This window comes from Pinus tabuliformis, chromosome 5_1, assembly GCF_031772625.1.
Source record: "Pinus tabuliformis cultivar Carrire ecotype Pingquan chromosome 5_1, CPIR1, whole genome shotgun sequence".
NCBI lineage: Eukaryota > Viridiplantae > Streptophyta > Pinopsida > Pinales > Pinaceae > Pinus > Pinus tabuliformis.
Window position 1 is genome coordinate 232,045,716 of NC_142305.1, and position 144,179 is coordinate 232,189,894.

The window sequence follows — 144,179 nt, forward strand, 5'->3', positions numbered from 1 at the left end:
CCTAGTTCGGCGGATGTGCCACCTCTCTCTATCCCTTCTACTTCTGAAAATATTTCTTCTTCAGATGATAAGAGCGAGAATGATAATCCTCCCCCACCTTCTCAAGATCCTCCTTCAGCGCCTCAGCTTCCAAAATGGGTCCATGCTACTCAGGATACAGCAGGTGCTCTTGCCGGTGATCCTACAGATCAGCGACGTACACGTTCTCAGTTCGATAACTCCTAACCTCCATTTCCTATCACTAGTTTCTTTGATCAGTTTCAACTTTCAACCATATTCTTATCATTGGTTCAAACTAACCTTCTAGACCTTGTATACGACAGTCAAAATCTGTTATGACACCATTCATGGGCTAGCATGCCAGCGATCAGAAAAGATGCTGGAATGTAGAAAACATAAAAGACTGATCCCAGGGTCAATTCTACTGTCAACAACCATCTAAGAGGTATCTTTTACATTACACTTTTTCAAAATTTATTAATTTTTTTCCAGAAAAAATAAGGTAACAAAATAGAAGCAGACAGAAGCTCATAAGCCTTGACAATCTGAAAACTGGAAAAGCAGACAGAAGATTATAAGCCGTGACATTCTGGAAAGTGTAAAAGCATTCTCTAATAGGAGAGAAGCCGACCTTTGAAGGATTTCAATGTCTATCTTTTTCAGTTTATCAACTTAGCCCAACGATAAAACAGATACTCTCTAATCAGCCTCTGCAATATCTTTGCCTTTAATCCTTTTTACATTGTTCAGTCTCCGAGTTAAATCTCTCATGACATCAATAAGTGTCCCTTTCTTCTTTATACGATATTCTAGTGCTAATTTCATGGCTTCTGAATTCCCTTCTTTCTTTAGAAGCATCTCATCCTCCATTATCTTGGTTGGGAAGTGTCCCAAAGCAATGGCACATAATGCAATAATTGTGCGGAGAACATTGCTTTCAATAGCTGCACCAAGTGGAGCTTCCATTGCCAAGGACTGCAGATTGATAAGATCGTGCTTCTCTATAGACTCCAAATTCTCGGCAAACAGTACTCTTAGTGTAGCTAACAAATGACCATCCACCAAGTCCACACCTCCCAAAGTTACCTGTAAAAATATTAAAAATCATATACACACAATTTCCTGTCCTATGGAGAATTTAGGAGGTCAATAGCTTTCAGCATATGGTACTAAAAATATCAAAAACAAACCTTTTGAATTGCCCAATCATCTTGCACTTTTAAAAGAATTTCTTGCTGCCAACGAGCAGGAGATGCAAAAGCATCAGAGTGCACACCAGCAGCAACGGCAGCAGCATCCAAAAGAGCCCTATCATATTTTAGCTCAACATAATCATGTTGATTTTTAGATACTACGAATCCATAATCTATTAGAAGCAGGTCATTAGTCAAAGGACCGTAGTCTAACAATATTGGAGCATGTTCTTGTATTTGCTCCTCGGTGACAACCTGCAGAGTAACAAGACTGTCTAATGTAAAACCCCAAAAGCCTCTCCATATTAAGAATTTAATTAAACACCAATTTAACACCTAGTAATAGAAATAAAAGTACGGTTCATGTCCCATGATTCAAAAAAAGCCTGATCCGACACTAAAAAAGAGGGAAATCTTGAATAAAAGAGGAAAACCAAAAAAATACCATATTAACAGAAGATGAAAGTCAGAAAATACTGCAATTTATTACATATTAAAGTAAAAGAAAACTCGTCATGGCCCAAAGTTTACACCAATAGCCAACTGTTGTGATCTTCAGCCCCATTTATTTTTAGTATTAACCTTGACTTAGTGGGTAACATTAAGATATAATCATTAAAATATTAATATATTATTATGTATGTTTGATACTTACAAGTGACCCTGACCTTAAGGGTCACATCACTTACCCACTTATACTACAAGCAGATCTTGTATCATCACAAACATTGAGCTTATTTCATATCATTTATAACAGCATTCAATGTGTATGTTGTGTGGAATCATATTTTACTACAAGTCTATGTTGCACAAGTTTCTGGAATGTGGGAAAATCTGAAGCATTGGTACAAGTGTCTGGAACAGCTAGAAGTTTTGCACAAATTTGCAGAAAATGTTAGGTTGTGAATGTCAATAATAGAGATTAAAAAGATAATATTAAAAAAACAAAAACTAGGGAAATTTTTGGGTCAGGTGCATTAAGGAAACTTATAAAGCACTTAAAACATGTGTCAACATGTTACATTGATATTAATAAGGACCTGATATTAATATGCATTAAACTATTATTAATATAAAACTGTAAGTATAATATTAATATTATAACACAAGATTTGACCAAACAGTACAAATGCCTTTTCCAGTTTTAAAAATTGAAACATTATGGATATGTATGTCAATGGGCATGTAGAAAACAATAAATAAAGCATCATATAGCCGTCACACAGTTTTATCCAAAGTTTTCGTTACTTTTGTCAACAGGCAGCACATGTTTCAAACTTTCAATCCATGCTCTCCCTGTGCACTGTAACACTGAATCTAGTCAAAAAACTAATCTGTTGTGCTAAATTTGTTTTCAGCTCAACTTGTGCTCATATACCAAACAATTCACCTATCATCTAGTTAGCAAAAACATCAGAGTTCATGCATTTAAGAATTTATCTCATCAGGCCTCTTGATACTCAAATATTTTCACTCACTCAATGAAATGATATCTTTTTGAACCAAAAATGCTTTTTCATGAAGGGTTATGATAATGTATAAAAAGAGAAAGCATTGGAAGGAAAGTGTGTGTCTCTGTGTTTGTGTGTGTAAAAATATAATTTGTGGAGTGAATGAGTCATCTTGCCATTTTCACTATACCATTTTTTGGGATGCTTCAAAGTTCAAACAGTGAAATTTTGAGCATATTGAGGAGAGATCGAAGGGAACATATGATTAAAATTTCAAATTTTGGTTCTTTATACTTTGGAGATATATAAGTTGAAGTTAGGGTTTGTGACTAGTCCTGAAATCTGTTTTAAAAAAGTCGTCTCGAGATTTTCACTATAATTTATTTTCAAAGATGTTTCAAAGCATGAAATTTGGAGCAGATTTAGAAGACATCGGAAGGTATGTCAAGTAAAAATTTTAGATTCTGGTTCACTATAATTTTAGAGATATACACTGTGAAAGTTAGGGTTTGTGAATGGTCTTGAAATCAGTTTTAAACAAGCGAACTTGGAACTTTTGCTATATTTCGCTTTCCATGAAAAATCAGACCGTGAAAATTTGAGCATATTGAAAAAACAACTCGATGTAAGTTTGGAAAAAAAAATCATATTCTAGTTCAATATAATTTTGAAGATATACCTTATGGAAGTTAAGAGTTTTTGAATGGTCCTGAAATCAATTTCAAAGAAGTGATCATAGCATCTTCACTACATTTCTTTTTCTGGGACACTTCAAACTATGAAATTTTCAGATATCCGAGATGTGCTAATGACTCAGTTAAAAATTTCATAATCAGATATAAAGAATTCGACATGTGGCACACTATACGAATTTGCTCTAGCCTCTTGGGAAGAGGCCAACTAACAGCAAGTTTTGGGAAAGTTACCGCACAAACAAGCAGGTTGGTGTCTCTTGCAAAAATGGTGCTTAGTAGTAAGCATTGGTGTCTCCAATAGATTGGTGTCTATGAAGATCTGAAATAATAGGTTGGTGCCTACCGTGTTGATTTTATAGCTTTAGAAGGTGTTCTGCATAGGCTAGTGTCTTGTATGCAAGAGAGAAAGTCTTCTTTAGTGATTGTTTGAGAGGAACAACTAATATGATTTATTTCCCAAGGCTAATTTGGGAAAAGCATAGTAATTAATTTAATTCATTAATTTAAGTATGGGGGATTTACGCAGTGCATTATATTAGATATCATTTTTGGGATTCAACTGCGTTAAGTAAGTCATTCAAACGTATGACCATTTCCATGAGAGGTAGTCGTAACTGACTAATTTCTCATGATTTTTGAATAGTTCACTTAGCACTCATTGCATCGGGTGATGCTCACAGGGGTGAAGAAGTGGGATTGAAACTAGTGAAATGTGGAGAACGAATCACATAGCATCAATCATCACTTCCGGGGCTTGCACCCGGTAACCAGGACTTCCCAGGAGGTCACCCATCCCAGAACTCCTCTGGCTCAAGCGCGCTTAACTGTGGAGTTTTTCCCCACAATCAAGCCCACTTAGCTTGCTATCCCATTGGCTTATTTAGCAAATTACTAAGTGAAGCGAACAAAGTTCCTTCTATAAATTAATTACTCCAGAAGACTTGGAATATAAAGATATCCATGAGGTTACAAATATTATATATTAAAAATGTGTGAATAAGAATGAAAGAATAATGAATTTGCAAATGAGACGAGAGGCTTGTTTATATATCACGCAAGTGTCTCTTCATGAAGATTCATATCCTATTAGACATGCCTCGTCAGCGTAATTACTAGCTTAACTAATTATTATTTAGGATTATTATCATTTACATTATATTTATATTATTTATATATTTTATTCGTAACATTGCCTCCTTCCTCAAAAAGATTTGTCCTCAAAACTTGTGGATGAAAAAGGCTTGATCTCTTTTCTTTTTTTTGCTTCGAAAGTTTTTCTGTCTCGGAACAATCATCTTCGTCGATACAAGCTAATATGATCTTCTAAGTGACAAACAAAATTGTCGTACTGAGAAGGGATCAAACCATCCTAAATTAATCTTTTGTGGAATATTTTGATCACTGGAATTTTGTAACGACTTGTTAGCATAAAACTAAATTGAGATTACATCACTATTATCTGGAACATCAGTTTGTTGTTTTGGTTCTGACTGGTTCAAATATGTAGCATGGTTGAATCGTCCATTCACATGATTCGAATGCCGATATGGAACTTTTTTGGTTTGATTTCTCCTTACTGGGCATGTGCCAATTTTTATATTTTCTTCTAGCAAAGACGTTGTTGAGTTGGTTATGGAACATTCACTTGGGATGTTCATTGTCTGAACTGCAACATCTATGTGTGTCGTTTCTTCAACTGACTTGTCTTCTTGAGTTGTCATATTCACTGGATCAGTATTTGTTGTTTTGTCATCAACTTGAATTCCTACATTTGATGCTTCTTTCTCGATAAATTGTTGTACCTTGTTTTCTAATGACTTCTTATCCTTCTTAAGTTTCTTAATTTGCGTCAATAATTTTTCACTATGGCTTTGAAGTCGAGAAACTTCTTCATTTTTGTCAATAGTGATTTTGTCAATTTCATTTTGCATATTTTGTAATACTTGTTTACCTTCTTGAGAAATTACTTTTGAAATATCCGATATATCTTCGGGCGTTACTAAATTAGGTTTCAGTGCAACATCTTGGAGTGTTATTTTCTTCTTCTTGTAAGAAAATGTTAAAAACTTTTTCTTAGTATTTAGAATAAAGGAACCTAGAGTTTTCATCCATGGTGATCACAAAACAATGTCACTATCGTTAAAACATAAGGTTTTCATGGTAAATTGTGAGGTAAAAGTATAATCTCCAATATTTAGGTGTAAATTGCTTATATCGTATTGTTTGTTACATGTGCCAAAAATATTTGTTTCAACTATATTTGATTCAGGAATCACCAATTGGTTTAGCACATTTAGGACTAATATAATTACTTGTTTCAGCAAGACTGATAGAGATTATGATATCTCTTCCTACGAGCGATCCTTTGATTTTAAATAATGTATAAACACATTTACCAAAGGTTTTAGGAAATCTTTCATTACTAGTCTCCGTTTTACTTCTTAAATATTATTTTTTTTTTTCTTAATCCTTTCAAGCATATATAAAATTTATATTAATAATATATATACTATATATACTATATATCTCACCTCTTTTGACTTGAATGTGGCACTTCCCGACTTTTGAATTTGGACTTTGTATATTAATTTTTTTTTAATATTATAAATTTTTATGATGTCACCACACCTAATAAATATAAAGGTCACATCTTTTCATATGACAAGGTCACGGTGTTCACCAAACTTTTTAAGTAAAAAGTAAAATTTACCTTTCACGTAAAGAGATTTTGTATCCCTTTTGTTTTTTTCTTTTACTTTTAAAATACCATGGGCAATTACGATGGGTTGTTTCTAAAACCACGGCCTTCTCCACGTAAAAAGTTTTAGATATCACTTGGTATGAGATTTTGTATCCCTTTTGTTTTTTCTTTTACTTTTAAAATACCATGGGCAATTACCATGGGTTGTTTCTAAAACCACGGGCTTCTACCAGGGGATTTAAAAAAAAAAAAAAAAATCTTTATATGTACTTATTTTATTTTCTTTATTTTCTTTTTTTGAATTTGATTTTTTTTTGAATGCCCAAATGGTTGATAGTGAAATGGAGAAACTCCAAATTCTTGTAATGAAACGCTTCAACGACAACAATGTTGATGAATTTGACGGTCAAAGACCTAAATCGAAGAACACGACTCTATGCAGCGGTGGAGCGGCCAGAGGATCGACTGCTCTGATACCAAATGAAGTGAACAAAGTTCCTTCTATAAATTAATTACTCCAGAAGACTTGGAATATAAAGATATCCATGAGGATACAAATGTTATATATTAAAAATGTGTGAATAAGAATGAAAGAATAATGAATTTACAAATGAGAACGAGAGGCTTGCTTATATATCAGGCAAGTGTCTCTTCATGAAGAGTCATGTCCTATTAGACATGCCTCGTCAGCCTAATTACTAGCTTAACTAATTATTATTTATGATTATTATCATTTACATTATATTTATATTATTTATATATTTTATTCGTAACACTGAGGATAAATATTTAATTATTTAAGTGACTTAGATCTAATCTCAGCCATTTGATCTAAGTGGGTTAGGATTTAATCCTAGACATCTATCACTTTGGAGATTGAGGGTTAGGGTTTTGCTAAATTTGAAATTATAAAAAGAGCCTAAGGGATAGGATAAAGACACATTCATTTGGAGATTCCAGCAAACTTGTGAGAGTTAATTGGAGGTTTAAGACGTTGAAGACACAAGAAAAGAGCTGCAGAAATTTTCCAAAGCGCAAGGACAGTGATCAGCTGCATGTGTGAGGCCAAGTAGGCTGTTTTGGCACATGGGAAGAAGCTGTGAGGTTTTCAACAAGTGGCACATGTGGGAGAAGGAGATTGCTAATGTTGGAAATTTTCTGAATATTTCCAGGTTTAAATCTGCTGTAATTTATGTATTTCTAAGAGTCAATTTCCTTGGTAAGGGAGCCCATAATTTTCCATAAAAGAATTAACGAAGGAGATTTTGTTTGGGGCAATTTCATTGTGTTTTTGTGGCAATTTTTGTGACTGATTTTCTGCAAAACCGCACTGCTAATTTTCCGAGTTAAAAGTACCAAAGCATTTATGTTATACAGTTTTACAAATTTTATTTTACAGCAGAAAATTGATTTGACGAGTTAAAATAATTTCTAGGAAAAAAATAGCTATAGGAAACTTTTTACAAATTTTATTTTACGGCTGAAAATTGATTTGATGAGTTAAAATAATTTCTAGGAATAAAATAGCTACAGGAAACTTAAATCTGAAGTCCGTACTTAAAAATTAACATGGTATCAAAGTACTAGAAACTCTGAAGAAGAAAAGATCAGTAGCACAAGGGTTATAACAGCAAAATTTATTCAACATATTTTTATTTTCAACAAGGGTTTTGTGTCTAAAAGTTTAACATGGTCTCAAGAATCTTATTTTTCCTTCCACTTGTCCGTTAGCCTGCGGATGATATGGTGTGGTAACTCTATACTTGATCTTATATTTCTCCATTAAATCTTCAATGAACCTGGATGTAAACTGAGTTCCTCCATCTGTAGCTATCTCCTGCAGTATCCCAAACCTAGTGAAAATTCCCTCATGAAGAAATTTTGCTACAGCTTGTTCAGTTACAGTTGGAAGTGCCTTGGCCTCCATCCATTTCATGACACAATCTGTGAATACCAAGATGTAGGAGTTATAGTGAGGAGGGTTGATTGGCCCAATGAAGTCAATCACCCATCTATCAAAGAATTCCAATACTAGTTGTTGTTGTACCAACATCTCATTAGATTACATAGGTCTTCCTAAGAGCTGGTAGTTGTCGCCATAGTTTTAAAACTCCGACTCGGCCGAGGATCGACTCCGACTCTGACTCCGAAACGGTAATGACTCGGCCGGCTCGATTTCAGTGACTCGGTCGTTGTAAAAAATACATTAAATATTTATTTTTTTAATAAAAAACATAATTTTAAAGATTTTCATTCATGTTTCCAAACACATAGCATTATAATATAGATGGAAGACAACATATGATCAAAGTAGGTTCATGAACCAATCCATTATATCAAAATGGTACCCAATGGCAATACATAGTCAACTGTCATACATGATCAAAGACTCAAAACAAAAAACACATAACCAAGGAGGCTAGAAATGGCCTCTACAACAAAAGTAAATTGTGACTAGACTCCAGTACTAGTACTACAGCTACTGGCTAGTAGCTACTGCCAGAGGAGCCAAGATCATGTCGATCAATCTCTGGATCATCATCAGAGTCAAACAGGGGGCCCCATGGCTCCTCATCATCATCATCATCTCCAACTGCAGCTGTAGAAGTGGTACCACTAGCAGGCTGTGCAACTGCAGCAGATGCAAGCTGAGATAGAGTAGATATGCGGATGCGCTTCTGTCGTCGCTGAGCAGAGGAAGCACCTACAACTGGAGTCCTTGCTGGCTGTGAGACTGAGGCTGGTGGATTGGGATCTGCATTCAACTGAACAGCATGTTCAAGTTCAACTGATGTCTCGATATCTAAATCTAAATCAAGATCCTCATCAGGATCAAACTCTGCTGGACGACTCTCCACTACCCAATCTGATGTTGGATCAACGTCTTCCAACACAATGGGATCTGAATCAGGTCTTTTGTTCAGCAAATGGTTTCGTTTGAGCCGGAGGTTGTATTGGACATAAACTAGATCATTTAACCGTTTTTGATCCAAACGGTTTCTCTTCTTTGTGTTACTTGGGAGCAGGAGCAAAAACGGGAGCGGGAGCGACATTTTTAGAAGCTCCTAGTTTGGGAGCGAATCCCAAAGGAGTTCGACAACCAATGTCACTAACATCAAGGTACATAGAGGGATTGGTGCTCTTGATTAAATATGAGTTCCATACCCTAATACATGACAAAATTCAATGGAAACATTGCAATCCTCCAATCCTGAAATCCTGAAAAACTGATAAGTCTGTTGGATTTTGAATGAAATCTAAAATTCTACTTTCTCCATATGAAATCCAATGAGGCTGAAACCACTCTCAAACATCCTGAGTCATTTCATGGTACTGTTAAAAATTTAAGTTAAAGGATGAAAATTAAGATTAAGGAGAATGTCACTTTTACTTTAAGAATTTAACATTACCATGAAATTTGAATAGCATATCAATAGTAGAGAGCATTTGAGTGTGTTAAATAGGGTTTGGGAGGGGGAAATGGACCCCAAATAACATTAAGCTAATTCATAAAACACCTTGAAGTCCAAACCAATCAACAAACCCCTTAAAATTTCATTAAAATAATGTTAAATCGTTGTTTTAGTGGGTTACGGGCCGCTGTTTGTGACTCGGCCGAGTCAGTACGGGAAACAGCCGAGTCGGCCGAGTCATCGCTGACTCGGTCAACTGAGCCATTTTTTGTACCGAGTCACTCCGGAGGGCAATGGAACGGACCAACTCAATCGTTTCCGTTTCGAAACGGCCGTTTTTTAAAACTATGGTTGTCGCACCAATTTACATACTCGTTGGCGTCTTTGAAGATCATAAGCCATACAGGAAAGGGGAGGATGTTATGGATCAAAAATAGACATAAAATAATGTAAATATAGATAATAATACTACCTCATAAATAATGATTAATTAGTGATTAGTTAGTGAAGAGGTATGTCCCTAAGGGCATGACCATTCATACAGGGACACCTGCCTAGGTGTATAAGCGGGCCCTCATTGTAACATTCATCACTTGTACATTTTTTATATATAATAAATTATTATTACAAAATACCGTTTTGTGTATTTTTACATTAAAGACAACAAGCTATAAGTTTTGTTGTTTCACTGGTATCAGAGCCATGCCGCACAATATAAACATGTGAGTCCTTGAACGTTGTTCGCCGCACAATATGCCTTTACGTTTAAGTCCTGAATTCATGGAGCAGTTTAGTAAAATTCAAGAAGCATTTCAGCGTTCAGAAAAAACATGTGCAAAAGCTACAGCATGTTTTAAGAAAAGTTATGCAAAAATCAATAATAAGGAAGATGATAGCGACAATGAAGAAATGAAACAAGAAGATGAACAATATCATAACAATGAAGAAGACGCAGAAGTTTCGGGCAAACTTAACTGCATGAGACTGCAGGTACAAACCAGTCTTTTCTTCTTCATGAGGAAACTAATGGTCTGAGATTTGAAGTTGGTGAGGGGGATGTGAGTATTTCTGCTATGGTTGTCTCCATTCAAAACATGGAACTGAAAGACCCTGAATGTGGTCCAATTGGTGTGGTGCCAGTTACTGACAGCAAAGATGTGGTATCTTGTCCACTGCCTGATTCCACAACCACTACCATATCTGAGAATCTGGATAGCTTTTCTTCTTGATTCTGAGTCCAATTCAGTGTCCACATCTGAATCTGCAAATTCATCTTCTCTTGTTGCATTTCACACTGAAAACAAATCTGTGTCTAATGTATCTGAAAGTGATGGGGCTGCTAGTATGCTATACTCAGAAATTGAGGTTTCTTTCACATTTCCAAATGTAGAGATGGAAACTTCTACAAAACATTTCTTTGAAGCTATAGCTCTTGCTCTGGCCAATCATGTTTTATATTCAAATCGTTCTGCAGCATATGCTTCATTACATAAGTATAATGAAGCTCTTCAGGATGCTAAGAAAACAGTGGAATTTAAGGCAGATTTGTCCAAGGGTTACAGCAGACTTGGGGCAGCATATGTTGGACTTGGAATATAGGATGATGCAATTTCTTCTTACAAAAAGGGCCTGGAGTTTGATCCTTCAAAAAATCAGGCCTTGTTGATGCACAGGCAGCAAGTAGATCTCGGGCCGCATCCTCTCCATTTGGAAACATATTCCAGGGGCCAGAATTGTGGGCAAAATTAACAGCTGGCCCAAAAACAAGATTGTATTTGCAGCAACCTGATTTTGTTAAAATGATTCTTAAGAAAAATCTTAACATTAATATATATCTTAATGATCAACGCATGATGCAGGTTTTGGGTGTGTTACTAAATGTTAACTTACGTAATGCCACATCAGAGGAGGATGCTTTTGAGCATACTAGTTCACCCAAGCCACAGCCAAAACAAGAACCAGAACCTCAGCCAGAGCCAAAGTCAGAACCAATGGATATTCCAGATGAGGAGAAAGAGAAGGCGGCTCGGAAAGCAGAGGCACAGAAGGAAAAGGAACTTGGAAATGCAGCTTATAAGAAGAAAGATTTTAAGGTTGCTATTCGGCATTATTTGAAAGCAATGGATCTGGATGATGAAGATATCTCCTTCTTAACAAACAGAGCAGCTGTCTATTTGGAAATGGGGAAGTATGAAGATTGCATTAAAAACGGTGACAAGGCTGTTGAAAGAGGGAGGGAGCTTCATTCAGATTTTAAAATGATTGCACGGGCTTTGACTAGAAAAGGAATTGCATATGTTAAGAAGGCTAAATGTTCCAAGGACTATGAGCCAGCAATTGAAACTTTCCAGAAAGCACTTACAGAGCATCGTAATCCAGATACATTGAAGCAACTTAATGAAGCTGAGAAAGCAAAGAAATATTTGGACCAACAGGAAGATTTTGATACAAAGTTGGCAGAACTCTATCCAGTTGATCAGATGCAACCAACTGTTGTACCTTCAATGAACAATCAGGTTGATGAGACAGACGGATTAACTAAACGTCGGAAGGGTGATAATCAGAATAAAGGTGGAGAAATTATGGGAATCCGGGGTTTGGATCAACAATTTATAGATAAACCTCGAACAATGGAACAGGAAAAATCAGGTCCTGGAGAGCGTAATGTGGATAAGGCTGCAGATAAATCTTTAGATAGACCTAAAGAGGGGTTGGAGAAAGAGATGATTGAGATCACAAAGGGGAAAGGCCAGAGTGTTCTTACAAGTCTATTGGTGAAGAGCACGCAGGTGAAAGGCCACAAGATAGGAATCAAGATGAAAAAAATAAAGATGACCGTAATAGGTCACGATATAGTGAGTCTACAACATAGAAGCCCCACCCTGATGATCAGACCTTAGATTCCATCTATCTGGACGATACGATAGTTGAATCCTTTTTCCAAATCAACTTGCTGGAAGCCGCAATTAATTTCATACCTGTCGATCCATCGCTGCTGGCTGTCACCTTGGAAGCAGGAGTTAATCCCATACCCGTCGATCCGTCACTGCCAGCTGCCACCTTGTTTCCACGAAGGGTCCAATAAATGAACCGTCAACGTTTGTGACTTTACATCTGGCTATGTTTATTCGGTCCATTCATTCAATCACAAGGCGTAAGGTTAAGTGCATGAGTCATAAAAGTTATTACATAATTACACAAAAGTTATAAAAATTATATAAATTACATTACATATATATATAAATAAAAAATACAAAAATCGAGCAATCCTAATCCCAAGGTGGTACTGTCAATGATTACACATGCCAAAATGACGCAGTCAAATGAAGAAATTATTAGCAATTAAGCTTTGAGGACAAAGCTTTTCGAAAAAAGGGGCAATGTTACGGATCAAAAATAGACAAAATAATGTAAATATAGATAATAATACTACCTCAAAAATAATGAATAATTAGTGATTAGTTAGTGAAGAGGTACGTCCCTAAGGACATGACCGTTCATAAAGGGACACCTGCCTTGGTATATAAGCAGGCCCTCATTGTAACATTCATCACTTGTACATTTTTTATATATAATAAATTATTATTACAAAATAACTTTTTGTGTATTTTTACATTAAAGACAACAAGCTATAAGTTTTGTTGTTTCAAAGGATACCTCCTCCCAAATGATGAGGGACAAGTAGATTTCAGCCGTAGCAACCTCCATGGGAGCCCTATTCTCTCTGACTCTGACTAACCATTAATTGCATAAGGTACATACAGCAATTTTGGCTGGGGGGAGATGACGAGTGTCCAAAATGGCACATTTTCAACACCCGCCCCTAACCTTTTTGATGTCATTCTTCCACTTTCCATTCCTTGCTTATGCATTTTTCATCCATTATTACCCTATTTCTGGTGAAGGTATGAATAATCTCTTTTTCGCCACTTTTACACTTATTCTTATGCATCATGTTGTGAAATTGTCATATTTCATACTAACATTGTCAGACAAGAGCAAAGGTCAGTGGTTGCAACTCCTTCGTGTTGCCGCAACACCAGCTGCAACCCCACAACAAGTGGGGCTAGCCAACAAGGTGTTGCAACTCCAAGTGTCACAACTCTCCTCCATGCCATTGTTGCAACTCCGGCGTGGCCACTTATAGAAGATAAGGATGTTGCGACTCGCTTGTGACCAATGAAGTTGTTGCAACTCATGAATGCCATGTTGCGAACAAAATCCTTAGATTTTGTGTTGCTACAACTCCCATTGTTGCAACTCCAGCATACTATGCCAGCTCATCGATCAATGCTCCAACAGCATGCTCAGCAGAAATCTCTCACTATCTAAGATGACGGAGGCAAGCGGGTGACCGATTAAGGACGATTCATTTGCCAACGAGGCCCAGCGAATCTGAGTCAACTTTTGTTTAGTTCATACCAATTTATGAACTGACTGTTGTAACAAGGTGAGTCGCCTTATTCTCTCAAGTTGTCTAATCTTTCACTTAGTTTAGACAAAAAGCATTTCTATCAATACCTAGCTTCCTTCGAAGCCCGGGGGGGTAGGAAAGGAGAGGAAGAAATTCATTGCTAAACCATTGTGTAATTTTCTCCATTCTTTGCAATAGAAAATCTTTGCTACTCCAATTGCTCGATGTTAATTTCGTGATCGTGTGAACTTAAAATTTCATGGTACCTCGTTTAAAGAGGTGGGGCCCCCTCCTTAGCTTCATATTGTTATGTAGCATTAGAAGATTACGTAATTAAGATATCAATTCCAAAGTTAAACAATTAACTACGTAATTTCATATAGATTTGCATGTTCTTGGAAATCTTGGTTGTTGTTGCAACTCGCCTGTAGCTTTACTTTTACTCTATTTTCAGTATCAATTTACAGTTGAGAATTGTGTGAAGTTTGCATATCATTTCTACGTTATTTGCTTGTCATTCATTGCATCATAGGCACGTTCCATTACATAATTGTTACAACAAACCAAGAATATCATCTACTTGAACAAGTCACTTCTAGCAGTTGGTGTGTTTAATTTTCTACAAGCATGTTTACTTTCATGAATTGTGATTTACTTTCCCTGCAATTTACCTTTTTACAAGAGCGTTTTATTTCTTGCAAAGTCTGGTGTGTTTAATCAAATCAGTGACCTGTGAAAGCATCTTTATCTTGTACTTTGACAACCCTCGTATTGCTGCAATTTCAGGATACAATAGATTGTACTAGCATATATTGTGCATGACAGTTTGCAAGTTCCCAACAAACCTCGAATTGACAATTTAAATGTACAGCTAATCAATTGCTTGCTAAGATAAATAGAAGTAATTGAAAAGCCTATCACTATGATAGAGATGATTAGGTCAACAACCCCTATTGGGTGTTTCTAGCCCTCAACAATAGTGACATGTCCCAAGTTGACCCATCAATCCATAGGTGTGTGTGACATGGTGATCATGGAGTGGGAGAAACTTCAAAAAAGGTACCACAACCATGAGACTAGCTATTGGGGGGCCAACATCTTGAGTTTAATGATGTAAAGAAGGAGCAATCATGGTGGCATGAGTTACCCTTTTCCTCGGCTTGCTTTTTCCACCCCTTTGGCGTGTCTTATACTTTAATGAGTTGTCTTCATTTGGTGCAGAGCTTAGGAACCCAGGCTTGCTTTATGCTTTTCTAATACCCCTTTAAGATTTAGCAGTTTCTTGCTCATCAGGTTGGGACATTTAGGAGTTTCTTTATTTAGATGAAGCATTAAACGCTTAAGGAACTAGGTGATGTTGAATTTCCACAATCTTGGGTCTAGGTTAGAATCTTAAAATCTTTGATGCTACCAAACCAAGAATCTCAACCAAAACAACTTTGCACAGCGGAAAATATAAAGCAGTAAATCACATATGCACAAGTATACACAATTTTAACAAATATTGTACACTAATGTACAACCCAATCTTCGTTATATCAAACCAAATTTGAATAATACAACAGTCTATGGTATACAAGATACAATGAAAAACTTCACTGCGCAAACTTGATGTCATATCTTCTTTTCCTATATCTAACCTCTTCCACTCTCTCCATGATTCCTTCTTGGCAGTTGTAGGAGTACCCTTGCTCCCCCTGACCATGCGCTCTGCTTGGACTGTGAAGTCTCCCTCTGAATCTACAAGCTCCCTCTCGAACTCGACTGCGTTGAGTCTCTGGAATTCGGACCTTCTCGGGAAGGTGAACGTTCTTCTCAGGAACCTGTATCTACTCCTCTGAAGCCTACACCTGCACCTGCTTCACTGGAACCTGCACCTGCTCCACCTGCTTCTTTCCATGATCCACAAGCTTGCATGTCAACCTGTAGAGACCATACACTCTCTAACTCCAAGCACAATACCATTGGAGCTAAAGCCTTTGGGCCTGAGTCTTACCTTCCCATCCTAGAACAAGACCTCAAACTCCTTCCTCTCGATCATCGAGACGAAAATCACACTATATCTAAGTCCTGGTACAAACAGTACATTCTAGACCCGAATCACACATCCTGTCTCCATCTTGAATGGCAAAAATCCCGATCCTCGGATCTCCAATTGACTCTTGTCACCCAACACCATGTGCAACTTCGAGTCCCATTCAGCGAAAGTCTCAAAAACTTCCTATGACCCTGTCATATGCTTCGTTGCACCACCGTCCACGTACCATCCATCCTCATCGATAGCACCCTGTGATAAATGAGAAATCATAACAGGGTCCTCCTCTTCCAATCTCCTGGTGAGATCATCTATCTCAGCTGAAGTGGCAACGCCGGCGACCTGCTTTCCTTTCCGCTTCTCATCATCTCCCTTCTTCTTCATCGGACATCTCGACAAATAATGACCCATCTCACCACAATTGAAACTCTTGACTTTACTCATGTCCTTCTTTTGCTTACCCTTCATTCGTGCTGCAAGTGCCATGTTATCATCAAAAGACTTCCTCTTTGGATGAAGATCCTCGTCTCACAACTCTTCCTGAATGGAGTCACCCCACAGCCTATCCCAGTTTGGCAACTTTTCTTTGGCAACGATTCCTTTGATGAAGGGCCTCCATTCCTCGGTGAACCCTTTCAAGGCAATCCTTACCATATCTCCATCTGAGATAGTCACACCGATGGCAACAAGCTCATCTTTGACTTGAGACAATCTCGTCAGATACGAAGTCACGCCTTCACCCTTTATCATCTTGGTGGACTTCAACTTATCCTCCACTACCAATACTCGGATCTCGTTCTTATTCTGGAACAAATTCTGAAGAGCCATCCACATCTCATGTGTAGTTTTCTTCCCGGACAAATGAGATATTAGGGCATCCTTCACACCATCTAGGATGATCAATCTCGCCCTCGTATCCAAATCCTTGTACACTTCTAGCTCCTTTGGGTCAGTTGGCTTCTTTATGGCTTTCTCGGCGAACTCCCAGATCCTGTTGACCTACAAGACCAACTTGATCCTTTCCTTCCATGGACTATAGTTGGACAACCCCTCCAACCTGTCCTCATACCGAATAACAACCTGCAACTTCGACGTTGTCACCTACAATGTGACCAACTCCCTCTTAAGTTGTACTTCGTTGTGCCCAACTCTGACTCACTGACTTCCAAAGTAGCTCAGACACGCTCTGATACTATGTTGAATTTCCACGATCTTGGGTTTGTTACCCACCACTTCGTGGGTGATATCCCCAGGAGAAATTTTTCTCCATGATGGACCTCAGTCGGCAGCCCCTTGCAACCTCCTGTTGGCTCGTTGTGCTATTCCTCTGCCACCTGAGGCAGCCATGTGGTCCCTCACCCACCTGTATTGATCGTATGTTTGAAAGTGGGCCTCCTGAATCTAAAGGTATGTCCTGTCATTTGGTAATTGAAGATTGGGTTTACTTCTCATGGATACTTCTGGGTATGGATTGATGGGGGGATTTAGCGAAAAGGGTGGGCTTAGTTTGTGCTCATCCTCTTGATCTCTTTTAGATGTTACCCTTGGATCTTAGTCCCGTGGGATCTCCTTTATCAACCATTTAGTTCTAGGGTGGTACTACTTGGGAAAACCTGACTTTGCGTGCGTGGTCACGCTCTTTTACCCGCATATATTACTCCCTTTCCACTCATTATACCCCCATTCATCATTTCTCCCACCTGGGTCCACATAGGGCCAGCCTCTCTATCCCCTTGCCCCCATCTTGGGTCATGCCTAGAATGATGCCCCGGAGGTTGAAGCAACTAAAAGAAAAAGAAAAAAGCATAATTGGCCATATTTAACAGGAAATTGTACCAAAAAAATGCAAAAGATGGTCGGGGCAAAAATAATCAGCACATGGGCAAAAGCCAATACATGAGCTCTACCCCAATCCATGGTCATCACCCTGGTTCCATAAGCCCTAGATGAGCCTCCTTTATCATTCAAGAACCCATGATTGTCCCAACCCCTAGACGGCAATTGACCACCCTACCTAAAAGGGGGTAATCATTGTTATATCTTACACATCATGCTCTTGTCCTTTGAGCCCCGAGCAATTAATGAAAGAAAATTCATAAAAGGAAAAAGGCATATAAAGAAGGGTGGAAAAATCAAGGTTGGGGCACCTCGTGTACCACGATTGCTCCGTCCTACACATTACATACCCAAGTGTGGGCTTCCCCTTATCCAACTACCCCTATGCCCCAATATGTGGCACAGGGTTTCCCCTCTCATTCCCTTTTCCATTCCACTTAATTATCACTTGCCACCCCCATTAGAGGGATGTACCTTGGACATACTACTCCCTTTAAGGGTTTAAACCAATGTTTTAAAACTCCAACTCCGACTCCGACTCCGGCTCGGTATCGACTTGGCCAGCTCGATTTCAATGACTCGGTCGTTGTAAAAAATACATTAAATATTTATTTTTTATAAAAACACATAATTTTAAAGATTTTCATTCATGTTTCCAAACACACAACATTAGAGTATAGATAGAAGACAGCATATGATCAAAGTAGGCTCATGAATATATCCATTATATCAAAATGCCACCCAGTGCACTGTCCAATACATACGCGATGATGATATAGAGATCAAAACAAAAACACATAACCAAGGAGGCTAGAAATGGCCTCTACAACAAAAGTCTCTAACCAGTACTACTGGCTACTGCTAGTGTTGCCAACATCATCTGGCTCAGTGTTACTTGGGAGCGGGAGCGAAAGCGGGGAGCGAGAGCGAAAACGGGAGCGGGAGCGACATTTTCTTAAGCTCCCGGTTTGGGAGCGAATCCCGAAGGAGTTCGACAACCAATGTCACTAACATCAAGGTACATAGAGGGATTGGTGCTCTTGATTAAATACGAGTTCCATACCCTAATACATGGCAAAATTCAATGGAAACGTTGCAATCCTGAAATCCTGAAAACTGAAAAACTGATAAGTCTGCTGGATTTTGAATGAAATCTAAAATTCTACTTTCTCCATATGAAATCCAATGAGGCCGGAACCACTCTCAAACATCCTGAGTCATTTCATGGTAATGTTAAAAATTTAAGTAACCATGAATAGCGTATCAATACTAGAAATCAGAGTCAGACAGAGAAACCCATGAGTCAGATAGGGAAGCCCAGGGAGTCCCCAAAAATAAAAATAAAAATAAAAATAAAAAAACCTTTTTTTGGGTTCAATGGTCGTTGTACGTAACCTGGCCGGGTTGATAAGGACTCGGCCAAGCCGGTCGGGTTAATGTCGAGCCAACCGAGTTGTGTAACAACTCGGCCAGCTCGGTATTAATCCAGCCGGCCGAACCGGTTCATAGGCCAGGTCACAAAATCCAAGGCTGGCTCAGACCAACTCGGCCGAGTCGGTTCCGAGTCGGTCATTTTTTAAAACATTGGTTTAAACCACCTAATATGGTACTTGGTTAACCCCCTTTGGAGCTTGGAGACACTAGCACATGCCAAAACCCACTACGGAAGGGCATGCCATTATGAAGTGCCCACTTTGTTATCCATGATTTGTAAACTCTTTTATCCAATTATTTTAATGACTAGTTGTATTCAAAGCCTAGGGGACGCATTGGATCTTATGTCGGATTACATGTGGTTTCCATTTGGGTTTGGTCTCCCTGTACGGGATCCTAACCCCTAGATGTCTACATTGGCACATATAGGGTGTGCATAGAGAGCCATTGGCCTCCACAGCAGCAGACAGCACTCCACGGATCTTCATCGATGCTCAGAGACTACTAGCGATCCACTTTTGGGATGATGGTGATATGCTTGGTACATTATGCCCAGCAGGCCCCCACAGGAGCCCCACACTCTTGGCAAGTGTCCCAGGACTTGTACGATGTCATGGCAACATTCATTCCACCACTCAGACACTTGCAGAGGATCTACAAGCATCTCTGATTCATATGGAGACCCATGGGGTCATTTATGTGCCCTCAGACCCACTGGGAACACCACAGGTCTACTACTAGGAGAACAAGGGGCCACCCCCTTGTCCATCATATTTCAAGGAATTTATTCCTCAGTATGGCACTCCAGGACATTATTAGGCCTTTGGAGGGCCCCATGACATGTACATATTATTATTTGGCCCCTTGTGAGGCTTATTTTACACTTGTGAGCTAGTTTCGTGGGCTTGTCACCAATAGGGATTTTATTTGCACAATATTTTATCATTAGGGGCTAATGTATGCCCATAGGCTAATTCGAACTCCTTAGGAGGCTATATATTGATGTTAGATACATTGGATGAAGTTGACTTTCCAAGCCTTCTTGATCAAGAAACCAAGTTCTTACTCAACATCCTTGACTCCATATCCCCAAGTGAATTAGGCACTAATCCCTCAAAAAGGGTGATCATTTTAACCCTATTTTTACCATTTTCCCCTTTTTCCCTAGGTTTACCCCCATTAGGTCACCTAGGGCATCAATTTCCCAAGAATTGACCCAAGGAAAAATTTTGATCTCCTACAGGCTACTGCGCCGGTGGGTCCCCTCCCTCTCCTCCAAATTTGAGGCAATTCTAACAGTTGAATCTCCGAGAATCCCAATCCCTAGCTCTAGGATCGAATTTTGCCTAGGCATCCCCAAGGCTAGACCATGACCGGATCAATTCAACCTTTTGAAGGAAATATTCGTGTTTGGTCCTTTCCTTTCACCTTGTCCAGGATAGGAACATCATTGGTTGCTACATTCCATCCCCGAACCTAGACTGGGTCCACTTGGCCCGTGTGGTCCCACTTCTCAATAAAGATTATTTGTCAGGGACCATCTGGAAATCCAAGTTTCCTAAGGATTATAGGGATTGAGAACCTCGTCTATAAGCCTATTCCTTCTCCTTCAACCCTCCAATCCTCACCCCTTACCCCTGGAGGACCAAGTCCCTTGCTTAAAGAGAAAAGCAAGTTCCATTCTTCACTCCATCCTTGGGAAAGGGTTTCCAGGGTCACTTTCCACCTATCCATTGGCATATACTTTACAAGTGATCCCTACACTACTGGAACTCCTCCCATCGATGAAAGTCCGTAAAGAGCAGGGAGACTTAGTTGTCGTGAAACTAGGCTAAGCCTCCACCGTTGCCCTTAACGTAGTAGTTGCCCTCTTAGGAGCCCCTTTTAGGTCCCTACTAGTTTGAGTGGTAACAGGGTCTAGGTTAGAATCTTAAAATCACTAACGCTAGCAAACCAAGAATCTCAACCATAACTACTTTGCACAATGGAAAATATAAAGCAGTAAATCACATATGAACAAGTATACACAAATTTTAACAAATATTGTACAATAATGTACTACCCAATCTTTGTTATATTACGCCAAATCTGAATAATACAACAATCTATGGTATACAAGATACAATGACAAACTTCGTTGCGCAAACTCGATGGCGTATCTTGTACTAGCGGTCCTTCGCACTAGCTGCCCCTTAGTCCTTCAAAGGACAACACATCGAGACACCAAGAGGGATGCCACCTAACAATGTTGCATGTCACTTTTCTAGCATGTACACAGGCTAATCCAATCTTCTCTCTAGGTAGGCCTAATCCCGAGCTCCAAACTACCACGCGGACAATCACCTTTGTCCATCAAGGTCTTGCACTTCGGCACCAACCTTCACCCAACCTTCAGCTCCTCTTCATCACTTCAAGATAGTTTGTCTAGGGCTACTTTGTGCTATCAACACGTTGCCCTCCACAAGACCAATGATGTCCAATCCTTCACTGCGAAATCTGCTCCTAATTGAAGTCCTATCACCACCCAAGTCAACTCCAATACATGGCTTCCACAAACCGCAATACTCTAATCCAAATTTGGTCAATATCCTTGACCCGCCACGGTTGATTTGAGTTTGCTGCAATGTTGCAATTCTGCGTCTGGTTAGGGCACTAACCTCAGTCCCTAAGAGCCCTTTAATGCACCCAGAATTATCTCTCCTAACTGCAGCATACAGTTAAATTTGGCAACTAGGGCCAAACTCCACCTTGGACAGCTCATATGATGGAGCTGATATTTTTATTGGATTCCTCTCAAAAGGGGTAAGATTGATCTAAAGATCATCTCATTCTGACATGTACAAATGGAATTATCAATTTATTTTGTTTATGGACAAATTATCAAGGTCGGCCAACAATCTAATGTAGGCTCAGAAGCCCAAAAGACACGTCTATTCATACTCAACGTTGCACATAAATAAGAGTATCTACCTCATTTGGACACTCATCTCTCACACATCTCTCTCTCATCTGATTAGGTCGTACACATTTCTGGGCAACCTCTCTCTCCACACATGCGAAGGACAAGACAGCAATTTTATGTTTTGGGCGTTGACCAAATTGCAAGAGGGTTTGACCAGCGTTGAACGAGCTGCAGTTGACCAAGTTTGATTGTGTTTTTCTTTGGGAATATTCTGTTTGGACAGGCTGCATTTCTGGGCACAGAAATCAAGGCAATTTGAGTTGTTTGACCAGCATTGACCGCAAGGAAGTTAACCACAGGTTTGACCTCTGCGTTGACCGAGTTTGACTAATATTTTCGGGATTGTTTTGGGCTGATTTGGATTGTTGTTGGAGGCTGAGTTCACTGGGTTTAACCGAGCTGATTTGGAAGAGAAACTCTACGCCGTTGACCAGCGTTGACTTTCTGGTTAGGGCTTCTTGTGACTGCAGTTTGATTGGACAGATTTCACTGTGATTGGGCAAGTGAAATTTGTATATTGTACTCTCTCTATTGAACTTCTGAAGAATAATAAGAAAAATTGATCAAAGTGTTTCCCCACATTGGGGTTTGTCCCTGGCATGCACCACATCTTGTGTCCTCTTGTCTTGGCTTGTCTTCTACTATTTTTATTTATGTTCTATCTGCATTTACTGTCATGTTAATGTGATTGCTAATCTGGAAATTGATATTGGGCTAATAAAAAAAATTGAAGTAAATTGCTCTTAAGCATAGAACAAACCATTGCTATATAAAATTAACATGGTTTCAGAGCTAAGGTGAAGACAAAGCCCAAGCAAGAGTGAAAAGAGCAATCACTGAGATTTGTTGGACAGGGACAAGAGTCAATGTCCTCCACATCTTACTTCAAGCCTGATGACAAGCTCAATGATAAGTCTGATTAGTATGCATGGAAGATGTCTCTTGATTTGACTTTGGAAAAGCAGGATGTTATGGATTATGTGTAGGGAAATATCACTGAACCTCCTTCAAATGCATCAGCTGCCACTAAGACAAAGTACAAGAAAGGTGAAGTAAAAGCTAAGAAGTTCATCGGGGATTCTATCAATAAGCATTTGGTTGCATACATCTCTGATTTGAACACATTCAAGGAGATGTATAACAGGTTGGTTGTCATATTCAAGGTTAGCTATGCAAACCAAGTTCTCTTCCTCAAGAACAAGTTGAAGGACATAAAGAAGGGAAGAGGTGAAGATATCCAATCCTACTTCATGAGGATTACCGAGATCACAAATGATCTTCTTTCAATTGGAGAAGTTATTGCTGATAAGGAGCTCGATCTCATTGTCCTTGGAGGACTCCCTCGTGAATGGCATGTGTTAAACACTACTATCCTCAACAACGACAGGATTCCAGGTTTTGAAGAATTGCTGACTAGATATTCTCAAGAAGAGACAGGGATGATAGAAAAAGACATGCCTTCAAATAGGAATGATCCTACTGCATTCTCCACTCATGCTAAAAAGAAGAACAATGCAGGTTCAACGAAGCAATGTCAAGGAAGACTGGGATTCAAAGATGGAAGGAAGAGAAGATGCGTCATTTGTAACAAGTTTGGCCACTATGCTAGGGAGTGTCCTAATAGAAGGGATACACCTCATGATGATGACAACCACAACCACAACCACAACAATATCAAGGGCAACAACAATCAAAGGAATGGCAGATTCAACAACAAAGGGAAAAGGAATGCTCCTGCTACTCAACATGGAAATGGTCGACCTCCCAAAAGATCAAGAAACTCCAGGTATGATAAATCTAATGTTGTTGATAACAAGCAAAAAAAATTATCTTATATCTGCCCTCTCTGCTACCTCTCCTCCGAATACCTTGGGAAACTGGTTGATTGATAGTGGTGCCTCAAGGCACTTCACTGGGTATAAGGAAGCTCTTCCAAGTCTGATAGAAAAGGATACAAATTTGGAAATCATTCTTGGGGACAACGCCTCCTATCCCGTGAAGGGAGTTAGGAATGTTACTCTTCAATTGAATCAAGGTAACACCATTCATCTAAAAGAAGTACTATATGTACCTAATCTAAAGAAGAACCTGGTATTTATCTCGACGATGCAAGACAAAGAATTCAAGGTGGTATTCATTAATGGAAACGTACATGTTTGCAAAAGAAATTTCAAAGAATCATTTACTCTTGGATTCAAGGTTTATAGCCTATATGAAGTTGGAGGAAGCCCATTGGGAGCTATGCCTTGCGACACACCTCTTCAATCCAAATTATGGCACCGGAGGTTTGCTCATCTACATTATAAGGCTCTACCCGATGTGAGGAAGATGATGACAAGTATGCTCAAATTTAAAGTAGACCATGAAAGTGTTTGTCAAGTATGTACGGGGATCATTCCCCTCAAGTGATAGCAAGACTACTAACATTTTGCAATTGGTTCATTCTGATATATCTGGTATGATGCCCGTGACATCTTTGGGAGCATATTTATATAATGTTATCTTTGTGGATGATTTCTCTCGCAAAACTTGGATATATTTCTTAAAGAAGAAGAACGAAGTATTCTCATGGTTTCCTTCTTTCAAATCCTTGGTCAAAAATCAAATAGGGAAGAAGATCAAAATATTGAGGACCGATAATGGAACCGAATATGAATCAAATGAGTTCAATGACTATTGTAGAGAAGCAGGCAGGAAGAGGGAGACTACTACCGCATATACTCCGAGCAAAATGGAGTTGCTAAAAGAAAGAATAGTTCCATTATAGAAGCCTCTCGTGCCATGCTTCATGATCAAAGCCTTCAGAAGTTCTTATGGGCGAAAGCTGCCAACATTGTCGTGTACGTTCAAAATAGATGACTTCATCAAGCGTTGGACTCCAAAACTCCCGAAGAAGTTTTCACCAGTAAGTAACTAGATGTTTCTCATTTTAGAATTTTTGGTAGCCACATGTATTTTCAAGTGCCACAAGAAAAGAGAAGCAAATTGGATGCATCTGGGAAGAAAGGAACATTTGTGGGCTACAGTGAAACTTCTAAAGCATAAAGAATCTATGTGCCTAGTCAAAGAGAAGTGGAGATAAGTCACGATGTCACCTTTGCTGAAGATGTTGCCCTTGGGAAGATTAGTAACCTTCCTATTCCAAGGAAGGACAAAGAAGCAAATACAGGAAAGCAGGGAGAACCGCGGGCTAAACCGATCCCCAAAGTTGAAGGACCAATGGATCCCATTGATTCACCTCCTCATGAGCCCTCCTCAAAAAGGAGACCTTCATGGCTTAGGGAAACTCTCGAAGATGCCGAGAATCATATTGCTCCAAGGGAAATTTTTGTGAAAGTAAGAAGTCGAATAGGTACCAAGGGTACTTAGCTGCCATGAGCACCATTGTTCAATTTGAGCCTTGCACATTCAAAGAAGTTGTGAAGCACCAAGTTTGGAAGGATGCTATGAACGAAGAGTATGAGTCAATTATGAAGAATGATGTCTGGGATGTGATCCCTAGACCCAAGGACAAATCTATTGTCACTTCGAAATGGCTCTACAAGATCAAGCATGGAGCTGATGGAAGTGTTGAAAAGTTCAAGGCCAAGTTTGTTGCTCGAGGCTTCTCTCAAAAGGAAGGTGGGGACTACGATGAGATATTTCCACCTATTGCCCGCTATACCACCATTCGTTCGATTATAGCCCTTGTTGCCTCACAAGGATGGAATCTACACCAGATGGATGTCAAGACCGCCTTCTTGCATGGTTCAATTAAGGAGGAAGTCTATGTAGAACAACCTGAGGGGTTCGAAGTTCAAGATCGTCAAACACATGTATGCAGGTTGAAGAAAGCCCTCTATGGGTTGAAGCAAGCTCCCCGAGCTTGGTATGAGAAGATTGATAGCTATCTGATGAAGTTGGGTTTTACAAGAAGTGAAGTTGATATGAACCTTTACTTTAAGGTTGAGAATGACAGATCTCTCATCTTGGTACGTTATGTGGACAATCTCTTTCTGACAGGTGCAGATCCTCTTATTCATCAATGTAAGAGGGAGTTGGCTTCCGAGTTTGAAATGAAAGACCTAGGGCTAATGCATTATTTCCTAGGGTTGGAGGTCTGGCAAAAGCCAGGTGATATTTTCCTTTCTCGAGGAAAATACATTGTGAAGCTAATTAAAATATTTGGGATGGTGGACTGCAAGTCCGTGACTACTCCGATGGAACTTAACTTCAAGAAGTTATGCGGAAGTGTTGTTGGGACCGATTTGGGAAATCCTTCTTAGTATCGTCCCATGGGGGCCTTGATGTTCTTGGTCAACTTTCGTCTAAACATATGCTTTGCAATGAATACATTGAGTCAGTTTATGGTCAAACCTCATCACATACATTGGATTGCTGCCAAGAATCTCTTGAGATATCTTCGGGGCACAATCATCTATGGACTGAGATACACTGTCGAGAATGTGAGACTCCATATGGTTATTCTGATGTTGATTGGGCTGGCAGTGTGGTGGATTGTAAAAGCACATCAGGATGTTGCTTCTCTCTAGGTTTTGCTTCGATATCCTAGATGAGCAAGAAGCAGAAGTCAGTTGCTTTGAGCACCATTGAGGCTGAATATATTGTTGCTAGTATGGCCTCCTATGAAGCTGTTTGGTTGAGGAAGCTCTTTAGTGATCTGTTTGGACATGTGTTGGCTACCACTGTGATCTATTGCGACAACCAAAGTGGGATTTGTCTTTCTAAGAATCCAGTGTTTCATGACCACTCCAAGCATATTGATATCAGGTACCACTTTATCCATGATATGGTACAACGGGGAGCAATAGGGCTTCGTCATATTGGGACTGATGAATAGGTCGCAGATATTCTTACGAAGCCCTTGGGGAAGGTCAAATTCTTAACCTTCTGTAAACGACTTGGAGTCGTGGAGAGACCCTCTTATGAGGGTCCCATATGATGAGACGGATATTGAGCTCTGGGAGCTCCGAGGGGCTTGGGGTACTTCTTGGAGCGATGAGCGACCATAGGGTGAGTGATTCACCTTCCCCTAGTGGTGCGCGATGTACAGGGTGAGTGGTTCACCTTCCCCTGTGATACTCCATGATGGTTGAGACATGCATAGGATGAGTGGTTCACCTTCTCCTATGGCATATGAGCAGGATAAGTGGTTCACCTTCTCTTGTCGATACATCCTACCCATGTAGTCCGAGACTCATGGGAAGTACCTCTCATCTGCCCAATGAGTAGGGAAATGAGGATAGGGACCATAGTAATACACCAATGAACGCATAATGTACTACCATACTCCCTATGCTAGGATGTTTGATATTGATATGGGATCAATAGAGACTGACTTCGGGTCAATGGAGAGTAGTATGATACACTCTCGATTATTGGACACTGACTTTGGGTCAGTGGAGAATGGTATGATACATTCTCGATCATTTCTTCTTCATTATTTCTTCATGGTTCAGCAGAGCAGAGCAGGGATGACAAAGACAGTACAGATTGTCAAATGGTTTGGCAGGTGGAGTTCTTCCTAGTTGAGAGGGAGTGTTAAATTTGGCAACTAGGGCCAAACTCCATGAGGGTCATCTTATTTATGGCAGTTGCTATTTTTCTTGGATTCCTCTCGCTGAGAGGTGTAGGATTGATCTAAAAATCATCCGATTCCGACATGTATTCATGGAGACATGAATTTGTTTGTATTACTTGACAATTTGTCAAGGTCAGCCAACAACCAAATTACCCCAACTCAACCTCAACGTTGCACTATAAATAGAGGTGGCCTTCAAGACATTTCACACACTTCACTCATGATCTCTCTCCACTCGTTTTAGGTTTTGGTGGCAAGAGAGGTCAAGATGATGAAGTCCTGGACGCAGGAGGAAAGGAGACTAAGGAAGAAGCCCTAGCAACAGTCTGGACGTAGTCAAGAAGAGATCTAATACGTTGTCTTAATGGAGACCTAGTTGTTGTAATAAGATGCCCTAGCCGCAGTCCAAACAAGGAGTCCTAACTGTTGTTCAGGTGTGCTCTAGACACAATTGAATGGAGACCCTAGCAACTGTCTTGAGAAGAGTTTAGGCATCAGAGAGAAAGGCTCCTATACGCAATCACAAGAGGCTTAATCTGTAGCTTAGAGGAGGCTCTATTCACAGCTAATAAAGGCCCTAAATGAAGGCCCTAATCCGCATCTTAAAAGGACCTAAATCTGCAGTCTATTGAGCCCTTATACACAACTAGAGAGTGACCCTAACTCCGTAGCAATTAGACCCTTATATGCAGCTCAAAGAGACCTAGTTGCAGTCACCTAAGCCGTTGTCATAATTCCACATCGTTGTAGGTGACAGCGTGGCCTAGTTCAGGATTGTTTGGGCATGATCAAGTTGTTCTTAAACTCGGTATGTTGGGCAAAAGAATCTGCAAAAAGGAGGAGCTAGGGACTGTTGTTTAAGGGCTGTTTGGATTACTATTTGAAGGGACTAAAGCTACAGTCCACTACTTGGTTAGGCCACAGGCCATAGCCAGCAATTGGAGGCCTTTTAGTAGCTATGTTCAGAATTTATGCAGCCCTATAATGCAGCGTATCATTGGAGGACTGTATGAATGCTAGCCGTAGCCAATAGGTGGATTGTGGGGTGTGTTTAAGGTGTTGTGGCACTCAGAGCTTGTGCCCTAACCAATGACCAGCTCTGCCATGAAATGCACCAGTCCTTGCAGCATATGAAAGGTGCCAGATTAGCAGCCTTGTCATGATCAGTGAAGTAACAAAGGAAGGAGAGTCTTATTGAAGGAAATCCTCAGTATTCTAAGTAATGGTTGAGTTGTTCATCTGATACATCTCTTCAGTCCTCGGTATTAGAATGGCAACCTCATTGTGTCATCATCTCGGAGAAGATCTTTGATCTCCTATTTGGCAAGTCAAGTATTGACTTCAAATCATTGTACTCTATCTCTTTCTCTCTTCTGAACTATTGAAGAATATAAGAAGAATTGATCAAGGGTTTCCCCACATTGGGGTTTGTCCCTGGCTGGTGCCACATCTTGTGTCCTCTTTTCTTGGCTTGTCTTCTATTGTTTATGTATATGTTCTATCTGCACTTTACTATCATGTTGATGTGATTGCTAATCTGAATATTGTCATTGGGCTAATATGAAAAATTGATGTAAATTGCTCTAAACATAGAACATACCCAAAATTAACATGGTATCAGAGTTGAGGTGAAGACAAAAGCCCAATCAAGAGTGAAAGAGCAATCAACAAAGACAGTTGGAAAGGACAAAAGGCTCAATGGGTTCCTCATCCCACTTCTCGGCTGAAGACAAGCTCCGTGAAAGTTTTGACTATCACGAAAGGAAGATGTCTCTTGATCTGACATTGGAAAAACAAGAAGTGTTGGATTATGTGAAGGGTAAAATCCCCGAGGCATCATCAAATGTACCAGCTGCTACAAAGAACAAGTACACCAAGGGGGAAGTCAAAGCGAAGAAGATTATCAGAGATTCCATCGACAAGCATCTGGTGGCTTACATCTCCGATCTAAACACCTCCGAGGAGATCTACGACATATTGGTAAGCATGTTCAAGGTTAGTCATGCAAATCAAATTTTATTTCTCAAAAATAAGTTGAAGGATATTAAGAAGGGCAAAGACGAGGATATTCAATCCTACTTCTTAAGGATCACTGAGATCAAGAATGATCTTCTATCGTGTTGTGGCTAAAACCTGCATATGTAGCACAAATGTAGCATGATACAGAGAAATCCCCCTAGAGACAGCCTTGGATTGCTGACAAGACCAGTGCCTAGGGTCATCCAAATCAGTGTGTCTCAAATGATTTTTGGATAACAAGAGACAACACTTATGTTTCAAACAATGAACACGAGAGAGTGGTTCTTCTACCCAAAGATGTAAGCCAATGATATAAGCCTTAATACACAGAAGTAGATTTTAGAAATAAAACAAGACAGTGGAGGCCTTGCCCTTCAAAACTTCACAGTTAAATCAGATTTGTTCTAAAGTAAATGATAACAGATAAAGAGAGGAAAGCAACTCAAAATTATAGAGCTCACAACACCAAGGAATTCATATACAAAGTATGATCCTGGAACCATAAAGTTGATCTATTTCTGAGTTAAAAAAGGAGTGTTGAACAGACAATAGAAGAAAGATGACGTTGCATCATACAATGTTGTAAATGTAATTTCGAACCCTCACACATGCATGTGCATTTAAATAAACACAAATGAATCTGCAGGAGAATTAAAAGACATTACATAGCTTTATTGATGCATGAATAGGAGGATTGATAAACAAACAGACAAGCAAATTGTACAGGACTAACAAGTTGCAAAGCTTAGAAGGAGGAATCACCACCAATGTGTGGTATTCTGAAGGTCTATAACTATCACAAGAATTACAGAATCGACCCTTTTCTCTCAGGATTTTCGAACCCTTTTACAATATCAAGACCCCCTATTTATAAGAAAGGGAGGATCAAGGCATTAATGATTATTACATGAGCATTCATGGGCCGAGGGCTTCTATTGTCAGATCAGATTGCCTTCTTAGCCGAGGAAGGGTGTCGTCTCAAGCTGTGCTGCCTCTTCGAACTCTTAAACACGATCTGAAAATCTTGGAGTAAATGAGCAGAGAGAAGGATCCCAGTGAGAAGGATTCCTTTATTGCAAAAGACTCTTGTGAAGGCCACGTCGTGCTGCAATGGGTGATTTAAGGCGGTTGATGTGAAAACGGGCCGACATAGTCACTTCAGGTTTAAGCTAACTTCAGCGCCAACTGTGTTGCAAGCTATCTTTCTTTAAAAGCACCCCTATTCCTCATAAAACGCCCAGCTTCCAACCCATCAATCTGTCAAAGCTCTATTCAGTGTTTATCAGTGCATTATGGCGCGGGATTAATTCATTTAAAATAGGTGAATCGGCGAGGATTTCTTATTTAAGTCTTAGGCCCCCTTTGATAGCCCCTTTTATGAATTTTTGCATAGGACCACAGGCAGAGACCAAGGGCCCATCTATAAAGCACTTAAGGTTTCAAATAAACGCGCAAGGGGCTTTTCTTTATATCACAATAAATCCTCTTATCGGTCGATTTCCCGAACCCAAAATTTTTATAGGTTGTAGTTTATAATTTATCGCATCCGGGCCCTCATATCGCAATCAGCACTTCTCTGTTGTCTCGCCTCTTTTAATCTTTCCCACATTGTGATCGTCAATTGCCAATAACCCGCTGACGTCATCATTGCCACGTGTCACCTTGTGAGTGGTGCCACATGGTACCCAGAAACAAGCCCATATGACTCCTGAAAATGCGGAAAATGAGTGCCACATGTCCCCCTGCCACGTCATCCTCCGTATGTGCCACATCATTGCTGACATCATCCACCACATCAGCACTACGAACCAACAAGAAGCCGCCACATGGCCCCTTGGAGGAGAGAGAAAAGGTCGGTCGAGGCCTTGTTTTTCTATGCTTTCCTTTGTATTTTGAAAATCAGCCCTCCCAGTGATTTTGGTCTATATTGCAATATTTTGGACCTATGACCCCACTGATCGCCAATGCCATGTGGAGGAGAGAGAAATGGATTCGCCCGCCTTGGTTTTGCAAGCTATTTCTTTGTTAATGAAAATCGGCCCTCCCCCAGCGATTCCATATTTTATCGCAAATCGGCGTTCGACACCCCAAACTGTCGATATTCCTTAAGTGGGAGCTTCTAATTTCGTTGATTGCGATATGCGATATCGCAAATCGCAATCGGCCGCTGGCACCGCCGATAAGTCTTAAACCCAAGCCCTTTGTTTCGCTGATGGTCGGGATTGTGATATCGTTGTTGGAACGCCACGTGGAGTTGAGAGGAGCGGCCTGGGCACTGTTTTGTAGAGCTTTTCTTTGTATTTTGAAAATCGGCCTCCCCGGTAGTTTGGTCCATAATCGACGTTCTACTCCACCGATAATCCTCAAGGGAGGAGCCCTCTAACTTCGCCGATTACGATTTCCCGCAGGATTTGTGATATAATGATCTAGTAACCCCGCCGACGCCGATATGCGATATGTGATATGCGATAAGTCTTTTAGCCCGATTTGGGATTTCTATTCCATACTTAGCCATTTTTTAGGGGTTTTCCGAGTTTTGAGAGGGGTTGATTCAGTAGTCTCTATCTTCTCATCCGAGAACCTATTTTCAAACTTGAATATACCCTCGGAAAGCTCTTTCCGAGCACTCTGCAATGGAGGGGGTCCCATCAAGTTCTGGTGACTTCCATGACTCAGAAAATGGCCTTTTCTTCCCTGCTATCCTGCATCCCGGACCACTAACCAGCAGCAAGACACTGAGTGAGCTGCGAATACAACATATCGATTGGAGAAATCATATCTGAAAGGGAACTTACTATCACTACCCTTGGAGGACTCCCACCCGAGTGGTATATATTTAGAACCACTACTCAATAATGATCGAATTCCTGGATTTGAAGAAATTATGTTGAGATGTATTCAAGAAGAAACCAGGATGGTGGAGCAAGAAATGCCTTCTAACAGAGGCAACCCCCCTGCTTTCTCTGCTTATTCCAAAAGGAGAAACAATGCAGGGTCTAAAGGTCACTTCAATGGAAACCCGGTTCTAAGGGTGGAAGGAAGGATAGACGCTTTGCTTGCAATAAGTTTGGCCATTATGTGAGGGAGTGTCCAAATAGAAGGGACACAGCACAAGATGATGATCACAATCATTCCACGGGCAACTTCAATCGAAGGAATGACAGGTACAGTGGCAAAAGAAAAGGGAATGCAGGACATCAAGGAAATGGTCGACCCTCCAAGAAAGTAAGGAACTACGGGTATGAAGAATCAAATGTTGTCTCTGATAATCAAAAGGAGTATTATCTTATATCGGCCCTCTCCACTACCTTTCCTCTGGACAGCTTGGGTAATTGGCTTATTGATAGTGGTGCTTCAAGGCACTTCACCGGATACAGGGAAGAGCTCTCTAATTTGATAGAGGAGGAGATAAACTTGGAGATTATTCTTGAAGACAATGCCACCTATCCCGTAAAGGGTGTAGGGAATGTTACCCTTCAATTGAATGAGGGTAACACGATTAATTTACAAGAAGTTCTTTATGTACCTGATCTCAAAAAGAACCTGGTGTCCATTTCGGCAATGGAAGACAAAGGTTACAAGGTAGCATTCGTCGATGGAAAGGTACGTGTTTGGAAAAGGAATTTTAAGGATGCTTTTACTCTTGGGTTCAGGGTTGGCACTTTGTATCAAGTTGCTAGAATTCCATTAGGGACCATGTCGTGTGACACATCTCTTCAATGGCACCGGAGGTCTGCCGATCTTCATTGTAAGGCCCTACCCGATATGAGACAGATGGTGACAGGGATGCCTGAATTCAAAGAAGACATGCAGGTACATGTCCGAGATGTACCAAAGGAAAACTTACAAGGGGACCATTCCCCTCATTTAATAGCAAGACCTCAGATGTGGAACAACCCGAGGGGTTTGAGATTCATGATCAGGAATCTCATGTATGCAAGTTGAAGAAAGGTCTCCTTGATTTGAAGCAAGCATCCCGTGCTCAGTATGAGAGGATTGATAGTTATCTGATGAAGCTAAGATTCACTTGGAGTGAAGCCGATCCAAACCATTGCTCTAAGGTTGTGGATGATAGACCTCTCATACTCGTACTTTATGTGGACGACCTCTTTCTGACAAGTACAGACCCTCTCATTTACAAAAGTAAGAGGAAGTTGGATTCTGAATTTGGAATGGTGGACTGCAAACGTGTGACTACCCCAATGGAGCTTAACTTTAAGAAGTTATGGGGTAGTACTGTCGGACCTGACTTGGGAAATGCCTCTGAGTTTCATCTACTCATAGTAGCATTGATGTTCTTGGTGAACTCCCATCCGAATATTTTTTTGCAGTTAGCATGTTGAGACAACATATGGCTGAGCCTCATCACTCACATTGGATTGATGCCAAGAATCTTCTAAGATATCTTCAGAACACAATCACTCATGGACTGAGATACATTGTCGGAGTTGTGAGGCTGCATTGTTATGTTGATTGGGCAAGCAGTGTGGAGGATCGCAAAAGCACTTCTGAGTGTTGTTTCTCTTTGGATTCTGTTTCGATATCCTGGATGAGCAGGAAGCAGAAGTCGGTTGCTTTGAGCACCGCTAAGGCCAGATTCATAGCAGCGAGTATGGTCTCGTGTGAAGCTGTCTGGTTGGGGAAGCTGTGAAGCTGTCTGGTTGGGGAAGCTCTTCAGTGAGATGTTTGGAGATGTGCTGGATACCACCGTGATCCTCTGTGACAACCAAAGTGGGATTTGATTGTTAGGTAATCCCGTCTTCCATGATCGCTCCAAGCATCTAGACATCAAGTACCACTTTATCTGGGATATGGCACATCTAAGAGCAATAAGGCTCCATCACATTAGGACTGATGTGCAAGTTGTTGAGATTCTGACAAAGCCCCTAAGAAAGGTCAAAATCTTGACTTTCCAAGAACGACTAGGAGTCGTGGAGAAACCCTCTCTTGAGGGTCTTGTATGATATGGACATTAAGCTCTATGAGCTCCGGGGGGCTTGGGGGTACTTCTTGGAGCAATGAGCAAACATAGGGTGAGTGGTTCAGCCTTCCCCTAGTGGTTTGCTATGTAGGCAGGATGAGTGGTTCATCCTTCTCCTGCTAAGACACAATCATAAGGTGAGTGGTTCAGTCTTCCCCTAGTGATTTATTATGTACAGGGCGAGCGGTTCAGCCTTCCCCTGTGATACCCCAGTAGGCAGGATGAGTGGTTCATCCTTCTTCTGCTAAGACATCCTACCCATGCAGTCTGGGACTCATCGGAAGTACCTCTCATTTGGCCAATGAGCAGGGAAATGAGGATAGGGACCATAGTACTACCGATGGACACAGCGTGTACTACCATACTCCCTATGCCAGGATGATATTGATATGGGATCAATTGGAACGGACTTCGGGTCAGTGAGAGTGGTATGAGACACTCTCTTTATTTGGAACTGATTTCGAATCAGTAAGAGTGGTACGAGTCAATCTCTTTATATGGGACCGACTTTGGGTCAGTAGAGAATGGTATGATACATTCTCAATCACTTCTTCTACTTCATAGTTCAGCAGAGCAAAGCAAAGCAGTGCAGGGCACTACATTGATGGCAGAGATAGTACGGACTGGCAGATGAATTAGCAGATGGAGTTCTCCCTAGTTGAGAGGAAGTGTTAAAATTGGCAACTAGGGCCAAACTCCATGTGGGTCATCTTATTTATCGTTGTTGATATTTTTTTTGGATTCCTCTCGCTGAGAGGTGTAGGATTGATCTAAAGATCATCTGATTCCGACATGTATTCATGGAGATATGAATTTATTTGTGTTACCTAACAATTTGTCAAGGTCGGCCAGCAACCAAATTACCCCAACTCAACCTCAACATTGCACTATAAATAGAGGTGACCTTGAAGTCATTTCACACACTTCACTCATGATCTCTCTCCACTCGTTTCGGGTTTTGGTGGCAAGCGAGGTCAAGATGATGAAGCCCTAGACGCAAGAGGAAAGGAGACTAAGGAAGAAGCCCTAGCAACAGTTTGGTCGCAGTCAAGAAGAGATCTAATACACGTTGTCTTAATGGAGACCTAGTTGTTGTAATAAGATGCCCTAGCCACAGTCCAAACAAGAAGTCCTAGTTGTTGTTCAAGTGTGCTCTAGACACAGTTGAATGGAGACCCTAGCAACTGTCTTGAGAAGAGTTTAGGCAGCAGAAAAAAAAGGCTCCTATACGCAATCACAAGAGGCTTAATCCACAGCTTAGAGGAGGCTCTATTCACAGCTAATAAAGGCCCTAAATGAAGGCCCTAATCCGCATCTTAAAAGGACCTAAATCCGCAGTCTATTGAGCCCTTATACAAAGCTAGAGAGTGACACTAACTCCGCAGCAATTAGACCCTTATACGCAGCTCAAAGAGACCTAGTTGCAATCACCTAAAACGCTGTCATAATGGCACATTGTTGTAGGTGACAGTGTGGCCTATTTTAGGATTGTTTGGGCATGATCAAGTTGTTCTTGAACTCGGTATGTTGGGCAGAAGAATCTGCAAAAAGGAGCTACAGACTGTTGTTTAAGGGTTGTTTGGATCACTGTTTTAAGGGCCTAAAGCTACAGTGCACTACTAGGCTAGGCCGCAGGCCATAGCCAGCAGTTGAAGACCTTTTAGTAGTTGCGTTCAAAAGGTAAGCAGCCCTACAAGGCAGCGTATCATTGGAGGATTGTAAAGGCTAGCCGCAGTCAATAGGGGGACTGTGGGGTGTGTTTAAGGTGTTGTGGCACTCAAAGCTTGTGCCCTAACCAGTGACCAGGTCTGCCATGAAATGCACTAGTCCTTGCAGCATACGAAAGGTGCCAGATTAACAGCCTTGTCATGATCAATGAAACAGCAAAGGAAGGAGAGTCTTATTGAAGGAAACCCTCAGTATTCTGAGTAATTGTTTGAGTTGTTCATCTGCTGCATATCTTCAGTGCTTGGTATCAGAATGGCAACCTCATTGTGTCATCATCTCGGAGAAGATCTTTGATCTCCTATTTGGCATGTCAAGTATTGACTTCAAATCATTGTACTCTATCTCTTTCTCTCTGCTGAACTATTGAAGAATATAAGAAGAATTGATCAAGGGTTTCCCCAGATAGGGGTTTGTCCCTGGTTGGTGCCACATCTTGTGTCCTCTTGTCTTGGCTTGTCTTCTAATGTTTATGTATATGCTCTATCTGCACTTTACTATCATGCTGATGTGATTGCTAATCTGAATATTGTCATTGGGCTAATATGAAAAATTGAAGTAAATTGCTCTAAGCATAGAACATATACCCAAAATTGACAAATTATGAATTTATTTCGTTTATGGACAAATTGTCAAGGTCGGCCAGCAATCTAATGTAGGCTCAGAAGCCCAAAAGACACGTCTATTCATCCTCAACGTTGCATATAAATAGGAGTATCTACCTCATTTGGACACTCATCTCTCACACATCTCTCTCTCATCTGATTGGGTCGTACACATTTCTGGGCAACCTCTCTCTCCACACGTGTGAAGGACAAGACTGCAATTTTCTGTTTTGGGCATTGACCAAATTGCAGGAGGGTTTGACCAGCGTTGACCGAGTTGCAATTGACTGAGTTTGACTGCATTTTTCTTGGGGAATATTCTGTTTGAACAGGCCGCATTTTTGGGCATAGAAATCAAGGCAATTTGAGTTATTTGACCAGCATTGACCGCAGGGAAGTTAACTACATGTTTGACCTCTGTGTTGACCGAGTTTGACTGATATTTTTGAGGTTATTTTGTGCTGATTTGGATTGTTGTTGGAGGCCGAGTTGACTAGGTTTGACCGAGCTGATTTGGAGGAGAAATTTTGCCACGTTGACCAGCATTGACTTTCTGGTTAGGGCTTCCTGTGACTGCAGTTTGACTGAACAGATTTGACTTTGATTGGGCAAGTGAATTTTGTATATTGTACTCTCTTTGTTGAACTTTTGAAGAATAATAAGAAGAATTGATCAAAGGGTTTCCCCACATTGGGGTTTGTCCTTGTGATGCACCACATCTTGTGTCCTCTTGTCTTGGCTTGTCTTCTATTGTTTTTATTTATGTTCTATCTGCATTTATTGTCATGTTAATGTGATTGCTAGTCTGGAAATTAATATTGGGCTAATAAGAAAAATTGAAGTAAATTGCTCTTAAGCATAGAACATGCCATTGTTATCTAAAATTAACACATACCCTCACAGAAGTTCCCTCACTAACTGTTGTTGTTATGGGCATAACAGCCCCCACATGTGCCTACACTGCCCTCCAAACAGCAGGTAGGGCTTGCGGCCTACTCATAGCATCCCTTAGAGGTTGTGGGTGCCTCTCACAAGGGTTCTCCACCATTAAATTGTCCCCTAAACTCCCACGTTGTCCCTTCCTTTGTTGCGGCCTCCAAGAACAGACCCTCGGCCTCCTTTCTGCACTTCGACCTCCTCCAAAAGGTGCCCTAAAACAGATTTCAGCCTCATGCTCTCTTGATGCGTCTAAGGGAGAGAATCTGAGCTCTTCTTGTGGTTGTGTATTGCACAAATGGATGCTCTAAGTTCTCAGATTCACCTTGTATATATACCATACACAAGGTCTCCTCCAACGTCATGATTAGAGGCTTCTACAACTATCATAGGTCGTGTTTACACTAAGCCGACCTTGACACACGTGTAAACCCCATAATATAACTTCAAAAATCGATATCTCCGCTTCCACAACTCGAAATTCGACGATTCTTGAAGTGTTGGATTCTCCTTTCCGCCCTCTATCGTCTCAAGCCATCACATGTAGAAATGTGCTCATGGAAATGCCCAAAACATGATTTGGTGCAAAACCCCATACTTGGGTTCCAAGCCCACAAGTGACTCTTGTGGCTCTTTGCCCTCCAATCCTCGAACCCTAGGGCTTGGAGTACCTCCCAAGCTACTCAAAAATCAGCAGGTGATGGCTAATAAGGAGGGTCTATATCGTGCTAAGCTTTTGCCCATGCACTAAATATGTCCTAGACATCTTTTGCATTTTACATTTTCTTACCATTGTGACTTTATATGCTTTTATCGCTTTTGCAACTGCATCAACCTCTGAGGCCAAGTTTTTGGGCCTGACTCAAGGATGTGTATACTGGGTGCCAATCCAATGAACAATGACTACAAACCAGTGTTCCACGGGGTCGCGTCTCCCTGCCTAGGGGTCGAGTTTCCGAGCTCCCCCGCGCTCCAGGGACTTGGGACGACAAGGGGTCGTTTCCCCATGCTCCCAAAAAACAAGATACGTGAGAAGTCTCCAAAGGGGTCGTTTCCTGAAAAAAGGGGGACGAATCCACAAATCGGGGGTCGTACGGGGACGGCTAGGGTCATTTCCACTCCAAAAAATCGATTTTTTTTAAATAAATAAATCATAAATCATAAAATTAAAATATTAGTTATATCAATATGATTTGGGTTTCGTCGTCCGGTTTAGGTTTATATTTCAATGTTTCGTTTCTGCTGGACATCAAACGATTGAGCCACTGTAGCCGTCTACCATCGAACGAGTCGTGCAGTTCAGTGACCAGTCGCACTTCGAAGTTCCGTTCAGTTTAGTGATATATGAAATTCGTTGTTCCATTGTGCCCGCATCGTGCCGCCATCTATTCTGGAGTTCGAAGCCCACACTGTGCAGCTATTCATAGCCGTTGTTCATAACTTCATTCCAGAAACCGCCCATCGATGCCATCACAACTCGGATCTCTAGAGTCGGAGTTCGCCACCTGACCAGTCACCAGAATCACCACAGTGAGTGCGGCTAACAACCTCACTGTGTTTTTTTTTGGTAAATTTAAAAAAATTAATTACCTATTAGCTCAGGCTGTAGGTTGTCGACCGAGTCTGTCATTGTATTTTTAATTTTTTTATTTTATTTTATTTTGTAAAACACTAGAACAGTAAATGTTAAAATTTTATTATTTTCATTTTATTTTTTAATTTTCGAATTTCAGAGTGTTGTTGACTGTGTAAAATGCTAAAATCATTTTAGTGTTTTACACAGTCAACAACACTGAAAGTCTGAAATTCGAAAATTAAAAAAAAAAAAAGTTAGAAAAAAAAAAAATACAGTGACATTGGACAGCCTTTTAAGTTTACTGTTTTTTGTAAATTTACACAGTGAATAGTAAATTAAAAAATTGTATTTTAATTTTTTTTCATTGTGTATCAATATGAATATGCGATAGAAAAATTGATTTTAAAATAGAATTTAAATTTAAACAGTAAACTAAAACCCTTGTTGCAGGTTGCAGCCTACAAGTTACATTGAACTTACAACCATGAGTTATTTTGAGAGCAGTGAGGACACCAACAGTGACAAAAGCTACAGTGGTATGAGTCACATGATGCCCAAGAAGAAATAGAAATTGAAAGCAATCATAGGAGGGCAAGAACTGGAAATCAAAATAGGCCTTTGCATGGTGTAGATTCTGGAGGCCCACCAAGAGATCTAGAAAAATTTGCAAAGGGGACATTTAATCCTCTAAAACCATTTCTAATCTATGTAACCAGACTTCCTAAAAAAATCCAAAAGTTGGTGGTGGCTCACGTGATTGGGTCTGCAATATTTGTGGGCATCACTTTGTTGGTAGCTATACCAGGGTGAAGCAACACATTTTGGCTATTACAAGTAAAGGAGTCAATATGTGTCCCTCAAAGAACCTGAATTCAGCTCAAAGAGAGCAACTTTGGAGGCTAGAAAGGGCAGCCACTAGAAAAGGATTGTTTTCTAGCAGACATGTTGATCCATCCACAAATATTCCTCCATCTAGTGCTTCATCAAAAAAGACAAAGGTTTCTACTAGTGCATCCCGTTCTTGTGCAATGGGTGCTACAATGTCTTAGATGTACAACGTTCTACATCGAGATGACACAGATGATGTAATTGGCAAATTTCTTTTTGCCAATGGAATTCCCTTCCATGTTGTTCATTCTTCTTATTACAAGGAAATGGTCCAAGCAGTTGCAAGAATAGGGCCTTCATTTGTACCACCCGGAGAACAAAAGCAACGAACAACAATTTTAAATAGACAAGTGTCTAAAATTAATGTGCAAAAAAAGAGAATGAGACAAACATGGTTGAGGTTTAGTTGCTCTATTGTTATGGATGGATGGACTGACATCCGAAAACGCCCACTAATCAACATCATAGTGACATCTTCAGAAGGTCCATTCTTTCTTAAAGTTGTTGACTGTTCTGGAAAGCGCAAGGATGCATCTTTCCAATTTGAACTTCTTCGAGAAGCTATAGAGGATGTTGGGCCTGATAGCGTGGTGCAGGTTGTGACAGATGCAGCAGCAGTTTGTCGATCAATTGGGTTATTGATTCAAAGCAGGGATCAACATATTTTTCAGACTCCTTGTTGTGTGCATGCACTGAAGGGCATTGGCAAGATTCAATGGATATCAGACTTGGTGACAACTGCAAGAGATGTGCAGATGTTTATCTACAACCACCACACCTCCTTGGCCATGTACAAGGCTCACACGAGGAAGGAATTCCTCAAGCCTAATGATACTAGATATGCTAGCTATTTTCTCTTATTGGAGAGGATGCTAGAGGTACAAGCACCTTTACAATCCTTGGTTGTGAGTTCAGAGTGGGGAAGGTGGTCAGAATCAAAGACAAACACAGGGAAGAAGGTCAGGCTTCAGGTGTTGGACAATGATTGGTGAGTAGATTGTTCTTATTTGGTGTCATTCTTGGGCCCTAATTCAGATGCTCCTAGTCTTGAAGAAATCTATGAGACCTTTGATAGCATGTTGGGTCGTGTGAAGGCAATAATTCAGCAGAGGGAGCCCTCATTAGAGTTCTATACATCCCAGATTCGACCCATCATTCAGCGTAGGTGGGATCGCATGAACACACCTTTGCACATGGCAGCATATACATTAAACCCAAAATGGTATGTTGAAAGACCTGGGAGGGTGCCTCCTATTGATGATCCTGAGCTAAAGAATGGCTTCCTAGATGCAATTGCAAAGATCTACAATGACGAGGAGGGGGCAAGATTTTGAAGACAGTTTATTCAGTTTGCATCTCTTAGTGGCCCCTTCAACACACGTGGTGCTCAGGCAGATCGCATAGATCTAGCCCAAGATGACCCGATTGGTTGGTGGAGGATGCATGGGGATGGTGCTCCAGAGCTCAAACATCTAGCTATGCGTTTGTTGTCTCAGATTGCTAGTTCCTCTGCAGCAGAGAGGAATTGGTCCACATATAGCTTCATCCACTCTATCAAGAGGAACAAGCTTACCTCTAAAAGAGCAGAAAAGTTAGTTGTTGTGCACAGTGCCCTACGTCTTGAGCATAGGAAGACACCTGAGTATTTGAACAGACCAACAACACGATGTGATGTTGATCTAGAGGATGATGCACAGGTAGACATGGAGGAGAGACTTGATGAGAGACAAATGGGGTTGGTTGGTGTGCCACTTAGCATGTTTGAGAAAGTTAGTGATTCAGATTTAGATGGTGATATGGTTGATCCTGATTTATTCATGTAACAACTGGATGCAAAGACTAGCGAGGCATTACCTTGAGGCTTGAGCAAAATTATGCTCGTTTATCTTTTGATATGTTGATGTTCTTATGTTATTCTGACTCTATAAAATTTTGACTCTTGATGTATCAAACTTGACTTTTATAATTCTATAAAATTTTGACTCTTGATGTATTAGACTTGACTTTTATAATTTTATGTCAATATTCATATTCAATGTTCATGGTAGGAAGTGGAACATAAATATGGTTTAATAAATTAATCATAATGTATGATGTATGATTATAAATTATAATTTTAAATTTATATGATAATGATATTCATATCAATGATCTGCTTTGCAACTTTTAAGTTTTCGTTTCAAACTTGTTTCAATTATATGATTCATCGATTTATAAATAATATTTTATATTTATAAGCTTTTAAGACCCTGACGTCCCCCCACGTTTCCTAAAAATTGGTGGGGAGCTTTCGCATAGGCCGCTCCCGCATATCCTCGCTCCCTTGCCTCCTCGTCCCGGAACCTTGGTGGAACATTGCTACAAACCCAAAGAATGGAGATCGATAATCGAGAGAGATGGAAAGTGATAATTACAGATTACCTTGGACACATTATATTAATCAGTGCCTCCCCAGTAGTGCCCTTCCTAAACCCTAAGGCCTCAGAGGAGGTCCCATTAGATTAGAATCAAAGACTAAACACCCAAGTGAAGTGTGGAAACAAAGATCCAATCAAGATCGGTCAATCATCCACCTTGCCCCATGATCCAAATTATTATGCCCATAACATTAAACTAAGCACATGATTGCTAGAATGGTTAGAGTAATGTCGAGAGATGACCCACCTTCCTTCAAGAAAAATGCCAAATGGGAGAGAGATCTGACTGGAGCAATAGGTGGAGAACTTTGGCATAATGTTGTGTGCTGACCATCAAAGGGCTGCTGGCTAGCTGTCAAATGAGGAGAAAATTTCTCCTATGGGTTACTCACTTTGGTGGGTAATAGGGCCCACCCATTTTCACAAGCATGGATTGCAACACAAACAAGAGCAAAAGCGCAAGCATGTCATTGTATAGAGTTGAATGCAAATGGACGTGATAATGCAACCCTACTTTTACCAACCTAGCAAGCCACCATTGACTTGTGTTGTATTTTATATTTATGTATTATCTACGAAAATAGACCATGCTGCAATTCATAGCATTGTGCAAATTTGTATTTTATCTTACTGTAAACAATGGCCTTAATCATGTTCTACCAATTTGTATTATCCACATGGGACCTCACATATAATCTGTCATTCCTTCCATATAAAAGAAACTTGCATCACATACCTAGTCATCATTCCACTCAGGATCATATGTATGTACACTCTGCCGATAATAAAATCAAAATGTTTATTGACAAGAAATATTATAATTTTGCAATCATTCATTTAATTTTTTATTGGAAAAGCTAATCTGTTAGCAGATGATTGGCACAAAAATCCAACTATGAGGTAGTGTGCTAAAGAACAATATTGTCAAAGCATAACATATATTTACCATGAAAAAAGCAAAATTTGAGAAATGAAAATCATAAACATACCTTGACAAAACCCTTATCACAGCCACCATCAGTCTCCTGAATAATTCGAGCATTAGGATGGAAATTATGGTTACACATATCCACGAGAGGCAGAAGCATTGGAGTTCCACCACGTTTACCTTCAGACATAATATCACCATGCAAACGAAATGCCCTGCTAGAGACTGCTGACATGGCCCAACCTAAGGCAGCTGCATCAACATGCTGGCCACCAAAAGGATGCTGTTCTGGTGCCAACCCTTCAACTACTGAATTAACAAGTCCTTCAAAGTTAAAAAGATATTTGCATCTCTTTTTTACCTGTAACAGCATATGTTTTACCAGTTTAACTAAAAGATGTAATCATATGGACAATCCAAAAATTGTTATTTTCTTTCTTAGACATTGAGTAATCATGTTGAGATGCTTAAACATAACATTAATGATGACAAAACAAAGTACAGGTGAAATAAACATCTAAAAGATATAAGAGAACTCATAAAATCATACCTGGTGAATCAGTGGGATGTACTGCAAGCTTTGTACTTCCTCTTCAGAAAAGAAAATAGGTAGATTGAAAGTCTTTGGCAAGTTACTGATGTATGGCCACCAGAAGGAATCTACTTTTGCTCTCTCTCCAAGCAGCTTCAGGGCTAGCTTCAATGTCCACAGCTCTTCTGCCACATTCTCCACCCTTCATCCATTTTACTCTCATTTTGCAAATTGCAGTCTAATGTAACTTACAACAGAAATAACACAAGAATAAGCACCGTAATCTACAAGGCTACCGTTCCTATCAAGTAACAGGAAAGAAAACAGTAAACAAGCTTATTTGCCAATCCTTTTAATGAAATTTGATAAAAGCAAGTCTGCCAAAAGACCTTATATCTGACAGTCTGTCAAAAATAAAGAGAACAATTCCTGTAAGACTTTAAAAACAGATCATAACTGACCAGAATGATACTGGACGTTTAAAGTTTAAACTCAACCAAGGCACCCTTTAAGATATCTAATTTCCATTGAACCATATCAACTCTCCTAAGAGGAATAACAATAAACATTTTGGACATGTTGATTTCTCTCACAGCTCTCTAGGATTTACATAAAACAGTCACAAAATATCTGGTCTTCTTTTTTAGTCTTGTTTGTCTGCGAGATCATTTCACATGATGGAAGATGTTTCAACTGACATTTGTTGATTTTGTAGCCTCGGGAGGTCTTCTACATTGGCTTGGTGTCTTAGCATATAAAATATATTTGATTGCCTCTTTAGGTCCTTGCTTGGTGGACTAAGTGATTTTATGATTTCTTTCCTAAGGTTAACTTAGAAAAAGTATAATAATCAATTTAATTAATTATTGTGGTTAGCCCCAAGGGTTAGTTCAATTGGTCGGGGTCCCGTCGATAAAACACCTTGCCATTGAGAGGTCACGGGTTCAATTCTCTTATATGCCCCCAGAGTTAGGCTCTGATTAGTTTTGCCAGCAGGATGTGATCCCTTCCGGTTGATCTGCCCAGACTTTCCTCTGAAAAAATCAATTAATTAAAAATAATAATAATTATTGTGGACTATTATAGGCCAAAGTTCTAAGCATAAATAATTAAATTATTTAAGTGACTTAGATATAATCTCAAATGTTGATCTCCAATGAGGCTTAGGATTTAATCCTAGCCATTGACCACTTAGGAGATGAGGGCTAAGTAGCAGGAAACGCTGGGCAGGGGTCCGTTTCCGTACGGAAACGAAACGGAAACGGGTTTCCCCGTACCGTACGGCGTGGAAACGAGTTTCCGTCCGTACGGGCGCGTTTCCCGAGATGGAAACGCGCCCGTACGGACGGAAACTCGTTTCCACGCCGTACGGGCCCCGTTTCCTGTAAAAAAACACTTGTTTTTTAAAAAAAAAAATTCCTAATTAGTTTAGGGTTTAGCTTAGGGTTTCTAATCACTTCTAGAAAGCGTTTCTAAAGTTATAAAAGAGTTGTGCCTCTCATTCTCTCATCACACTATTCAGCAAGGAGTTTCTCTTGGAGATTGGCAGTTGTTTCAGTAGCTGGTGTTTTGAGCATTGAGCAAAGTAGATTTCAGCAGCGGGAGAAAGAGATTTCAGCAGCAAGAGAAGGAGATTTCAGCAAGAGATTTCTGTAGCAGCAGATTTGGCTCAGCTACAGCCATATTTATCTTCTCTTTTCTGGCATTTCCGGGTAGTTTCAACCACAGAAAATTAATTTGGGTAAGCCACATTCATTTTGTTAGTTTTTTCTTACTATTTCTTCAAATTTTCTAGGGTTTATGCAGCTAAATTGCTGAAAAACGTTTTTTATTTATAGATTTGTTTTTTAAATTTATTTTTGCAGCAGATTTGGCTCAGCTACAGCCATATTTCTCCTCTTTTCTGGCATTTTAGGGTAGATTCAGCCACAGATAATTCATTTGGGTAAGCCACATTTATTTCTTAGTTTTTTCCTTACTATTTCTTTAATTTTTCTAGGGTTTATACAGCCAAAAATATGAAAAACGTTTTTATAAATTTATTATTTACAGATTTGTTTTTTTAATTTATTTTTGCAGCAATGGCTTCCAGCCAAAGTGCAGCTGCAACTTCAAACCCTAGGGCCAACCCAAGGGCTGAATATTATCCTCTTTGGAGGCATGTGGTGAAGCTTCAAAAATGTGGAGGTGGTGGCTCATGGGAATGGCGATGCACTCTTTGCAATATTACGTACAAGGGCTCCTACCCAAGAGTGAAGGCGCATCTGTTGCATGGAGGAGGACAGGGGATTGTGGGTTGCACAAAAACAGCAGATCCGTTGGTAAGGAGGGCATATCAAAGAGAGCAAGATGAGGCGGATGGTACTAAGAGGAGGCATGATGAGCATACTCAGGCTACATCTAACGTTGAGCCAAGGATTGTAGTTGAAGCAAGAAAGAGGAGAGGAGGTCTGGGTCACAGTCAAGAACATGAACAAGCAGCACCCAAACATACCAGAGGCTCAGGGGCATCCCAATCAGTTCAGGATAGCAGAATTGCTAGATTGGTGAATGTGCAAGCAAGAGAAGAAGCTGATTCCAGAGTTGCCAGGTGCATTTATGCATGTGGTATCCCATTCAATGTTGTTCGCTCTCCTTACTGGCAAGATATGTTGAGGGCAGTTAACAAAGCTCCTCAAGGGTACAAGGGGCCCAACTATGAGAAAGTCAGAACCCAGCTTCTCAAAAATGAGAAGGAACTTGTGGAGGACGTTTTAGCTCCAATTCGTTCTTCCTGGAGTAGCTCTGGGGTTACCATAGTCTCAGATGGTTGGACAGATATGAGGCGCAGACCATTGATAAATATCATTGCCACTTCCCCCAAAGGAGCAATGTTTATCAAGGCAGAAGACTGCTCAGGAGAGGTGAAAGATGCACAGTTCATTGCTGATATTATTATAAAAGCTATTGAACAAATAGGGGCTAACAGGGTGGTGCAAGTTATCACGGATAATGCACCAGTTTGCAAAGCTGCAGGTTTGATTATTGAGGGGAGGTATGACAACATATTTTGGACACCATGCATTGTCCATAATCTGAATCTGATCTTAGAGGAGATCGACAACAAAGTTTCCTGGATAAAGGAAGTCACAGGGGATGCAAGGGAGATTATCAAATTCATCACCAACCACCACCAGTCTCAGGCCATATTTCGAGAGTACTCCAAATTGGAGTTGTTAAAAGTTGCTGAGACAAGATATGCCTCAAACTTCGTGATGTTGCGCCGCCTTGTTGAGGTTAAGCATGCATTAGTTTCTATGGTGGTGAGTCAACTGTGGATTGAGTGGAGACAAGCAGATTCAGAGCGGGGATCTATGGTGCGTAGATTGTGCCTTGATGAGGATTGGTGGAGCAAGGTAGATTTCTTGCTAAAGTTCACAACCCCTGCATTTGAGCTTCTCCGGAGTGCTGACACTGACCAACCTTTCTTGGGAGAGGTATATGATGGCATGGATTCCATGGTTGAGAAAACTATGGAAATCATTTCGCAGGAGTCTCCACAACTTCTGTTTGTTGATGATCATTTTGCTGGTTTGATCAAGAAAATCATTGTTGACCGGTGGAACAATTTCAATACACCATTGCACACTTTAGCACATGCTTTGAACCCCAAATTTTATGATGAGGAGCTTATTGCTAAAAGCAATGGGAAGAGGAAGGCACCCCATAAGGATAGAGAGGTGGCTACTGGGGTGAAAAAAGCACTAATGAGAATGTTTCCTTCTCACCTACATAGGGAGGTAAAGGAGGAATTTGCCAGTTTTGCTGCAGGAATAGATGATTATGCAGATATATCAGCTTTGGAGGAGAGAAGCACCATGAATCCAGTTAGGTGGTGGATTTGTCATGGAGCAAATGGTGTACATTTGCAAAGCCTTGCCATTCGTATTCTTTCACAAGTGGCAAGCTCTTCATCAGCAGAAAGGAATTGGAGCACTTATGGTTTTATTCATTCTGTGAAGCGCAATAGGTTGGGCTCACAGAAAGCAGAGGATCTTGTTTATGTGCACTCCAACCTTCGCCTTGCATCTCGTAGGGGTCCAGAATACAACAGTGGTCCTTCTAAAGAATGGGATGTGGATGCAGAAAATCCTGATTTGGATCTCTCTCTTGCTGCCCTGAATATTGAGGAGGATTCTGGAAGTGGAATTGGTGCATCATCTTCTTCAGCACCACCATCCACTGTTGAGCATTCTGCTGCTTCTATTTTTGATGAGGATTGTTATGATGAGGATTAGTCTTTTGTGACTTGTCTCTATAGTTCTTGCAGCCTTATAGTCTTTATTGTACTTGCAGCCTCATATACTAATATAAATAAACGCTGATTTTGGATTTTCCAGTTCCTATATTTTTATTTTCATTATGTGATGACTCATGAGTAAATGTGATCATTGTGATGTAAATTTAATCTTAATGTTAAAATGTTTAAGTAAATGTATCATTAATGCTTTATGATTGCAGTCTTGCACATATATATATTAATAATTTTTAAATGTTTTTAATATATATATATATATTATATATATATTCGCGTTTCCCCGTTTCCAAAATTCGGGGAGGTCGCGTTTCGTTTCGCTTCCGCGTTTCGTGTCGCTTCCCCGTTTCCCCGTTTCGTGCAACTTAGGATGAGGGTTAGGGATTTTGTCTTAACGAAATTATAAAAGAAGCCTAAAGGAGAGGTGAAGATACATTATGTTGAGGAAGCGATTTTCTCAAGAGCAAGAGACTTGATTTGACTAAGAAGAATAAGGAGAGATTGCTGAGAGGATTTCAGGAAGAAATTCAAGGAAGCCGAGTTGGAAAAAGGAGACGCCAAGTACAGCAACCAAGAGGTCGATTTTGGAGTGGGCCTACTTATCCAGACAGGCCGAGTTGCACAGATGCATGGGCCATGAGAGGCCGTGAGCAGGGTGAGGAGGTCGAGTCGCTCCAGAAGAAGCCGAGAATTTCTTGGGGCCGATTTCCAGCTGACAGGTTGAATTTCAGGAGGCTGATTTCCTTGGGGGCCGAGTTACAAGTTCTCATACAGCTGAAAATTTCTGTGTATTTTCTCTGTGGGTCTAACCCAGAATTTTCCAGAGTTTAATAAAGTGAAGGAAGATTGTTATTGGGCGACTTTTTTGCTGTTATATGCCTGAGTTCTCATGATATTTTCCACTAAAATTTTATTTTCTGAGTTAATATACCAGTGTATTTTTTTAACCAACAATTTCAAAATTTATTTGTGATAAATATTTTCTAGGTTTTTAATACAATTGTTGATGTAAAATAAATCACATCTGGTATAAAGGAATTAACATGGTATCTGAGCACTAAAAACTTTGAACTTTGAAGAAGGAAGACCAGTGGCATAAGGGTTTTTTAAAACAATTTTAATTTGACGGTTTTGTGGCTAAAGTCGATCTAGCAATATGGCATCACCAAGTCTAAGGTATGAAGACAATTTGGAGCGGGTTGTAAACTTCAGTCCATGGAAGGAGTGGATCACCATGGTTTTAATGGCAAACGATTTGTGGGAATTTGCAAACCAAGAGATTCCATTTCCTTCAGAGGCTGCCCAGGCAGTTGATGTTAGATGATCCAAAAATACAATTTTATCATAGGTTATAAAATTAGAATAAAATAATTATTAATTTAAGATATTAAATTAATAATTATTATTCTAGAATGTTTAATTATTTAATGGAGACTTTTAGAATTAGCATCTAGATATGACTCTCCAAATGTGTCGTATCTTAGGCTCTATTTTAGGAGATTAGTTAGCTAGTTGGTTTGAATAGCATTTATTGTAAATGGACACTTGTTATTTAATAAGTGATCCATAATTAGAGGTAGTTAGGACATGGAGCTTATAAATAGCTCATTGCAAGAGTGTTTGTGTTGTTCTGGTGTAAACTCTTGCAAAATCAATTATGTAATTGTTTTTTTCTGATTAATAAAATTACGTGTCTGAGGACACTTCTGCCATTATTGTGGTATCAGAGCTCCAGTAATGCTGCAGTGGATGTGAAGAAGAGATTCCAGCTCTCGTGGAAAACTCAACTCCGTTGAAGTGATTAGCAAAAGCTTGGTATGAAATTTGCAATTTTTTTTATTGATTTTAGATCTGCAAATTCTAAAATCATTTTTTTAAAGGAGCAAATGCAAATATGTGTGACTTCTTCAAATTGGTTCAGTGAATAAAAACATAAAAAAAGGACAGCGCTGTATATTTTAATTGTTTTTAAAATCTTTTCAAAACATTCAATCGATTCTGCAAATCGATTCTGCATTTTTTATGAGAATGGTTGACATCGATTTATGCTCAAATACCCTGCGTTGAGCATTCTGGCATCATCAACATCAACGGCATCGGTTGCTAGAGGTCTGGGTTCTGTTCCTGGCTCCAGTCGGATTGGCGCTGTAATCTGTACCATAAAACCAGTGTGCTTTCGATGAGACCGTTTCATTGTCAGTCTTGGGCGTTGTAGTCAGAGCGAGAGTTTTGCTGACTTTGTAATAAAGGTATGAGTAAGTGGGAGTCTACGTTATTGGAATCTAATTAAGGATGGATTCAATTAGTGGGCCAAACCTTGATCACTGCTTAATTTTGATTGATTAACGAACTTCACCGGCACGCCTGGGGTTACACGCCCTCACTATGGTAGTGATATTGATGAGAGAGAATTGGCAATAGAATAACAAGGAGGTAGACTTTGGTATGTGCGGATGAACATATCCACCGCTATAATCAGTCAAAGCGCAGAGCCGTTCTCGATATCGTGGTATTGCCATTCAATCCAGCGTGTGAAGTGTTTCTCTGTCAAAATAACTGTGTGTTGAAATCATATCCAGTGTGGACGTCTTTATTTCTCTGTGATGCTGCTTCGGTTTCATGTCCATTTTAATAATGTGAAATCACAGTGTCCAATGTTAGATTTATTGTTGAATCTAACCTGAAATTGAAACAGAAGTCGTTGCAGGAGGAACGTTTCTTGTTCTGGAAGACCGAGACTAGTAATCATTGAAGAATGTGCAGGCTGAGAAATAAATATCGTAGAAGACCTGCGTGTAGAGGTTTGTGAGAAAAAATGTGATATGCTTAAAAACAAAAAATTCTGCATGTAGTATAGGTGAACGAGCTGCAGAATCATTCCATCATTCCACTATAATTTCATTCTGTGTGCGTGGATGAAAATGTCGTGCAAAATTTACCATCGTACACATAAATATTCGCAGCATTTACGGTTTCAAATACTGAAATAGGAATTTCTTGGTCAGCAACATTTTTGGACAAGCAGAAGATGGAAATCAAAACTCCAGATCGAACGTATGGAGGTTCTAGTGAATCCTGCCAGTGTGAGCCAGCCTGCTAGCAACAAGCCAGCATGAGCCAACCTGCCAGCGACACGCCAGAGTGCCAGCAATAAGAAATTTTTTTTATTTTGTAATGTTAATGAAGTGATAAGTGGAGTTTTATTTGTAATTTGTAAATTGGAGAGATAAGGTGTGTTGGGTAATTTGTTTTTTAAGAAGTTCTTTGGGATCATCACATTGTAACTCAAAGTAATTTTACTTTGAGGGGGGGTAATTTCTTTTTTTACCATATTGTGCAAAAGCACCATTGTAAAAAGTCAAATTTTGAAAGTTGCCTTGTAAAAATTTGAGAAATTGACTAGAGCCAAGTGCAAAGCTCAATCAATTGTCTCATGTTTTGACGACTATTCGAGGGTCAAGGCCAAGCCCCGATAGATCATGTTTTTTTGCGTGGTGTGTTGTGTTGACTATCTTGTCATTTCCGTTCTGATTCTTGGTGCGACGCTTCAACGCTACAATGTCTAAGTTGATTAATTTGTTTTATGATTCCGACAAACTTGAAGGCACCAAATCTTATAAAACATGGCATCGTCTCATCGAAAGCACACTCATTTACAATGAATTATGGCAGGGAATATGTGATGGAGATGTTAAGCCGAATAAACCCACAGATGCAACTACACTAGCAAAATGGGAAATCAAGAATGCTAAAGCCTTAGCTCTTATTAAATCGTCTGTGAATGATGAAATGTATGTCCATATAGAAAATGCTACAGATGCATGGTCTGCCTTGAAAACTTTTAAAGACCTCTTTGATACTCGGCCTGAATCAAAGAAAGTTGATCTACAATTAAAATTGTTGCAACAAAAATTAACTGAAGGCGGAGATGTTCTTGAATATATATCAAGACTTAAGAATATTAGGCAAGAAATTATTAATGTTGGTTTTCCCGCAATTGATGATAGCTTTATGGTCACAATTGTAATTGCTGGACTCCCTTCTTCCTATACGCATTTTTTGGAGACTCTACAAGTAACTGGGAAATTAGAGAAACTAAAGTTTGATGAACTCTGTGAAATGTTAACTCAACATGATAAAACTTTTGGGAAGAAGAAGAAAGTTGGTGAAGATGTTTTTCTCACAGAGGCCAGCACTAGTAAGTCATCAGCAGATAGTTCTCGAGGAAGAGGCAGATGGAATCAGAAGCCAAAGCAGAGGAAACAATTTTAACAGAGGAGGAAGAAATAATTTTCAAGGTAGAGGAAACAACCAAGGAAGAGGCAATTTTCAAGGACAAGGATATAATAATCAAGGTAGAGGACAATCTCAAAATAGAAGTCAAAGCAGAGGCAGAGGACAATCTTCAGGAAGAGGAAGAGAATTAAGTCAAATTGTGTGTCGAAGATGTAACAAAGTTGGCCATTATGCTGAAGATTGTCGAACTTCACTCAATAAAATTCCCAAGTTTCAGCAGCATTCAGCGCAATTTGCCAATGATCAAGATGAAGATAACTCAAAATATGTTTTTACGTCCTCACCAGCATGACAACTTTCATCCCATCTTAGAAGTGACTATGAAGATGCCTGGATCTTGGATTCCGGGGCAACCCAGCACATGACTTGTCGACGTGATTTTTTCTGGAATTTTCAAGATTGCCAACTTAATTCCATTTTTCTTGCTGATGATACAAAACATACTCCTTATGGAAAAGGAGCAGTTAAAGTTTTTCTCCCTGGCATTGGAGAAAAAATGATTTCCAATGTATGGTATGTACACAGTTTTACGAAAAATTTGCTCTCTTTAGTCACGATTCGACAAGCAGGACATCAGGTGATTATGGAAGATGGTTTAGTCAAGATTAATTCAGTCAAACAGAACTTGAAAACAGTCATGACAGGTTATGAAGATGGAAAACTGTTACGGATGAAAGGGACAGTTATTCCAAGGCATTCTGATTTTGCAGGGGCAGTGACTACAGGTATTTCACCTATAAGACTATGGCATGTAAGATATCGACATTTGAATTTTGAGAGTCTTTCTCAATTGCAGAAACAAGGAATGGTTAAAGGACTTCCCACTTTCAAAAGGGAAAATGCAAAATGTGAAGCTTGCATTTATGGCAAACAAAATCGAGAAAGTTTTCCAACAAGTTCATGGCGTGCAAACAGGCGGCAACAACTAGTTCACAGTGATGTTTGTGGACCACTACAAACTTCCTTTGGTGGATGCAAATATTTCTTACTATTCATTGATGATTTCAGCAGAATGACTTGGGTTTACTTTTTGAAGAACAAGTCAGAAGCATTTGATAAGTTTAAAAAATTTCGCCAACTTGTTGAAAATGAAGTCAAAGAAAAGATAGGTACACTCAGGACGGATAATGGGGGAGAATTCACTTCAAATGAATTCAAAACTTATTGCAGTGAAAATGGCATAAGACGACATCTTACAAATGTTTACACTCCACAGCAAAATGGAGTAGTCGAAAGAATGAATCGCACCTTGTTAGGAATGGCGAGATCCATGTTAACTTTCAAGAGGTTAAGTCCAACATATTGGGCAGAAGCAATACATACAGCTGTCTACTTAAGAAACAGATCTCCAACTGCTTCTTTAGACGGAATCACACCTTATGAAGCTTGGTTTGGTTTCAAACCTCGAGTTAAACATCTTAGAGTTTTTGGGTCAGTGTGTTATGCCTTAGTTCCGAAAGAAAAACGAACTAAGCTTGACTCAAGAAGTTTAAAATGCACAATGATTGGCTATTCTGATGAGAAGAAAGGGTATCGTCTTTTGACCAATGGGAAATTTATTGTAAGCAGGGATGTCATTTTTGATGAAACTGAAAGTAAGAGTGCTGAAGAAATTGAAAATCTTCTTCACAAGTTAGAAACTAAGGGAAGTAAAAGAAATGGAAAAATGCAAAGTCAACCAACTTCACCAAATTGGTATGAACTTGATTTTCCTTCCTTTGAAGATGAGTCATCCAGTCCATCTACATCAACAACATCATATGGGTCTTCTAGCAGTTCATCCGCATCTCCAAGCAGCAGCAGTTCTTCTGACAGTGATTCTCCACATTCTTCACCTGAACGACGAACATCAGTTTATATTAATCCACTTTACAATGATGGGGATTTTACAGAAGCGCAAACAAGTGAGCACCAACTTCCGAAATGGGCAGTTCAACTTTTGAAAGATGTAAAGCCTGATGAGGAGAATAAAACAGGCACCAGAAGGGCACATAGAAGTGAAGGCAATTTTGCCTTAATAGCAAATGATTTTACTGAACCTTCCACATACAAAGAAGCAGTAAAACATAAAGAATGGCAACAAGCTATGGTTGAAGAATATCAGGCAGTAATTGATAACAACACTTGGAAACTTGTTGATTGTCCAGCAAATGTTAAACCCATAGGATGCAAATGGGTTTACAGAATTAAGTATAATCAAAAGGGAGAACTTGAAAAGTATAAAGCACGACTTGTCGCAAAAGGTTTTGCGCAGCAGGAAGGCATTGATTATGAGGAAACTTTTGCTCCTACAGCTAAATGGAACACCATCCGATTAACACTTGCATTGGCCGCTCAAAAAGGATGGAAAGTTCATCAAATGGATGTGAAAAGTGCTTTTCTCAACGGGGATTTACAGGAGGAAGTGTATATGACCCAACCACCAGGTTTTGAAGTTGAAGGACAAGAACATAAAGTCTGCAAATTGATCAAGGCTTTATATGGATTAAAACAAGCTCCCCGCGCTTGGTACGCAAAGATGGATGACTACCTTAAGAAAGTTGGTTTTCAACGAAGTGAATCTGATGATACTTTGTATGTGCGACAACAGGGAAAATATCTGGTCATTCTTGTTATGTATGTAGATGATTTGATCATTACTGGAAACCATGATGATCATATTGCACAGGTGAAAAAGGAGTTACATGCAGGTTTTAAGATGACAGATTTGGGATTACTTCACTACTATCTTGGAGTTGAAGTCTTCCAACGTCCACATCATATTTTCATTTCTCAGAGTAAGTATGCAGCAGAGATTCTTCAGCGATTTGGCATGCAAGATTGCAAGCCCATTCTCACCCCCATGGAGCAAAACTTGAAACTTTCAAAATTTGAAGGGGGGGGAAAGGTGGACAGTACAACTTACAGACAGTTGATTGGCAGCTTGATTTATTTGACAAAGACTCGTCCTGATCTATCTTATGCAGTCAGTATTCTTTCACGTTTTATGCAGGAACCACAAGACAGCCACTGGAATGCAGCCAAAAGAGTTCTTCGCTATATCCAAGGAACAAAAGATTTTGGTCTTCTTTACACAAAGACTAAAAATTTTGTACTTGGTGGATATTCTGATGCCGACTTTGCCGGGAGTATTGATGATCGAGCATCAACATCAGGTTATTTAATGAACCTGGGGTCAGCAGTAGTATCTTGGAGTTGTAAGAAACAAGCTACAGTGGCCACTTCTTCAGCAGAAGCAGAATACATTTCAACATGGGAAGCAGCATGTGAAATTGTTTGGTTGCGCAGAATTTTGCAGGACTTGGGCATTTCTCAGGCAGAAGCATTCAGCCAGTCAGCCATCAAACTTGCCAAGAACCCAGTTTTTCATTCAAAGACAAAGCATGTGGACACCAAGTATCATCATATCAGATCTCTCATTGCCAAAGATGTCCTCAAGCCAGTTTATTGTCCTTCCGAAGATCAGATCTCCGACATTTTCACGAAACCGCTTGGCATAATAAAATTTACTAAGTTCAGGGATGAACTTGGTATCTATTGTAATGTATCTTTGGATCATAGGGGGGAATGTTAGATGATCCAAAAATACAATTTTATCATAGGTTATAAAATTAGAATAAAATAATTATTAATTTAAGATATTAAATTAATAATTATTATTCTAGAATGTTTAATTATTTAATGGAGACTTTTAGAATTAGCATATTGTTGTAACTAGATATGACTCTCCAAATGTGTCGTATCTTAGGCTCTATTTTAGGAGATTAGTTAGCTAGTTGGTTTGAATAGCATTTATTGTAAATGGACACTTGTTATTTAATAAGTGATCCATAATTAGAGGTAGTTAGGACATGGAGCTTATAAATAGCTCATTGCAAGAGTGTTTGTGTTGTTCGGGTGTAAACTCTTGCAAAATCAATTATGTAATTGTTTTTTTCTGATTAATAAAATTACGTGTCTGAGGACACTTCTGCCATTAGTTGAACATAAGATAAAAGATATAAAATCCATAAGAATCATTTTGGATAGTGTGAAGGATCACATAGTCCCTCACATAACAAAGAAGGATTCAGCCTATAAAGTGTGGACATCCTTGACAAAGTTGTACCAAAGTGATAACCAGAACAAAAAGACAGTGCTAAGGGAGAAGTTAAATAGCATTAAGATGAATAGATCTGAAACTGTGGCCTCATACTTCACAAGGATTTAGCATGTTCGTGATGAAATTTCATCTATTGGGGAAGAGGTGGATGCGATGGAGCTTGTCAAAGTAGGCGCTGAAAGGGTGTACCAAGAAGTGGACTACATTTGCGACATATATTCTAGCTAGAGATAAGCTTCTTGATTGAGCCAGATTGTGGGACGATTTCACCCAAATAAGATTTGGGAGGAATCCATTACCAGTGAACAACGCAAAGGTGGAGATGAGGATAACCTTGCTCTTGTTGAGAAAGCAAAGAATGGTAGGGTAAAGCCAAGCAGAACCAGAGTGGAGCACCTTCACAATGGAAGAAAGACATGAGCAAAATCAAGTGCTTTGCATGTCATAAGTTCGGTCATTATGCCGAACAATGTCCAAACAAGAAGAAAGGCAACGGGAAGACAGCAACAGCTACATCTACTGTTTTACACAGATGGATGAGTTGGCGGAAAAAAAAAAAAAAAAAAAATCGAAAAGTAACTTGCTCTAGCATCCTGTCTTTCTGGTACCATCAAAAGAGCAGTGTGGTTTGTGGACAGTGGAGCATCTTGTCACATGATGGGATCTCGTGATATCTTCAACAATATGGCCAAGGAGCACAATGATCTACAAGTGGAGCTTGGTGACAACACCCAGTCTACAGTGAAGGGCAATGGCAACATGTAGTTCCAGACTTCCACTTAGACACGGGTAGTCTTACGGAGGTGAAGGAGGTAATGTATGTACCTGGGTTGAAAACGAATTTACTCTCAGTTTCGGCCATGGAGCACAAAGCACTTGAGGTCAGTTTCACAGGAGATGAGGTAGCTGTCGGTGAAGCAAATTCTTCTTTGTAAGTAATCTTTCTAAACCAGTGCCTTAAGTCACTACATGAGTGCTTGACACCAATGCTCAATCACAGCCTTTCTCAAATATCTAACATGAAAGGATTTCCAAAGAAAACAATGGAAGTGAGAGGACTAAAGAATTATTGATCACCACCGATGATTTTTTTGCTTATTACCAAATGAGAATGGAAGTGTACAAAGAAAACCACCTATAATATCTCAAAACCAAAAATAGAAACCCAAAAAGCACACTAAATCAATGCAAAAGATGTCAAGAATTGAGCAAGCACAAGAAAGACAAAATATGGCAGGAAAGGATGCTTTAGACATACTCTATTCATTGTATTGATCTCATGATATGAATTTATAGTTCATCAATTTGGCCATTCTAGATCTATATCTCACTATCAACTCATCAATGGATCATGACAACACCTCATCAAAGATAAGGTTTACAACTCATGACAATTGTGGTCATGGACATTGTGATTGTCTAGAAACTCACAATCTAAGAAAAGAGGGTGTCTTGCCTTAAGTGGTCCAATCCTCACCCAAACACTAAAAAGCCAACACAAGAAAACCCAAATGCAGGGAGTTTGTCTCAAAAAATCAACCAAAATCTCCAACTTGCACCAACAAGCCAAAACTCATATAATAACCTGCAATAATTAGTCACAAGTACCACTGGGATTAGATACGATCCCTCATCGACTGAAATAGCACAAACTCAGAATAGACTCGTAAGCATGTTCACATTACTTGTTGGTTAAGCAACCTATAAATATCAAGTATATATATATATATATATATATATATATATATACTTTCGTTATTAGAATGGCACAAAAGCAACCACAAAAGAGATCCAAAGCTTGCATAATCCCATCTTCATGAAAGCATGCCACCCATGGATTGATGCACATGCTCTCCCAATTGATGGTAAATTGGACTCTCGGATGAACTCATAAACATAAACCTACTACTTCTCAAGACTCAAACTGGAGCTACCATCAATAAACCTCAAGTGGAGCGCACTTCGTTTGGCTCAAAATAGACAAGATAAAATCCAAAAAAAACACATTGAATAAGTTTCTGAAAAATCATCCAGGAAAAGAACTTGCCCATAAAACACATCTAGAGTAATGCAACTTGAAAAAGAACATGCCCAACAATAGACTAGGTTGCACCTCTCCTACCAAAAATAGCTACAAGCCCAAAAAATAATAAAGTGCTTGGATCGTTTTGAAAACTAAAAGCCATCTCCACTACTAGAAACCATCTATTTTTAGAAGCAGCAAATATTGTAATTTTGCAGTTTTCCAAAATTACTTGAAATTTTCAAATTTCTTGGTTTTCTCTCCATCACCCCATGAACCCATTCATGTATAAGATGTTCTACAAATAGAAATCCTCATTTTTCACCTTCTTCAATTATGAGCAAAAGTCACACATTCTCCCCTCCATAAAAGGTATCCAAAAGCTTAGTTTTTTTCCAATAATAGTAACTTTCTAAAAATACAACTTCATAAATTGAAGAATACCCTTTTAGACACCCCCCAAATGGGTACTTAAAACCAATGTTACATGGTTCAGGTTCGTGTTCAGGTTCGGCAATGATTAGATTCGGTTTGAGTTCGAATTTTTTGATGAGGTTCGGATGAGGTTCACCATTAGGTTCGTGTGTGTGTGTATATATATATATAGGATAAAATAGTAAGAAATCAACATGAGTAAACATCAAAAATTCTATCACGGACATGGCAATTGCAATTATAAATTACAAGCTTAAGTTGTGATATGAAGTTATGAGTTTTGATCTATTGGTCAATGGCTATGAAGTTCGATCAGGTTCGCCAAACCTCAAAAATTTTATAAGGTTTGCCAAAATTCGAACCTCAAGGTTAAAGTTCGACGAACCTAGTGACATAGCTTAAAACTGCAATTAGATCTAAAACTGGGCAATTTCTCAACATGGAAACTTTCTCAAAAGAGCAAATCCCAAGATCGAAAGGTGCCTAAATCTAAAGCCCTCATTCTCAAAATCGAAAGGTGCCTAAATAGCTACAAGTCCAAATAATAATAAAGTGCTTGGATCCTTTTGAAAACTAAAGTCATCTCCACTACTAGAAACCATCTAGTTTTAGAAGCAGCAAATATCGTAATTTTGCAGTTTTCCAAAATTACTTGAAATTTTCAAATTTCTGGGTTTCCTCTCCATCACCACATGAACCCATTCATGTATAAGATGTTCTACAAATAGGAATCCTCATTTTTCACCTTCTTCAATCATGAACAAAAGTCACACACATTCTCTTCTCCATAAAGCGTATCCAAACGCTTAGTTTTTTTGAAGAATAACTTTCTAAAAATAGAACTTCAAAAATTGAAGAAGAATACCCTTTTACACACCCCTCAAATGGGTACTTAAAACCACTATTAGATGCTAAAAAATGGGCAATTTCTGAACATGAAAACTTTCTCAAAAGAGAAAATCTCAAAATCGAAAGGTGCCTAAATCTAAGGCCCTCATTCTCCCATGCATATTCAAAGTGTTGCACATAACATGCAAGCATCAAAAATTTACTAAAAACATAACTCAAGTTCTAAATGTCATATCCCCCATGTCACTTTATAAATATCTAAAAGTAGAGACCTAATCATGAACATTGGAACCAAAAGATGTACTCACGAGCATGCTAGATTTAGCAATCACATTTTCCCATTCAAATTCAAAGTTAACAATGACTCCATTTGGGGAAAGTATCCCCTAATGTATAAGAATCTCTAAACCTTGGATGTTGATGAAAGACCTAAACATACATTTTAGGAACAAGTTACTCAAAACAACTTTACTCAATATAACCTTAAAGTGGATTTGACCTAACTTGACTCCCACTCAACTCAACACACAACATCAAGACTCTAACACCCAATTGCACAAATTGACCACATCATGACAAGACCAACCTTATCCAAAATGAAACTTTAACAATAGTAGCCTATCCAATTGACAATCTAAATGCATGGACCAATGCTATGAGATTTTGATATAGACAATGAGTCTACCAGCCACATCCCCATATGATCATAACGAGCTTTCAACTCATGTATCTTATCAACCGCTAAATATGATCTCGTCGACCCTGTTTCACATCCCCATTTGACCTTGTCTATGAAATTTGTTACTTGATGAGTTTCTCATTCATCATCTCAGTGCTACAAACTACCTCGAAACACCCTTCACATTGGCTTTGCCCACAATTAGTCAATTAGGGTAAGTCAACCCCACAAGAACTAAACCATTAAATATACAAGTCACATGGATTTCAAGTTGGCTCATCTTAAGTCGAACTTTCAGGGGTTCCTATGATTGCGGCTTTTAAAGGCTTCAAACAAACAAAAGAACCAACCCATTAAAGATATATGTCGCACAGAGTTTTCAAGGGTTTACTTGATCACAAATTTCAAGGGTTTCAAAGCTTAAGCGCTTTCTAATAGCTTAAGGATCGATTCCATAAAAATACAAATTGACTTGTGAATTTGTTGCTCACACCATGGCTTAAATAAACATGAACTTAGCCAATACAATCCCCCTCTCTTCCCCGTTCACACATTCACCATACTCGCCTTATTTCCTTTCCTTCAACCCATCACTTTCCCCAATAACAATCACCCTTTGCTATAAATCCCCCCACTACCACTCATCCTTGAAACTTTACCAAAAAGCACAAGAAATGCCAATTACAACTCAAGTTGCGAGGGTCTCGAGGGTATAAGAAACAAGAACAACAATGGGAGACCCCAACCTAGTTGAACTACAAATGATGGAAAATCCTCAAAAAGAACTACAAAATGGACTACAGTGATTAGTGAAAAGATTAGAACAACTAGAACTCATAAAATATAAATAATGAGTTGAAGTTTTTACACCCTCGAAGTAAACACCCTTTCCAATAGGGATTTCAAGATTGAATTGGAAAACTTTGTCCCTGTCACCCACCAAAAATTGGGTAACCCATAGGAGAAAACTTTTCTCCTCCAGTAGCATCATATGATTAGCACATGACAAGATACCAAGATCCTCGACTTCTTGCTCCAATTAGATTTCTCTCTCCCATTTGGCATTTCTTGAACGAAGGTGGGTTGTCCATCGACAAGTACTTTAACCATTTTGCAATCATGTGCTTTCACTTAATGTTATGGGCACACTAATATGGATCAAGGGGTAAATTAGATGATCGACTGGTCTTGACTATATTCGTGTTCCACCACTTCACCTAGGAGGTTAGCCCTTGCCTCTAATCGAGTGGGACCTCCTCCAGGGCCTTGGGTTTTAGGAAGGGCACTACGTGGAGGCTTTGATTGAAGTAACGTGTCCAATATATTCCATGCTTACCACTTTCCCATTATTTCATCTCCATTCTTCGGGTTGGTGGTCATTGGTCATGGGGATTGGCACCCTTTCATCCTCATCCTTCAATCTAGGCCAAAAAACTTTGCCTTGGAGGTTAATGTAGCTAAAAGAAAGGTAAAATCATAAGAAAGCTACACTGAAAGAAAAGGATAAAATGCAAAAGATAGTTAGGACATTTGATTAGCACATGGGCAAAATCCTAACATGAGTTCTACCCCCCACATTAGCCATCAACCAATTCCTCAAGCACTTGATTTCATCTATAGAAGGAACTCTTCTATTGTCCCAACCTTGATGAGCAATAAATTAACTCATCTTCAAGGGGTATTAAATGCAAAATCTCCAAAAGCAAGGCAAAATCCTAACATGAGCTCTACCCCCCGCATTAGCCATCAACCAATTGCTCCAGCACTTGATGCTTCATCTATAGGAGGAACTATTCTATTGTCCCAACCTTGATGAGCGATAAATTAACTCATCTTCAAGGGGTATTAAATGCAAAATCTCAAAAGCAAGCTCGGGCTCTTGAACTATGCACCAAAATCAACGAAGATCATAAAGAAGCAAAAGGTGCTCTAGATGGGTGGAAAAAGCAAGCCAAGGAGAGGGGTAACTCATGCCTCCATGGTTGCTCCCTCCTTCCATCTATACATTCAGGATGTTTGACCCCCATGAGTTGGTCACTTGGCTATGGCAACGTGCCCTAAAGTCTATCCCACTCTGCAACCACCATGCTCACACACACCTATGAATTGATGTGCTGACTTGGAAAATGTCACTTCCCCTTGGGGGTTGGAAACACCTAATAGGATTATCCATCTGACCATTCCTAACATAAGGAGGTAAATTATTTATGGGACTTCATCTAATTAGACATTTGAAGGTGAGCTTTGTGTGAAGTAATATTGTGCCCCCAACATTGGGTATTGTCTACTATGATGCATTTATGGTTATCATCCCTAATAATTGGTGATTACACTTGATTTTGAGTAGGTTTTTGTCAGGTGGTGTTGTCACAACGACAAAGGCCTTTGGAGACATGATTATCCTCCTTCTCAGCAGCATTCCAAGGGTCGTTTGACACATTCCAAAGAGAAAATATGACCTTGTTGATGCAACGTTACCCACCCAAAGTGGAGTATTGGGCTACTTGGCGATTCCACATGGTACTTGCCACTCCGAGGTATCCCTAGATGTTGAAACACGGAGCCCATGAATTTTGGTGTTGGATTTATAGATGATGTGCCCAATGGACCCAAGACCAATGTTGCGATAATCGCGATCGGGATTAAATCTGCGAGGGTCCGGAAAAAAGAAAAAATCGTAAAAATCGTTGACACTATTTGAAGGCCATTACTTGTTCCAGTGCCAAGATGATGATGGTTATCCTAGAGATGACATGGAAAGGCTTGCACATCACTATTTGGCCGCAATGCTTGAGTAGACTATTGCCACCTCACCCCTCCTACCCTTTAGAGGGTGATATTGGGCATTTTGGTGATGACATCTTGACATGGAGGCACTTTGGAGGCATGTCCATGGTCTTAGAGCTACCTTTGGAGTATGGAGCACTAATTGGCCCATTTGGCACGCACTTATGGCATCTAGAGCTCATTTGGAGGATGACATCATAGTGGAGGAGGCATTTTCTGCCACACATGGGGGCATTTTGGCATCATTCATTATACTCTTGAGCTATGAGGTTGGTTTGTAACCTCTCCCTTGTGAAATACTCAAAGTAAACGTGTAATTAGGGCTTTTTACTTGTATTATTGTAGAAATGAAGAAGCCAGCTAAGTCTCATATAATTAGAGACTCCCCCTAATTTCATTTTCATCGTCAAACATTATTCACTCTTTTCTTCTAAGAGCGTGAATTAGTCCTTTTTTGCTATATTGGGCAAGATGTGATTTTCTATGGTGTGAATTTCTTGAGGAGATGATTTTTGCATGGAGATGCTTTTCTATGATTGAAAGAAGTGCTTCTTTGGAAAATTTTGTAAGTTTAATGCTTTATCTTTGATATTTTGCATATTCTGTGTGTGAATTAGAGTTTCTATTTATGCCATGATGAAATGTTGAAATCTTGCTCCATTATTGCATGCGAAATTGTTCTCTTGGAATCCTATGAGGAAATTTTGATCATGCATTCCTTAAATTTAATTTCTCCCCTCATAAGAAAAATGGTTAGGGTTTGAAAGTGTATGCCCTAGTCATCCCCCCTTACTCATTAAAAGTCTCATCCATGAAATTTAGCACTAAACTACATTAAACCCTTGTAGGATAAGGCACTAATCTTTGTTGTGTTCATCATCCATAAATTTTGATGAATTTCTTCCTTTTTCCCTTGTTCCTAGACATCTAAGATTAGTCGCTAGGGCTTTTAAGGTTAGTCGCTAGGGCTTTTAAGGCAATTTTCTATATAAAAGAAGTCAATTTGTGTTGGTTGATTGTGGCTCATAATTTAGGAATTGCATCTATAAAACAGTATAAATGCCAAAATCTAGAATAGTGTATGGTATATCTATTGATTTCTGAAAACCAGTCCCTAAGTAAATAGATTAGATCTAGATTTACACTACAAAATTCTTTAACCAAATACGGCAGCAGAAAAACATAAAAAAAGCAAGGAAAAAAAAAGCAAATCTCATGCATGCACAATTTTTATGCTTCTCAACATCAGTTCATTCAAATAACTTTCGAACTTACAAGAGCTCCCATACTAGGAAAATGGCTCTAAGAAAAAAAAAAATAGAAACAAAACCTAGCAAACATGAATTTCCAACACTCAAAAATCTGCCCCGGACCGCCTCTATTCTGAAACACACAGTCTATGCGGCCTACAAATTAACAGCTGCCCTCTCCTTCGATGCTACTACAATTCTTCTCCTTACACGGAAAATCAAAAGGTCCTCCTTTTGATTTTTTGTCTCTTTTTCAAAATCCTTCTTGAAAAAATGATTGATTATCCTCTCTTTCACTTGGCTTCCTTTTATAAGTTTGAGTTCTTTCTTTGCGACCTTGGTCTTCTTGACTTGTGCAAGTAATTTTTCAATGTGGTCTTTGAGGCAAGATATTTCTTCGTGCTTGTCCATTACTTCCTTGTTATGCATATCCTCAAGATTTTCATATTTATGTTGTGATGTCTCGTTTTTTTACTGAAGTTCTGCAAGTTCTTCCTTTAATCTTTTAATTTGTAATTGTGCATTACCTTGATATTTTTCCAAAGTAAACAATTTCTGACATGCTGGACAGACATTGTAAATTTTTAAAGAATAAAAAATACTCAAATTTTGTTTTACAAAACTGACATCTGGTTCAAAATGTAAAATTATATGTTTTACTCATCTTTCGTTCTTTCTTGACTTCTTTGGAGTATATTTCCTTGAGATTTATAAATTTATTTATTTTTCCAACTCTATTACCTGTATTTTATAATATAGCTACTATTATAATATGCCTTTTTTTAAATTACTTTTCTCTTTTTTTGTTCAATAATTCTTTTACTCTCCTTTTATTTTTTATTTTTTTATAATATAGTAATTTTCAATATCAATGTTTTTCCCTTGTATTATATATATAACACTTTTTTTTAAATATCCTTTTCCCTTTGTATTTTAAAATATCCCTTGCCCTTTGTAAATTATAAAATATCTTCCTCAAATGTAACGAATTTGACCAACCCACCTTACATAAGGGTGCGACCTTTGGAATGGATGATGACCAACCGATCTTGCATACGTGTGTGATTTAACTTGTCTTATGTTAGGCCTACACTGTCTCACAATATGAAGGTTTTGATTCGTCCTTGATTATTTTTTTCCTCTGACAATGGTGGCAAACAGGAAAAACAAATGTGTTTAAGGCAGCATTTTTGCTTCCCTCAACCTACTTCCACAATGAGTTTTTTTTGTTGGCTTTCGTAGTTTTGCAGTAGAATATTGGGAATTTGCAGCAAATTCGGGAACAGGTCTGTTAGCGGTGGTGTGGTGCAAAATTGGGCATGTGTTTGTCAACGGCAGTGGGGCACAGATTCAAGCATGGCAGAGCCAAGATGGGTGCGTCACGCTGGCGGGTGGCAGTGTTGTGCATGGACAGCGGCCATCGAGGTTGGGTTGCTCCTTTTTCTACGGCTGTGAAAGGTCGATGTTGTGTTGACCAAGTTTTTTATTCAATTTTTTTTTCTCTTTTTTTTTTGGAAATTTTTGAATTATATTGTGTGTGTGTGTGTGTGTGTGTGTGTGTGTGTGTGTGTGTGTGTGTGTGTGTGTTTTCTAAAACTTATATATGCACTTGACATTTTTTAAGATATATATATATTGACCGTTTTTTATAATTTGTTTTATAACTTCTCTTCTCCTTTTTTTTTCTTAATGGCCAAAGGCCTAAAGAATAAAACCTGCAAAATGGAGAAGCTCCAAATTGTGTAGCGAAACGCTTCAATTGCGATGACAACAGGTTGATGGCCAAAGGTCAGATCACACTGGCTTTGTGCAGCAGTTAAGTGACCAGAGGATCAAACATCTCTGATACCAATGTTATGAACAAAGTTCATAAATGCAATAGAATACTCAGAAGATCTCATATATGTAAATATTTGTGATAGGACAATAATATTTATATAGAAATGTATAGAAGATATGAGATGGTGATATTGTCACAAATGAGGGCCCGCTTATATAACTAGGCAAGTGCCCTTTCACGAACGCTCATGTCCTTAGAGACATGCCTCTTCACTAATTAATTATTATTTAACTAATTATTATTTGATTATTATTTAGTTATATTATTTTTATATATTTTATTCATAACACTTGTGTTAAGATCAATGGTCCAAAATTCAACTTAACTCACTAAAACCCAAACTTAGGCACTTTATTAAATTAAACTCACTTTATAAAAAGACATTCACTTTATTAATTAATTAATTAAGTGAACTCCCAAGTCTAAGAGTCATTTAATGACGATTCCCACAACTTGGATACTTTGGTTTTGTGGAAATACCTATCAGAGATACAATCATCAACACTATCCCTCCTATTTAGAGCTAACGTCGTACTTGTTTGTTGTTTATGCGTACATTTCAACCATAAAAATCAACTTTCTAGCCCTAATACTAGTGTTTATTGTAAGGCCTTTGCCCCTCTTTGTTGATTATCATTAGAAGCCCTTTTCCTTGGGCTGCTATATGACATCGTGCACCTTATTATTGCATATCAATCAAACCCTAACATATAGCAACCTTATCTTTGGTCTAGGCATAGAGTATTTGAACCTTGGTATAGAATATCGAGGCCTTTCTAGGCTTTGCCGAACCTCTAGGCCATATTATAGACCTCTTATACATCACCCTCAAGCCATAACATGAGAATATCCTTCAGGTGACCTAGGGAAGCCTCCCTTGTGGCCAAATACCACTAAAAAGTAGGAGAAAGGTTGTTGAGGTGACAGTGGCAACCCTTTCTCTTGTTTCAACAAGGTTTGGCCTCACACAGTAGGACTTTGCACTGGGACTACTAGATTTTGCGGCAACATTTTTAGCGTCATTGTCAAGGAGTTGAGTCCACCTGTCCGTGATCCAAAGTCTAAGCTTCATTTCTCTTGATTGAGCTTATCCCAAAGACAAGTATAAATATGCTCATCTGGCGATGACTCCATTGGAAGAACAAAGGCCTAGTTCTGCATTGAACTTCAAAGTTTCCATGATTGGAGGGTGAAGTAAGCATTTATCAAGGCATCTTGAATTCACCCTGGTGACTCCACATTTGCAAATTATGTGGGATAAGAAATGGCTAATTGGGAACTGCATAAGAAATACCCTTCGTTGGATATCCAGGATGTTCTAAGATATCCAAAGCATTTTTACCAAGATTGCTATGAAAATTGTCCTAAATTTAATGGATTGCTTCTTCAACTATTGATAATGTGGTAAAATTCATGAAATATGCTTCAATAAATAATGTGATTTATGAAGATGCATTGATGAGATTATTTGTGGAATCATTTGAAGAAGATCGAAGAGAGTGGTTCAAGTATTTTTGTTGCCCAAAGAGCATATTCTCCATAAGAGATTTTATTGAGGAATTTCTTAAGTGTCGAGGATTGAGATCTCAGAATTATGAAGACAACTTCAAGACCTGATTGAGGCCCTTGAAAGGGAAGATCTCATAGATATCTTTAAAGCATTGAAGAAGAATCTGGTGAAGAAGAGGACCATGAGCAAGAGGAAGAGACCCTTTTGGATCATCAGGAGGAAGAGACACATTGAAGGTGGTCTTAAACAAGATGATGATCCTGGAAAGGACTCTGGTATTAATGAAGAAGATCCCACTAGAAATGAAGCCTTGCCACATGAAGTTGAGGAAAGCTCCATCCTTCTTCAAGGATATTGAGTTTGATAATACATCTTGTGAAACCTTTGAAAAGGATGATCCCATTTATCCCCTAAAGAATAACATTGATGGTTTTTTGCATGTGGAAGAAGGAAAGTGGGATGTGAGTGGTCATCATTTTGACGAGGATCTAATTTATAACACAGATACTAATGCTAATGATGATATTGTCTAGACTTGCACTCCATATGATGATCAAGAAGACATGAATATTGATTTGTTTAAGCCACCTTCATTACCTCCCGATATCATTCCTCGTCACATTCAGATTCCATGGATTTTGAACATGATAAGTTGACCTTGGATGCCCCTTTTCAATTTGATTTGTGTGACAAGTGTCAACTTGTCGAGGCCTTGTCCTCCAACCATCTCTCCTCATGCCACACATAGCATGTCCTTGGAGACATCAATGAGAGTTGTATGCCTGAGATAGCTATTGAGAAATAATGCATAGAATTGAGCATTGGTTACTCCATATTCAAGATGCAATAAAGGATCCAGCAGTGTAGGCAAAATTGTTATTTTCCTCTTTCAACCTCTTTCCCTTTTCATGATAGCAAGGATAATCCATGGTTGATTTATTTTCCCACCTCCAACTCTTATTGCTTTGAAGTTTGATCCAACATTTGAATATTATGAAAAAGTCAACTATTATGTTTCCTTGTTCGATCTCATGATTAATCATAGGGGTAAGAGGTGTTATTTTGATTCGATAACATGTTGGCTACATTGGTTATATCACTGTAATTAGTTGATGTAATGTATGTGAGCACAAGTTATAGTAGAGAGTTGCATTGCATTTGTGTCTTGCATTATTGTGTGTGCATCATGATTTTGATATTGTTCATGTTGATGTGTATGCATAGAGTTAGATATCATGCAATATTTTAGCTAACATTTCATTTTCAGTATTATTTTTATCCTACATTGCATGGGTTTCGATCAGCACCCTGCTCAATTGCTATCAACAAGTTGTTGTCAATATACAAGTAACAAGTCTACAAAGCCCCACGGATTGTTGGAGTTCTCATGGACACATTCGAGCACATGGACCATGTGCTCTACGGTGAACACATGTCCCCGAGTTGGAGCCCGATGTTAAACACCAAAAAGTGGGTAACCAATAGCAGAAAATGTTTCTCCTCCTTAGACAGCGTGTCAGCCAACAACCCTATATGATCAGCATATAACATGATGCCAGGATCCTCCACTTCTTCTTGCTTTAATTTGATTTCTCTCTCCCATCCAACATTCCTTCTTGAAGGAGGTGGTTCATTCATCCACAGGTACTTTAACCATTTTGCAATCATGTTCTTTCTTCACCTAGGATCACTTCACCTAGGATCTAATATGGATCAAGAGGTAAACTAGAAGATTGATCGACCTTGACTATATTCTTGTTCCCTCACTTCACTTGGGAGGTTATTCTTTGACTCTAGTCCAATTGGACCTCCTCTACGGCCTTATGGTTTTAGGAAGAGCACTACTAGAGAAGCTATGATTGAAGTAGCATGTCCAAGATATTTCATGTTTACCACTTTCCATCTTTCACGTTATCTCATCTCCATTCTTTGGGATAGTAGTCATAGGTAATGGGGATTGGCACCCTTCCATCCCCATCCTTGAGTCTAGGCTGAAAAACTTTGCCTTGGAGGTTGGTGCAGCTAAAAGAAAGGTAAAAGCATAAGAAAGCCACACTAAAAGAAAAAAATAAAATGCAAACAAATGGTTGGGACATTTGATTAGTGTATGAGCAAAAGCCTAGCATGAGCTGTAACCCCCTCATTAGCCGTCACCCAATTCCTCAAGCACATGATGCTTCATCTATAAAATGAACTCTTGTATTGTCCTAACCCTGATGAGTGATAAACGAACTCACCTTCACGAGGTATTAAATACAAAATCTCAAAAAGCAGGTTGGGACTCCTGAGATATTTGGGATTTTCCTGTACAATAGAAACAAGTACTTATTTATGAAACTTGATAATTACTTCCAATGTTATAGATGATTATTTAGCTCTTTCAATGTATCATTAAGTAATTACACATTCAGAAAATTCAACCACATAAGCACTAGAGCAATAGAGATAACAATGCACAAAGAAACAAGAAGATTTTACCCTAGGAAAACCCACAATGGAGGAAAAACCCAGCCAAACTTTTCCTTAGAGAATCAATGCAACAAGAGATACATCAAAGTCAACTAACCAGCAAGATGACCATCCACCAAGAGCCAAGCCAACCCTCCACAAAAATCCAAGACAAGTGTCATTAATTTTGTCCATAAATCTCTGCAACAAGTCTGCCTCGGGTCTCTAAGAGGGCTGAAATTCGTCCTGCAACTCTACCTCATACTTCACACTATGCCACAGAAAATATATCACAAAGAATTTGTCCAGAACTCAGCTTGCATTGATTACTAGAGCAAGGGCAGATAGAGTGAATATCTTCCTTCTAAATTCGGCCTTATACTCTTTGACTTCTTCATATAGAATAGAGATATGTGATGATCTGAAGTGCACTCTTGGAGGGATACGAATAGGATACTTATAACCTTCTAACATGCGAATGGGTGTCTCTCAAGGATGGGCCAACATGTCTCTTGGAGGGCCGACTCGGTCACTTGTGGAGACAAACTACAAATTTCAAATTTTCATTTTTCTCACTTTGTTAAGGTCAAGAAGAACATGCCTTAAGAAATTTTTCTTTTGAATGTAAAACAAATAAATATTTTCTTTTACAAATATAATTTATATTTTCATCATTACAAGTACAAATGATACATAATGAAGACTGACCATAGCTACAAAATTCAACACCCCTCTTATCTAGGGAGGTATTCATAATGACTATCCAGATGTTCTTTGTGTTGTAGCATCCATTGTTCTTTTAATTTTATTTTCAATTTTATTACAAAAATGAAAAAATCAGATATTATGTTGTAGCGAAATAAGGAGAAAAGTGGAAATTTGAAAGAAATAACTTATTTTATTTTATTGACGTCTTTTGAATGTGAGAAACCCGCAAGAAGATCTAAGTCATTCGCTTGCAAGGCAACAGATCCGACGGCAATCGCATGGGTAACTAGAACGAAGTTTATTTCGGAAATCGGACGCAATGGTGTATGAAATGCAGTTTAATCCGTTGAAGTCTGGATCAATCGCAGTCGTCCATCAAAAGGGACGAGATCCGACGGATATCGCGTCGAAAAGTAATCGGGTTTTATTTTTAAAATCGGACCCGATAAATCTTTAACTGGCAGTTTTATTTCTTATCGGGTCCGTGTGGGAGTCAAAGGGTTGTTGAAAAAATGGACGCGATAAGGTTTTGTTCAACAGGTTTAAAGTTTCGTTGAATTCCGAAGGATCGGACCGTCCATTGACTGGGTGATCGGACGGTGATCGCGCACAGCTCAGGCGGACATGATAAGTTTATGAACCAAAGTCTAAATCCTTTTCAGTTCCATGATTTGCCATATTTTGCGTAAATCAACCGATTTCGTTGTTTTAGCAAAATAACCAAAGTTAGAGACGAATGACTAAAATTCCAAAGGCAATGGTAATTGGTCGGGTTTCTTTGTGTTTCCGCCAATCGGAACACTCCCGATACATATGTGGGCCCAAGTCCACGCACGGAGTTTTGTCAAAATGCAGTTTGTTGTGTTAAAACAGTTTAACCATTATCAGAACATCTACAGAGAAACTTCATCAGCAGCCAAGTCATAGATCTAAACAGCGAACAACCATTCTAAATTCTATTACTTCTTGTTATTTTATTTTCTTGAGAATGAGGTGTCTTTTACCCTCTAATGTAATATTCTGTAGTGATTTTTACTTTAGACAGTTAGTAGATAGTTAAGCAGTTTGACAGTTTTGGTGATTACCAACTGTCTCATAATGTATAAAAAGAGGAAAATTTACAAAGAAAGGGTTCGAACTTTGGAAAACTTGGAGAATAGGCCACTGTATTCTTGATAAAACCGTTGATTAATGAAATGTTAAGTTTAGCTATGTTCTATGCTTAGAGCAATTTATTTCAATTTTCATAGTTAGCTCAATATATTTTCCAAATTAGCAATCACCTCAGCGTTAAAGTAAACTGCAAATAGAACATAAACATAAATCGCAGAAGACAAGCCAAGACAAGAGGACACAAGATGTGGCGCTAGCTAGGGACAAACCCTAATGTGGGGAAACCCTTGATCAATTCTTCTTATATGTTCTTCAATAGTTCAGCAGAGAGAGAGAGATAGTACATTTACAATAGAAGTCAACAATTTGACTTATCTAGATAAGAGCATAGATCATTTCTAAGAAGATGATACATGAGATCAATTGAAGACAAGCTGCTTCAACTGATTCTCCATCGTGCTGCATCTCGTCATCATGTTGCACCCATTCACTAAGTTGCTCTTGTCACGGAAATGCAACCAGTCATGGTTGTACTCATCACTGTGCACCATGTTGCATCACTCACAGTTGTACCCATACATGCTGCTGTACATACTGCCTCCACTATGCTGTAATCATTACAGTTGTACCTATACATGTTGTTGTACATACTACCTCCACTATGCAACAGTTGTACCTATACATGTTGTTGTACATACTGCTTCCACTGCAACAGTTGTACCTATACATGTTGTTGTACATACTGCTTCCACTGCAACAGTTGTACCTATACATGTTGTTGTACATACTGCTTTTGTCCCATAATATGTCCAGCATATCATACCCAAACATGGCCTTACTGTCACCTATAGCGACAGCAGCTAGGTGACCTTTCAGGACAGCTACCAACTGTATCCTAAACTAGGATCCAACACCCCTGCAAAACATTGTTGAACTGATGTTTTCTTCTGCGTTTGTGATAGCCCTGGTTAGGGCACGTGCTGCAACCCTAAACCCTTATGACAGTCCACAAACCAACCCTCAAAGGTTTGCAGCATTCCTAGTGAAGCCTCCTCTTTGTCCATGCTGCCTTCTGAGGGGTTAGTCCACCTTAACAACCCTCTATGCAACTCTTTTTGTGTGCTAAGGCCTACGGCCTATCACTATCATGAGACAATCCCTATGCATGCCCAAACACACCTTCTTCTTCAGCATTTTGTCCCTCTAGCTCTTCGGCCTTCACTACCCAGCAACTCGACCCTTGAACAGCAACTCGGACTTGTCTTGATAGCCCTCAAACAGTCCTAGGACAGTCCGCAAATCAACCCAGCAAACTATCCTCTTCTTGCTCCTCTCTTGCTACGGCTAGGGCATCTTCATACCACCCTTAGGTAGGGCAGTGTAGGGCTTCCTCTCGCTGCGGATTAGGGCCTTCCCTTTGTTGCGGATTAGGGCTCCCTTTAGCTGCAGATTAGGACCTCTTAGATCTGCAGCCAAATCTCCTACAAGTCTGCGGCTAGGGCTCTCCTAGATGACCCTTCTTTGGGCTCCGTAGAAGGCATCCCCCCTAGACTTCCTCTTCCACCAAAAACCCAAAACAAGTGGAGAGTGAGATCACAAGAGATGAGTGTTAAATGACTTGAAGTCCTCCTTTATTTATACTAAATTGTTGAGCACAACTGGGGTTTATTTGGTCATTGGCCAACCTTGATGAATTGTCCAATAACACTAATAAATTCATATCTCCATGAATACTTATCAGAATCGGATGATCTTTAGATCAATCCTACACCTCACGATGAGAGGGATCCAAGAAAAATATCAGTTGCCATAAATAAGATGACCCACATGGAGTTTGGCCCTAGTTGCCAATTTTAACATGAAAGAATCAGAAGTTTTCCACACATTGTTGGGTATGATTTTGTGACTTCTCTGTTATGTGTCATCATATGTTTTCTTCCTTTAAGTATGGTAATGAAGCTGCAGGTCTTTATTTGCTTATGTAAATGAAGTTAAAATCCCTTAAAAGAGTGCTCCTATACTTGAAGTTCCTACCTCTGCAATTCTTCTAAGTTACAGATAGTAGTTTCTGTGTAAGACAGCATATTATCTTTAACTTCTCCAATTGTCACAAATAGTAGATTTTGTGTAAAACAGCATATTGTCTCTGACTTCTTCACGCTTTCTTCATTCATCATTTATATTGAGCAATAAAATGGCATTCTGAGATTTTCATGTCACCTAAGTATTAAGGGTTAAAAACCAAGTCTTTCAGGTCCTTCATTTGAGAATACAACATACAATTAAGTGACAAACAAGTGACAATAATTATAAACATTAATGTCTTAAGCACAATTTCTACACAGCCAGGAAATTGGTTTCTTAAGGGACAACATTAATTGGCATCGTTGCCGAGGAGAGAAGACAAGAATACTTTTCCCTGGGTTTTTAATATTTTCCTCTAGTTGTTCAGTGAGGAGGAAATATTTCGTTGTATTGAACAAACAATAATAACTCTAGCTCTGAAGAGACCCCATACAAGGTCAGATACCTCACAGCAAAAATTTCAAGCCCTTTCAAATCCTGAGAGGCTAGTTTCCAAGAGGGTTGGAAGGCCTAAAACTCCACTTACACCAAGTCCTACACTGTCTGCACCAGGCAGCAGTTCATCACATCTTTCACATTCATCTTTTATTGACCAAGAGTCACCTTTTACATCCAATTCATTTCAAGAACCCAACTGTCAAGAACAGTCTTTAGAGTTTGTTTCTTTTTCAGTATCTGCTATAGTTATTCAGCCTGAACCTATAACTACATTACCACCTCTGCACACTCCATTTACTCCTCAGTCAGGTTCCACATCTGCTGGTAATCAAGGTTCAGTAAATTCAGGAGCAAATATGGCAGCACCTGCATTTTTTATGAATAGGTATGCACCTATTCAATTGCCACAACAGTTGAATCAAATGCCACAAGAATACTTGAAGATTCTTCCTCGTTTCACAGGGGAGGATGAACAAACAGCAGAGAATCATATATCAGTATTTTGTAATTTCGCAGAAAACCTAAATGTTGAACACCTAGATGTTGTTCTAAGACTTTTTGTCCAATCCTTGGATGGAGAAGCAAGAAAATTGTTTAAACGGCTTCCTAATAACTCTATTACAACATGGGAAGAGATGGAGCGCCTATTCACCCAGAGATGGAGAGAGAAAAGAGACCATGGGTATTCACTCACAGAGTTTAATGTTATCAAGAAGAAGTCTGATGAAAGTGTTGTTGAATTCATCAGAAGGTTTAATAAATTGTACAATAGTCTTCCAATGGAGATTAAGCCCCCTCCTGCTGGTGCAAAAATAACTTTTGCAGGGGCTTTTGAGTCAAATTTTGGATTTACATTGAGGGAGAGAAGATTGCAACCCTTGATCAGATCCAAACTGATGCATTAGAGATAGAAGCAAATCTGGTGGCTGCAAGTAAAACACCAAAGACACAGCCTATCCAAGATAAGGGAAAGGCTAAAGTAGAGTCCTCTCAAAGTCAAACATTAGAGGATATGAGTAATGTAATTAAAACTTTGTCGAATAAATTGATTAAATTAGAGTTGGAGAGTAAGAATTCTCAGAGGCAAGCACAACATAACAAAAATTTTAATCCTCAATATAGAAGACAACCTCTATAAATTCTGCAGAAGGAGAGAAAAGATCAAGACCTAATGAAATACCAAAGCATTCCAGGGACCATGATGATCAGAATTCCACATTGTATGCAGTAGATGAAAATGAACTAGGTGCTGAGAGAGAAGAATATGAATATGTTGAAACAGAAGCCATTTATGATGAGAATGAAATTGATGAGTATTGGAAGCAGTTTTCTGATTTTATGCAGGCAGAACTACATAAGAAATATGACTTGAGATCAAGGAAAAGGTCTAGAAGTCAAGAAGATGAAGGTGAGCAGCAAGTTCCAGCTCCCTTACAGAAGGCGACTCCACAAGAACCACAGCCTGCAAAACAATTGAATAAAGGAAAGCAGCAGCAGAATACAAGTAGCAAGACTCAAATGCTTCAAGGTGAGTCTTCTCAAGACAAAAGTGAAAAAATTCCTTTAGAAAAACTTGTTTCCATTCCACAAGAGATTTCAGTCATGAAGAGAGGTGAAGATGAAAATGAAAGGAATACTAAACAGGGTCATGTGTTTAGTCTAACTAAAGAATTAGAGAAAATCAGAATTCAAGTGCCCCTCACAGAGTTAGTCAAAACACCAGTTTATCAGAGAGAGATTGTTGAGTTTATCAATCTAAGAGAGAATGTGAATGTAAATGACACTGTGAACCTGCAAGAAGATAAACCAGTAGTGGTTTTTGGTCCACATGTGGAGGAGGTAGATTCTTCAACCCCTCCTTTCTACATTTCTCTATTGATTCATGATTTCCTCTTGCACAATTGTATGTTTGATTCAGGAGCTTCACATAACCTTATGCCATTATCAGTGATGAAACAGCTAAACCTACAAGTTACTAAACCTTACAGAGACTTGTATTCTTTTGATTCAAATAAAGTCAAGTGTCTGGGGGTCATTAAAGATATGGTGGTGTCACTAGCCCAGATCCCAGCTAGAAGCTTGGTAATGGATGTAGTGGTAGCAGATATCCCTGCTAGGTTTGGAATGTTGCTATCTAGGTCATGGGGAGCCAAATTGGGTGGTGTTTTGAAACTAGATTTTACATATGTTGTTATACCAATTTTTGGTGGAGAAGAAAGGAGGTTGTATAGAGAAACCAGATTTGTAAAAACAATCACAAAAAACGGGGCAAGTAATTCACCTGTATATAGTCAAGAGAAAGATGATTTTTCTTGCTTTGTGTTGCATGATAATGCAGAATTGGCTGAAGATAACTAGAGGCAGCTTGCTTCAGCCAGTGTAAATACAGAGTTGCAAACTGAAGGGGTGTGGAAGTGCTTCTTTGATGGAGCCTATTCTAAGGAAGGAACAGGTGTTGGTTTCCTTCTAATTGCACCTGGAGGTAATATGTTCCCTTTTTCTTTTAAATTGGAGTTCAAAGCAACAAAAAATGTGGCAGAATATGAGTCCTTGATCATTGCTCTGCAAACAACAAAACAAATGGGAGTCAAGTCAATTTCTGTCTTTGGAGATTCAGAGCTAATTATAAAGCAAATAAAGAACCATTGTCAAACAAAACACCCTAGGCTTAGGGCATACAGAAACGAAGTGTGGGATTTGGTTGAGAACTTCTTTGAAGCTTTCAACATTCAGTTCATTCCAAGAGATGGAAACAGATTAGCAGATTCTTTGGCTGTGGCTGCTAGTACTTTTAGGCCTCCTATTAATCCGAAGCTAAGATATGAGGTTGAAATGAGGCACAGGCCTTCTGTTCCTGATAATATAAAGCACTGGCAGATTTTTGAAGATGATCAGCAGATTAAGGAATTCTTGACTATGATTGAAGATTTTCAGGGCACAGAGATTGATCAAGATGAAGATGAAGCAACAGAAGGTGCGGAGGTAAGTGGTTTGAAAAATTCTATAGTTGATCAAAAGATTATTCAATTGAAAGATAATACTCTACCAAGGGGACTTGTCCCTCTTGAAAGACTTTTTAACTCCAATGATGTAGCTGTTAGTTCACAGAAAATTCCACAGGATGAGCAGATTCAAGATTACAATATTGGAACCCAGGAGGAGCCCAGGTTAGTCAAATTATTCAATGGAGTTCCACCTAATTATAAGGAGAGATATATTAAACTTTTCAAGGACTATGTTGATGTTTTTGCTTGGTCCTATGAGGATCTTAAAACATATGATGTAAGTATTATTTAGCACAAGATTCCCTTGAAAGAGGGGATTAAACCATTTAAGCAGAAGCTCAGGCAAATAAACCTCTGCTTTTACCATTGATTGAGAAAGAAGTCAAAAAGTTGCTTGATGCCAAGATTATAGTTCCACTCAGGTACTCTGACTGGGTGGCCAATTTAGTGCTTGTAAGGAAGAAGAATGGAGAGATAAGGCTATGTGTAGACTTTAGAAATCTCAATAGGGCTTCCTTGAAAGATAACTATCTGTTACCTAAAATGGATCATGTGCTGCAGAAGGTAATAGGATCATTCAGGATGTCAATGTTGGATGGGTTTTCTAGGTATAACCAGGTGGTTGTGGATAAAGAAGATCAAAAGAAGACTGCATTCACAACTCCTTGGGGAACCTTTATGTATGCTAGAATGCCTTTTGGGTTGATGAATGCAAGTGCTACATTTCAGAGGGCTATGGACATTGCTTTTGTGGGAGATAAGTTTGTAGTGATATACTTGGATGACATCACTGTTTTCTCTAAGTCTGATGAGGAGCATCTGGACCATCTAAAAAAGACTTTTGAGAAATGTAGAAGATTTGGGCTTTCCTTGAATCCTAAGAAGTCCATTTTTGCTTTGGAGGAGGGCAAATTGTTGGGGCACATTGTTTCTAGAGATGGAGTGAAGATAGATCTAGCAAGGGTGCAAGTTGTGCAAAAAATACCCCTGCCCAGGAGTAAGAAGGATATTCAGAAATTTCTGGGAAAGATAAACTTTTTAAGGAGGTTTGTGTCCAATTATGCAGAAATTGTAAAAGAAATTACTAATATGTTGAAGAAAGAGAATGAAGTGCATTGGACCAAGGAAGCCAGAGAGTCATTCTCCAGGATTAAAGAAGCATTGCAAGCTACTCCAGTCCTAATAAGCCCTGATTATCAAAAACCTTTCCAAGTTTTTTCATTTGCATCACCTAATTCAATAGTTGTTGTCTTGTTGCAGAAAAATGATGAAGAAAAGGAGTAGCCAGTTGCTTTCTTTAGCAAGATTCTCAGAGATGTTGAACTAAAGTATAATATTCTTGAAAAACAGGTATATGCTTTGGTAAAAGCCCTAAAGGCCTTCAGGACTTACGTACTGCAGTCATAGATCATTGCTTATGTGCCAAATGCTGCAGTAAAGGATGTCTTAGTGATGTAGAAGGCAAAAGAGGAAAATGGATAGCCAAGATCCAAGAGTATGACTTGGACATAAAGCCCACAAAGCTGGTGAAAGGGCAAGGATTGGCGAAGATGTTGACAGAGTCAAACTTTCAGGCATTGGGAATCAACTTGCTGACACCTGTGAATGAAGAAATAATTGAAGAAGGTGAAGAAAAATCAGACTCAGGTATGAAGATCAGGTATAAGTTTTTATGTTCAGAATGGTACAAGCACATAGTCCATTATTTGTGTTTCCTCTCTTGTCCTCAATCTTTGGATAGAACAAAGTATAGAGCATTAAAGATCAAAGCCCAGCCATATGTGATTGTTGAGGGCAGATTGTATTGGAAGGATCCTGTAGGAATTTTGTTGTTATGTTTAACAGAGGATGAATTTACAGAGACCATTAAATATTATCATGAGAAGTTATGTGGAGGACATTATAGTTGGAAGGCTACTACACACAAAATCCTCCAGGCAGGGTTTTATTGGCCTACTCTATTTGGTGATACATATAAGTTTGTCAAAAGCTGTCAGAAGTGTCAGCTTTTTGCTGAGAAGAAGAGGTTAGCTCCCTTGCCTCTGATCCCAGTCTTCATAGAAGAACCATTCAGACAATGGGGACTGGACTTTGTTGGAGAGATTAACCCACCTTCAAGTGGACAGCACAAGTGGGTTCTCACAGCTACTGATTATTTCACCAAGTGGGTAGAAGCTATACCTACTAAAAGGGAAAATGACCAGGTGGTGATGAAGTTCTTAGAGGAGAATATTTTCAACAGATTTGGATGCCCTGTCAAAATCATAACAGACAATGCTCAAGTCTTCAATTCAAGTTTATTGCTTTTTGTCAAAAGTATAATGTTATTTTATCCCATTCAACAGCTTATCATCCACAAGGAAATGGATTAGTTGAATCCACTAACAAGACTTTGATGAAGATCCTTAAGAAAACTATTGCAGAGAACCAGAAAGACTGGGATTCTAAGTTAAAGTTTGCTCTATGGGCTGCTAGAGTGACTACAAGAAGGTCCACAGGAAAATCACCTTTTGAGTTAGTGTATGGAACTCAAGCTCTGTTCCCAAGTCAGCTTGTGAAGCCTGTGATTGCAATGATTCAGGAGGCAAAAGAAGAGCCCAATGCTCTGATAAGAAGAATGAATAAGGTAGTGGAGTTGAGTGAAAACAGGGATAAGGTAAGAGACAACTTGATTATGTATCAATCAAAGATGAAGAGTATTTTTGACAGAAAAGCTAGAGAGATTGATTTTAAAGTTGGAGACCTAGTATTAAGGTGGGATACTAGAAGAGAAGATAAGGGTAAACATGGAAAGCTTGATCCTCTCTGGTATGGCCCATTCAGAATTATAGAAGCAAGGACAAATAATACATTCTTCCTGGAGAATCTTGATGGTGAATCTTTGCAGCTGCCTGTCAATGGGCAGTACCTCAAACATTACTTCCAGTTCTGAAGCATAAGCATCCTGTCATTGTAGATACCAGAGTGAATCCATTGTACAAATTCCATAGAATTTTAATTGGCTAAGCAATATGTGACTCCATGCCCAAGGTGAAGGCACTGATCTGCGGTTCTTAGTGCTTCTGTGGCAAAAGCACTATCCCCAGGTGGAGCCAGATGTTGTAGCATCCATTGTCCTTTTAATTTTATTTTCAGTTTTATTACAAAAATGAAAAAAATCAAATATTATGTTGTAGCGAAATAAGGGGAAAAGCGGAAATTTGAAAGAAATAACTTATTTTATTTTATTGACAGCTTTTGAATGTGAGAAACCCGCGAGAAGATCTGAGTTGTTCGCTTGCAAGGCAACAGATCCGACGGCAATCGTGTGGGTAACTAGAACGAAGTTTATTTCAAAAATCGGACGCGATGGTGTATGAAATGCAGTTTAATCCGTTGAAGTCCGGATCAATCGCAACCGTCCATCGAAAGGGACGAGATCCGACAAATATCGCGTCGAAAAGTAATCGGGTTTTATTTTTAAAATCGGACCCGATAAATATTTAACTGGCAGTTTTATTTCTTATCGGGTCCATGTGGGAGTCAAAGGTTTGTTGCAAAAATGGACGCGATAAGGTTTTGTTCAACAGGTTTAAAGTTTCGTTGAATTCTGAAGGATCGGACCGTCCATTGACTAGGTGATTGGACGGTGATCGCGCACAACTCAGGCGGACGTGATAAGTTTATGAACCAGAGTCTAAATCCTTTTCAGTTCCATGATTTGCCATATTTCGCGTAAATCAACCGATTTCGTTGTTTTAGAAAAATAACCAAAGTTAGAGACGAACGACTAAAATTCCAAAGGCAACGATAATTGGTTTGGGTTTCTTTGTGTTTCCACCAATCAGAACACTCCCAATACATATGTGGGCCCAAGTCCACGCACAGAGTTTTGTCAAAATGCAGTTTGTTGTGTTAAAACAGTTTAACCATTATCAGAACATCTACAGAGAAACTTCATCAACAGCCAAGTCACAGATCTGAACAACGAACAACCATTCTAAATTCTGTTACTTCTTGTTATTTTATTTTCTTGAGAATGAGGTGTCTTTTACCCTCTAATGTAATATTTTGTAGTGATTTTTACTTTAGACAGTTAGTAGATAGTTAAGCAGTTTGACAGTTTTGGTGATTACCAACTGTCTCATAATGTATAAAAAGAGGAAAATTTACAGAGAAAGGGTTCAAACTTTGGAGAACCTGGAGACTAGGCCACTGTATTCTTGATAAAACTGTTGATTAATGAAAGAATCATAAGTTTTCCACACATTGTTGGGTATGATTTTGTGACTTCTCTGTTATGTGTCATCATATGTTTTCTTCCTTTAAGTATGGTAATGAAGCTGCAGGTCTTTATTTGCTTATGTAAATGAAGTTAAAATCCCTTAAAAGAGCACTCCTATACTTGAAGTTCCTACCTCTGCAATTCTTCTAAGTTACAGATAGTAGTTTTTGTGTAAGACAACATATTATCTTTAACTTCTCCAAGTGTCGCAGGTAGTAGATTCTGTGTAAAATAGCGTATTGTCTCTGACTTCTTCACGCTTTCATCATTCATCATTTATATTCAACAAATAAATGGCATTCTGAGATTTTCAACATACAATTAAGTGACAAACAAGTGACAATAATTATAAACATTAATGTCTTAAGCACAATTTCTACACAGCCAGGAAATTGGTTTCTTAAGGGACAACACTTTATATACATGATCTCTCTAAGGAAAGGTACAACTCATCGATAACATCAACATCTAGATCAACACTCTTGACCTACATCAACATCACCATCATCAATAGATACTACACCCAGGTTAGCACTCCTAACCAATGGTACTCACTCAACTAGTCACTATGATCCAAAGGCGCTTCACCTCATGGTATTCTGACTAGTTCAGGGTCGCCATCACCCATGGTCAAACCCTAGGGATACCCATGTCCCGACTCCAAAGGCCTCACTCTTGGCCATTATGTTGAAAAGGCACCCACTCCATTGAGTGTTTGGGCCTCAGGGACCATTCTTTCTCGAGAATGTTCGTTCCTCATACTATCTCACCAACAATCTGGGCAATACCCTATTATCCACTCATCAATAGTTTGGTCCATGCTCTTGTTGTCACTAACAGTCTGGGCCATGCTCTTGTTGTCACTAACAGTCTGAGCCATGCCCCTGTTGTCCACTCATCTACAGTCTAAGCCATGCCCTGTTGTCCACTCATCTACAGTCTGGGCCATGCTCCTGTTGTCACTAACAGTTTGAGCCATGCCCCTATTGATGTCACATCAATACTCCCTCTCACTAATAGAGGGGTTCTCCACAAGTCCAAGCTTGTCCTTGAAGTATACAAACTTCGCACAAGACAGAGGCTATGTCAAAATATCAATTGTCTTCTCATCGATGAAGATATATTCGAGCTTCACTGCTCTCTTCCTATACCACGTATTGGTACTAAATCTCAAGGTGCCTCAACCTGTCATCAAGATGTCATTTGCACCTAATCAAACAATCCTGCAATTTGGAGCCATACTACTTCTCAACTTGCCAACCAAGTTGCAATATACTCTGCTTCTATAGTATTGAGTGTGATAGATGTTTGCTTCCTGCTCATCCAAGATACTATAGTAAAGCCCAAACTGAAACATGCATCAAGTGTACTTTTTCTGTCATCTGCCTCCCTACCTAGTCAAAATTTGTATATCACTGCAGCTATATCTCACCACTAGAGGCATATGTCAAACAATAGTCAACAGTATCACATAGACATGTCAATATTATGCTTTGCTGCAATCCAATGATCATGTCTCGATTCCATATGAAACAAGCTCAAGGTGTTCACTACAAAGCAAAGATATAGTCTGGTATTAGCCAAATACATCATCAATGATCCAATCAACTTTCGGTATGTGTATGGATCTACCAGATCAGACTTAGAATCCCTCAGTTTTCTCAGATTCGTCACCATAGGAGTTGCCATAGACTCGCATTCCATCATTCCAAAATTCTGAAGGATCTTGATGACATATTTTCCTTCCTCGAGAAGGATTTCACAAAGTTTCTGCCAAACTTCCAGTCCCAAGTAGTAATGCATCAAGCCAAGGTCCTTCATGTCAAATTCAGATGCCAATTCCCTCTTATACTAAACAATAAGATGCTCTACACATGTCCGAAACAAATCATCAACATATAGGAGCAGGCTAGCAGCATCATCGGCTCACAACCTTGATATAAAGGCTTGGATTAGCAGCACCCTTAGAGAAACCAAGTGTCATCAGATATACATCAATTCTAGAATACCAAGCTCGTGGTGCTTGCTTAAGTCCATACAAGGACTTCTTTAATCTACACACATGAGATTCTCTATCATGAACCTCAAAAACTTTGAGGTTGCTCTATTTACACCTCTTCCTCAATCACGCCATTGAGGAAGGCAGTCTTCACATCCATCCAATGTAACTTCCATCATAAATGAAGCAAGAGAAACAAGAGATCTAATCATGGTGTACCTGGAAACCAGTGTAAAGGTTTTATCAGAATATCCTCCCTCTTTCTGGGAGAATCCTCTAGCCATGAATCTTGCCTTGTATTGGTCAATGCTCATATATGTTGCATGCTTGGTCTTATATATCAACTATCACTGATAATTCATCGAACTCGGAGGTCAATTCCCTCTGAAGTTAAAAACAGGGTTCTTGAGGAAGTCTTGACTTCTCCTTCAATGAGCTCTTCTACTCACAACCTTTAGCTAGCTCTTATGTACACTTCTTCCTCCTTAATTATTGAGGAAAGCAATTTCAACTTCAATCTGGTGCAATCTTCAAAACAATGATAATAGAAGTGTACCTCACAATTGGGACAAATATCTTGCCATGATCGTCTCCCTCTTACTGGGAGAACCTTTTATTGCTAGATCTAGTGGACATCGCGATCAAAGCATGCTTCAAACTTGTTGATATAATTCCTTTGAGTCTAGATCTCATTAATATCCCTCAACACGTGTCCTCTTGTCACATGCTTTGCTTTGTTCTTCCGCCTGTTACCAAGGTCTAAGCAGCCTTTAATATGTACCTGCAATCCTCACTAGGAGGCCATGGAAGAACAATTACAATCAAACAAGGAATTCAAAGACAAGAGACTAAGTATAAACTCAATAGCAATAATCAAGTAGGAGAGGTACAAAATAATTATCTTTTTTAGAAGAAGATTAGCTCCCTCTTAATATTCAGTCTTCTTGCATCCATTTAGCATTTTTATCAGCTACACCCTTATCATCATCATGATGTCATTGTTTGAAAATGCTAGGGTTCTGCTTTCAGCAGAAAACTTCCAATCCTAGGGTTTGTCCATAAACCCTAGGGTTTCCTTTTTCAAGCGTTGTTGCTTGCTAGGGTTTACAAACCCCAAATGTCAAAACTCTAGATTTGATTTACACATGAAAAACAATTAATAATCATCCTTGGTTTCACCAAACAGTGTGCCTCGACTTCTTCAATAATTTTCAATACCCAAGAATTTTGTATTAGTAGTAACTTAGTAAGGTTATCAATTCTTTAAGAGGCTTTGACCTTAGCAACAATAGGTTCATTTAATCCTATATCCTTGGCCTACTAGCTCTACAAGTGACTTGAACTTTTAACCTTGAAGAGGGACTCAGCCTTTCTTAAGCAAACTTTTCTACTCATGATAATGATCTTTGTTTTTCTTTTAAAAACTGAGCGTCTATAATCCATGAGATATATATATATATATATATATATATATATATCGTCCCTCAAAATCTCATCATCATACTCCAATGAAAACATGCCAGATATTTTTGAACAATGATGTCATTTTTCCTTGCCATATTAATTTATCAATGAATGGACTCCTTCATGTGTGTCTTTAAGGGTTTCTTACTGATACAATGAGTTCTTTCAATCTTCAAGAGATAGGAATCCCACACAAGTCATGTTAAGACAGAGCTTCCAAAAGGGTCACTGAGACTTTAGAATACACACCTCATATGTCAAACTTTAGATTGAAACTTGGATCTCTGGCCAAAAGTAATCCTTAAAACATAGGTCTCTTTAAATTTGTTCGGGTTGCTTTCTTTGAAGGGATATCAAGTCGGCTCCTTGCAATGCATTTTGTCTAGGTCTCATAACCTTCTTTTATGTATAGAACAAAGATCCCCTTAAGCTAACATCAGATTAATTTTGAAAGAATTTGAGGATTTAGTGATTCAGCGTCTTCAGAGGTATAGAGAAGAATTGCTTTTAGAGACTTCTCAATCACAAAAAAAAATGAGATCAAGACTTTAAAACAAGATATGCTTCAGTAGCATGTAGACTATGTCGTGATTCAAGCTCCTCTTTCCTGAGGCTTTCGATCTTCTGCACAGGCTTTTGGATCTGATTTTAATATTACTCTGAGGTGAAGGACTTTGATGGTCCTAAGGTATCCCTTTCTCGACCTCCTTTAAATAGTGCGAGTCTTCTACGTACAGTGAAATTTTATCCTTGAAATGCAGGCAGGTGTCTTGGATATCCTTCAAAACAAACCAAGGTAGATCTGAAAAGTGTGACTATTATGGTGATAATCCTTCGATCTACAAAGGCTTCTCTTGCAATTTTTGAATAGAGACTTAGGGTAGGCTTAGGCCCACTTAATGCAACTATTTCGACTTCTGAAATTTTTGCCCTATTTTGATCTAGCAGAGACTTCAGTCCTTATGAAATAGTGCACAGTGGACAAATCCCAGGCTTATAGTCCTCGATTTTGCTTCATAAGGTGACTTCCTGTAACTTAATAGAGGCATTCTTCTGAGATTTTCGACCTTCTCAAATTCTAGGGCTTGCATAAAACAAGGATGATTTCTTCAAGAATGATCTTTGTGCTCTTTCCTATTGAAGAATCTGGGGAAATTAGATATAGTAGGATTCTTCTATACTTGATAACAATTTGTGAAACACTTTTTCAATTTAACTTGTTAGCTTGATCTTCTTCTCTTATTATTATTGTATGTGTGTTTATTTCATCAAACTGCTATCAAAACACAAGGTATTGGCTCTCTACCAAGGCAAAACCTCTCTCTCTTAGAGAGGAAAACCCTTTCGTAAATTTCTCTTATTGAAGCTTCTTATTGATCAATGCCAAACCCTAGACCCTTGACAAGAATATCCTCCAAGCACAAGTCAAGTCCTTCCTTCTTCCGGCACTTTGTTTCCCGGCACTTCGTCCTCCTTCTTCTGGCACTTCGTTCCCCGACACTTCGTCCTCCTTCTTCCTTTGGCAACTGGTGATAGACCTTGTTTATGTGAGCTCTAGAAGAGATACTTATCTTTGATACTTAGTGAGATCCTTCACCTATGAAGATACCTTCCTTCTCTTGTCCAACCGAGCTTCTTCTTGATGTGTAGTTGCAGACTTGATATGACAGCACTGCAGCCCTAGTTTCTCGCACGTGTGGGAGGTTTCCTTGTATATTTGACTCCTTTTTCCTTCGCTTGGGAGAGCCTCTTCTTCGCTCTAGTGGGAGGCCTTATAGGCCTAAGTTTCTAGCCCAAACAAAGATAAATATGCAACTGTGATATTGTTGTTGTAGTGACCGCAAACAACCCTCCTTTCCTCGCACATGTGACTGTAATCTACCCTTAGAACAGCCCTTTACACTTCGGTTTTGTCTCCTCCTCCTTCGCTACACTAGAGGCTCCTTATGCTCGTCTTTCTTCACCCTTTTCTCGGCTTCTTATCTCGCTGATTTCAGAGGCTTGATTGCTTGTCGTTGGAGGAGTGGACAACCTCTATATATAGAGGTTTGTCCCTCCTTTAGGCCGACTTGACTTTTCCACTTCGTTTTTGCTTCTTTTGGTGGTGTCTTTGCATGGAAGGACTTGTGACTTTGCTTGGAGGGATATCTTTGACTCTTATACAAATATATATATGGTGTAACATGCCCTTAAGGGTCTTCAACATTTTCTTTTGACTCTTTGACTTACCTATAGCACTTTGACATGTGCCAGACCTATTTCAATGAGCAAGAAACTCATTGATAAATATAACAAAAATAATATTTCTTTTCTTTTATAAATACAAAGATCAAAATTACATTTATAAAGACCGAACCTAGTTACACTTTTGTTAATTTTCGGTATGTTCTATATGCTTAGAGCAATTTATTTCAATTTTCACAGTTAGCTCAATATTTTTTCCAGATTAGCAATCACATTAGCATTAAAGTAAATTGCAAATAGAACATAAACATAGATCGCAGAAGACAAGCCAAGACAAGAGGACACAAGATGTGGCACTAGCCAAGGACAAACCCCAATGTGGAGAAACCCTTGATCAATTCTTCTTATATGTTCTTCAATAGTTCAGCAGAGAGAGAGAGAGAGAGAGAGAAATAGTACATATACCACAGAAGTCAACACTTTGACTTATCTAAGTAAGAGCATAAATCATCTCTAAGTAGATGATACATGAGGTAGCTGAACTCAGTTGAAGACAAGTTGCTTCAACTGATTCTCCTAGGTGTCTCCATCACCATGCTGCACCTATCATTGTGCTGCTCCTCATCATCATGTTGCACCTCACCGTGTTGCACCATGTTGCACTCATCATCACTATGCTGGACCTCATAACCATGCTGCACACATCATACTACTGCTCCCACCAGTGCTGCCTCATCTTGTACCTCACCGTGCCCATCATGCTGCATCTCATTGTTGCACCATAATGCTTGTTGTCCCATGTACCATGCTTCACCAAGCACTGTCCTTGTTGTCCCATTTGCCATTGTTGCACCATGTTGTCACACTACTTATCCCAATGTTTAGCACTGTTGTACCTTGTTGTCACACATGTTGTTCCAATGTTTAGCACCTATGATTGCTTGTTGTCCCATTGTTAGTCATGGTTGCTCCTATGATTGCTTGTTGTCCCATTGACCTACAGCAACCCAACAATCATGCCCAAAACATTCCTTGAACATGGCTGCCTCCTCATGTTGTTGTTCTGGGCATATGGCAGCCCCTAACACTTCCATGCTGACCTGTTTAGGAGTGACTAGGCTTGTGGCCTGCCACAGACCTTAGCTGCACACACACCAAGCACCTAAGATGCATGCTACAGCTCACTGTTCTGAGGTTTGTTGGGTTGCAGCAAACTAGGCTTGGTTAGGGCACACAACAGTCCTTAACCAGCCTTATTTTTGTGCCCAAAAACACTCCAAAGAGATGCGGTTGTCCTTCTTTGAGGGGCCGAGGATGGCTACTTCAATTCTAGGCTGCCCTAGCCCTTGTCTACCCTTTGGCCTACCTGTAATTTATTGCGGCATCCTACAGCAAGACTGTGTAGGGTTGCGGTTGCCTTTCCATGGATCTGCACCCCTCCAAAGTGCTGCCCTCAAAACTGTCCTATGGTTACGGCTCTTCCAGCAAGGGAACTCGGCCCCTTCTCCAGCACTTCGAACCCCTGAAATAGAACCAAAACAGTCCTCCTTTTACACGTTGTCCCAGCCTCTTCTTGCTGCGGCTACCACAGGGAATTATCCTCCTTCAACGAGCTCTCTTCTTCCACAAATGGTTGCGTAAAGTTGTCATAGGTTAGGGCTACTAAGACCTCCTCCATAGCTACGTAGATCCTCTTTCTTAGGACTGCGTTAGGGCATCCTCCTTAGGACTGCGTTAGGGCTTGTAGAGACTGCGTCTAGGGCTTCATACTAGAGCTCCTTTACCTTCTGCGTTTTAGGGCTTCCTCTCTTAGATTTCTCTTCCACTAAAACCCAAAACAAGTGGAGAGAAATCAAGAGTGAAGTGTGTGTAGAAATGACTATCAAGTCACCTCCTTTTATACTAAAACGTTCAGCACACATGGGGATTATTTGGTTGCTAGCCGACCTTGACGAATTGTCTTATAACACAAATAAATTCATAACTCCACGAATACTTATCATAATCGAATGATCTTTAGATCAATCCTACACCTCTCGATGAGAGGAGTCCAAGAAAAATATCAGCGGCCACAAATAAGATGACCCACATGGAGTTTGGCCCTAGTTGCCAATTTTAACAACTTTCTTCAACATTTCCTTCACCAAAGCTCTGATACCATGTTGATTTTTCTAGTACAATAGATACAAGTACTTATTTATGAAACTTGATAATTACTTCCAATGATATAGATGATTATTTAGCTCTTTAAATGTATCATTAAGTAATTACAAATTCAGGAAATTCAACCATAGAAACCCTAGAGCAATAGAGATCACAATGCAAAAAAAGACAAGAAGATTTTACACTGGGAAAACCCACAATGGGGGAAAACCCAGCCAATCTTTTCCTTAGAGAAGGAATGCAACAAAAGATGCATCAAAGTCAACTAACCAATAAGACGACCATCCACCAAGAGCCAAGCCAATACTCCAAAAAAATCCAAGAGAAGTGTCATTAATTCTATCCACAGAATCTCTGCAACAAAGTTTGCCTCAAGTCTACACGAGGGTCGAAATTTGTCCTGCAACTTTGCCTTAGACTTCTCACTATGCCAAAGAAAATATATCACAGAGAATTCGTCCAGAACTTGACTTGCTTTGATTAATAGAGCGAGGGCAGATATAATGAACCAATCCATTTGTTTTCGGCCTTATACTCTTTGACTTCTTCGCATAGAACAAAGATATGTGATGATCCGAAGTGCACTCTTGGAGGGATATGAATAGGCTACTAATAGCCTTCCAATCATGCGAATGGGTGTCTATCATGGGCAGGCCGACATGTCTCTTGGAGGGTTGACTTGGTCACTTGTGGAAGCAAAATACAAATTTCAAATTTTCATTTGTCCCACTTTAAAAAGGTCGTGAAGAACATGCCTTACTAAATTTTTCTTTTGAATGAAAAACAAATAAATGTTTTCTTTTACAAATATAATATATATTTTCATCATTACAAGTATAAATGATACATTATGAAGACCAACCATGGCTACAAAATTCAACACTATGCACCAAATCAAAGCAAATCATAAAGAAGTAAAAGGCACACCAGAGAGGTGGAAAAAGCAAGACAAGAAAAGAAGTAGCTCATGCCTCCACAATTGCTCCCTCCTTACATCTATACAATCTGGTTGTTGGGCCTCCATTATCTCGTCACTTGGCCATCGCAGAGTGTTCTGAAGTCTATTCCAATCCACAACCACCCTGTTCACACACACCTATGAACTAACAGGCTAACTTGGAACATGTCATTTCCCTTAGGGGTTGGAGACACCTAATACTATTATCCATCTGACCATCCCTAACATAAGGAGGTAACATATTTACAGGACTTGATCTAGTTAAATGTTTGAAGGTGAGCTTCGTGTGAAGTATTATTGTGCCCCCAACATTAAGTATTGTCCACTATGATGCATTTATGGTATCGCCCCTAAAGATTGGTGATTTCACTTGATTTTGAGTAGGGTTTTTTCAAGTGGTATTGTTACAATAATAAAGGCCTTTGGAGACATGATTATCCTCCTTCTCAACGGCATTCAAGAGGTCGTTTCACACATTCTAGAGAGCAGATATGACTTTCTTGATGCAGCATTGCGCACACAAAGCAGAGAGTTGGGCTACTTGGCGATTCCACATGGTACTTGAAACTCTAAGGTAACCCCAAATGGCGTGGGATTTATAGATGATGTGCCCAGTGGACCCAAGATGTCCCCAGGCTTGCCTTGACATTGTTTGATGGGCATTACTTGTTCCATGGGAGGGTTTGCACATCACTATTTATCCCCCACGCTTGAGTATATTGGTGCCACATCATCACTCTTGCCCTTTAGAGGGTGGCGTTGGGCATTTTGGTGATGACATCTTAACGTGGAGGCACTTTGGAGGCATGCCATTGGTCTTAGAGCTACTTTTGGAGTATGGAGCACTCATTAGCCCATTTGGCACTTATTTGTGGCATCTAGAGCTCATTTGGAGGATGACATCATAGTGGAGGAGGCATTTTCTCCCACACTCGAGGACATTTTGGCATATTTTGTTATGTTTTTCAGCTATGAGGTTGGCTTGTAGCCTCTCTCTTGTGAAACACTCTAAGTAAACTTACAATTAGGACTTTTTACTTGTATTATTATAGAAATGAAGGATATAAGTCTCATATAAGTAGAGACTCCCCGTCATTTCATTTTCATCATCACATGTTATTCACTCTTCTCTTCTAACACTATGAATTAGTCCTTTTTCCCTAAATTGGGCAAGATGTGATTTTCCATAGTGCAGTTTTCTTGTGGAGATGATCTTTTGTGTGGAGATGTTTTTCTAGGATTGAAAGAAGTGCTTCTTTGGAGAATTCAGTAAGTTTAATGCTTTAATTTGATATTTTGCATATTGTATGTGTGAAGTAGGGTTTCTATTATGCCATGAAAAAATGTTCAATTTATGTTGAAATCTTGCCCCATTATTGCATGCAAAAATGTTCTCTTGGAAGCCTATAAGGAAACTTTAATTGTACATTCCTTAAATGTAACTTCTCCCCTCACACAAAAATAGTTAGGGTTTTGAAAGTGGATGCCCTAGCCACCCTTTGACTCCATAAGTCTCTTCCAAGAAAGTTAGCGCTAGAAACTTCAGTAAACCCTTGTGGGATAAAGCACTAATCTTTGTTGTGTTGATCATCCATAAGCTTTATTGAATTTCTTCCTTTTTCCTTTGTTCCTAAATGTTTAGGGTTAGTCGCGAGGGGTTTTTGGGCAATTTTCCTTATAAAAGTGATTTGTGTTGGTTGATCATGGCTCATAGTTTAGGAATTGCATCTATAAAACGTATAAAGGCAAAATGCAGCATAGTGCATGGCATGGGATGAAAACACACTTGTTTGTTGTTTATGCGTGCATTTCAGCAATAAAAATCAATTTTCTAGCCCTATTTGTAATGTCTTTTGGAAGGCCTTCGTTCCTCTTTGTTGATTATCATTAGAAGGCCTTTTCTTTGGGCCATTATATGACATTGTGCACCTTATTATCGCATGTTAGTCAAACCCTAACATATAGCAGCCTTATCTTTGGTCTAATCATAGAGTATTTGAACCTTGGTATGGAATATCTAGACCTTTCTAGTTTGTCAGTACTTTAGACCATATCATAGACCTCTTATACATCACCTCAAGCCATAACATTAAAATATCCTTCAGGTGATCTAGGGAATCTCCCTTGTGGTCAAATACCACTAAAGAGCGGGAGAAAGGTTGTTGAGGTGACAGTGACAACCCTTTCTCTTATTGCCATATGGTCTGACCCCGTCCAATGAGACCTAGCACTGGACCTAGATTTTGTGACAATAATCCATGACTCCATAACTCAACAAAACCTCCAACCCCAAGTAACTCTCTTCATGCTCTTGTACCTCAAAAACAAAAAGGAGGAAATCAAATCCAAGCGTGTGTTATTCAAACAAGAAATCGAAACCCAACTTAATTCCGAAGTCCAAGTGGTTTGTGGGAGAGAGTGAATGAAGTTAAAGAGACATTGAGGTGGCACACATATCATGCCAAGAAAGGAAAAAGAATTACTAAGAAAAAACAATTGGGTTGGTTAGCAAACAAAGGGTCGAAGGAAGATTGAAGGTTGTTAAGGATAAAAGGATGAAGTACAAAGGAAGAAGATCGGCTTAATGAAAGAGACTTTATAGAAGAAAAAAGAAGTGGCTTCAAGGAAGAGAGAATTGGCTTCAAGAGGTGGGTTTCCAAGAGAAGGAAGAAGGGGTAGAAAGATGATTCTAGAAGAGAAGGATCTTAGAGTCAAGGAGACATAGTAGAACATGTGAATAGAAGAAACACATGTTGGATGTTTGATTTGCAGAAGGAAGTAAATGTTGAAATATGTAACTAGGATCGGTCTACATAATGACATATGTAATCATGATTTTATGTATTTGATGTAAATAGAAAAATAAAATTATTATTGTCATTCTTGAGGCACGGGTTTCATGCTCAAGGTTATTTGATTTACAGGCCAAGCACCCATTGAGCGCTGCTAGAGCTTGTCTTTGAGTCAACAAGTCATAAGAGTCATTGTCATGTATGGAAGACCCTTTTGGGCATGTTACATATTGTAAAGAAAAAATTATTTGGGTCAAAATAGAGTGAAAGACCCTCCAAGCATTGTCAACAAGCAAGCAACAAGTTGGCCTATCAAACAGTGAAGTCAGCCTCCTAGAGATGACATGTCAGCCTAATGAGGCTCTCTAGAAGCCCTACATATAAGAGGGAAGTCAATCACATTTGACACCATCCACGCAGTTCACAACAAATTCGATCAAGTGATGAGAAGGAGACCTAAATCAGAGAATAAGAAGAGGATTCTAAAGAAGAAGAAAATGAGTTTTGGGAACTGTTTTTGGGCCATCATTCTCACATGTGTGAAGGAGAACTAGGGCACATTAAAGTTGCAGCAAGTTCAGATTGCAGTCATCAAAAGGAGCCAAGTCTTGGGTCAAAAGAAGTCCCCCTTGCAAGCTAAATTGACAAAAAGAAGAAATCATCCAAGCGAAGGAGAGAGGAGGACAAAAACATCATAAAATCTCACACATGCCATTTAGGGCTTCTGCAGTAAGGGTCGAGAATTGCATGTCGAAATTGCAGTCCAAGGTTGCAAGTCTGAAGTCTAGGTCGAAGGAGAGATGACATGTCAGCCTAATGAGGCTCTCTAGAAGCCCTATATATAAGAGGGAAGTCAATCACATTTGACACCATCCAAGCAGCTCACAACAAATTCGATCAAGTGATGAGAAGGAGACCTAAATCAGCGAATAAGAAGAGGATTCTAAAGAAGAAGAAAATGAGTTTTGGGAACTGTTTTTGGGCCATCATTCTCACATGTGTGAAGAAGAACTAGGGCACATTAAAGTTGCAGCAAGTTCAGATTGCAGTCATCAAAAGAAGCCAAGTCTTGGGTCAAAAGAAGTCTCCCTTGCAAGCTAAATTGACAAAAAGAAGAAATCATCTCAAGCGAAGGAGAGAGGAGGACAAAAACATCATAAAATCTCACACATGCCATTTAGGGCTTCTGCAGTAAAGGCCAAGAATTGCATGTCGAAATTGAAGTCCAAGGTTGCAAGTCTGAAGTCTAGATCGAAGGAGAGATTACAGCTACTACAAGGCAAGATTGACTTGGTTTGACTTTGCTAAAAGAGGAAAAGGTTGACTTGGTCTTGGAGGAGTCTTGGTCAAGGGTCAATGTCTTGGAATTCGTCATTTGAAGTTTTATAAGAAGAGAAGAGTTCTTGTGTGTTTTCCTCTCAAAATAAGAGGTTTTGGCCCTGGCTAATAGCCTATATCTTGTGTCCTTTTGTCTAATTGTTCTTTACTGTTTGGTAGTTAACACTAATTATAATCGAGTGAAAGAAGAAGTTAATCAAGTTAAGTAAAAACACATCAAAAACAGTTATCAAAGAAGAGAAATCACTTAATCTAGCTGCCCCTAGATTTCTCAACATGGTGTCAGAGCTAAGGTGACAAGTCAAGGAAAGGCAGCTTGAAGAAGGATCATAAAGAAAGTCAAGACATCAAAGAGGACATCAAACCATCAAGAAGAACTAGTCTTCGCATCATCTTAGAGAAAGGATCTAAGGAGCATCAAGAATGACTACCCATCTCATCTCAAGGATCACACCATCTAGAAGCAACAACAAGAAGAAGACTTGAAAGACTCTACTTTCAAAAAGAACCCTACCTGCACTCAAAGAAATAAGACTACACATTTGAAGCATCTCGAAGCCTCCACATTTTACATTGTCATCCAAGGAAGCAAGAAGAAGCATTGCCATCATCATCAAAGGAATCAAGGTGTTGTCCCTCTCTTTCAATCAAGGATCACATCTCAAGCATATTTGAAGAAAGACATCTCTAAAAGAAGAAGTATTTCCATCTTCAAGGAAGCTATCATCATCAAAATCAAGAAAGGCATCAAGTTGAAGAAATCATCATCAAAGAAGCATCTTCACTTGACAAGTACCTTTATATCTATGTCTGAATCTACTATCAAAATGACTTCATTCTGCAAAGAAAACAATAAGTTTGTTGGGTCATCAAATTTCCTTGCATGGAAGAAGAAGACAAATTTGATCCTCATAGAAAATGAAGTCATTGGACATGTTAAGGGTTCAACCATCAAACCACCTAAAGAAGAAGCTCAAGCTCTATCGAAATATATGAAAGGAGAAATAAGGGCTCAAAGAATCCTTATAGAATCAATCAAGGATTCCCTCATCCCTTATGTAGCCAAGTTGGAAAATTCCAAGGAAATCTATGACAGGCTAGTAGAATTGTTTTCCATAAGCACTAGAAAAGAAGTTATATCTTTGAGAACCGAGTTATACAAGATGAAGGTGTCAAAGGAAGAAGGGATAGCCTCATATCTTATGAGGGTGTCACAAATAAGATACCAACTACAAGAGTTAGGGGAAATAATGCCTGACAAAGAAATGACCACCGTTGTGCTCAATGCACTACCTAGTGAATGGGGCAACTTTGTATCAAGCACCTATGGAAAGAAGGAAGCCACCCCATTCAGTGAACTTTGGTCATTATGCAAGATTGAAGAAACCGGGTTGAAAGCAAAAAGCAATGTGGGATCAAATGAACAAGTTCAAGCATTTGCTGCCATGGCTAGGAGTAAAGAAAAGTTTGGAAAGTTTGGTCCTCAGAAAAAGAAGAAGATCGATATGTCAAAGACCCGATGCAATGGATGTCAGGAATATGGGCATTTCAAAAGAGATTGTCCTAAACTCAAGCAGGGCAACAAGAAGAGAAAGGAAAGAAATGAAGCCCATGCCACTGAAGAAGTGGAAGAACCTAAAAAGAAGAAATCAAAGAAGGGGGAAGTGAAAGATCTCTACTATGACTGAGATTGTCTCCTTCACTTAGTTCTTTTCAGTTTTGTAAAAGATAGTTATCATGATAGGAAGCATCACAAGAATGATAGGATCAATGTTGCATGATCCTTCCCCCCCCCCAAGGATCCAAGGCCAAAACGCGTCCCATATGGATACTTGGGCGATCCTCCGGCAAAACCGCAAATCCAAAAATTGGATCTACAATTCCTCCGTTTTGAGGCGATTCCTAGGAATCCAGAACCCCGTGGGCCCAATCCATGGATCCAGAAAAGGATTTGTCACAAATTCGTGGAGGTTCAACCATGGATCCACGCGGATCGCGAGTGTATCTGAAGGGAGACGGGCGGTTCCACAGCATTTAAATTTTTTTAATTTTTTTCGTTGACTTAAGTTGGGTTAGGGCTTTCTAGACACTCCCAAGGTGCCCTTGATGCTCCTTAGATGCTTCCTAGATGCCCCCTCATGGTAATGTTAAATTCTTAAAGTAAAAGTGGCATTCTCCTTTATCTTTTATTTTCATCCTTTTACATAAATTTTTAACATTACCATGAAATGAATCAGGATGTTTCAGAGTGGTTCCAGCCTCATCAAACTTCATATGGAGAAAATATAATTTCATATCCTATTCAAAATTCAGCAGACTTAACAATTTTCAGGAACTCGGGATAAATGGGATTGTGGCATTTCATTAGACTATATCATATATGAGGGTATGTGATTGGCATTTAATCAAGAGCACCAAGCCCTATATGTACCCTAGTGTTTGTGGTGTTAATTGTTGAACTCCTTTGTCATGCCCTTAGCAAAAAATTACCTTTCAATCAAGTCAAAATCATTGATCAAGCATGTTAAGCTTTTTCTACCATATTTTAAGGCTTGGATTAGGTAGTTTGATCAAAATTGGGCAATGTTGACTAATATCCCTAGACATTCGAGGTAGAGGCAAAGGCTAGACAAAAGGAGAAGAATCTAGATTCTAGATTGTTGATGCATCTAGATGGTTGGTGCTCAAATAGTTAATCATTAATGTACAATGGATGCCATATCTATCTTGATTTATGTACAAATATGCATGTTTTTGTATCTTCTACAACTAATTTGATATTTTGGATGTTGTTTTAATATAAATGCAAAAAAATATATAATATATATATATATATATATATATAGTAGACGCTTCCGAGACGCTTCGCTTCCTAAATTTTTGGGAAATGACATTTTCGCGGATCCGCTTCCAAAAAATGTCCCCGCTTTGTGCAACATTGGATAAGATGCATTAGAACTATAATAGAGATGACCTCATCATGAAAGCTTGAAAGGATAGTTGAAGTAGATGTCTACATGGTTGTAGCAGTCATCATGGTAGAAAGAAAGTAATTCATGACATCTCCATTAGAAGCATATAAGAAAAACCATAGCATCAAGATATATGGTTGGAAGAAAGCCATCTAGCATGACAAAATATAATAAGGTCATCATTAATCATCAATATTAAGGAGCATTTGCAGGATGAGGATGATCAAAATCCCCCATTGGAATCTTCATTAGAAGGTTCACCTCTACCTGGAAGAAGCAAGTGTCTCGTGATAAACTACGGGCCACTTTGTGTGGGATCCACTAGAAAGGTATGATGACAAAGACGTGCAGCATGTCAAGTTGGTTGAAGTACTTTACTCTTCAAGCAAGGAAAGGAAGTTGTCAAAGGAAGTCTAGATGATCTCATGAAGAGGTATGTATATTTGGAAATAGATAGATAGAGTCGTGTCATCATATGGTTGCAGTTAGAATGAATGAGTGCTCTATCTCATGAGCATGATCGAAGAAGAAGAATCTCTTCCTTTTGGAAGATGCATGAAGGCATGAAGATAATATGCCTTGAACTCGTTCACATATTGATAAGATGAAATCAACACAATATGACCTCATATGGAATATGAAGTGGTTGACAATGATGAACTATGAATAGAAGTTCTTGAGGAAGCTATATGTGAAGAAAGAAAGAAGTGTTCATGAAGGATGCAACCATTGTCACATAAGATAAGATAAGTAATCAACATCCGAAGAATTAGCTATGACATCTCCATGGATAAGGTATGAAGACTCTGGTAAAGCCTGTAGAAGAAGGTATGAAGACCTTGATAAGTATGTTGGAAAAGGAAAACCTTGGTAATATGCATCTCGAAGATGCACTCTTACAAGTGCAAGATGTTGATGTTGCAAGAAAGTGATGTCATGACGAATGGCCATCATAAAAAGGTCATTTTGATTTGATGTTCATTTTGATGTTTTAAAACATCTAAATGGGTTGTTACAGGGCTACTGAAAGAGAGTTGTAGATGTCAACTACAACTAGTTCTCATGGGAATGGATGGAAGATCCTGAAAGAAACATGACTTGGAAAAGGTAGTTATATGAAGAAAAGCCAGATGTGGACTGGAAGATCACTTTCTGATGAAAACAAGGATGACAAGACTATTGGTTCGATCCTATGGTTCGTTGAAGGAAAGTGATGGATGGTCAATGCCCTACGAAGAAGATCTATAAGATGAAGGCTTCATGATGAAGAAGTTGAAGTTCATGACATCAAAAGGAGGAGCCCTACAAGCTACTAATAATACCATCATCTCCACCAATGGGCAAAAAGTTGATGTTGGAAACAAGTCCCTAGTTAAGAGGGAGCTTGGACAAGTCCTTGGTTAAGAGGGAGCTTGAGTATATTCCTTTTATAGGAATGAGTATATCCTCCCTAGTTTAGAGGGAGAGATAGACACAACATTCTTGTCTTCATGTTGTCAAGAAAGAAAGAAAGATTGGGTAAGCATCTGAGATCGATTTCGATGCTCATTGAGGATATGGTAGGGCATCCATTAGGCAAGAGTAGTTGAAAAGGAAATTCCTTGAGGATGTGTTATTCCAAGATAGGAATTGACCTAAGAGGGCATACCCTTTGAACACCCAGGTGGGGTATGTGCCTTGAGAGACAATGATGATGGTGTCTATCAGTCATTGGTCTCACCAGCATTGTGCTCTAATCTTGTAGAGAGATAGAGTTGTTAGTCAAGGCCTTGCTATGTGACAATGTTGGTTGGTATGATGAGATGCTCTGGCATAAGCTAAGAAAGTAGCTTATGAGATGGCTAACCGATCTGACTCTTCTTATGAAAATTCTCCAGTTTGAGAATGTCCAAGTACCTTGTATGGATTATGAATACCTCCCTAGTTAAGAGGGAGTGTTGAAAAATGTAACTAGGTTCGGTCTTCATAATGACATGTGTAATCATGATTTTATGTATTTAATGTAAAGAGAAAAATAAAATTATTATTGTCATTCTTAAGGCATGGCGTTTATGCTCAAGGTTATTTGATTTATAGGTCAAACACCCATTGAGTGCTTCTAGGGCTTGTCTTTGAGTCAACAAGTCATAACAGTCATTGTCATGTATGGAAGACCCTTTTGGGCATGTTACATATTGTAAAGAAAAATTTATTTGGGTCAAAATAGAGTCAAAGACTCTCCAAGACCTTGTCAACGTGCAAGCAACAAGATGGTTTATCAAACAGTGAAGTCAGCCTCCTAGACATGACATGTCGGCCTAATGAGGCTCTCTAGAAGCCTATATATAAGAGGGAAGTTGATCACATTTTAAAGCACCAAAGCAGCGCACGACAAAATCAATCAAGTGATGAGGAGGAGACCTAAATCAGCGAATAAGAAGAGGATTCTAAAGAAGAAGAAATCGAGTTTTGGGAACTACTTTTGGGCCATCATTCTCTCACGTGCGAAGGAGAACTAGGGCACATTAAAGTTGTAGCAAGTTCATATCACAGTTATCAAGAGAAGCCAAGTCTTGGGTCAAAAGAAGTCTCCCTTGCAAGCTGAATTGACAAGAAGAAGAAATCATCGCAAACGAAGGAGAGAAGAGGACAAAAGCATCATAAAATCTCACACGTGCCATCTAGGGTTTCTGCAGCAGGGGCTGAGAATTGCAGGTCGAAATTGCAATCCAAGGTTGCAGGTCTGAAGTCTAGGTCAAAGGAGAGATTGCAGCTGCTACAAGGCAAGATTGACTTGGTTTGACTTTGCTAGAAGAGGAAAAGGTTGACTTGGTCTTCGAGGAGTCTTGGTCAAGGGTCAAGGTCTTAGAATTCGTCATTGAAGTTCTATAAGAAGAAAAGAGTTCTTGTGGATTTTCCTCTCAAAAGGAGAGGTTTTGGCCCTGGTTGATATAGCCTATATCTTGTGTCCTTTTGTCTCATTGTTCTTTATTGTTTGGTAGTTGTTTTATGATAAGAACACTAATTACAATCAAGTGAAAGAAGAAGTTAATCAAGTTAAGTAAAAATGCATTAGAAGCAGTTATCAAAGAAGAGAAATCACTTAATCTAACTGCCCCTAGATTTCTCAACAGTAAAGACCCAATAGTGACTATGTGAACAAGAGAACATGCACTGAGTGAGGTCGATATACTCCAAATTGTATATGTATTTCAAAAGTCATAATAATGAGAATGAGTAGACTATAGGCGTTTATGAGAATGAGTAGACTATAGGCGTTTATGGAAATCTTGTATGCACGTAAATTTTGTCTTGTACATGTGACTGCATTTATGTTCTTTGATACATTGTTGCATAAAATGTGTGGTGAAGGCTTGACACATAGCCCTTGGGTCAAATGTGTTCCCCACTGCAGTAGAGCCAAGTCATCATTCTTTGCCTCACCAAGTCCAAACTGAGTCTAAGTCAAACAACATTGGTAACAACATGACAGCAGCAAGCTTGTGTTAAAAATCTGCCTAAAAAGCCATTCAAAGAGTTCAAATATTTGAGATGAAGGGGAGTGATTGCTATCATGAGCAAAGGAATGGCACCTAGACAAATGGAAGAACTTGGCAATACCTATTGTTGCATCTATAAATGAGGCTGAAATAAATAGACTCACACCAAAGTTGCTTTAAGAATGTCTTCAAAAGTGTATGTTTTGTGTTGAAGCCTGAACCACAAGGTTCAAAACTTTTGAACAAGAAAGAGCATAGCTTTAGTGTAAGGGGCTTGCATAATACAAGGATTTCATCTATTTGCTACTACTAGAAATCTACTTTTGGCAAACATAATGAAACGAATTTTCATATATGGTTATTGTTGATGTTTGTAGCTCAGGTTGTTGAAGTTTGTAGCTTGGGAAAGTACTTCTACACAAGCCTTGTGTCTAAGCGTGCAGAAATCGCCCACATCTCCTTAGAACACATGCTCTAGGTTGAGAATGTTGTTGATGTAACTTGGCCTAAGTTTGATTTAGGAAAAAGCACATATTAATATGTTGGCTTATTGAGCCAATAAAAATTAGGAAAAGTAGCATAATTTACTTTAGTGAATAAGCATTAATCTTAGCCATCGATCTCAAGTGAGGTGAGATTTAATCTCGACGCTCAATCACTTTTAGGTTAGGGTTAGGGTTAGGGTTTTGGCTCAACATAAATTTATAAAAGCAAGGCAAAGGGGAGGAGAAAGATACACAACAGCAGCACAAGGTTGAGAGCAGAATCTCAGTGAACGTGTGTTGGGTTCAAAGGAGTGCAGAAAAGCTGGAGATCTAGATCTACAAGAGACAGCAAATCTATCGGATCAGATCTGGAATATTGTAATATGTATTTCTCAGTTGGGCCATTATCCCAAGACGTGAGCTTAAGTAAGTTTTGAGTTTTATTAATGATGAATTGATTTGTTGGGCAGAAATTTGTTTGTGATTCATGTGATTCAAATCATTAATTGCTTCCACTAAATATTTTTGTTAAGAATCTAGTCGTGTTTATTCAGTAATTTATTGCTTGGAATTAAATACTAGGTGTTGAGTTTGTTGCAAATCCCACGCACCCTAGGTTTGTTCTATGCCTTAGCTAAGAACATAAACACACTAGAGATGTCCAATTTTAAACAACTTTGCATAGCGAAATATAACAGCAATGAGATCAACAACAATGCACAGTATTTATGACTCAAAACATGTTCTTTATTAGTCTTTCAATAAGAAAACCTTAGGACTCTCGTACCAGGGATCGTTGCCCTTTACAAAACCTAGTACAATGCTATAGTACAAGTTTGTCCTTTGACCATGCTGACCACTACATGTCAACGACCCATAGCAGTACACCCCCTTTTTTCGCAAAAGGGGTAGTGTCTGATCGATATGTCTGTGCCATTCAACTATCATCATCAACCTAATTTCCAAGATGTTATAATGTAAACCCATTCTGCATGTATATGATGTAAATGATCTCAGCAGATCTTTGTCATGTATGTAATGGCCTAAGTAAACCTACTTTTCTGGTGACAATCTACATTCTGGGAGGTTTTTTGTCTCACTGATCCATTCTCGGATGGTCGACAGAGTTTTCCTTCAATCTTACCCCAAAGCCGTAATGGATTTTGTCACTGAGATCTTAGGCGAGTCCTAGTGTTCTAAATCGAATCTATGTAAAAGTGATTTGGGAATAATTCTAACTATTTGGTTAGGTTATTTTATTACAAACTGCTTGGTCTGTTAGATTATATTTGTGTCGCAGAAATGAGTAGTCTGTGAGGGTCTATTACAAATGGGTTTTCCCCCTTATGACGTAAAAAATATGAAAATCATGATATAAAGTGTCTTCAGGATTGAAAAAATAATGTACCCCCCTCAGGTTAATTAATTAAATTTTCTGGCCAAAAATTAATTAAAATCCTAAGCCAGAAATTTTATTAATTCTAGGTCCTAAGTAAATTTAAATTCTCCAAAGGCAAAATTCGTCAGTCCTTAAAAGTTAAATTTTAAAAGGTCCTGGGACTAAGGTAAATTAATTATTTTGCCAAATTTTAAACCTTTGATCCCTAAGGGTTAAGTCAAAGTCAAATTTTTGGGGAAATTAACTCAAATATTTTATTTTTGAGTTAATTACAATGCATTTAATTAAGAAATTCGAATTTCCTCAAGAATTAAATATTTCGACGGATGAGATTAAAAGAAATTTTAATCTTCATCAACAGTCGAGATTGTTTTGACGAGGATCACTCAAACTAGTCGTTGGAAGATTTACCTTTAAATAGGAAGTCATTTGTTAGTCGATCCATCCGATCTCTGAATCGTGTACTAAACAAAAAGTTCGTGTAATCTTTTTCTGGATAATAAAGAAAGACTTTAGGGTTAAATTTCGTTGGTGTTACTTTTCATGGGAATACTGTAAGATGTGTTGTTTTTCATGCATAAATTTTTTCTAAAGCCATTGATGATAGCCTCTGAAGAGTGATTTGAGTACAGGTATCTTGCTCAGTTGCTGGGGTTTAAATAATAATTTAAATTTTGAATGTAATAGCAAGTATCTCTGTTTGTCGGAATTTTATTATCATTTTATCGCTCTATTTTGATGGCCAGATTGAGTTTTGCAGGGAAATCTTGATTTTTCGATCTTCGGGCATTAGGGGAAGTTTTCAGTTGGACCATCCAAGTCTCGATCTGTGTTTTTTGAAGAGCCTAGCTAAATTAGCTCCGGGCTTATCATAAGATTTTATGTGTGGTATACGAAGGGTTTTGAGTTAGCACCTCCTTTAAAAAAATAACAAAAAAAAATTGGTTTGGAAAATAGATAGATATGGCTATTGAGAGCCTTAGATTATCAGATCTAGGAGCGGAGTTGGACTCATTCCCCTCAGATTTGATAAATCTACCATTTTTTGTGCATAGATCTGTATTTTTTTTAGTTTTCTGACTTGGGTTTCTGGGGTTTTATTTATTTTTTTGTATCCCTGGGATCTGGGTATTTTTGTTTTCAGGTACAGGTTGCAGATTTGAAAGAGAATTTTGATTTGAAGCCAGATCTAGGCGCTGGAAGGTAAAATCTGGCCTCAATACCATTTTGCAGGGGCATTATTTTACAATTCGAGGGTTTAAAAGGTTTTAAATCTGGAAATTTTTATAAGGGTTTCAAGGAAATTTTAAGTAGAAGAATATATCAATTTAATCAGAAATTTCTGGGAAATTTTTTAAGGGTTTTATTGGGCTACCATTTCCTTTCTGTTTGTTGCATTTTTCCCTCTAAAAATTTTGAAATCGTTTTTCAGTTCCTCCTTCTACTCAAAATTTCAAATTTATCTGTTGTCGTATTGAGCCTCCATTTTTTGTTGCGATTTTCCCCTCAAGAAAATTTCGAATTTTTTTTATTTATCTGCGTTTTAGGGTTTCTGGAAAAATTCGAAATTTTTTTGCTGCTATACTCCTCACCCTCCTTGTTGTTGCACTTTCCTCCTCTTCTCCATTGCTGCCATGTCTCTCTGCATGTGTTTTTATTTGCTAGCTGCCAGCGTTCCCATTTCTGCATTCAAACCCTTTGCTGCAAATCCTAACCCTCTTTGAAACCCTCACTCTCTCTGCCTGCGGCCCTCAGTTCTGCCATCTCCCTACGCATCCCTTCCTCCTCGACCCTCATCGCACCATTTCTTTGCAGCTTTTAATCCGCATCGTTCTCCTCGTTGTCCGTCGCTCCTCCTTTGTTGTCATATGCCTGCTGCAAACCCTCCATCCCTCTCGAACTCCATCGAGCATCCTTCCTCTGCTCCTTTTCCTCGTTGTTGTCACCCCTTCCTCCTTTGAACTGCTCTCCCTGTCGTCGAGCCCTGCAAACACAAGCAAAACATTTCGATTTCTTTTTCTTTATTTTTGTTTTGTCTTCGCCTTAGGGCTTTAGTTAGGGTTTTAGTTAGTTCTTTTTTAATAATCTGATTTCATTTTTAATGAAACTTTCGGTTAAATTCACTTTAGTTTATTTTCTTTTTTTGGTTATTGTTTTTCGAATTTTTTTATTTATTTTTTGATTTGATTTTACTTTTGTTTTACATTTTATCATTTTTTATTTTAACTTATGATTTTGATTTTTTTATTTTCATTTGAAAAACATTTAAAAAAAATTTATAAAAAACATAAAAATTTCTAAATTTAAAAATCTAAAAAATTTAAAAATTTAACAATTATTTGGTGACTTTAGAATTACTAGAGAAATAAATTAAAGGAGGACTTGCGCTTTCACATTAAAAATTTTAATGTGGCCTATGGCCCATTAAAAATTTAATTTATTAACCCTTTGATTTGTTTTACTTCTTCATTTACCACATTAAAGCAATTGCCTAAGGAATAATTAAAATTCTAATTTAAAGTTCCTTGGTGTCTTTGTTGTTAAGTGCAAAATCTTAATTTTTGTGATTTCTCTATTGTCAAAGTGCAATAAATGTTTTAAAAAATCATATTGACTGTTGGAGAAAGATAAATTTTGCTAGATTATCCTGCATGCTAAAGTTTTGAGCATTTTACATTTAATTGTTCATGATCGTCGCTTTGCCACATTATAAATTGCTCTGGGTAACTTGTTTTTATTTAGTCTTTGGTTAATTGAACATAAGGCACTGGTCTAAAATCATTTTTATCTTGTGGTTGTGTCTTATTTTATTAGATATATCCATCTCAGTTAACTAGGACTCGTTTACATTTGTCAAGTTGTCCATCTTTAAATCTCTTAGAGCCTGTGTTCCACAGCCTATTCTCATTCATTCACCTTCGGGACTACCCCCCTTGACTTGTGTAAGAGAGAGTCTAAACAAAATGAATAAGGATTAGAGTGACAACCCTTACTCTGAGCATTGCCGCGGTGCCTAGACACTTTGTGCGACAACGACCAAATTCTAGGGTTGAGGCCAATTCCATTAGGCTCTCTTATGACCAAAATACAAAACACAAATAATACAAAATACTTATAGTTGTTTAGTCTCGTCAAACTGTTGTCCTAGGGCTTAACCAACCCCCTCAATCAACCTTGTCGTCACGTTGATTCCTTCCAGCTAATGTGGCAACCCTCTATCATCACTAGCTTACTCCTTTAGGCTCCTAGCAAGTCCTCTGCCTACCTTGCAACCTTGTTGTACCTTTTCCTAGACCTTGGCTTGCTTCTTTAGGTCCTCGGTCCCCTTGCTCTAACAAGCATCAGTGTCCAACATCCACAACAACACTTCGATCTCCCTTGCTTTGACTAGCAGACTGCTCCTTTAGCCCACTCAGCCTTCTCTTTAAACCTCAACTAGCCATTATACCCTTCCTTTTAGCCCTTGGTCTGCTTTCTTGCACCAACAAACTGCTTCTTTAGCCCTGTTATACCCCTCGGACTCTTATTATATCCTCAACTAGCCAGTTCTACCCTCTTCTAGACCTTGGCTGCCCAGCTACAGGCCTCAGCTTACCCTCCTTGGCACTTGTTTTGTCTGCATCTTGCCCTAACCAAGGCTCCTATGCCTCTATCTAGCCTCGATCTTGTTACCATAAAACCTAGCAAGGCCCTATGGGAGAAAAACCTACGAGACAACTACTAGACTAAGTGACAACGATGGGACAATGGCCCATTGTCACCACAGCAAAGGTCCCCCGCTCTTTATGGGCTTTCATCGATGGGACGAGTCCCAATATGATTATGATCACTTATAATAGATATTCTAAGCTTTAAGGTTCAAGGTGATGGAGCTAGAGCTCATTCGAAGAGAGGCTCAATAAAGGTACAAGGCTTCAAAGAAGTGAACCGCTCTCTAAGAAAAACCTTAGAAAAGAAGGCACAAGACCTAGGGTTTTGAGGTTTCTCAATGGTAATAGGTATTCACAAGGTCAAGGCCCGAGAGAAGAAAGGGCTTCTTATGATTTATTCCAATGAATACTAAGCTTATACAACCCTCAAAGAAGTCCCCAAGGTGAGAGAGAAAGACCTAGGTTTTCCCTCTTGGAGTAACACCTAGGGCAAGAGATTTTATGGATGAAACTTGGGCGGATGCCCACCAAACTTGGAGCATAGGTAGCCTAGACCCTGAGCTTGATGTCTGGACCCTCAAATTCCCGAAAAATCACCTCCCTAAAATTTCGTTGCAAGCCCTAGATTTTTGCCCTACCTTTAGGGGACCGAAATTTAGGAGGATAAAAAAATGGAGAAGTAGAAGCTTGATCACCAAAATCCTTGGACTAGTGCCTAGTCCTTTGGGCAATGGAGTCTTGAGATGCTTAAGATAAGATAAAACATCTTCTAAGGAGGCTCGAAATTGATGCCCTAGGTACCAATTTCAAACATTTACCCTCTTCAAGATATAATGGAGTTTCATGAAGAATTCAAAGACATTCATTCACTAGGAACATTCATTACATGCCTTGCATTGGATAACATATGCAATACTCTACTAGAAAAGCTTTCCAAATTTAATCTTCAATAATTAGGGCACAAATTTGCATATTCTAGAGCAGCAATTCCATACATTAAACAACTTTCAAAGAAAAATTCCATCAACATTAAGCACTTACAAAGAGACATGCAATATATCCATCCATCATTCAAGAAGAAGCTCCAAAGAAGAAAAGTGAATCATCTTCCACACATCAAAATGCATCAAAAGAGTCTCCAATAGCTCCAAAGAAAAAGTGTGAGTTCTTTTACAAGAGAACTAATCCAAGTGTGATGATGATCTCTCACAAATGAGAGTGAGTTCTATTTATATGAGTCTCACTAAGTCGAATTAGCCTAATTAGCCCCCAAAACATTAAAATAATGGGCAAGAAACAAGCCTTGGTCACAAGCTAACTAAGTAGCTTTCACAAATTATAAATTAGTCATCCAAATGTTAGTCGAATTGATGACGTCATGTTGATGTAGGGTCGTTAGAAGGAAACGTCGAGTCCTTTTTGTGCCAAAATTGAAGAGAGAGGACTGTATAAATCTCAAACAAGGGGATGGCCCCTTAGTCTCCATGCAAATCATCATGTGGGGCTCAAAATTGGGTTTGGGGCACAAGAACTAGTCTCATGGGTCTCCTGATGATAGAAAAGCTTGTATTGCTCGAATGATGAGGGTTCTGACGATGGTGTTTGCCCTCCCATGTCTCAAGGGTGGGACAAACCTCCTCTGGGCCTTGGATCAATTGCCATAATATGCTAAGTCAACCAGAGCACATTAGTCCCAAGTGCATCATCTCGAGAATAATATGGGGCAATAAGCACATTGTTGAGGGTGCTGGAGGTGCCAATGGCATGAAATGATGCTCTAACACATGATGGAGTCCCATGCCTCTCAACGCATCCCCTAAGAGTGTCAATATGATCTTTTGGTGGGCTTGAGGCCCAGTTCAGTTGCCCAACCCATGATGAAACCACCTGCCAATTACATATAAGATCCAATGTGTTGTCTCATCATATTCATTAGTGCATCTAAGTGAACCAAGATTGTTAAACAAGGGCACATTGAGACTTCATAGTGGGCTTCCCTTCCAAATTTGGGGTTTCAAGCTTGTAATAGCGTTACCTTCTTGGGTAGGAGTGGCTAATAAACAATCCATTAGATGTTCCCAGCCCCTAAGGGGAAAGACAGGTCCAAGGTACATCCTTTAATTTATAGGGGTCACGTGAATAATGATGAGATGGATGGGAAAATAGGAATCTCAAAGCCAAATGCCGTGGGTTCAAGGATGGTAATGATGAGGGATGTCCACATATTTGGGTGTATAGATGTAGGAGGGATCAATCGTGGATACATGAGTTACCCCGGCCTTTGTTTTTCCACCCTTCATTATTTGTTTGTTGCCTTTTTATGATTTTTCTCTGTATTACTGCTCGGGGCTCTAGGAAATAAGAGCATGCTGTGAGAGATATGCAACAACTATTACCCCCTTAAGGCGGGACTATTCATCGCCCACCATGGGTTGGGACATGCATGGATTCCTTAATGATGTGTGGGGCACTCAAGGGCCCTAGGAACTAGGGTGATGAGCATGATGAAGGGGTGGAGCTCATGTTTGGATTTTGCACACATGCTATATTAAATGTCCCAACCATCTTTTGCATTTTATGATATTATTTTCTTTTATTTCTTGCTTGTGGCCATGATATGTTGTTAATGTTCTTTTAGTTGTATCAACCTCCGGAGCAACAATTCCAGGGCAAAACCAGACATGTGGACAAGGGGAGGGGGCGTACCAATGCCTTGTGGACCCAATGATCATGTGGACCCAGAGAGGGAAGATCATGAAATAGGGTTTGTAATGTGCGGAGGATAGTAAAAAATGTAAAATGGGAAAACAGGACCGCACTACCAAAATCATGGTTTCCAAGTAGTGCCCTTCCTGAAGCCATACGCCAATAGGGGAGCTACCATGGGACTAGGATTGAGGATTAACCCCCCATTTAAAGTGAGGGAACAAAATTACAATCAAAACCATTCCTTCTTCCAAGTCACCCAATAATCCATGCCCAATATGCCGAAGGAAAAACAAGCATAGGCACCCAATTGCACAATGAAAAACATACCCTTAGGATTGAATTGCCCGCCTTCAAACATATGCTCTTGGCAGATGGGCGAGGGAACATATGATTGGTTCAGGAAGCAGACATCAAATGAGACAATGCATTGGCTACACTGGTGGCTGTTAAGGGTTATTGGTTGTCGGCTAAAGAGATGTCTAGGAGAAAAATTCTCCTATGAGGTCATCCACTTTGGTGCGTAACATCTGACTCCAACTGGGACATGAGCTCAATGTAAAGTGCATGAACCATGTACCCGAACGGGGGGTCATGAGAACACCAACCATCATCTGGCATCGCAGGCCTGCATCCTGCACATCACAAACAATGTTGGAAGCATGTGTCTTGGGCGTACTTTGATCGCCATGTCTTCATCAAATAATAAAACCATATAGAAAAGAAAATATTATTCTAAGATGCAATTCTAATATAAATGCACCGCACCTATCCTAGCATGAGAACATGATATGATGATAGTAGCTATGCAAAATCAATATGCAAGGAATCCTACTCTAACATGGATGCTGCATTATACAAGTGCTAAGTGTAATCATATAGCCAATGTAACCAGCATATCATCAAATCAAGATCATATTTTTCTTATCCCTATGATCAATTATGCTATACATTTGAAAGCAAACATGACAATCATGACCCTAATATGCAAGGTCACAAGGGTGGCAAGTGGGAGAATAAAGCGACCATGAATCATGTAAAGGAACAACAAACAAAGGAGGGGAACATGAGTCAGGCCTACACCATCGGGTCTTTCCTTTAATCAAGAATATGGAGAAATCAATGATCAAAGCCCATAACTTCTTCTCAGAGGTTCTTTTACTCATGAAGTTCCCTTTTGTATACTCATGCTCTAGCCCAGAAGGATAGGAGGGAAAATAAGGCAGGCAAGGGGAATTACACCAATCAAGTTCCCTATTGCAAGGATCACGTTGAAAAGGGGAGACCACCATGTGTTCATCATTTTTAATACTAAGGCCCGAGGATTGTTCAAAAGTGATCAATGTTTCTTGATGACATGGAATACAAGGTAAATCAAGTTCCTAATCAGGTTCATCGTCAGCATCATAAATGGGATCTCTATCAAAGCGATAGCTAATAATCTCCCATTTCCCTTCTACAACATGTAAGTGGTCTTCAATGTCAATTTTTAAAGGAGCCATGGGATCACCTTGCTCTTCAAGGGGCTCAAAAGGCGTATCATTAAGAATAACATCCTTGACAGAAACATGGCTAGCCTCAACTTCACTTTCCACAAACTCCCCTTCTTTATCAATGTCATAGATAGGATATTTGTCGAAATGATGGCCCGTGATCTCCCATTTCCCTTCTTCAATATGCAAGAAATTACTAATGTCCAAGGGGTTAATGGGGTCGTCTTTCTCAAGGACTTTGATATGTACAATGTCAGAGATAACGTCCTTGAAAAAGATGGGGCTATCTTCAACTACTTCTTGGAGCAATGAGCAACCATAGGGTGAGTGGTTCAGCCTTCCCCTAGTGTTTTGTTGTGTACAGGGTGAGTGGTTCAACCTTCCGCTAGTGGTTTGTTGTGTACAAGGTGAGTGGTTCAGCCTTCCCCTGCAATACCCCTTGGTGACATGTAGGCAGGATGAGTGGTTCATCCTTTTTCTGCTGAGACATCCTACCCATGCAGTCTGAGACTCATGGGAAGTACTTCTCATCTAGCCAATGAGTAGGGAAATGAGGATAGGGACCATAGTAATAATTCCCATGGATGCATCGTGTACTACCGTACTCCCTATGCTAGGATGACTGATATTGATCTGGGATCAATTGGAACTGACTTCGGGTCAATAAGAGTGGTATGAGACACTCTCTTTTAATTGGAACTGACTTCGGGTCAGTAAGAGTAGTATGACACACTCTCCTTTGATTGGGATTGACTTCGGGTTAGTAGAGAATGGTATGATACATTCTCGATCACTACTTCTTCTTCATAGTTCAGCAAAGCAGAGCAGACCAATGCATTGATGGCAGAGATAGTACTGATTGGCAGATGGAGTTCTCCCTAGTTGACAGGGAGTGTTAAAATTGGCAACTAGGGCCAAACTCCACATGGGTCATCTTAATTATGACAACTGATATTTTTCTTGGATTCCTCTCTCTGAGAGGTGTAGGATTGATCTAAAGATCTGATTCTAACATGTACAAGTGAAGTTATGAACTTATTTTGATTATGGTCAAATTGTCAAGGTCGGCCAGCAAACTTATGTAGGCTCAGAAGCCCAACAGTCACGTCTATTCATCCTCAATGTTGCATATAAATAGAAGGTGACTTAGCCATTGTTGCACTATGTCATGGCTATCCCGTTGTCCCACTGCTGCACTATGTTATGGTTGTCCCGTTGTGCCACTGCTGCACTCATCATCACTACATCCAATCATGTAGCTGCATCATACATAGTGTTGTACTATGCATCATATAATGCAACACCCTTTTTACATTATGCTGCATTGCTACTCATCACTATACGCTGACAGTACTATGTTGTACTAGCCGTTGTCCCATAATATGTCCAGCAACACCAACATGCCCAAATAGTCCAATTAGGCCATCCTGTCATTTGTTTGCACAGTTGTTTGTTGCACTCTAGTTAGGGCACTTGCAGCAACCTTAGTTTCATCCCGCAGTCAACAAACAAACCCTTTAAGGGCTGCGACATACCCTCATAGGTCTCCTCCTCACCCACACTACTTGCTTAAGGTATTGTCCACCCTTGACAGCCCTCACACAGCTTCTAGTTGTGTGCTATGGCCTGTGGCCTAGCACAACAGATTGTTGTAGCAACAGACCTCCAAAAATGTGCCAAAATAACTTCCAAACAGCAACGTGTTTGACCCTTAGGAACTCGGCCTATCAGTCAACCTTCTCGACCCTCTTCACAGGAAACTCGGACCCAATTTACATCATTGTTCCAGCCCTAAGACTATCCGTACTTACCTCAGCCACTAGGCCTCCTGTAGCAGACTTTGGATCCCTGTTTTCCCATGCTATCTAGACTCCATAACTACTCTTGTTCTCTTCTAGGTTGTTGCGGATGAGGGCCTTCCCTTTGCTGCAGATTAGGGCTCCCTTTAGACAGCTGTTAGGGCTCCTTTTGGCTACGTATTAGGGCCTCCACTTGGCTGCGTATAGGGCTCCCTCTTTACTGCGGATTAGGGCCTCCACTTGGTTACGTATAGGGCTCCCTCTTTGCTCCGGATTAGGGCCTCCTTTAGACAGTTGTTAGGGCTCCTTTTGGCTACGTGTTGGAGCTCCCTTTGACTGCGGCTAGGGCTGCGTTCTTCAACTGCGTCTAGGGCACATAGAACCCTTTCTTCACTGCGTCTAGGGCTTCTCCCTCTTGACCTCTCTAGCCACCAAAACCCAAACGAGTGGAGAGAGATCTTAGGAGAAGTGAGTGTTTAAATGACTTGAAGACCTCCTCCTTTTATAGTAAAACGTGGAGCACAAGAGGGGGCAGATTAGTTGTTGGCCGACCTTGACGAATTGTCCCATAACACAAATAAAATCATATCTCCATGAATACTTATCAGAATCGGATGATCTTTAGATCAATCCTACACCTCTCGATGAGACGGATCCAAGAAAAATATCAACTGCCATTAATAAGATGACCCACATGGAGTTTGGCCCTAATTTCCAATTTTAACACTCCCTCTCAACTAGGGAGAACTCCATCTGCTGATACATATGTCTGACTGTACTATCTCTGCCATCAGTGCCCTGCACTGCTCTGCTCTACTGATCTCTGCTCTGCTGAACCATGAAGAAGAAGAATTGATCGAGAATGTCTCATACCATTCTCTACTAACCCGAAGTCAATTTTATTGATCCCAGATCAATATCACAAGAGAGTGTCTCAAACCACTCATACCGATCCTAGATCAGTTTCATTGATCCTAGACCAATGTCACAAGAGAGTGTCTCAAACCACTCATACTGATCCCAGATCAATGTCACAAGAGAGTGTCTCAAACCACTCATATTGATCCCAGATCAATGGAGGTCACCCTACCATAGGGAGTATAGTACATACAACGATGCGTCCATCAATAGTACTACTATGGTCCCTAACCCCATTTCCCTGCTCATTGATCAGATGAGAGGTACTTCCCATGAGTCCCAGACTACATGAGTAGGATGCCTCGACAGGAGAACTAATCATCCTGTACACAGAAGAACAAATCATCCTATCCATTGGTCGCCACAGGAGAACTAATCATCCTGGCCCACAGGAGAACTAATCATCCTGTTCCATAGTTGCCACAGGATAACTAATCATCCCGGCCCATAAGAGAACTAATCATCCTATTCCATAGTTGCCACGGGAGAACTAATCATCCCGGCACACAAGAGAACTAATCATCCTGTTCCATAATCGCCACGAGGTATCACAGGGAAAGGTTGAACCTGTCACCCCGTACATACCACCAGTGGAGGGTGAGTCGCCCTATGGTCGTATGTCACTCCAGTAAGTACCCCAAGCCCCCCAAAGCTCCTAGAGCTCACTGCATGCAACATGTAGGACCCTTATACGAAACTCTCTCAACGACTCCAAGTCGTTCGGGAAAATCATAGATTTGACCTTTCCCGGGTTTTGAAAAAGTGTCTGTGACCTGTGCATCAGTCTCAATGCGATGGAGCCTCCTCGCTCATCGACTTACCATATCCCAGATAAGGAAGTATCTGATGTCTATCTGCTGCAGGAACCATCGAATATGGGATTCCTCAATAATCGAATCCCCCCCCCCCCCCCGTTGTCACAAAGAATCACAATGGTATTCATCATGTGTACAAACAGCTCACTGATGAGCTTCCACAACCAAGCAACTTCACACAAGATCATACTCGTAGCTATGTATTCGGTCTCAGCGGTGCTTATAGCAACCGATTTCTGCTCCCTGCTCATCCATGATATCAAAGCAGAATCCACAGAGAACCAACACTAAGAAGTGCTCTAGCGATCCTCCACACTGCCTGCCCAGTCAACGTTCGAATAATCATGCAGCTTCATATTTCCGGCAGTGTATCTCAATCCATGAGTGATTGTGCCCTGAAGATATCTTAGAAGATTCTTGGCACCAGTCTAGTGAGGCTCAACCAAATATGAGCTCACCATGCTAACTGAAAAGCATATATACAGACGAAAGTTCACCAAGAACATCAATGCAGATGAGTTTATGTAACGAGGCATTTCCGAGATCTGGTCCAGCATCACCACCATATAACTTCTTAAAGTTAAGATCCTCGAGGTAGTCACAGGCTTGCAGTTTACCATTCCATATCTGGAATCCAACTCCCTCTTACTTCTGCAAGTGAGAGGGTCTGCACCTGTCAGAAATAGGTCGTTTCTCAGAAGGTGCCAGTATGAGAGGTCTATCATCCACAACCTTCACGAAAAGGTTTGGATTGGCTTCACTCCTAGTGAATCTCAGCTTCATCAGACAGCTATCAATCCTCTCATACTATGCCCGGGGTGTTTTGCTTCAAGCCATAGAGGACTTTCTTCCACTTGCATACATGAGATTCCCAATCATGAATCTCAAATCCCTCGAGTTGTTCCAAACCTGTGGACCTGCTATATGAGGGGAATGGTCCCCTTGTAAGATTTTCCTTCGGTACATCTCAGACATGTACCTTCATGCTCCTTTTGAATTCAAGCATCCCTGTCACCATTTGACTCACATCGGGTAGGGCCCCATAGATAGACCTCCGGTGCTATAAAAGAGATGTGTCAACTGACATGGTCCCCAATGGACTTCCTACAACTTGATACAAGTTGCCAATCCTGAACTCAAGAATAAAAGCATCTTTGAAAATTCCATTTTCAAACACGTACCTTTCCATCGATGAATGCCACCCTGTAACCTTTGACTTTCATTACCGAAATGGACACTAGGTTCTTCTTGCGATCAGGTACATAAAAGAGATTCTGTAAATGAATCGAGTTACCCTCATTATTGAGGGGTAACATCCCTACACCCTTTCAGGGATAGATGGCATCGACTCCAAGTATAATCCCATGATTGTTTCCGTCTCTACCAAATTAGAGAGAGCACCCTTTTATCCGATGAAGTGCCTTGAAGCACTACAATCAGTAAGCCAGATTCCCAAAGAATCTGAAGGAGAGGGCCAATACAAGATAACGCTTCTTTATCTTATCAAAAACAACATTTGATTCTTCATACCTGGGGTTTCTTGCTTTCTTTGAAGAGTCGGTCGTTACCTTGATGACCTGCATTACCTGTCATTCCTCTGATCATTGAAGATGTCCCTGGAATGATTGTTATCATCATCAAGTGATGTGTTGCTGCCATTCGGACACTCCTTCGCATAATGGCCGAACTTATTGCAACCAAGGCATCTGCCTTTCCTTCCACCCTTAGATCCGATCTTTCCATTGAAGTGATCTTTAGGTAGGTCATCAGAAACTTTCGTTGTGCCATCCTGATAATATTCTCTGCTTCAACTTCACCCTCGGTGAATTTGAAAAGGGATGAGGAATCCACTAATCCTTTTGTTCTTTCCCAACTGTCTTCGGTGATTGCTCTTTCACACTTGCTTGGGATTTGTCTTCACCTCAGCTCTGATACCATGTTAATTTTAGGTATGTTCTATGCTTAGAGCAATTTATTTCAATTTTCACATATCTTTCCAAATTAGCAATCACATCAGCATTAGAATAAACTACAGATAGAACATAAACGTAAATCACAGAAGACAAGCCAAGACAAGAGGACACAAGATGTGGCGCTAGCCAAGGACAAACCCCAATGTGGGGAAACCCTTGATCAATTCTTCTTATATGTTCTTCAATAGTTCAGCACAGAGAGAGAGATAGTACACTTACAACAGAAGTCAACACTTTGACTTATCTAGATAGATCATCTCTAAGAAGATGATACATGAGATCAGTTGAAGACAAGTTGCTTCAACTAATTCTCCAAGGTGACTCCTTCACCTATCATAGTGTTGAATCTCGTCATCATGGTGCACCTCATCGTGTTGCACCATGTTGCACATACTTGCTGTCCCATTGTGCCACTGCTGCACAATGTCATGGCTGTCCCGTTGTGCCATCGTTGCACCATGTCATGGCTGTCCCATTATGCCACTGCTGCACTATGTCATGGCTGTCCCGTTTTCCCACTACTGCACTCATCATCACTACATCCAATCATGTAGCTGCGTCATACATAGTGTTGTACTATGCATCATATAACGCAACACCCTTTTTACATTATCCTGCATTGCTACTCATCACTGCATGTTGACAGCACTACGTTGTACTAGCCGTTGTCCCATAATATGTCCAGCAACACCAACATGCCCAAATAGTCCAATTACGCCATGTCGTCATTTGTTTGCATAGTTGTTTGCTACACTCTAGTTAGGGCGCTTGCAGCAGCCCTAGTTTCATCCCACATTCAACAAACAAACCCTTTAAGGGTTGCAACATACCCTCATAGGTCTCCTCCTCACCCACGTTGCCTGCTTAGGGTACTATCCACCCTTGACAGCCCTCACACAGCGTCTAGTCGTGTGTTATGGCCTGTGGCCTAGCACAACAGATAGCTGTAGCAACAGACCTCCAAAAATGTACCAAAATAACTTCCAAACAACAACGTGTTTGACACTTGGGAACTCGGCCTATAAGTCAGCCTTCTCGGCCCTCTTCACAGGAAACTCATACCCAATTTACATCACTGTTCTAGCCCTAAGACTATCCGCACTTACCTCAGCCACTCGACCTCATGTTGCAGACTTTGGATCCCTGTTTTCACACGTTTTCCAGACTCCAGAACTACTCTTGTTCTCTTCTAGGTTGTTGCGGCTAGGGTATATCCATACCACCCTTAGGTAGGGCACCGTAGGGCTTCCTCTAGTTGCGGATGAGAGCCTTCCCTTTGCTACAGATTAAGGCTCCCTTTAGACAGCTTTTAGGGCTCCTTTTGGCTGCGTATTAGGGCCTCCACTTGGCTGCGTATAGGGCTCCTTCGATCTGCATATTAGAGCCTCCACTTGGCTGCGTATAGGGCTCCTTAGATTTGCGTATTAGGGCCTCCACTTGGCAGTGTATAGGGCTCCATCTTTGCTGCGAGTTAGGGCCTCCACTTGGCTGCGTATAGGGCTCCTTAGATTTGCGTATTAGGGCCTCCACTTGGCAGTGTATAGGGCTCCATCTTTGCTGCGGGTTAGGGCCTCCACTTGGCTGTGTATAGGGCTCCATCTTTGCTGCGGATTAGGGCCTCCACTTGGTTGCGTATAGGGCTCCCTCTTTGCTGCAGATTAGGGCCTCCTTTAGATAGCTATTAGGGCTCCTTTTGGTTGCGTATTGGAGCTCCCTTTGGTTGCGTATTGGAGCTCCCTTTGACTGCGGCTAGGGCTGCGTTCTTCAACTGCATCTAGGGCACATAGAACCCTTTCTTCACTACGTCTAGGGCTTCTCCCTCTTGAACTCTCTAGCCACCAAAACCGAAACGAGTGGAGAGAGATCTTAGGAGAAGTCAATGTTTAAATGACTTGAAGACCTCCTCCTTTTATAGTAAAACGTGGAGCACAAGAAGGGGCAAATTAGTTGCTGGCCGACCTTGACGAATTGTCCCGTAACACAAATAAAATCATATCTCCATGAATACTTATCGGAATCGGATGATCTTTAGATCAATCCTACACCTCTCGATGAGAGGGATCCAAGAAAAATATCAGTTGCAATTAATAAGATGACCCACATGGAGTCTGGCCCTAGTTGCCAATTTTAACAAGTTTCTAGTTCTTGCATCTTAGAATATTATTCAAATTAGTTGTTGGGTATTAGAAAACTAATACAGAGGAAGTCAACCTTCAGGTTTAGGAGGGGAGGAGCAGTCAACCAATTCCCCCAAGTTTGTCAAAAAGATCTCTTATTACGAGATGACCTTATAAATGTTCAGGAGCAAGAGGCTTCTAGGAACCAAGCCAAGGACAACATGATTTTGAGGATGTTTCCAAACCAGATGGCGTAAGAGACTTTCAATTCAGAGGGAGAAACCAAAGCAACAAATAGAGTTCTAGGATCAAAGTCAGTTCCATGTGGCAGCAGTACCTCCCTTGCTCAGAGGGAGTGTTGATGTAAGTAGTTCGGGTAAGTACTTTTGCACTAGATTTAGTGTCTAGGCTTGCAGAAGCTGCCCAAGATCTCCTTAGAACACTTGCTCTAGTGTGAGCAATTGCGTGTAACTTATCCTAAGTTAAACTTAGGAAAAGCACAAAGTTACTATGTTGGCTTATTGAGCTAAAGTAAACTTATGAAAAGTAAAGTCAATTACTTTAGTGATTATGTTTTAATCTCAACCCTTAATCCCAAGTAAGGCGAAATATAATCTCAATCGTCACTCACTTTAGAGATTAGGGTTAGGTTAGCTCAATGTAAAGTTATAAAAGCAAGGCTAGGGAAAGGGCGAAGACATCTCCATCGTCAATCACTTTAAAGATTAGGGTTAGATTAGCTCAATGTAAAGTTATAAAAGCAAGGCTAGGGAGAGGACGAAGACACCATACAACATGACAAGATAAAGCAAGGCTAGGGAGAGGGTGAAGACACCATACAACAACACAAGATAGAGGGAGGCTTCTCAGTGTATGTGTTGGGTCCAAGGAAGGGGCAGCATGGAGATCCAGATCAGCCAAGGAGGGTTTGTTCGGTTGGATCAGACCGAGTGTCACATGTAATTATTAATTCCAAAGTTGGGCCATTATCCTAGGATGGGAGCCCAAGTAGTTTCTGAATCATATTAATGATGAACTGAATTGATTGCGCAGAATCTGCAATGTCAATTTTGTTGTTGAGATTGGTAAATTTGCTTCCACTGAATTTGTGTTAGAAACCTAGTTGCGTATTTAATCAATAGATAAGTTTTCTGCTGGGAATTAAGTGTCGGTTGCTAGGTTTGTAGGCATTCTAACAGTTATGTATATAGCAATAAATAGTTGAGGATAATAATAACTTATGTTTAGAAAGTGTTTCATTTTTTAGGAAGGACTTTTTTCCGGAAATGTTCCATATTTAAAGGAATGAGATGTATTCTTTGAGAATGGATAATGCCTGTTGTGGGTGCATTTAAGGAAACACGGTGTTATGAAATATTACTCTCTAAGAGTTTGCACAAAGTCAATTCCCGATTTGCTGGCCTTAGGTGCAAGGTCTATTTTATCACTCTTTATTCATCTTATCCTCCAGTTTTTGGCTTTTTTTCTCAAGATTTAAAACCCTGATTACCCTTTTAAAAAGTGCAAACCCTCTGAATTAACCATTTTCTAAAAGGAAACAAAATATACGAAACTTGTTTAAAATTTTTGAAAAAAAGAACAAAGAAATTGAAAACGGATACTTACTGGGCACAACCTCTGCTAGACGGAGAAGAATAGCATCGGTTTGATTTGGACCTGCGTCGAGAGGCGGCAGAGCCAAGGGAATATGGCACGGCAGCGATTTTATCTTTGTACCTGCGGATATAGCCTTTGAAGACATCAGGCCTAACCCTGAAGAGCCTTCACTTTCCAGCTTCAAACCCTCGTGGACGAATCCTCCCTCGTCTCTTATCCACTGCACCAAATCTCGCGCGTCTGGGCTCAACACCAAGTCTCGCGCGTTTGCGCTCAATCTTGTGGAATACGAAGCCCTCAAAATGCAGGAATGGAGCTGATGACTGCATTGCCGTGAGTGAGATTTGCGAAAAGTGGTTGTCGCGAGAAATGCGAAGTCTCGGTTGAGCATGATGTCGCTCAAGCCTCTTCTCGCCATGACTCAATCTTATCTGCGTGTTTCTCGTGGTGGATGAATCCCGTGAGAATGAGGTGAAGGCTTTTTAGAGAGTTTAGAGGATGGGTTTTATAAATGAAGCACATGATTGGTTATTTAGTCATCTTTCCATATCTGTGTATGCAGAAATACTTATGAAGAACCCTCGTCATTGGAATCCAACCGAATCCTTCCCTTCATATGTTTTCTATGGATCCTCCTTAAGGGGAATTTTGTACATTTTGGGACAGGGTTTGTGTGTTATTGTGAAATTTAATTACTGTGTAGTTTTGTTATCTCTTTTATCCATTTTCATTTCCATGAGGGGTATGTCAGCTCACTGTGATAAGGCTCGAAGAGTAGGCGACTCTTAGGATAGAGCTTTCTCGTGAGATTTGGGATGTCTCGACTCTTTCTAAGTCATGAGTTTAGTAAATCTGGCTTGTGGGTTATTGGATATACTCTTGGTGTTATAGTGACAATTAGTAGGTTGATCTTGAGCCTCCCCCACATTACTCCAATAAGTTATTGATTCACTATGGTTAAAAAAACACACAAATTAATCCTAGGCCTCACCCAAATTACTCATACTTATAAGGATCATTGTTTAGATGGTTGGGCATATGATTTGTTATCCTCCCCACCTGATTTCAGTTCACATAAATGACATGTTGACCCATTGTGATAAGGCTAGAAGGGTAAATACCCCTAGTGAGTGGGACCCCCCAGAGGATGTGTCTTTTATCATCTTTGCCCTTGCTAAGTCATAAGTTTCCTATAAGGCACTGGCTTGTAGACTGTTGGGACTTGCTTATGGATTATGGTGACAATTAGCAAACTTTGAACCTAGGCCTTGCCCAGGTAATCACGATGAGTTAACAATTCTTCTAGATTAGAAAAACAAAAAACAAAAAATAAAAACCTAATAATGGGCAATGTTCCACTTATGTATTAAAGTTTAAAATACAAAGAAAAAACTTAGAGCTCCTGATACCTAATCCTTATTATTGCTCTTTGTCAATTCTACTTAACTTCCTACAACTCATTTCATTGGGTAACATTCTAATGTCTATCTTCTTATTTGCAGTCATGATTGACATCTTGATTTTTTATCAAACATTCACATTCTCTTAATCTCTTCAATTTCCATTGATCTCGTTGCTTAGCTTCTTATTCATATTGTTCAATCTCATGCAATATGTTCTATGTATTGTGCCATTGCATGTGCCCCTACACTTACCTCTCGTTGTGCCTTCTTGTTGTGTTGTTTTTTATGTGGTGCTCATCCTACATGCTCATTGTCAAGCCCAATTCTTGTTGTATTGTTTTGTTTGTTGTGGTTATTCTACATGTTCACTCTTATGCCATCCCCGTTGTAATTACTGTTAACATCATCAATCACACAATTTGTCCATTATCAAGCATTGCTTCCTCTCCATTAAAACTATGGGCTCTACCATATTATTGTGCTTGTGCTTTTCAATTGACACTTTTGTTGTGCCTTCTTGTGCAGTGCTTCATCTTGTGGAGTTTTCTTTTGTCATGCTTCCCATATCACTTTGCTTATGCCTATACTTAAGCATTGTTGGAATGCTCATGCATACAAAATATCTAGCAACAAAATCATTATCAATTTCATTCTTACTCTGCTTCAATTGCATTGCACCTTCTTTTGAAAGTTTATTATATGTAACCTCGTAGATTGAGGTATTATATGCATCTAGTTTGTACTTCCACTTTTTTAATCTTTTTTATACTTGGCATTTCGCACTTTAAAGTCTCTCTTGTAGGATTCACTTAACTTCTTTGTAGGCTATTGCTTTCTCCAATCTACCCTTATGTTATCTTCTTCTACTTAATCTTCCATGATGATTTCCTTTTCAATATATTCATAAAAAACTATATCTTCGAATATGACAAAAATGTCACACTCCTTTACTAAATCAACCATGTATGCAATGTTTCTATTTTTTCTCTACATCATAGAAGGTTTGATGTTCTTCATGTTTAGCTTAAAATGCAAGCCTTTGGGACAATGTCCCTTCCATAAGTATACTGCTACTTTTAGAACTTCGAAAGATATATATCTCCTATGCACCTTTATGTTCTTCTTGTACTTTATGTTATTCTTTTGTAATTGGTCTTGGATGTGTAATACACTTCTTCGTCAAATCTATAAGAGTTTTAACATCATTGCTTCTCTTTATGTCAATTAGTAAATCAATTAAATCCACAAACCCTCTTGAGTGCATGCCACATGTTACATGTGTTGGCAAATATGAACTTGTAGTTATAATGGCCATTAGTGTCAATTATGACACACCCTTAGTCGATGGTTATAGTGCACACTTGTGGTTATTAAGTGGCCTTGTGGTTCTATGTTTTATGGGTTCAAGGGTTATTCTAGTTATGCCAGTGCATGATCTATCTCTTAACACAAGCCCCCCCTCCTAAACAGACTATGACACAACACATACTTATTATAATGAGTCTTACAAGTTATATCTTAGATGTTGATTTCTATGTTTGTCAAACAATTTGGTTCGCGTGTTAAATTATTGCCCACAAACCACAACATCTTAAGAGATATGTTCAATGACAAAGTAGTTTTAAAAGCACTTATGTGATTTGAACCACAATCTCATTCTCAAATTCCAAAGTATTCCCTAGCTTTATTATTGTGTGACTATAAATGCATTTGTCTATGTTTATAACTCAAACCTATTGCATTATATTTCAACCCTATAGTGCAAAGTATCTCATTCTTCTTAGCATGCCTTCTCACTCTCTCACTGTTAAATGGATTTTTAATTCCATACTATAGTGAATCCCACTTATTTTCAATGTATCCACTAGCATGCTCTCACAATGCACCAACATTGTTGTTCCTTTAGCTAGCATGGCTTCCACTTTATTTATAAATTATTGTGGGTATCCCATGAAACATTCACCACGAAAATTTGAATATGTGACTACAAATCCAAAGAGGTTATTCTCTACTACACAATGATTACTTGCGTTCAAGTTATAATTTCTATATCACTTTGATGTAAAAAATCAATGAGAAAATAAGAAAGGTGTCGCCATTGGGGAGAGAATTACACAATCGACACAATATATACCATAAAAATATGTGAGGGAAAAACTCCTATAGGAAACAAGGACATGTGTTGCTCTTTTTGTTTTCATATTTAAAAAGTGAATTACAAAGAAATGTTGGCTTACCATGGGGCAAATAAACATTGTGGCATGTGATCGATTGTTATAAGGTTCTCTCCTTCCCAAGTGTTGCTTTGACATTTAACTATTTTTTTGTATTTAAGTATGGAACAAAAAACTTACCATATGAATGGAACTCATTTTTTCTCTTAATATTTGAGATTGAACATCAATTGATAGCCATTAGGGTTAGTGTCGGGGTTTTGGACCCTTTAAACTTTTCTTGAAAGTTAGTACATGAACCATTTTGCATGTGTGAATAATGGTCACTAACATGGTGTCCACTTAGTACTATTATGGTCAAAGTAGTTGTTGACTTGTTAGGAGCATAAAATTCTCATATACAATTTGATCAAGGTGCTCTTGGGATTGTTGGAAACCTTTCATTAAGAATATTAGTGTGACAACGTTGTTATGCCATTTTGGTTAAGTTTTGACACCTAAAAAATGTTGTTTAAACCTCCAATCGAAAATTTATAGGTTTGACCATGCCTAAAATTATTTAAGATTGGGCCTAAAAATGGCTCACAAGACTCCATGACTCTAATTTCCACTCTATACAATATCTATAATGATTGAAAAATATAAAATGATTATTTTGTAACACACTTCTCCATTTTGGGAGGCTTTTGGATCCCAAAATATTAATAATTTGAGGCTTTTGACTCTTGGTTCCAACTCCAGCATCAACTCTCAACACTTGCCCTTGGCTCTAATTATAACACCAACTCTTAACTCTAGCTCTAACCTTCAGCTTTTGGTTGTATTAACCTAGCTTATAGCTCCACCTCAGGGATGTATTAGTTCTTCATATGCCCCATCTCCTAATCATGGTTAAATCCCTTTGGTCCATAAGATGCATTTTCAAGATGTTAATTACATATGCAAGTAGCTCTATGATCTTAAGGAATGTGGAAAGAGATAAATAATTAATCTGAGTGTGTGCCTGCAAAGGAGGTTATTCGAAGATAAAATAATTAAAAAATCTAAGGGGCTTGCAAAGTGAAATTATAGGGTATAAATAGGCAAGGGAATGACCTTGAGACAAGGGTGTACATAAGGTTAGTTGTAGGAGTGGCCAAGTCACATGGAATTATTATACCACACCTCGACCTAATGCCACACATTTGGTAAGACTGTGCCACAAGTTTTTACCCTTAAAGTGACTTGTTACATGTGTCAAGAGTTATAGACACAATAATTCCATGAATCCATGCTATGCTTCGTGCCTAAAGATCAAGAAGGGTTAATAAAGTTTAACTCACTTTGAGCCCATAAATAGCAAGTCCAAATCGTTTTGGGTCACTATGGACTCAAAATGAGATATCTTAAGTAATCATGAATCCATGTGAGTTTTATGTCCTCAATTAGATCCATAAAGTTTGGAATTACCCCAAGTGGCTAATGCAAGGGTTAAAAACAAGAGCTAGAGACAAAGATATAAGAGGCATCCATGGACCCCATATAAGCCTTTGTCATTTTAGTGAGGTCCAAACATTTAGGCTAAGGTGAGGGGAACTACAAGAAGGTGCCAATCACATCATAATAGTAGATAAGGGGTATCATATGAACTTTAGGCAAGTCACGCTTGGATATAGTGCAAGGGTGGATAATGTAAGGCACATTTCAATGGATAGCTATATGTGAGTACCAAACTGCAAGTTTCATATGCTATAGGTGATAGAGCCCATATGATGTAATTTCCATATGTTTGTTATAATCATATGTCTTGCTAAAAAAATTGTAGAGTTTGGAACTCATATTGTAATGTGATAAAAATGGAATTGATGGTTGTGGCTTAGCATGGAAGGAGAAAGGTTTGAATGGAAAGTGTTTGCATTAATGCCCAAGCTAATATATTGAATAAAACAAAAATGGGCACATTGGTTATTAATAAGTATCATTATTTATGGGATAAATTTGTCGGTAATTTGTTCATTGAAATTCCAATTATGAATGCACATGCTAGCGATGGAAATGAAAGCAATTGTTAGAAATGTAATATAGAGATATAATATAATTAATAGATTTTTCATAGAAATTAGTCTTTCAAATTAATCACATCAGTAGGATTGGGTCAACGTTTCGAACCAACTAATGTGGTCCATCCCGAGGACAAGGTGAGAAATCAATCGATCTGAGAGAATAAATAGCAGGGATGCATCATTGTTCAGGGTTAGCCGTTGGTGAACTCATTACTGAAGTAAGAAAAAATTATTTAAGAATACGTGATAAATAGATGTTTGTTAAAGTATTTAATATTTAGTTAGAAACTAGGTGTTATGTAATAAATAAATATTTTGTATAATAATATTATCTAAGAATAATTAATTTATCTAATATTATTTGTTACGGTTGACCTATTCAATATACTAAGGTTAAGGTGTTATGCTAATGTCATTACTCATCACTGTTATCGGTGGTGAGGCTTTCACTATTCAATATACGGCATATTGGTGGAAAACAAGTTATTAGATATAATAAATTAATTATCAATTTATATAATAATATTAAAAATAATAAATTTTAATAATATTATTTGATAGGGGTTGACCTATCCAATATAAATTTGGTTGAAAATTAGTTGTTATGTAATAATTGAATATATTAATTTCAATATTATAAATTAGTAATCAATTTCTATAATAATATTATCCAAAAAAATTAGTTATAATATTATTAGTTAGGGGTGACTTATTCAAAATATATTTGTTTGAAAATTTTGTTAGGAATGATTCAAAATAAAATCCTTTATCTCATTATATTTTAGTAATATTTTATTAATATTATCAATACCTCTAATAGGACTAATTATCAATATAGAACAATAGAGGTCACCATTATAAGATAGAGGATAGCTTATCCTCATTGAATAGGAGGAAAGCAAATAAAACGATAAAGGGTTACCATACAAAACAGAGAAAGCAAATAAATTAAGGACAGTTAAACATCAAAAGCTAAAGAAAATAAAAAAGGGAACCAAGGATAAAACAAGAAAAATAAAAAGAAAAAGGCGAGGAAAGGGAGGAAGAGTTATGAAGAGAGAGCCGGAATCTAACTTTTACTTAATTTCCAACAATCATCCCTAAGTAAAAGTTGGATTCTGACTATCTCTTCATAACTCCTCCTCCCTTTCCTCGCCTTTTTCTTTTTATTTTTCTTGTTTTATCCCTCGTTCCCTTTTTTATTTTCTTTAGCTTTTGATGTTTAACCGTCCTTAATTTATTTGCTTTCTCTTTTTTGTATGGTAACCCTTTATTGTTTTCTTTGCTTTCCTCTTATTCAATGAGGATAAGCTATCCTCTATCTTATAATGGTCACCTCAATTGTTCTATATTGGTAATTAGTCCTATTAGAAGTATTGATAATATTAATAAAAGATTACTAAAATATAATGAGATAAAGGATTTTATTCCTAACAAAGAATTTTCAAACAAATATATTTTGAATAAGTCACCCCTAACTAATAATATTATAATTAATTATTTTAGATAATATTATTATAGAAATTGATAATTAATTTATAATATTGAAATTAGTATATTTAATTATTACATAACAATGAATTTTCAACCAAATTTATATTGGATAGGTCAACCCATGTCAAATGATATTATTAAAATTTATTATTTTCAATATTATTATATAAATTGATAATTAATTTATTATATCTAAGAGCTTGTTTTCGAGCAATTGTATATTGAATAGGTCAACCCTAACAAATAATATTGGGTAAATTAATTATTTTTAGATAATATTACTATATAAAATATTTATTTATTACATAACAATATTTATAATAATATTATATAAATTATTTATTCTTAGATAATATTGTTATATAAAATATTTATTTATTACAAACAATATTTAATTAATACATATCAACTAGTTTCTAACTAAATATTAAATACTTTAACAAACATTTATTTATTACGTATTCTTAAATAATTTTTTCTTACCTCAGTAATGATTTCACCAACGGCTAATTTTAAATAGCTAACCGTGAATAATGATGCATCCCTATTATTTATTCTCTCAGATCGATTGATTTCTCACCTTATCCTGAGGATGAACCACATTAGTTGGTTCGAAACGTCGACCCAATCCTATTGATGTGATTAAATCCGAAAGATTGATTTCTACATTATGGATCACAAAAGTCTTAGATCTAAGATTTTTCATAGTTAACCTTGTAAAGATTATTCCCTTCATAGGAAAACCTTGATATCCATTTTTGTCCCATGTAATCAAGCACCTTGCCCTCAAAATGAAATTTGTTTATTCATTTAGATTGCTCATAGTTATATACATGTGGGAGTGACTATTGGGTTTCATCTCCCGATGGCTCTTCCTTTTCCATTATTTATTATTTACACTATTTACAATTGTTCACCCAATCCCCATGATTAGGTGTCAACATCCCCCCCCCCAGCCCCCCCTATTCTGAAGGGATGTTGGTGAGTCCAAGCATAGTTATGAATCTTTCAAGCTTTTCTCTTCCAAGTGCTTTGGTGGAGATGTTTGCAATCTGCTCATTAGTGGAACAATGGCGTAGATGGATTGTCTTGGCCTCAACATGATATCGAATCAGATGGTATTTTGTATTGATGTGCTTCGTTCGATCATGGAACTTTGGGTTCTTGGCCAACTTTATTGCAGAGGTGTTGTCAATTATGAGTGGAGTCGAATGTACTTGTTTTACATGCAAATCTTCCAATATTTTCTTGAGCCACATAATTTCTTTTATTGCCTCAGCTGCTGCCACATATTCTGCCTTTGTTGTGGACTCCGTTGGAACTGATTGTTTGTGTGATCTCTAGGAAACAGCTCCTAATCCAAGACCCATAGCATAACCAGAAGTGGATACCCCAGTTTCTTTGTCTCCATCAAAGTTTGAACTAGAGTATCCAATCAAGCTAAAGTCGTCAACCTATGTATACTTGAGTCCAAAGTCTCGAGTTCCCTTCAAGTACTTTAGAACTCTTTTTTTGCAGTAGACCAATGTCCCTCACAAGGCTTTTTCATAAACTTGGAGAGGATTCCAACAACAAACGAAATGTCTGGTCTGGTAGTATTCAGGTAGTTGAGACTTCCTACAAGTTGTCTATACTTTGTTGCATCCTCAAATTCTTTTCTTTCAATGGATTTTAGCTTTAAGTTTTGTTCCATTGGAGTAGTTAGAGGATTGCATTCAGCAATGCCAAACCTATTCAACAGATCTCCAATGTACTTCTTTCGAGAAAGAAATATAGACTTCGGATGTTGAGTTACTTCAATACCAAGATAATAAGGAACATATCCCAAATCAATCATTTCAAAACCTTTCCTCAATTCCTTCTTTATGGATGTAATGTACCTCTCATTGTTTCCTGTCATCAAAAGATCATCTACATATACCATAAGATATACAACTATTCTGCCAACTTTCTTAACAAACAAAGTTGCATCATCAAGATCATAATGTTTGAAATTGAGTTCAGAAGATTCTCAATTAATTTTTCATACCAGGCTCGCGGTGCTTGCTTAAGGCCATACAAGGATTTCACAAGTTTGCATACTTTATGTTCATGTCCTTTCACAACAAATCCTTCAGGTTGGGACATAAAGACATTCTCTTTTAAATCTCCATTCAAGAAAGCAATTTTACATCCATTTGATGGAATTTCCAACATCCTGAGCTGCTAGGGCAAAGAGTGTCTGGATGGTAGCCCATTTTGTTGTGGGGGCAAAAGTTTCCTCATAATCGACCCCTTCCTTCTGTGCAAAACCTTTTGTCACAAGCTTGGCTTTGTGCTTGTCAAGTGAGCCATCAGCATTATACTTGTTATTGTAGACCCACTTGCAACCAATTGGTTTAGTTCCCAATGGAGGATCAGCTAGCTTCCAAGTGCCATTCTTTATCAAGGCATCATACTCCTTTTGCATCACTTCTTTCCATTCATCATGAGAAGCGACTTCTTTGAAGGAAGTTGGTTCAAAATCTGCAGACAAATTCAATTCACAATCATAAGAAACATCCATATCAACAGGTGAATCAGAGTCGTCTACATCACCTCCATTTTGCCTGGTTGAATTTCTTGTTCATGTCTTATCAACCTCATCAGAGCGAACACTTTCAAGTGTCTTTGTCAACCACTTTGGGGGACCTTTCTGAGATGGTCTAGGTTGCTCAGTTGATTGAGTTGGGACTGAATCAAGATTGAGTCTCCCAATTATGTCAATCACATCACTCAAAGTATCATCAGTGATTGGAGTTTCATGTGGGGGAGAGAGTGCTTTAGAAGAAGATTCCACAGGTTGATCCATTATAGGAATCCCCCCTTCAAGATGTGGAAACTAATTATCAAATTTTTGAAATGAGTTTGCATTTGCGAATCTATCCAAGCGATCAAGTTGTCGCTCAACAACATTGTCAGCTTTGGAAGATTCAAGAAAGATTACATCTTTAGATACAACAAACTTTTTATTATCTTCATCATAGAGGCGGTATGCTTTGGAGGTGTTTGAATACCCCAAGAAGATACACTTACGACTCCTTACACCAAGTTTGTTTCTATGTACCTTTGGTATCAAGGCATAACAGGTGGAACCAAAGACCCTGAGATGCTTTACTGAAGGAATGTGCCCATACCAAATTTCATAAGGAGTCTTGTTTCTAATAGCATTAGAAGTACATATATTCTTTACATATACAACACATAGAATCGCATCAACCCAAACCATCTATTTTACATTCTTGAAAAACATCATGGAACACACCATATTTAAGATTGCGTTATTCATTCTTTCAGCTACCCCATTCCGTTGGGGATTAGAAGGCACAGTTGTTTGATGTTTGATCCCATGTTGGGAAAGATAGTTTTCAAATTCATTTGAAGTGTATTTTTTTCCATTATCAGTGCAAATAGAGCCAATATGAGATTGTGCATCATTTTCAATCCATGTATGAAAGTTCTTGAATGTTTGAAAAGAATCAGATTTGTTCTTCAATAAATAAACCAACACATTCTGGTGTAGTCATCAATAAATGTCATCATATATTTATTTCTATTTGCAAAATGAACAAGCATTGGACCACATAAATCTGAATGAATGAGTTCAAGTTTTCTTTGTACTCTGGAATGTGAATCATGAAAAGACGGTTTGCTATGCTTTTCTAGAATGTAAGCATCACATTGTGTAAGTTTCCTAGGAATTGTAGGCAAACCACTAACACCATTTTTCTCCAACAAGTGAAGGTTGTCATAGTTCAAGTGTCCAAATCTAGCATGCCATAATAAACTTGATGGAAATGTACCTTCATCATAATGAGAATTGTATGAGAAATTTTGTGCACGAGCAGAGGTACCTTGCAGCTTGAGAAGCCTTTCTTCTTCTATCCCCGTCATGACAAGCGAGAGATCTGATGCTTTTCTCACCTCAACCCTGCCATCAAACATATGAATGGAGTGTCCTTGCTAGCGGATGTGAACCAAGGACTCAAGTTTCTCCTCAATTGTGGGAGATATAAAACATCATGTAGAAGAAAGTTTGGAAGACCAAGGAATTTAAGCTTGATTGTGCCAAGCCCTGATGGCTTGAGTTTTGATTTGTTTGCAAAGGATATTGCTCCATCAACATTGTCAGTAAATTCTTCAAAAAATCTCTTCTAAAAGTCACATGGCAAGTTGCTTCTAAATCAAGCAACCAATCATTTTTCCAAGAAGCAAGTGAAGCATTAAATAAGTCTTCATTTACTCTAATATTACAATGTGCCACAACATACTGAGCGGATTCAGGTGCTTTACCTTTCTCTTTGTCATTAGTTTTACTTTTGGGTTGATTTCTTTCCTGCTCAATTTTGTCCCAAGGCAACATGCATATGGATGCATCATGTGATCCATCTTTATTACAACATATGCAATGCAAATCTGACTTTTCTCCTTGAGAGTGTATGCCCCCCCTGCCTCTGAAATTTCTTCTTCCTCTTCCTCTTCGACCACCTCTTCCTCTCGAAGAATCTTGAGCAAGATTCTTCTCTCTATGTGCAAGACACACAACCTCTTTAGAAGAATGGGGAGTTGTCTTCTTCCCAAAAACTTTGTCTCTTTCAGCAAATTTATTCACAATGGAGTCAAAGGTAATTTCTTTGAGGTTTCCATTTTCTTGCAATGACTCAAGATAATTTGAGTAAGTGGGATAAAGTGCCTTGACAAAAGCTATCTGAGGAATGTCTAGTTCATTAGTGACTTTGATATCATGCATAATAGATTTTACTTCTGATGCAACAGCAAGAGGATCATCATTTTGTAATCCAAGGTTGAACAATTTAATCATGAGTTGAACAACTTCAAGTGCAGAGTGTGAGTCATAGAGTTCCTTCAGTTTTTGTAAGTCTTCAAAAGCATTTGAAAATCACGAAATATGGCGACTCACCTCTTCATTTACTGATGTTGCAATCAAGGCATAAGTCTTGTTGTTCTTATTTTCCCAAATGGAAAATTCCTTATCAGAGGTAGGCTTTTCTGGTTCTTTGTTTCCTTCACCAACACACTCCTTTCCTCAACTCATTAAAAATGAGAGTGCGTTTAATTTTCCATGACCATTCTAGATAGTTCTCCTTCCCGGTGAGAACCACTCCCACAATAGATATCAATGAATGCATTGTAAAATCTGTACTGTGGGAAAAAAAAATACTTCCACTGCAAAATTTTACTCCTAATGGTAAAAAAAAAATATGATTCTCATATATGAAAACAGAGGTATTATGTGAGAGAGGTTTATATGGGGAGAGGGTTAAATGGGGGAGGGATTATATGAGGGAGGCCCCAGGGTTATGACTGTCGGGAGATTTTATAAACAGTGATAAGATATATGGTATGCGGGCATATGACAGGGAGACTTTATATATTAAAAACATTCGTTATATATGGAGTTCAAATATCACAACAGATTCAAAATATCAATACATTGGTTCAGACTTGTTTTGAATGTAATAAGATATAAGGAGTCGAGCATATGAAATAAGGTATGGAATATATGCAACAGTAATATGACAAAAAAGCGTGCATCGCATATGACCCAGAGTTGGAGAACCGACTACACCTCCTCTCCTAGTTCTTTCTTCAACACAGAATACGACTACAACATAGCAACAATTGTCAGGCCATTCCAATACATAGCAACAATAATTGGACATTTCAATGCATAACACACCCATGCAATTGGACAGGAACGAACATAGTTCATCAAACGATGTTTCCACAAGACTTAAATGCTCAACGCAAGTTCCATCTTACGTACTACAACCAATAACAACTATTTTGAAATCTTTTCAAAAATCAACACCAACGCAACTTCATGGTATTCAATGCAACACTCATAGGAGTAAACATAGCTTTTAGCACTCGGGTTTGCAGGGTACTGGAAATACTGTAATGGGTAGCATGCGGAGGGGGTAGAATTGGTCTTGGTGAGGCAGCGTTTGAAGTTTGGGGATGGGTAATTACGAAAATCGCAACACGCTGAGGAGAGGAGTGTTGGAGGAGAGACAGCGTTTGAAGTTTGGAGATGGGTAATTACCAAAACCGCGGGTGGGGAGTGATACCTCAGCTGCGCCTGTGGAATAGTTGCCTCACATAACTAGTTGAACGTCTGTAGCAATTGCCAGAGAGGGGCAAACCTGCGGAACGGTTATCAAATTATTGACAGAGTAACACCTATGGAGTGGTTGCAAGAGGTCAATTCTGCAAAATATGCGGAACATAGGCAGAATAGGCAGAAGAGAGTTACAAAACAGAGAGGGAAGCCAAAAATGGTGTTGGCTCTGATACCATGTTAGACCAGGAGTAACAACTCAAAATGAAATTTGTTTATTCATTTAGATTGTTCATAGTTGTATACATGTGGGAGTGACTCTTGGGTTTCATCTCCCGATGGCTCTTCCTTTTGCATTATTTATTATTTACACTATTTACAATTGTTCACCCAATCCCCATGATTAGGTGTAAACAGTTTTACAACAACAATATACTCAATATGAGCTCAAGATGTCATTTGCGAGACTTGAACCTAGATGGTGATAATAATAATCATTCCTCCCAGCCACCCAACTTAAATCCAATTAATTACCCTCAAAATCCTTTGCAAGTGCATGAATGTTATTTAGGTAAGCATATTATGGGAATGAATTTATCAAGTATGAGAAATTAGCTAAGTGAACCCATGAATCTACATTTTGGTTGTGTAATCATTCTTCTATTTAGAAGAGATAAAGTAGTGTTTTCCTATCAATTTTGTTAACATAATGCCAAGGGCATTAGACTTCATAATTTTGTGTACGACATGAGTAATATGAGTTGGGTTTTGGTGTATATATATAACCATGTTTTATGAAAAGTACTTTTTAGAGACTTGTTAATCATAGATTTGCATGTAGATTCATGTGCAAGGAAGAAGAGAGATCAAATTTTTTTTGGGGCTTTTCATTTTCATTGCAATGGTTGTCTAAGACAAAGATCCCTCATAATTTCCATCTCAAAAAGTCAGGCTTTCAAATATATGTCTCCAAATGAGAGGACCAATGCTTAAACAAAACAAGGAGGAAAAGATCAAACAAATCAATAAAGTGAAGACCAAGTAAAACATTGACCTATGAACACCAAATGTTGTATTTCCATGTTTTTTTTTTTGAAGTTTTGTAAAGATCAACACATTTTTTGCATGTTGGTGGGGCTCAATTTTTTCTAAAGAATTCTAAATTCAACATAACTATTGAAAATGGCAACAAGAAAAGCTAAAAATAGAAATGCTATAAATAACATTTCAGGTACCAGTGTTGGACATAGCAACAAGGAATAAAAAAATGGAAATGCTAAAAATAGCATTGCTATAAATAGTATTTCGGGATAGATTCCAATTTTAGTTAGTCCCTGAACTAAAATTGAGAATTAAAATTCGAATTTGATCTTAGCAGTTGTTTGTAAAATAACTAATTAATTCATCTCGAGTTAATTAGTTGTAGAAAATCAAACATGAAGTCTTTGTAAAGACATGCAACAGTTTCTCTATTGATTGAGGAAGTTATCCCTTGATTAAAGGAGATCAGGATGAGTTGTAATTAGTTAGCTCAGTTAACTGAGTTAAGTCCAGTTAGATTAGTTAAAATAGTTTGTTGAACTGATTGTGAGTTCAGTTAGTTAACGCATGCATGCATGTAACTGCTGCACTTCGGATAACTGAATATTCTCTCATAAATAACTCATGCATGTTAGTTCAGTCAAAGACCCAGTTGAGATCAGAGGAAGGGACAGTGTACTATCAGTTGGAGGATTTTTCCTATATAGGAAACTCATCCATGTAGAAGGAATTATCTCCTTCAAGAGTGTGCAGTTACTTCTGAGTTTAGTGAGCAGTGTGAGAGGTAAATTCACACAAGTGGAAGCATTGGACCCCAGGAGAAATTGCGCAAGGAAATAGGACACTTGGAGGGCAGAGGAGAAGGTTTGTGAGAAGCCTTTGACTGTCTATGAGCAACAGTTGGATTGTATTGAGAACATAATAACTTGTGAGCTGATTCTTTGTGTAATCTGAACATATTTCCACTTGTATGATAATACATAGATAGGGGTTTTTAGCTGAGGCTTTCCCTAGAGTATTCTTCTGTGTGTTCACGTGTGATTGCTTTCTCATTCTCAGTTATATGTGTTCTATTTGATCTTGCTCAAAATTGATTAAGCTTCCGCAAGTTTGTTGTAGAAGTAGATCTTGTATTTTGCTTTAGTATATTACACTATCAGGTGATCTACAATGGGAATTTCTACATGTTTTCGGAGCAAAGGTGATCAAAGCGAAGAACAGTATACAAAGAAGGGAGAAGTTCGAAATTTCAAGTTCCTGATTATAGAAATCGAGTTCTTATCACATCTCAATCTCACCAATGGCGTTCAACGGTTTAAGACTCAAATATGCCCTTGATAGCAGCTCAAATTATATAGCTTGGAAGGATCACAAGGAAGCAGTATTAGAGGACAACGGTCTAAAGGACTTCATTGATTAAGAAGTCCCCAAGCCAGCAGCAGCTAATGCTATAGAATTGGCAGAATGGAAGAAATGTGTGGCTAGAGCAAGGAGAATCCTCTTGAAGGGAGTTCGAGACCACATTGTCTCGAACCTCCATGGGAAGGAGAGACGTTTTCAATGTGGAAAACATTGAAATATCTATATCAGAACATCAGCAATCAGAGGAAGCTGGCGCTGAAAGACAAGCTTCGGAAAATCAAGTGTGAAAAGGGCGACACGATCTCTACATATCTGAACAAGCTTACCACCTGCAGGGATGAGCTTGGAAGTGTAGGGATCATGACAACCGATGATGACATGGTGAGTCTTGCTCTCCTCAGTCTTCCTAAGAGCTGGCATAGTTACCAAGACTCGGTAAATGGAAGAGAGAAACTACCAAATTGGGAATGAATTTGGTCGGAACTGATGTAGGAGGAGATAAGAAGGAGCACCAGAGATGGTTCTTCATCAAAGAAGGATGAAGAAAACTGCGCCTTAGCGAGTAAGGCAAAGAAAGGGAAGGAGAATGATTCTCATCCCAAATCGAGTTTTTCCTATGGTGGGAAGAAGTTTGACAAATCGAAAGTGCGATGCTTTCATTGTCATGAGGTGGGCCATGATCTGATAATGAGATCTAAGACAATTTTTAAGGTATTACAGACTCATGTGCATGGATATGCCAATGTTACTTTGTGCAATGGATCGATAAGATTGTGAAATACATAAACAATGAAGCATTTAAAGAACATAATAGACAACACACATAAACACAAAAGTTTAATAAGGATTTCACCCAACACTCCTGGGCTACGTCTCCTGGTCCAGCCTTCAGTGGTGACCTCTCTATTATGTCTTCAAAAACAGAGTTTTACAAAAGTATGAGCTCAATCTGAGTCTCAACACACAACAATTACAACAACAAGAGTTTTCCTTAAACCCCTCAAGCCTCTCTAAGTACATAGTCTCTCTCTATCACTCTCTGTCTCTGTCTTTGCTCTATCTCAGCACTGCCTGGCCCTGTCTTCTATCTTCTATGGCTTTAAAGCCAATCTGCGTTGTTTGTTTGTTTCTCCTTCTCAGGCTCTTTGGTTTCCCGACCTCTGTCCACTCAGATCCCCCTCTGAGCATTAGCAATCATTTCTAAACACTTTCAGGGATGGTGCCACCTGTTCTATAACGGAATGGGTCATCGATGCCTTCAAAATCCCAAAAATGGTAGTTTTCTGTTTACATAGAGAAATGCTGCAAAACATGGAAAAATCCGCCAAAACACTGTTCATCGGACTTCAAATATTATAAATCCGCCTTATAACTCCTATCGAGTCTACCTTTATCTTGCGTATCACATCTTCACCGTTGATTTGGAAGATCTAGATCCAATGGCTCTAGTACATTTCAGGCAGCTCGTTTGTACGGGGGTTAACCTCTCAAAAAGAGTGGTTTTCTCTCTCCAGGGCTAGGACACGTGGGAGCCAATGTACGGGCTCGGGAGGAGCCTGGCACAAACCACTTATCGCTTTTGGCCGTTCGAAATCCCGCTTGTTTCCTTTGTATTAAAAAAACACATTAAACACTTAAAAACTCCGAAGAATGGCTTTATCAGACTTGAAAGCATATATAACATCATTAATAAACAATTTCAGGTCCAGTTTCATTGCATCGACGCTTTTTCCTTTGTATTTCGTTTATTTAACGAAAATGCAAAATACAAATGAAAACCCTGTTTTCCGGATCTCAAAATATATATTATATCATATATATTTTCATCGGGTCCGGCTATAGCGAATCATATTTATATTGGCCCCGCTCTATTGAAATACTCCGATGTGATGTTGCGATCGCAATTGCATATTGCACATATCCCGGGCCGATTGTAATCGCTCCTCTGTGTTTTCCGATTGCGATATCGCGTGTTAACATGGGTCGTCGATTTGCGTGCTTGATCAACAGTCCTCGTTGACCCATGCTGATCGCAATCACAACTGTCATGTGATAGCCCCAGATTGCCATCACCGATTGTGATTTGCTGATTAGATCTAGATCGTTGATCAACCAGATCTGATGGCTTCGATTCAAAGTTTCTTTGACCGCCGATAAGCTTGTTTTTCAATGTTTTCTTTGTGTTTTTGCCTCCCGATAGTGTTATCCGCCTTCTGTAAAGGTTTTTCTTAGGCGACAATTTTGAATATTTTGAAGATTTTGAAGACTTAGAGGGTTCTCTAGGATCCATTTGGATCACGCCTTCCCACTGAAAAAGGCTTTTGAACCACCAAAAGTTGGTTTTTAAGCATCAATCAAGTGAGGATACAGATTCCTCACTTGCCCAATCTCTATCCATCTTGCACTACTTGGTTTTGAACCTTTGAGTCCGATTATGAGGTACTCAACATCCCCTCTGCGCATAGTTCTCACCTTCCTATCCAGAACTGTATCTTCCTGCAACTCATTGAGATATTTAGGCAACAGATCATCAATAGAAGGCAACTCACTTTGCTCTTCGGGATCTTCATTCAAAGAAGGTTCAAATAGTCTCAAGTTCTCTGCATCAACTACTGTATAGATGTGCATGTAAGCTAGCAAATCAAGGCGAAAAGTGTTCTCACCAATTTTCTCAAGTATCTTGAAAGGCCCATACCTTATTGGCTTCAGCTTCTTACCTTCACCTTGCATTCTGTCTTTGCTGATGTACAACCAGACTTGATCACCAACTTGGAAGCTATGCTTAATTCGATGCTTATCATGCCTTGCCTTGTACTTGACCTGGATTCTCTCCAGTTGTTCCTGCACTGCCTGGTGAATTTCTTGGATCTATTCAATGAACTTGGTTGCTTTGTCCACATCACTGTGTCCATCAACTGTTATGTCTTTACTAAAGACAAAATCCAAGGGAGACCCTGGTGTAAAACCAAAACAAGTCTTAAAAGGATATCTTTGTGTAGAAGAGTGTTTAGCACGGTTGTAAGCATGTTGCACATAACACAAATGTTCATCCCAAAGCTTGGGATGCTTGCTGCAATAGCCCCTGAGCAACTGGATCACTGTCCTATTGACCACCTCTGTTTGGCCATCTGTTTGTGGATGAAAGGCTGTGCTCTTCTTCAATCTGGTGTCCATCAGTTCCCACAGACTTGACCAAAACTTCCCAACAAATCGGGAATCTCGATCAGATACAATGGAAGTGGGTAATCCAAAATGAACCCATACACGCTGAAAGAGCAACTTTGTTGTTTGCTTCGATGTAATCTGCTTGTTGCAAGGTATCAAAATACACATTTTGTTGAACCTGTCCCCAATAACATATAAATAGTCATGACCTTTTATAGATTTTGGTAATCCCCCAACAAAGTCCATGGAAACACTTTCCCAAGGATGAGAAGGAACTGGAAGTGGAGTGTACAAGCCTAGTTTTCTATTGGTGGGCTTGCTTTTAGCACACATGGTACACCCTTTAATATATCTACAACTGTTTCATGCATTCTTGGCCAATAATAGAATCTTTGTAGCTGTGTAATTGTTTTACTTACACCAAAATTGACATGATATAAGAGAAGTATGTGCTTCTCGGATTATGTTAATTCTTTCAGTTTGAGGAATGCATAACTTTCCCAAATGATACAAGAGTTGGTCCTTAACATGATAATCCAATTCTTCTACTTGTTTTCCATGACTTGATGTTGCATATACATCTTTAAAATCTACATCTTGAGCATATTGTTCAATGTAGCTTTCATGCAATACTAAGTTATGCTGAAGTATAGTAGATGCATTTATGATTGGTCTAGACAACATATCTGCAACTTTATTGTGTATGCCTTTCTTATATCTGATGACAAGATGAAAGTGTTGTAGAAAACCCATCTGCCTACAATGTCTTGATTGCTGCAATTTAGTTTGTGAGTGCAAATATTGAAGTGGTTGATGACCAGTATGTATAATTGTTTCTTTGCCCAATAGGTAATGTTTCCACTTTTTCACACTCTGTACTAATGCATACAATTCATTATCATATGTGGGATAATTAACTACTGTAGAATTAAATGTCTCAGAATGATAACATATGGGTTTACCATGTTGCATCAACACTGCTCCCATGGCATAGTCACTGGCATCTGTTTCAATCTCAAATGGTCTTTGAAGATCTGGCAATGCTAGTACTGGTGTTATACTAATTTTTTCTTTCAAGGTGTTGAAGGCTTTCTACTGTTTGCCTCCTCACTAAAACACTTTGTTCAATCTTGTTAAAGCATGTAAGGGAGCTGCAATCAAGGAAAAGTTAGCAATACACTTTCTCCAATATTGTGTTGCTCTTAGGAAGCTCCTAACTTCTGTAGCAGATTTGGGTTTAGGCTAGTTCACAATGACTTCAACCTTAGAGGGATCTATCTTCAATTCACAACCCCCTACAATATGACCCAAATAATTTAAATATGTTTTGCCAAATTCACATTTTGATAACTTCACATAGAGATTTTATTTTTTCAAAACATCTAGAGTCTTCTTTACATGCTTCAAATGTTCTTCCCGTGTTTTACTGAAAACAAGAATGTCATCTAAATATACAATTACAAAATCATTAATAAAATGCCTGAGTACATCATTCATAACTCTCATGAAAGTGGCAGGAGCATTAGTTAAGCCAAAAGGCATAACTAGCCATTCATACAGCCCTTGCTTTGTTTTGAAAGCAGTCTTCCATGCATCTTGTTCTGCTACTCTGACCTAATGGTAGCCACTACACAAGTCTAACTTTGAAAAGTAAACAGTTTCTTTCAACTGATCTAATAGATCATCTATGCGAGGAAGAGGATAACGATTCTTGATCGTTATTTTATTTAGTGCTTTGTAATCAATGCACATCCTCCACGAACCATTTTTCTTTCTCACCAACACGATTGGAGATCCTCATGGTAATGTGCTTGGTCTTATGAACCCTTTCTCGAGTAGCTCATGTACCTGCTTCTTGATCTCTGCATTCTCTATAGTGGATAACCTGTACATTCCGATGTTAGGCAATGGAGCATCTTGCTGCAAATGAATATCATGTACAATTTCCCTTTTGGGTGGCAGACCTTTAGGTTCTTGAAATAAGATATCATATTCTGAGATAACTTTTTCTAAATCAGCTTTTTGTTTAGCATCACAACCTTCAAATGCATTGGTTTTATTAGGGGTCTTTTCCTTTACAACCATTAGTAAAAATTACTTGCATGAATTTACAATTCTTTTCATCTGCCCTGAGTTAATGAGAGTGTAGTTAGTTTTGAGGTGATGAGCTCTTACAATATATAATATTCCATCTTTTGTGAGTTGGTACTTATTTTCAGCTCTATAGAAAATGGTTTTTCTATCATACAAGTAAGGACTTCCTAAAACAATACCACATATATGCAAGGGAACTATATCTAACTCAACCTCATCTACAAATGTTGACCCAAATGCAAACCTAGGTTTACATTGTCTAGTCACTTGTAGCTTTGCTTTATCACCTACCCAACCTAAAGGATATGGCTTCTTGTGAGGTGTGGTTAGTAGTCCCAATTTCTTTAGAAATCAAGTTTACCTGTGAACCACTATCAAATAAAGTATCAATCTTTTGATGCTTGGAATTAACTCTAATATGAAAAAGCTCATGTCTTTTGCTCTCATTTTCTTCATTATCAATAGATTGTGCAGAATTACTAGTAGATGCTTCAGAATTTTTACCTTTTATACCTGTAGCTGTGACTATTGTTTCATCACCTGAGTCTGACCCCAAATATTTATGAATAGCAGTAGCAATCTTCTTCTTCTTGCCATCGAACTTCTTGGGTTTCAGCTCCAGATGAAAAGACTAGTAGTGTTCATCATCGTGTCCACCCTTCTTGCAGTGAGTGCATGAAGGTTTGTCTTTCTGTACAGTGTTTGTCTTCCTCTCTTTCCATTTCTTCTTCCCCTTTTCCTTATTCTTGCTTGCAGTGGGTTTTGATGATCCCCCAATCTCTGGGTTCACATTCTTGCCTCTAGCCTCTAGATGTGTAGCCTGAACTGATACCTCATATATGCTGGTAGGGTTAAACATGAGAATGGTGTGCCTCAAATAGGTATGTAGACCACCTATATACTTCAGCAAAGTTTCAGGTGAGTCTAGAGAAATGCCTAGAATTAAAGCTCTTTTTCTAAATTATTGGGTATAGCTTTGTACACTTTGTCCCTTTAATCGGCGAAGAGTTTGCCAACTCATCATCGCTTGCTGCATATAAGCTAGTGGATAGAATTATTTTTTAATGGCAAAAACAAATTCACTCCGAGTAGATTTTTTTTTACCATGCTTCTTCAAATTAGCTTGTGTCCTGCCTTCCCACCACATTAGGGAAGTTCCTCCAAGGTGAAGGCTGGCCAGCTGAATCTTTCTCCTTTCTAAATCGATCTTTTGCACCCTGCAATATACATCAATCTGTCTAATTGAGTCATCTAGCTTTTTTGCGTTTAATTCTCCATCATAAATTGGCAAATCAAATTTAATCAAAGGGCTAGAAGGAGGTGTTGATAGAGAAGGCTCTTTCCCTTTCCCTTATGAATGTCCATCTAGAAGAGGTTCCTCCATTCCTTTGTCTTGTTTGGAGGTTGAAGTATCTTCACCTCGACCTTTCTTAAATTCTTGATACATCTCTTCTACCATGGCTCTCATGGTCATGAAACTGTCCATGAACTAAGAGTCTGATTCCAAGGGAATTTCTTCTGTCATTTTCCTCCTAGGATAGACTCTTCCAATTTCTGGGTTAGCTTCAACCAGTTCTCCTTCTCCTAATTTGAGCTTTGACCTAATTAGCATTCAACAATCCAGCACAAGCTTGTCTAACCTTAGAAAACCTAAAGCTTTGATACCACTTGATCTGATAATGAGATCTAAGACAATTATTAAGGTATTACATACTTATGTGGATGGATATGCCTATGTTACTTTGTGCAATGGATCGATAATATTGCGAAATACATAGACAATGAAGCAGTTAAAGAACATAATAGACAACACACATAAACACAACAGTTTAATATGGAGTTCACCCAACACTCCTGGGCTACGTCTCCTGGTCTAGCCTTCAATGGTGACCTGTCTATTATGTCTTCAAAAACAAAGTTTTACAAAAGTCTGAGCTCAATTTGAGTCTCAACACACAATAGTTATAACAGCAAGAGTTTTGCTTGAACCCCTCAAGCCTCTTTGAGTACACAGACTCTCTCTATCACTCTTTGTCTCTGTCTTTGCTCTGTCTCAGCATTGCCTGCCCCTGTCTTTTGTGGCTTTAAAGCCAATCTGTGTTGTTTGTTCATTTCTCCTTCTTGGGCTCTCTGGCTTCTCGACCTCTGTCCGCTCAGATCCCCCTTTGAGCATTAGCAATCATTACTAAACGCTTCAGGGATGGTGGCCACCTATTCTATAACGGAATGGGTCATTTATGCCTTCAAAATCCCAAAAATGGTAGTTTTCTGCTTATGCAGAGAAACGCCGCAAAACACGGAAAAATCCGCCAAAACACTGTTCATTAGACTTCAAATATTATAAATCCGCCTTATAACTCCTATCGAGTCCACCTTTATCTCACGTATCGCATCTCCACCGTTGATCTGGAAGATCTAGAGCCAATGACTGTGGTTTTCTCTCTCTAGGGCCAGGACACATGGCAGCCAATGTACGGGCTCGGGCGGAGCCCGACCCAAACCACTTACTACCTTTGGTCGTCTGAAACCCTGCTT

At 39.0% G+C, this 144,179-nt stretch overlaps 1 protein-coding gene and 1 pseudogene across 1 annotated transcript; one reads left to right on the forward strand and one right to left on the reverse strand.

Annotated features, from left to right (window-relative positions):
• Positions 1–559: 559 nt before the first annotated feature.
• On the reverse strand, positions 560–121,336 carry LOC149164255 (Rubisco methyltransferase family protein). Its single transcript, XM_089432004.1, has 5 exons — positions 120,779–121,336; positions 44,341–44,507; positions 43,852–44,151; positions 1,191–1,448; positions 560–1,086 (listed from the first exon to the last, which is right to left on the reverse strand). Exons 1-5 carry the CDS (start codon positions 121,185–121,187, stop codon positions 700–702), a joined length of 1,521 nt encoding a protein of 506 aa, XP_089288130.1. The 5' UTR covers positions 121,188–121,336; the 3' UTR covers positions 560–699.
• LOC149164256 (hsp70-Hsp90 organizing protein 3 pseudogene) lies at positions 10,254–12,543 on the forward strand (annotated as a pseudogene).
• Positions 121,337–144,179: the final 22,843 nt, after the last annotated feature.

Coding starts and splice junctions, on each gene's coding strand:
- LOC149164255 (XM_089432004.1), bottom strand. CDS start 121,187: ATGGCGAGAAGAGGCTTGAGCGACATCATGCTCAACCGAGACTTCGCA. Junction 44,152..44,340: donor ACATCCCACTGATTCACCAG/GTATGATTTTAT, acceptor ATGCTGTTACAG/GTAAAAAAGAGATGCAAATA. Junction 1,449..43,851: donor GTGATAAGGGTTTTGTCAAG/GTATGTTTATGA, acceptor GTTACTCTGCAG/GTTGTCACCGAGGAGCAAAT.